We start from the raw sequence: 119,617 nt of genomic DNA, 5'->3' as shown, positions 1-119,617 counted from the left end.
AGACATAGCCCGCTGTCATCATTGAAACGCAGTATGAATTAAAATTATAGCCCGGGACATCCTGGCTACGATCTGGCAGTGGGCTAAACCAGAGTCTATTATATAGAGTTGCGCAAAGAGGATCTTCTTATGGGCCAAACACAATTGGGTTGTTTAGCAAAGAAAAATATGAGGTTTTTTATAGACGAATCCAAGTAAAAATAAGAAGAAGACACACGACGGTGTTAACTTTGACAGATCCTACAGCACAGCATAGGGAGATCATTTTAAAATGCTTATAATAAATTCTAGACAAAATGTAATTAAAATCTGATTGATGTACGGTACGGAAAAAGTTCTGAATTACATATCTGGATCTGGAAGCTTATCTCAATTTTTCGAATATTTTCCAAAAATGTATCTATCATACAGTTCGAAACTTTTCCGTATCATACATCAATCAGATTTTTATTAAATTTTGTCTAGAATTGATTATAAGCATTTTAAAATGATCTCCCTATGCTGTCCTGTAGGATCTGTCAAAGTTAACACCGTCGTGTGTCTTCTTCTTATTTCTACTTGGATTCGTCTATAGTTTAACATAAAGAGCATGCTTTTCTGATCTCCAACATATTTTTATTTTGCTTGTAAACCTTTTATTTTCATTTTTGTATAGCAAACAATAAGCCATTTTAATCGATAGAATGACACTAACATTCATAGAATGACAGTTGGCCCATGCAGCATAAGAACAAATTTTATGTCCCATATAAATTTAAAATCCAAATTAAAAATTGTTCCGGGGCTCCAAAAATTCTGAAAAATTGAGGTTAGGCTCAGTTTTTTATGCAGATTCAGAATATGTAAAAACATATATACCCCTAAACAACCCAATTGATACGTTTGCGTGCGTTTTGACAGTTTTCTCATGCGAAAACTGTCAAAACGCACGCAAACGTATCAATTGTGTTTGGCCCATTACTCTTATTCTGAATGATGCTCTTTAGGGTGGCTCAAAAAACACTTTTTCAAATTTTTTGATGGGCCGCCCTCTTATTCGGTTCTATTTGTTGCCCTGATGCTCTGGACAAATTTTCTGCCAAATCGGTCAACGATTTACTGCGACAGTAGTGCTGGACAATCGTTGTGACCCGTGAGCAGCTTCCCAGCAAACGTAGCTTGAGCGGCGATCCGTTTAAACTCTAGTGGTTCGATGCTAATCAACCGGCACCGCTCCTCGTACGGTGGCAAGTTCGTCGGATCACGCCACCTTAGGGATCGAAGAGCGTATCTTAGAAACTTCCGTTGAACGGCTTCGATCCTAGCGATCCATGTGGTCTGGAAAGGGCACCAAACAACAGCGGATGATTCCAGTATTGATCGCACAAGGGAACAGTACAGTGATCTAAAGCATAACGGATCACGGAATTCACCGGCAATTTTGAAAATAAAACCCAATTGACGATTAGCTCGGGCTACAATGTCATCGTAGTGAGGTCTGTATGTAAGTCCGCTATTCAACTGCCGTCGGTGAGCGAGCAGTGTGAAGAGAGGATGCTGAATTCAGTGGTTCTCAACACATTGTTTCTTATGCGAAACACACTTTCTGTAATCTGGTCGAGAAATGTAAAATTTGAACATTTTTAGTAATACAGGCATACCTCGATAGTACGTACCCCTGTGTAGGTACTATCGAAGCAAAAAAAACTTCGAACAAAAAAAAAGTTTCTGCCTTTTTGTTTATTTAGGAGTAGCAGAATGTTTATAAAACCACCACTGTACTCTAAGCATATTTATATTTTAAATAGTACACAACTGACCAACAGGACTCAGATTTTTTTTTAAATTTGCCTACATGTAGCATTGAGTAAAATCATCGTGTTTGTAAATATGAGGCTACTATTTTTCAATTTTTTACTGCAACTAGCGTGGAGCTGTTCTCTGACCAAAAAGTGTGACATGGGAAAATATCTTTGGCAACATGGCCACTAGATCCCTTTCAACATATTCTCGGCCAAACATAAAGATACTTTTCTAAAAATGTGGGTATTATTCTTCGAAAAACTAACAAATTGCTCCTAGAACGTCCCCTAAAATTCCTAGAAATTATTTAGTTTTTCAGTCTGAAATTATTTTATAACTTTATTTGAAATTTGTTTGGAATATCTAAAATATCATCCTCCGAAAATTCCTTATGAAATTCATTTAAAAAAACTTCTTGTTAGAAAATTTCTTCTAGATTTTTTTCCGATATTCTCCATGGAATTCCTCCGAGAATTTCTCCAGTAAATCCATCGAAAAATCCATCTATAATTTATCCAATAAATCCTCCTAGAACTCAATCCAGGAATCCCAACGCGAATTTCTTCGGGAATTGCTTCAGGATATTCTCTAGGAAATCCTTTGGGAAATCCTTCGGATATTCCCACAAACATTCAGGATATTCTTCCCGAAAAAAGAGCTTCACGGAGCAGTTCTTGGAGAAATTTTCTGCAAAACAGCTTGAGCAATTTCTGTGGGAATTCTTGAAGAAATTTTTGGGGGAATTGATGAAGATATCTCTGGTAATTTCCGGGAAAATCCTGACGGAGTTTTTCAAAGAATTCATGGAGGATTTTCTGGAAGCAAATATGGAAGAGCTTCTAGAAGAAATTCCGGGGTTAATGTTGCTGCAAATTCCTGAAAAAAAAAACTATCGGAAAATCCGGAGAATGTCCTGAATAGTTTCCAGAGGAATATTTAAAGGAGATTCAAAAAGAGTTTTGACGATATTTTCGGAACAATATTCGGATAAATAACCAAATGATGAAGGAATTTCCAGAATAATTCACTATGGAAATATACCTTTACAATTTTCCAGGAGAGTTCTTGGCAGAATTATGGAAAGTTAGTAGGGGGTGGCTATCGAGGGCTTCCACGTTAGTTTATGAAGAAATTCAAAAGGAATTGCTGGAAGACCTCAAAGTAATTCATGAAGAGATCTTGGTAAAATTTCTGGAGCAACCCCGGAAATAATGTCAGGAGGAGTTTAAATGGGAATTACTGAATGATTTTCTGGTGGTAGTTCTGGGATAGGAGAAGTAGAAATTTCAAAGGGAACTCTTGAGTGACTTGCTGAAGATGTTACCGAGGAAATAAGAAAATTTCTTGAGTATTTTTGAAAGAATTCACGGAGAAATTTCTGGATAACTCATATGAGTCGTAGTCGAATTTTTGGATGAATTCTCTGGAGGTACTTCTGGAGGAATTCCTGGAGGTACTTCTGGATGATTTTCTGGAGGAACTTTTGGAGGAAACTCTGAAGGAACTTCCAGAATAATTCTTAGAGGATGTTCTGGAGGAGGAATTTATGGAGGAATTCCTGGAGAAACTTGCGGAGGAATTCCTGGAGGAATCTCTGAAGGAACCTCTAGATTAATTCCTGGAGGAACTTACAAAGTAATGCTTGGAAAATCTTTCAGAGGAATTCTTGGAGGAACTTCTGGAGGAACTTGAGGAGGAACTTCCCGAGGAATTCTTGGAGGAACTTCTGGAGGAACTTGAGGAGGAACTTCCCGCGGAATTCGTGTAGAAAATCGTAGAAATTCCTAGAGATCTTCCGGAGGAATTCCTAGAGAACCTCCGGAAGAATTCCTGGAAAAAACTTCTGGAGGGATTCCTGGAGGAACTTCCGGAGGAATTCTTGGAGGAGCATACGGAAGGATTCCTGTATGAGTATGCGGAGGAATCACTAGAGGAGCTTCGACTAAAGGAACATCCGTTTGAATTCCTGGAAGAACTTCCGAAGACCATCGGAATAAATTCCGGAAAATTTTTTCGAACAAACTTCTAAGGTATCTACCTATTGAACTGTCAAACCGTCTACCTATCGAGCAAAGTAAACAAATGATTGTTGGTAAGGCGCAAGCATTGTTATCGCCTGATGATTATTATGGCGAATTAAAACTCATGAATTGAAATGTATTAGATTTGTTATATTGAAAAATGTATGCAGAACTTAGCAATACATCTCCCCAATAAAGTTGCAACAAGAACATTCTGTATTAAATTCTTCAAGACTCTGGTTATGAGTATCATAGCTTCGTAAGTTGTGCCGTCCAACTGCAAGTCACTGTTTTTGAAGGTTGAACAAAATACAGTTTTCAACATAAACTAACAACGAGCATTAGCACCGCCCAAACGTTGACCGATTTGGCTGAAATTTTGTCCAGAGCATCAGAGCATCTTATTCAGAACTGAATAAGAGGGCGGCCCATCAAAATTGGACAAAATTTCAGCCATACCAACGTTTGAGCCACCCTAATGCTCTTGTTATTATGTTGAAAACTTTTATTTTTGTTCAAAAACGGTGACTTCAGTTGGAGTGATCACTTACTAAAGCTTTTAATTCGATAACTCATTCAGAGTCACTTGAAGAGTGCAAACACGTGAGTTTCTTGTTGCAACTTTAACCGCGAGAAGATTGAGAGTTTGCTGTTTCTAGAACAAATCTAATACATTTCAATTCATGAGTTTTAATTCGCCATAATAATCATCAGGCGATAACAATACTTGCGCCTTACCAACAATCATTTGTTTACTTTGCTCGATAGGTAGACGGTTTGACAGTTCAATAGGTAGATACCTTAGAAGTTTGTTCGAAAAAAATTTCCGGAATTTATTCCGATGGACATCGGAAGTTCTTCCACGAATTCAAACGGATGTTCCTTTAGGAATTCCTCCGGAAGCTCCTCCAGTGATTCCTCCGCATACTCATACAGGATCCATCCGCATGCTCCTCCAAGAATTCCTCCGGAAGTTCCTCCAGGAATCTCTCCAGAAGTTTTTCCAGGAATTCTTCCGGAGGTTCTCTAGGAATTCCTCCGGAAGATCTCTAGGAATTCCTCCTAAAAATTCTCCAGGAATTCCTGGAGAAACTTTCGATGGAATTCCTGAAGGAACTTTCGGAGCAAGTCCCTCCAAGAATGCCCCTGCAAATTTCTTCAGGAATATCCGCAAGTTCCTCCAGGATTTCCTCTGAAAATTCTCCAGGAATTTCTCCGGAAGTTTCTCCAGGAATTTCTACGATTTTCTACACGAATTCCGCGGGAAGTTCCTCCTCAAGTTCCTCCAGAAGTTCCTCCAAGAATTCCTCTGAAAGATTTTCCAAGCATTACTTTGTAAGTTCCTCCAGGAATTAATCTAGAGGTTCCTTCAGAGATTCCTCCAGGAATTCCTCCGCAAGTTTCTCCAGGAATTCCTCCATAAATTCCTCCTCCAGAACATCCTCTAAGAATTATTCTGGAAGTTCCTTCAGAGATTCCTCCAAAAGTTCCTCCAGAAAATCATCCAGAAGTACCTCCAGGAATTCCTCCAGAAGTACCTCCAGAGAATTCATCCAAAAATTCGACTACGACTCATATGAGTTATCCAGAAATTTCTCCGTGAATTCTTTCAAAAATACTCAAGAAATTTTCTTATTTCCTCGGTAACTTCTTCAGCAAGTCACTTAAGAGTTCCCTTTGAAATTTCTACTTCTCCTATCCCAGAACTACCACCAGAAAATCATTCAGTAATTTCCATGTAAACTCCTCCTGACATTCTTTCCGGGGTTGCTCCAGAAATTCCACCAAGATCTCTTCATGAATTACTTCGAGGTCTTCCAGCAATTCCTTTTGAATTTCTTCATAAACTAACGTGGAAGCCCTCGATAGCCACCCCTACTAACTTTCCATAATTCCTCCAAGAACTCTCCTGGAAAATTGTAAAGGTATTTTTTCCTTAGTGAATTATCCTGGAAATTCCTTGAGAAATTCGTCTGCAAGCTCATCTGGTTATTTATCCGAATATTGTTCCGAAAATATCGTCAAAACTCTTTTTGAATCTCCTTTAAATATTCCTCTGGAAACTATTCAGGACATTCTCCGGATTTTCCGATAGCTTTTTTTTTCAGGAATTTACAGCAACATTAACCCCGGAATTTCTTCTAGAAGCTCTTCCATATTTGCTTCCAGAAAATCCTCCATGAATTCTTTGAAAAACTCCGTCAGGATTTTCCCGGAAATTACCAGAGATATCTTTATCAATTCCCCCAAAAATTTCTTTAAGAATTCCCACAGAAATTGCTCAAGCTGTTTTGCAGAAAATTTCTCCAAGAACTGCTCCGTGAAGCTCTTTTTTCGGGAAGAATATCCTGAATGTTTGTGGGAATATCCGAAGGATTTCCCAAAGGATTTCCTAGAGAATATCCTGAAGCAATTCCCGAAGAAATTCTCGTTGGGATTCCTGGATTGAGTTCGAGGAGGATTTTTTGGATAAATTATAGATGGATTTTTCGATGGATTTACTGGAGAAATTCTCGGAGGAATTCCATGAAGAGTATCTGAAAAAAATCTAGAAGAAATTTTCTAACAAGAAGTTTTTGATAAGAAAATTATGTTGAGCTTTTTAGTGGAATGTTTTCACTTGTCATAAGACGAGTCAAGTACAAGACACTGAAGACGGCCTTACTGTTGAGGTCGAAATACGTATCTGTCAAGATACAATTAAGTGGTGAAATTCAATGGGATTGTTTAAACTCGTCTTATGACAGGTGAAGAAGTTTTTTTAAATGAATTTCATAAGGAATTTTCAGAGGATAATATTTTAGAAATTTCAAATAAAGTTATAAAACTGAAGTGAAAAACGAAATAATTTCTAGAAGGAATTTCAGGGGGCGTTCTAGGAGCAATTTGTTAGTTTTCTGAAGAACAATTCCCACATTTTTAGAAAAGTATCTTTATGTTTGGCCTAGAATATGTCCATGTTGGCTAGTGGCCATGTTGCCAAAGATATTTTCCCATGTCACACTTTTTGGTCAGAGAACAGCTCCTCGCTAGTTGCAGTAAAAAAATGAAAAATAGTAGCGTCATATTTCCAAATACGATGATTATACTCAATGCTACATGTAGGCACATTTAAAAAAAAAATCTGAGTCCTGTTGGTCCGTTGTGTACTATATTCGATGTGTATTTGCTTCGATAGTACGTACACTAAAATAACGCAGGTGTACGTAATATCGAGTTATGCCTGTATTACTAAAAATGTTCAAATTTTACATTGCTCGACCAGATTACAGAAAGTATGTTTCGCATAAGAAACAATGTGTTGAGAATCACTGAATTCAGCATCCTCTCTTCACACTGCTCGCTCACCGACGGCAGTTGAATCTGCCTTCGCCTGATGCACAAAACCAGGCAATTGTAATTCGTTTTGCCTTTCTCGTATACAAAGTATACGTAAAGGCTATATGTTCGCTCCAAAAACGAACTTTTTATAGGAGGCCCGGAGACCCATAGTGTTATATACCGATCGACTCAGCTCGACGAATTGGAGTGATGTCTGTGTGTGTGTATGTGTGTGTGTGTGCAAAAAGTCTAGCTCACTTTTTGGGCACTTATCCTCAACCGATTTGCTCGCAACAAGTTGCATTCGACGCAGAATCCTGTCCCATTGTTTCCTATTGAAAATTGACCCGATCGGACTATGGGCTTAGAAGTTATGGCCAAAATACTTTTTTTCATAAAAATACACATTAAAAAGTCTAGCTCACTTTTTGGGAACTTATTCTCAACCGATTTGCTCGAAACAAGATGCATTCGACGCAGAATACTGTCCCATTGTTTCCTATTGAAAACTGAACTGATCGGACTATGGGCTTAGAAGTTATGGCCAAAATACTTTTTTTCATAAAAAAGCACATTAAAAAGTCTAGCTCACTTTTTAGGCACTTATTCTCAACCAATGTGTTCGCAATAAGTTGCATTCGACGCAGAATCCTGTCCCAATGTTTCCTATTGAAAATTGACCCGATCGGACTATGGGCTTAGAAGTTATGGCCAAAATACTTTTTTTCATAAAAATACGCATTAAAAAGTCTAGCTCACTTTTTGGGAACTTATTCTCAACCGATTTGCTCGAAACAAGATGCATTCGACGCAGAATACTGTCCCATTGTTTCCTATTGAAAACTGAACTGATCGGACTATGGGCTTAGAAGTTATGGCCAAAATACTTTTTTTCATAAAAAAGCACATTAAAAAGTCTAGCTCACTTTTTTGGCACTTATTCTCAACCAATGTGTTCGCAATAAGTTGCATTCGACGCAGTATTCTGTCCCATTGTTTCCTATTGAAAATTGACCCGATCAGACTATGGGCTTAGAAGTTATGGCCAAAATACTTTTTTTCATATAAAAGCACATTAAAAAGTCTAGCTCACTTTTTGGGCACTTATTCTCAACCGATTTGCTCGCAACAAGTTGCATTCGACGCAAAATCCTGTCCCATTGTTTCCTATTGAAAACTGACCTGATCGGACTATGGGCTTAGAAGTTATGGCCAAAATACTTTTTTTCATAAAAAAGCACATTAAAAAGTCTAGCTCACTTTTTGGGCACTTATTCTCAACCGATTTGCTCGTAACAAGTTGCATTCGACGCAAAATCCTGTCCTATTGTTTCCTATTGAAAACTGACCCGATCGGACTATGGGCTTAGAAGTTATGGCTAAAATACTTTTTTTTCATAAAAATCATATTAAAAAGTCTAGCTCACTTTTTGGGAATTTATCCTCAACCGATTTGCTCGTAACAAGTTGCAATCGACGCAAAATCCTGTCCCATTATTTCCTATTGAAAACTGACCCGATCGGACTATGGGCTTAGAAGTTATGGCTAAAATACTTTTTTTTCATAAAAATCATATTAAAAAGTCTAGCTCACTTTTTGGGAATTTATTCTCAACTGATTTGTTCGCAACAGTTGCATTTGACGCAGAATCCTGTCCCATTGTTTCCTATTGAAAATTGACCAGATCGGACTATGGGCTTAGAAGTTATGACCAAAATTCTTTTTGCCTTTCTTGTATACAAAGTATACTTAAAGGCTATATGTTTTCTCCGAAAACGAACTTTTTATAGGAGGCCCGTAGACTCATAGTGTTATATACCCATCGACTCAGCTCGACGAGTTAAGGTGATGTCTGTGTGTGTATGTGTGCGCAAAATAATCTCACTGATGTTTCAGGCACTTATCCTTAACCATTTCATTTCTTAGGCATTTATTTTTTTCCAACTGGCTCGCGACAAGTTGCATTTGACGCGGAATCTTGTCCCATTGTTTCGTATCAAAAACCGGCCCAGTCGGACTATGGGCTTCGGAGTTATGGCCAGTTTTTACAAGAAACATTCTTTTCCTCTAGGCACTTACTCTCGGCTGATTTACTCGCAACATTCGACGCAGAATCATGTCCCATTGTTTCCTATTAAAAATTGGCCGGATCGGACTATGGGCTCAGAAGTTGTGGCCGAAATACTTTTTTTCATACCAAAAGTGCGAAGAAATTACTCACTCACAAGAAACGAGAAAGGCACTATCACTGCTAGGTGGATTAATCTGGGTTTTTCCTATAAGCTTTGTAACCGCCTTGCCGTAAACGTGTCGCGTCTTTATCATGTAGTATTTTAGTGTAAATAAAGTCTACGTTTTAATTTGTTATTCGTTACACCTGTGAGTCTCATTACCCGTCATGTGTCTCGACCACCTCGAACTCCAGGACGTACCACAATGCTTTACCTTGACATACTCTACCAAAACGAAATTTTATCATCAAATCAAAATAGAACCAAATTATTCCCTTGTAGGTCGTAATCACCATATTAAAATGTATACTTACTTGATACTTGATGGGCTACTGCTCTTCGATGAACCTACGCCGAATGGAGTAACCTACTCCACTGGACTCGATCCTGGGCCAGTCGCTTCCAGTCGCCCTGAACATTGAGCGCCCTCAGGTCCTCTTCAACTGCAAAAAGCCATCGTGTACGCAGCCTTCCACGAAGCGTGCGGCCTCTTCCGGGTTCTCTACTAAATATTATTTTCGCTTGACGTTCTTCCGGCATACGAACAACGTGATCAGCCCACCGTAGTCTGCCGCGTTGTATAAGTTTAATAATATCCAGCCCTTTATACACCTGGTACAATTCAGTGGTGGGAAAAACCTGGTTTCGCACCGGTACGGTTCAACAAAACTGAACACGTGTTCTCGGCTGCTGCACACAGTGTTCAGTACTCGCGTCGGTTCGGTTTCGGTTCGGTTCAGAAATCTGAACCGTGTGTTGTGTACACGGAGCTCCAGTTCAGGTTTGGTTTTGCTGCACCGGTGCACGAGTTTCGCAAGTAGAAGTTGTGAACCTCAACACCGAACCCGGTTGTGTGCTAAAGTTCTTATTATCAAGAAAAGCAAGTGTGGGGCCATCCAGAAACCACGTGGTCATATTTTTGAAGATTTTCAAAAATGTGGTCTATCGTGGTCATTTGGCAGACCCCCCCCCCCCTTTGACCACGTTTTTTTTTTCAAGCACAAAAATTAAAAAAAAACCTATGTAACTAAAACATATGGTTAATCCGATCAATTTTGAAGATGGACAATTTCAACTGATTCAAAATCAAACTAAAACCCAGCATGGAAATTATAAATTTTCATTATTTCGTAGATTCTATTTTTTCTCTAATAAATAATCTAGAGCTGGCTCATCTCTCAAAATTTCTAATCCTTCATTGAAATTTTATTTTGATATTGACTCGTGGAATCCAATGATGCCATACTAAACAAATTTTTTCGTTCACTCTGATGTCTTTCGAATAATTTCCCAAGGAACTTCTATTCTATATCTCGAATATGCTTCAGTCAATGGTGGACTCATAGAAGAATGAATGTATTATAGATCAATTATCATTTTGGAGTTCGGATCATTCGATTTATCCAATTAACCAAATTATTAATGATGTATGATATAATATCCCATTAGGTCCATTGGGTTGATATGGCAATTGTTATTTGTACAAGCTTCTACAGACTTTTTAGTTAAAAAATTATGATGAGCTTTTAATGGAATGTCTTTACTTGACATAAGACGAGATGGTACCATCCCATTTACCTCCATCACTTGATTGTAACTTCAACAGATACGTATTTCGACATCAACAGTAAGGTCGTCTTCAGTGTTTCGTACTTGACTCGACTTAGGTTATACAAAACTTTAGGTTTTAAAAACGTCCTGGAAGTCGTAATGTTTGAACTCCTATTCATTCAAGTCCGTGAACCCAGTGCTTCTAAGGCCCTACAAAAAGGCATAGTCATTGTGCAGCTTGATGTTGACTCAAGATAATTTTGGGTACCTTGTCTCTTAGATCTCATGTTAATGGAAATTAGGATCATATGCTTATTTCATCGGATTGGGTACATACCGATGATGAGGACATTACAAATGTCATGATTGATCACCGAGTCGTGGGCTGAACTTGAGAGCAATCACTGGCTTAACGTTCAGGATGACCCATCTTATCTGAGTATTCAGAATGATTCAAACATTTCAACTTCATTTGCATGCTCTTAGAATCGAAATCTTCCCAAAGTTTCGGATAACTGAGTTTTCAGGGTCAGTCAAATTTGAGCTCCCATATTTTTTTTCTGTAAAACCAATATCTAGATGAACAATTTTACTGAAGAAAATGGTGGTCTAGCTCTCTTTTGTGATTTAATAGCCAATCTAAAACGCTGGGCATATATGACCCATCCGTCCTGAAAGGGTTGAGATTTGTTTTGGAATTCAATTTCAATCGTTATTATAACACTATTTATTACCCTAGATTGTTTTAGGAATTGGAGTGTTTTTTTCTGGAACACTGCCACTTTTTTTTCATATCGCCGGACTCTTCTTAGTTCTAAGACCCTTTTATGAATATAAAAGCATTTTATTTAGAATTTCATGTTGATTTTTAAATGCAAACTTCTCTATGTCATAACCTTTTCATACGCACTACTAGAATTTTGTGCATTATTGATCGAAAAATTTAAAATGCACCTAAATGTTCTAATTAGGTGCATTATTAAATTTTCGATCAATTAGCCTAATTATTCAATATCATAAGAACTAGGCTTCTTAATCCTAAATAATTGCCTACATGTATTGCTTGGATGAATTTTAAATTCCAAGATCTTCCTAATTTTCAAGAATAATTATTCTGGAGTTGCAAGGGAAACCCTTCAGAATAGTTAGAAGAAATTCTTCAGAGTCTCCACGGAAAAATCTTCCGTATTTGAACGATTTTTTCGAAATTCTGTGGAAAAGTTCTAAAAAGGTTCGGTAGAAATTTTGAAGAACTAGAAGAATCCGTAGAAGGATCCTGAATGCATGAAAATTCCAATAAACATCAAATTCCGAAGAACTTCCGGCATAAATTAGAAAAAAAAAAATCCAGCTTACTTTTTTTACAGAATCTCTAAAGATTTTTTTCAAAATCCTGGGCAAATTTATTGAATCTTCAAAGGAAATTCTTCTAAATGTACAATGGAAATTTTTTGGTTTTCCAAAAGAAATTCTTAGAAATTTTCTGCATTTTTTTTATTTCCAAAATAAGTTATTCGAAATATGCCAAAATATGTCCGATGGAAATTCCCAAGATTTTCCAGTAGAAAATCGAAAAAAGTTCATCTGAAACACCAATAATGAATTTCCCGAGGAAATTTCGATGTTTTTCCAAGTGGAAATAACGAAAAAATTGCACTTTTGTAGTACTTGTGAAGGTTGTACTTTAGAAGCAATTCCAATAGGAATTCCTTAGAAAATTAAATCAAAATTTTAAAGATTTTCTGATGTGAAAATTCCTTAAAATTTTTAAATCATTTCTTGTGCTTCTTTGCATGGTAAAGATTTGAAGCAATGTTTAGCTGAACCTACAAAGAAATCAAAATGACTTTCCGAAGAAGAATGAATTTCCCATGAAATTTTGGAAGAATTTATGGTGCAAATTAAAAAAATAAACGAACCTTGAGAATTCTAAAGATTTATTCTTTGAAAATCCAAAGTATTTTTTGAAGATAATCCATAGACTCTTCCGTGGAAGTTCTAAATAATGCCTCGAATAAAAAAAATATTTGGAAAATTTAAAAAATGTGATAGAACTCACAAAGAGCGTAAAAAATTTCATTTCAAAATTCCAAATTTGAAAACAAAAATCCAAAAACAAAAAATCAACGGTAATATCAAAGTGTTTCATGTGGCATTGGCTATTTAATTTCTCATGAAAATTCAGAAGATTTTTTCTTGAAAAATTTAGAAGTCTTCTTCTTCTATGGCTCCATATTCCAACTGGAAGTTGGTCTGCTTTTCAACTTAGTTTATTCTATTAGCATTTCCTCAGTTATAAATTGAAAGTTTTAAATGCCAGCAATTGTACGATTATATATCTTGTGTAGCAAGTAAGAAGGATACATTATACCTATAGGGTGTCGACAATGTTTGACACCCGAAAACATCCTAGACAGGAACGAGAATCGAACTCGTCATCTCCGGATTGGCAATCCTATGCCTTTGCTCGTAAGGCTAACTGGAGACTAAACATTATGAAGTGCCCTCCCTAAAATGCTCGAAAAACTTATTTTGGAAATGAAATAGAATTTCTGGTGAAGATTCGGAAGAACTTGTCGAAGAAATTCATTAGAATGTAAAAAAAAATATGAAAATATGAACCACCAAAAATTATATGTATTTCCCACGAGACTGTTTTGAATTTTCAGACAGAATTCACATGGAATTTTTTTCGGCATTTACACTGGCGATATTTTGTTTTTTTTTTTCATGACCAATTTGTAGCAAAATTTTCCAGAGAGAATTGTTCAAAAAACATTCTGAATGCTAGCACTTTATCAGGATTGTATGAAGTAAGGTCAAAGTTTTTACAGGAATTTTTTTTACTGGATTTTTCCTGAATATCCACAAGACATTCTTTTGAAGATTTTTCTTGAATTATTGTAAAAACATGAACAGTTTTCAAAATTGTAGCTGTAGTCCGCTGATGCAAAAGTGTCGGCGGCGTGATGCCAAAACCCATCTGCGGCGGAATTTTTTAAAAATATTTTTTCATTTTTCTTTCCCAATTTTTTTTTGTGAAAATTGAGACTGAAACGCAACCTGCTTTTTCGTTTATTTTTTTTTTATGGAAATAGGATCTAAAGCTAAGTTGGCCAAATAACTCAGATATGCATCGGCGTTGCGACCGACGCTGCGTTACCGGGTTTTCTCGATGCTTAATGCTAAATTCATTTTAACACTGAATTGAAAAGACGCTACGTGGGCATCGGCCCTAAGATGCGCTTTGCGTTTAATGATTAAATCATTAAATTTTGATGATTTGTATTTTTTACACCGCTATTGTTATTTACCAAAAATTTTCGTGTTAAAAAAACCACGTGGTTCGAGAGCAACACCCCCCCTCCCCCCATGTGGCTTATCGTGGTCATTTTCCAAACCCCCCCCCTCTCCCCCTATATGACCACGTGGTTTCTGGACGGCCCCTGTTTCCAGAAGTTTTATGTGATTACGACTGCTATATTCTGCCTTAAGTCAAAGTAAATGCGATATGGGTATGTATCGATTGGGCTCGATTAGTAGAGCATGAGAATTGATGCTTGACGCCATTTTGAAATTCAAAATGGTAGACCGAAAATTCAAGATAGCCGCTGCTTCGGCAACAAAAATCACTTAAAACTATGCAACGATTGGGTACGATGAGTAAAGCACGAAAATTGATGTTTGACGTCATTTTAAAATTCAAAATGGCGGACCGAAAATTCAAGAAGGCCGCAGCTTCGGTAACCAAAATCATATAAATTTATGCCATATGGGTGTCTATCGATCGGGTATGATGAGTAGAGTACGAAAATTGATGTTTGACGTCATTTTAGATTGCTATTTGCGTTTATCTTCGATATAAAATAAATCGTATAGACTATGCGTATTCTGCATATTAAATCTTAAATTAAAAACATGCAGTCAGCTTACATCGTTGTTTACTCTTAAGCATGTTCTGAGATAGCTGCATTGACCGTAGCTGGTTCCATGATACGGCACATTAATTGTTGGTCGATTACGAAGTGTGCGATGTGGGACGTTGAAATTTATATCTTGTAAAGCTATCAGATCGTTAATATTACCTTCCAGCACATCAAATACTAACAACCGTTGAATTTTCTTTCTTCGGGCCGACAGCGTCTTAAATTTTATTGGAATTATGGCGGTTCACAACTCAAAAATGTTCGAAAATTCCAACTCCCATATGTCTATCAACTTCTTTTTGATGATTCAGGAGTGCTGGCAAAATTTTAGGCAATTTGTAGGTGATTTAGGGGTGAGGCAAAAGGCAATTTTTGTTTATATGAGCAGCTGCAATACGCCTTTTTTTTCAAGTTCGTTTATTTGGTAGGCTCAGGCGTGTATAACACTTTACGGAGCCATATTTCTTTGTGATATATACAATCAATGTCATTTTTTTTCAGTTAGTAAGAGAGTCAGTTAGCCAGCGTACTCGTGGTGACTCGAGGTTAGTTTACAATATTTAAGGATGGACAAGGCTTAGGATTCGGAATCAAGGAATTTCGGCTGCTCATCCGGGCATTTGGCGTAAGGGACGATGTGGCGTGTCGTCGTGCTCGAGGATTGGTTCTACTGGGAGCGTCTTCCGGATGGCCTGAGTAACGGAGATCTACGGAACATAGAGACAGAGACAGTACAAAAAAAACTTTGACAGAAGAAAAAAAATTAGATTTTGATGTCAGAATCACAAATGAAACTATAAATGGCCTGCATATAGACCGCATCACGATCCCCCAAAACACCTCGAATTTCCCTGAAGGGTTGTTTACCTCGGGCCACTAGGGTATCCAATAGTCGCTCTCTGGAGACGTCGTTTTCCGAGCAGAACCAAACTACGTGATCGATGTCATCATAACCGGCTCCGCACCTACATAAGTTGCTATCGACAAGGTTTATTCTGTACAGATGTGCGTTTAGTGAATAGTGATTGGACATAAGTCTCGACATCACGCGAATGAAGCCTCGACTTAAGTCCTCACCTCTGAACCACGCTCGGCCAGAAATTTGAGGAATTATTGAAAATAGCCACCGTCCAAGTTCATTGTGTGTCCAATTCATTTGCCAACTTTGAAGAGTACTCTGACGGACTAATGGGAAAAACTCGTTGCTCAAGAAATATCTATCATAAATCTCACCTTCCTGTGCGCCCACCCTTGCTAGCGAGTCCGCCTTCTCATTGCCGTAGATTGAGCAGTGAGATGAGACACAAACAAAGGTAATCTTGAATGATCTTTCGACCAAAACACGCATCTGCTTTCTAATGTTTGTAAGAAAGTAAGATACGTGATTAACAGGTTTCATCGACCGGAGTGCCTCGATAGAACTAAGACTATTCGAGAAGATGAAATAATGGTCTACAGGGCTGATTGGAAATTATCCCCAAAGCGAAGTTAATTGCTGCCAGCTCAGCAACATAAACCGAACACGGTTCCTGAAGTTTTTGAAGGTGGTTGAAGTTACATTGAAAACACCGAAGCCAGTGGATCCGTTGATGCGAGAAACCATCAGTGAAATATCTGTTGTTGCAATTGACATGATCATATTTTTCAGAAAAAGTGAGGGAATAGATATTTGTCGAAGATGATCTGGTATTCCTTGAATAGCATGTTTCATGGACAGATCGTATACAATTGAGGAACTGTCGTTGGTGAAGTGAACTCGAGGGGATTATAACACGGAAGACAAAGATCTGATGATATGTAGTTGAGATAAACTCTCAGGAATCTTGAACGACAAGTTAGTTCAAGCATATTATCGAAGTTATCTAGAACAAGTGTGTTACTTGTTCCACATTTGATGAGTATTCTAAGTGAGAGCTCCAGTAACGGTGCTTTAAAGGAGTGACTCCAGCAAGCACCTCCAGGCTCATGTTATGCGTTGAATGCATGCAGCCAAGGGCAATACGCAAACAACGATACTGAATTCGTTCCAATTTGATCAGGTGGCAATCAGCTGCTGAGAGGAAGCAGAAGGAGCCATACTCTAAAACAGAGAGAATAGTCGTTCTATAGAGTTTGATGATTCCGGGTGAGCACCCCACCATGTTCCGGAGATAGAACGTAGAAAATTGATCCTTTTCCGGCATTTTTGTATCAAATACTCAATGTGGAGTTTCCAGGTACATTTGGAATCAAACACGACCCCAAGGTATTTAGAAGATAAAGATTGGTTGATGTCATCATTCAACAGCTTTAGTTTCAGTTGAGCAGGATACCGCTTCTTAGTAAACACAACCAACTGAGTTTTTTGCGGTGAAAACTCGATCCCTAAATGTCTGGCCCAAACAGTCAGATTATCCAGGGTACTTTGCAATGGTCCTTGCAAGACAGCTGCACATGGACCTCTTAGAGAGACCACGGCATCATCTGCAAGTTGTCTGAGCGTGCATTGTCCTTCCAAACAATTGTCAATATCTTTAACATAGAAATTGTAAAGCAAGGGACTTAAACATGAACCTTTTCGAAATCCAAACTGAGTATTTGAAAGCAATGCATTTTCTTCGACCCAATGGTCGACTCTTGAAAGGATCATTTTCTCCAATAATTTTCTCATGCATGGCAATCGGTCGGTATGAATTGTGATTAGACGCTGGTTTCCCAGGCTTTTGAATAGCTATTACTTTAACCTGTCGCCATTCAGGTGGCACAATGTTGTACTCCATGAAACAGTTGTACAGGTCAAGTAATCGTCTTTTTGCGATATCTGGGAGGTTTTTAAGAAGATTGAATTTGATGTTATCGCATCCCGGAGCAGAGTTATTCGATGAAAGAAGAGACATAGAAAGTTCCAGCATTGTGAATGGTCCACCAAAAGAACCGGGATCAGTGACTGATTCTCGAAATAGCGGTTCTGCTGGTACGGAATCTGGGCAGACCTTTTTTGCGAAGTTGAATATCCATCGATTGGAGTATTCTTCACTCTCATTGGTGAAAATGCGGTTCCGCATGTTGCGAGCCGTTTTCCAAAGTGTTGTCATTGAGGTTTCTCGTGATAGTCCCTCGACAAAACGTCGCCAGTAGCTACGTTTTTTTGCCTTGAGAAGATTTTTGACTAAATTAATGATTTCGTGTGTGTTACTTCTACGTGAAGTTCAACGATTTACAATGATATGGAAATGCTAATATCATCTTCCAAACTTGGACGTACATGTTCATGATAGCATTAGAGGCGAAAGTATAGAATTGATAGTTCCGTTAGGATACGGCAGGCATGAAGAATGTTTTTATAGAAGTCGATTTGAAAGCGAGCGGAGGGCAATATTTGTGATGACACATATCGCACGACCTTCCTTCTGCCAAGCTCCCGTATGAAGGGGGAGGGAAGAATATCAGTGTGGAAGCTTCCTTTTGCCAGTGGAGATATATCAGCTTCCACACTGATATTCTTCCCTCCCCCTTCATACGGGAGCTTGGCAGAAGGAAGGTCGTGCGATATGTGCCATCACAAATATTGCCCTCCGCTCGCTTTCAAATCGACTTCTATAAAAACATTCTTCATGCCTGCCGTATCCTAACGGAACTATCAATTCTATACTTTCGCCTCTAATGCTATCATGAACATGTACGTCCAAGTTTGGAAGATGATATTAGCATTTCCATATCAACTCAAATACTCTTCAAAAAGCTCTGACCTTCCGTGTTTACGGAAGGCCTTGAAGGCATCAGATTTCTCAGAATACAACTTAGTACATTCATCATCCCATCCAGGAGTGGCTGGTCTTCTGATGACAGATGTACTTGGAACGCGTCGTTTCTGAGCTTCTAGTGCGCTTTTTTGAATCAACTCAGTAAGGAATCGATATTCATCCAAAGGTGGAAGAGTATCAGTTGATTCAATACCAATTTTTACCGCCGATGCAAATTTTTGCCAGTCAATGTTTTTCGTGAGGTCGAAAGGAACATTAACTGGCTCAGATTGTTGATAGCTACTTTTAATTGTGATGACTATTGGCATATGGTCACTACCATGAGGATCTTGAATTACCTTCCCTGTGCAATCTAATGATAGTGAATTTGAACATAAAGACAGATCAATACGGCTTTGTTGACCATTTGGTCCTATTCGAGTTACTTCAGAGCGATTCCAAGCAACAGCATCAAAATTTAAGAAAATTTTTAATTCATGATTTTCTATTGAGTTGAAACTTTGCACAGTTTTTCAATTTCATCTAAATCGTCATTTTTCGATATCAAATCTTCATATTGAGTCACGACTAACTTTTCAAAAGGGTGTATGTGAAAATGGTTCAAAAATATTTAAAAAGCTGCACAGCAAAACGGAATGTTCGATTGTTATGATTTTCTCAGCAAAGTTAGACAACTAAATGGTGATTCTTAAGAAAATGTGCACAGTAAAAAAAAAAATTTTTTGCCTTTAAAAATATCATTTTGTCACAAAAACTCAAATATCTCAAAACCCTATCTTTTTTCGAACGTAATTTTTTTAGGGAAAACGGTCCATTATATTAGCTATCTACCATAAAAATTTGGTGATGGTAAACTAATAAACAAAAAAGTTATGACATTTCAAACATTTCACAATTTTCACATATAGTAAACAAAAAAATTTCCGTGTATTTTTTTTCAAGAATCGCAGTTTGATGCTGATTTTATTGTTAAGGGCCTTGCGTGAGTTAAACAAGTTGTTTGTATGATATTCCATATTTATGTATTCATCAATATTATGTATATTATATGTATAAATATTATATGTATAAATAAATAAAAATGAATTAATATTATCCTAAGTATTAAATTAAATGTGGCAGTTACACAATGTTGTTATAGAAACTCTAAGAGTTTTGGGTTTGAATTTTGATATGGGTTATGATATCATGAAAACAGTTTATTAATACTTATTTTTTATTTATTTTTATTCAAATTTTTTAAAATATCGAACACTTTTGAATTATTATCAGCACAGTTTGAGTATAGTTTTGCTTTAATTTTATTTTCCGACAATGGAATGAAACAGTGAAATTTTTGGGTTCCTTGGATCGTTTTCGCGTTATCAAATTGCTCGCTGAGCTCTGAAGCCTTTATTTCGTACTCTTCAGTAGTAGTAAAACAAAATGATAATTTGGTTAAATCTTTTTCTTTTCTACGATTTGCCCAATCAAAAAGTTCTTTCGCAGTTTTAATTGGATGCTCACGTTCTTTGGCTAAACTTGCTCTTGTGGCCATGCGCTTTATTGTTCCTCCAATAGCATCACAAGGACCTTTGCCATGTGATGTAGCAAAAATGCCATTCTGCATCAATTCCGTACATTGATTTAAATTGACATAAGCTCGAAAAATTCTTACGATTTTTGTACTGCGACGCTGCTCTATCAGACATGAAATATATCTTTTTGACTACTTTATTCTTATCAACGCGTAAAAAGTTAATCATTTTTTCAATGAACAAGTTTACGGATACTGAATCGTGTCTTAAATCTTCGGAAATTATAATAAAACTTAAGTGTTCAATTTGCGTACTTCCATTAAAATAAATAACGAATGGATGAATTGTAGCTTGTTGTACGTTCCAGTGATGGGACTGCACTTCATCTTGCAATACAAAGCTGTTATTTTCAGAAAAATCACAAATGACTAAAAATTCACCATTTTGTAATGTATTTTTCGTATTTTTTAAAAAGCTGGATTGTTCTGTTCTGGACAATCCGAACAAGATCGTAGATAGCAATTTGATGTTGTATTTTCACACAAAAGACTACCAGTTAACATTTTAATATCCTTTGTTAAATTGATTCTTTTCAAACTATGTAAAATAAGATTAATATTCTCATGGGTTGTGCACACACACATTATGTGTTCCTGAATTGGAAAGAAGCTTACATTGCCTTGGCCGAAGGCTTGCAAATGAGGAAAAACCTATTTTAATATTATCGTGAATTTCCTTGAAGCGTGTGTACGCTTCTTTCAAAGTCGTCATCATTAATCGTTTTTGGATTGCTTGACGCTTTCCATCTTTTTACTGATACATAATCTTTTTGACCAGGCATAGCTCGACTTACTTCATCATCTTCAAAATATTGAACTACTATTTCTTTTGTCTCATCTGTTAATGCAGTACTAGACCTAGTATTTTTGGTTGAAAGACAGTTATTCTTCAATTGTTTTGCCTCTTTTACTGTATTTCTATTGGTTTTGAACTCATCAATGGCATCCTGAATAGACCACGAACTTGGCAGCATCGACAAAATCAATAATTTTTCTTTCCTTGTCGTGGCTGCATTCGAGAACCTTTCCTTCATATTTATAATTACCTCATCGTAGTCTGTATTTTCCACATCATCAGGTCCTAATTTGAAGAGGTTTCTTCGTACAGCTTCGTTTATTTCACGGTATTTTTCTCCGGGTAATAAACGTAGTCCATCTTACTCCATTTAATCAGAGTCACTTTTATCCCAGCTATGCCCTCGTTAAAGCGTTCGATGTTGACCTTTTGGATACACTCATCTTCCGATTGATTTGTTGAAACAGATTTCGCTGATGGTACGGTGGCAAGGCTCTCAGCACTTAATACTTCTGGTAATTCCTCAGTTGTTGTCGATACATCTGGCAATTCCTCAGTTGCTGTCGTTTTCGAACTTCCTGCGCTCTGCTCAACCGATGATATACAGATTGCTCTTTTGTCAACGTTTAGACGGCAGGACGTGCAAATGCGTAAATTTGTATTCAATGTGGACATTGGAGCATAACCAGTCACTTTCAGTTTATCTATGGTGCTTTCGGTGAGATTTCGTAACTCTTTTGAACACTTTTTTCCATCAAACGGCCTACAACAGTTGAGAAAGCGGCTACTCATGTTGTTCGTAATATTTCAATAAACAAAATCACTTTTAAGTTTTTACTGACTAGTTTGGTGTCATTTGCTTGACTGAAGAAAAAATTACTATAAGATCTTTAACAACCTTAGTAGTAGTAATTTTTTGCTTTTTCGTGAGCATTGTCATGGTATGTACCTATCATGCATTTGTTGTTGTTGAAGATACCCGTTTCCTCCCGATCATAAAGTCTATTCTCTAAGAGGTATATTTTTTGCAGGTAAACTATAGACGTACACGTGTATATAAATCTTTGATTTTGCAGCTTTTGTCTTAAAAATAACATTTCTGATATGTTTCTATCAACGTTATTATCAACAGGTTTCAACACTATTAAAAGAATTTTTCGCCAGTCACGTGCAATGAAAATTATGACACTATCAATACTTTTGATCACAACACTGGATCGTGTCTAAGTTTCTTATAGATGCTATGAATAATTAAATCAAAATATCATGAAAACAACTTGTTTAAATCACGTCCCTTAACAATAAAATCTGCATCAAACTGCAATTCTCGAAATAACTTACACAGAAAAAATTTTTTTTACTAAATGTGAAAATTGTGAAATGTTTGAAATGTCATAACTTTTTGTTTATTAGTTTACCATCACCAAATTTTATGGTAGATAGCTAATATAATGGACCGTTTTCCTAAAAAAATACGTTCCAAAAAGATAGGGTTTTGAGATATTTGAGTTTTGTGACAAAATGATATTTTTAAAGGCAAAAAAATTTTTTTACTGTGCACATTTTCTTAAGAATCACCATTTAGTTGTCTAACTTTGCTGAAAAAATCATAACAATCGAACATTCCGTTTTTGCTGTGCAGCTTTTTAAATATTTTTGAACCATTTTCACATACACCCTTTTGAAAAGTTAGTCGTGACTCAATATGAAGATTCGATATCGAAAAATGACGATTTAGATGAAATTGAAAAACTGTGCAGAGTTTCAAATATTTTCGAAATGGTCGCTCAGGATCGACTGACATGCCCCCGTGGAATGCCTCTTCACCAGTGTTCAAAATATTCAAATTGAAATCGTCACACAAATCATAGAAAATAGGCGCTCTATAATCGTCATACGTTTCGCCCCATCCAATACCATGTGCGTTCATATCACCCAATATCAATACTGGAGATGATAGAAGGGAGACTGCGCTCCAAAAATGTCGACGATTAATAGAGGCATTTGGAGGAATGTACACTGAAGCTATGCAAAGATCTTTATTCTTCACATTTACTTGACATGCGACGATTTCTAAGCCGGGAACAGTCGGAATGGGAATTCTGTAGAAGGAGTAGCATTTTTTGATCCCCAAAAGAACGCCACCATAATGATCATCCCGACCTTGGCGAATAATATTAAAATCGTGGAAGTTGATTTCATCTTCAGAAGACAGCCATGTTTCACAGAGTGCAAATATATCGCAATCGGAATTGCGAATCAAAAACTTGAATAGACGTGATTTATTTTTCAGACTATGACAGTTCCACTGCAGCACAGTGATTGTATCTTGTATGGCCGTATTATCCATCGAAAGATACAATTCCTGCAAGAAGGGGCCATGAAACAGTCAATTGCTTCAGATAACTTTCCACTGTTGGTATAAAGAGGTCAATGATTGGCCTCAATGAATTCGGAATATTGAATAAATTCAAAAACGGTCCACAAGGTCCTTAAAGGAGATCAATCCTCGCTTGGACGGAGTACTTTTTGGGAAGAACGAATTGAAGTTTTTCTTTCATTGATTCTCCTAACCGGATGTTTCTTGGAAACATCGGTTTTTAACAATAGCGGGAATGTCTTGCTGCAACTAGGATCCAAAGGAGCAGTGAAGACAGATTGCTTCAGGATTTTAAATAATCCCCATTACCTTCAGATTTTGGCAAGCTTTTATGGATGACTTTTGTTCTCTTACGGCGCGATCCCGGGGAAGACGGTTGCTTCCTCTTTTCGGGCACGTGTACCTCCGAAGAATCATCCATATCAGCTACGTCGGAGTCCAATTCATCAGTGGCAATGGAATCATAGTAATCACTTACTCGAACGGCAGCTAAAATAGCAGCCGTGGCGGTGGTTGTGGCGGATGTGTTTTGCGACTTAACCATTTCCGCATATGACTGCTTGGAGCGCTGTACTAACGAGCGCTTCACTTTTTGGATGCGCTTTTCGTACACCGGGCATTCTTGCAAACCGTGGGGAGGGTCCATGCCACAATAAGCTCACTTTGTAGCTTGTTGTTGACAGGACTCCTCCCTATGCTTTTCAAAACATTTGCCACAACGGGGCTTGTTGTCGCAAAACTCGGCAGTGTGCCCCAACTGTTTGCAGTTGGTACAATTGAACACCCTCGAACCGGCGAACGTCACCCGAAGCGAACCTGACTTAGAATACACTCTTTTACCATCTACCATGGCAGCTGAACGCAACTCCCTGCAATCCAGAATATCCACAGTAGACTCCATTGCATTCTTTAAGCGGCCTTTTCCTGCAAGTACATCCTTGCAAGTCAGGCTTGCTGCGTTGATCACACCTTCGATTTCGACCTCCCGCGAGGGACATAAACCAAATATTCAACATTGTAGGCCTTGTCTTTAGCGATTTCGTTTGCATCCTTGTATGTAGGTGCGGTTATGCGTAGTTTGTTCCGATTTACCTGATGGAAATCAGTTTTCGGAAAACGACGCGTCAAATCTCGCTTAATGCCGAGAAAATCTAGGCTTTTCACTTTCTGCCGAAAGTAAACAACCCAAGGCCCAGGAGAAGATGCATGGTAGAATCGTGTGCGACCACCATCTTTGGGAGGCCCACTGCCCTCCGCAGTCTCCGCCTCCATTATCACCTCGCAAGGTGTTGGAAGTATAGTTATTACAAGCTAAGAACTAATAACTATTAACTAATTAGAAAAAAAACTAATAAAAAAACTAATTCAAACTACAATCTTTGCCACTTATCTGCGGCTGCTGCTGTAGGTAGCAGCAGGAACAATAAACTGCTTTCCTGGCGTCGCCAGAAGCAGGTACTTCCCTCCCCGGCAGGGAGCGCCTTGGGTCCGTAGGTAGGATACGCACCACACAATAGCACTCGCACTACCGAACACAATCCGCGATGAGACACAGCACACACGTCTGGCTCGTTCGAACTATCGGCACGGAATGAATACGCCTTTTTACCTCGCGGGTAACATCATTATCGCACGTCACTAATGTTCCATGATACACAAATTCTTCCACCACTTCAAATTTTTCACCATCCAGCCCCTTTTGGCTACCACCACCACTAATGAACCCACGTTGATTGCCAGCGACCATGTATTTCGTTTTGCTGGTATTGATCGTGAGCCCAATCCTCGCTGTCTCCCTCTTAAAAGGCACAAAAGCCTCTTCCATGGCACGGCGATCAATCCCGATAATATCGATATCGTCCGCAAATCCCGGGAGCATATGCGATTTTGTGATAATGGTACCGCTTCTTTGCACACCAGCTTTCCTAATCGCTCCCTCGAGCGCTATATTGAACAGTAGATTCGAGGGTGCATCACCCTGCTTTAATCCATCTAAGGTAACAAATGACGTCGACATCCGCAACCCTTACACTTGATTTCGATCCAACGTTATACGAATCAGCCGTATTAGTTTCGCCGGAAAACCATGTTCAAGCATAATTTGCCATACTTCATTCCGTTTCACTGAATCGTACGATGCTTAAAAATGGCCCTTACCCATCTTACCTCGCCTTACCCTATCTACATCCCAACAAGAACTCGTCTTATATGACAAGTGAAGACATTCCACTAAAAGCCCAAAATAATTTTCTTAAGTAAATTGTTGTTGATAGTAAAGGATGTCTTCAAAACGTGTTTAGAAAAGACTTTCCGAACTTGTGGTTTAGATATTTGTATTCTAATTTCTTACTAAGAATTCTTCCTTATTTTCTATGGTTTAGGAGTTCTGATTTTGATTATTTTATATCTTGCTACTATACTAAGAGTGAATGTGCCACAAATAATTCACCACTTTTGAATGGGCAAGATCTATTTTATGTAATATGTCCACACAGTTTGATACCCTTATACTTAATAAACCATCATAATCCAGTTAAGATGTTAGAAAAACTTACGATGCGCTGAAGTCACATTATATTGATTGAAACTTATTCCAAACTACTTTAACACCATTTTCTGAGACACTTTAATTCGGTCCGCCGGCGCCGGGACCTATCGGGCCGCCAGGTGGGCCCCCACCTCCCACCATTCCGGGGTAGTTGGCTTGTTGCCCTCCGGCTCCCATCTGCATCGGGGAGTGCATCATCGGGTTCGGACTCGATCCAACCTGCCCGCCTACTGGCGACGGAGCAATTTGACCTCCCATGGGCGTTATGACGCTTATCGCCACGGTCTGCAACGAGAGTTGAGCGGCTGAAGCAAACAGTTCCCAATCTAGGCAACGGTTCCGGTACTCACCTGATTTCCCATCTGTCCTGGCGGTGGTTGCTCGTTCGGTAGTGTTAGGTTCATCAGCAGATCGCGCACGGCCGGGAACAGAGAGCATTCTCCCGGCTGGAGCACGGTGCATTCGACGAACCTTCTGAGATGGGCGCTAACGGCGCTGGTCAGCTGCGGAACGACCTGTTCGCGCCGCTCCGCCAGCTGGGTATGGTTCACGGTCATATCGTAAACCATCGGGAGCAGCATGGTGACCGAGTCCTTCCACTCCATGTTTGGAAGGTACGGAATCCGGGTGATTTGGATGAAGAACAGAATTTTCTGACGATGGGACAGAATAGTGGTGGTTCCAACGGGAACGATCGGCGTTGCCGACGGTGGCATACGGAGAATGAATTGCACATTCCATTTGTTGCCCTGGCCCAGTTCGGGGATCAGGTCGAGGCGCATGATCTGGATGAAGTCTTTCATCACCTGGGACGGCAGGTTCAGCATGCGGGTGAAGCTGGTCACGACGGCCGGTCGGTACGGCGGAGCGGCGACACGTTGGTCGAAGAATTGCTCCAGTATTTGGAGATCTTCCGGAGCCCACTGATAGGGCGGTTTGCCATCCATAGTCGGGGCCATCGGGGCCTGGCTGACCTTCATGTGAAGCGACTGCATGTGGTTGGGGTTCAGGAACACCTGGTACTGCAGATTGTCCGCCTTGAAGAGGACAACACCCGGCTCGTTGGATGTGATGGCCGTTAACTGTGAAATAATTTGTTGTTATTAGGAAATATGTTTTAAGTGAGAAAGAGTTTTAAGAAGAGAGAGATAACAATAACTTACGTTGTCTTCCTGATGAATGATTCGCTGGAGCTGCCTACGCATGAATACCGATCCAAGGAACCGTTCCAGCGGGCTGAGTTCCGGACCGGGTATTTCCTTCTGGGGGTGCACTGTGGCGCGACAAAGCGTATCTAGAGCCTCGTGCGTTAGAAGAGTCGGTATAGCACCAGCCCAAGATCGAGCCGGGAGCACTCGTGAGGTGTTGTGATGGGGTGCTGCAAATTTGGAAAAGGACATTAACGAACGGTTCGATACATTACTGTTAACCATTTTAACTTACTCTGCGCTTTATGGTCAGGGCTTTGACCCGGTCGGGGAGACGGTCTCGGCATGCCCGGCGAACCCGGCCAGTTGGAAGCTGCCGGTGAATGTGCGCTGAATGGGCTGTCGGTGTGGCCGGACATGTACGGCAGGTTGGTCGGTCCCGGAGAATGCGACGCCATCGGACTGGGTTGCGGATTTAACGGGGAAGACGGCATCAGACCTCCGCTCGGCGAAGGATGCGGCATATGTGGAGCCGGCGGTGAGGTCATGTTGAAGTTGGGATGATTTTGGCTTCCACCCATACCCTGTGGATGCGGCGAGGCCGGTGTGTGCGGATTAGATCCCGAAGGGGGTGTGAGTGGTGCGGCAAAACGAAGCCCCGGATCGCGAGGGCTTTGGGGACCTCGCATGCCGCCGCCGCTGAGAAAAGCGGATCCAACGGAGGCTGGCCCACCGTGGGGATCTTCCATGGTGATGGGAGACGGTGGGTTGTCATCTTCGGATTGCGATCGGCGCCGATAAACGGCCGATTCGTCTACGTACTTGGATAGGAATCCTTTCAGGCCTTGAGTGGGCGTGAATTCTTCAACGACGTGACTTCGATCGAACCGACTGTAGGCACCATCTCGAATGGAGCAGAGTCCGGATCCTCGGAGACGTACCTCCAGACAGTAGACTCCTTGGAAGGAAATTCTCAACAGAGTTGGGGATTGCGGAATAATGCAGAACGATAGGACGGGAATCTTGGGAGATTGTAAGATGGCCAGATGTGGTATGATTGGCAGTTTGGCGATGGAGGAAAGGGGTTGGTATGTTTCATGAAGAAGATGGACGATCTGCGCCAGGTCGTAGTTGTGATTAAGGTGGGCTTGCAACTGATCGCGCATCATAGAGTGCGCGTTGATGGCGCTGTTGCCTCCGGTGAACACCATTTTGAACTCCTTGGCTTCGATGTCCCAATAGATGTTCACATTCACCTCCTTGTTCGGCCCGTAGCCCAGAAGAAGACTTGTGTAACTGTACGACTTGATGGTGACGATGTTCTGCAGGTTGTATTTGTCGTTTTTGATTTGCTCGCGGAAGTCGTGGACCAGCGTGTAAAGATAGACGATCTTAGACCAGTCGTTCAGAATCAAATCAACGATTTTGTCTATCGAATCAACCGACAGCATATCGTAGGTCAGGTAAACCGCACGTCTCTTGCACTGCTCCTTGTGATGTGTGCTGGTCAACGGTGATCCATAGAACACCAACTCGGTCGTCCAGTTCCGAGTTTGAATGGTTTTGTTCATTTGAGCACGCACCGATACCGAAAGTAATCGCTTCAACAGTGCATTCCAGACATCCTTCTCGATTTTCGGAACGCTGACGACCTTCGGTTCTGGTGGTTTCTGGTCCGGTCCGGATTGCGATGCCGCGGCAGCTGCTGCACTGCTGGATACAGGAATTACCGGTGGCTTCGGCTGAGGCAGCGTCAGCAGCTTGAGGACCAAGGAGGTCGCATTTGCTTCAACCTGAACGCCGCCATGTGGAATCTTGCGACGCGTGAGCTCCTTGGCCAATTCAACAAATGGTAGCTTTTCGTCGCACATGGCCACCACGTGTGCCAGTTCCGGTATGAAATACGCTGGATAGAGGGTTTTCGCTTGCTTGGCGGAGGGTCCATCACCGGAGGATAATTTGCGTTTCGATCCAGCCGATTCCTCGTCGACGTACGTTCCTGGACCATGAGTCGCAACGAAAGTGTCAAACTCGACCAGGGCCTGAACCTTGAGGTACATTTTCGGCATTTCGTCGTTTTCCGGGGCGTTGGCGGTGGTTGATGTTTGCGATGTTCCGCCAGCTGTAACACTGGATACGCTGGGAGGTCCTCCTGGAGGGACGGAGCCTGGCCCTGATTGACTCGCTGAGCTGGATGTGGATGCGTGCGGATGGTCTTGATCCGACGCTTGGCTGTCTTCCATCGAAGATGGTTTTACCAGCACAAGATAGAAGGTGTAAGTCATTTCATTGGGACTTGACTCTTTAGCTTTGAGTTCGACGACCTGAGGAGAGAAAAAGAAGTTTAAATAAACAACCCGCATAAAATTGATGATGTTTTACTAACCAAAATGACATTCGCATGCCGACACAGCTGGATGTAAACCCGATGGGGTCCGATTTTTTCGATCGGATGATCCACAGGAAACACCAGAGGTAACCGTTCCTGCGTCGTAGCGGGCAGGTGCTGGAGCGTCTTCTCGCACCGACGCTGTGTGATCCAGTAGCGCAGTTCTGAGATCAGGTGTTGCAACTTGCTGCGGTCGTTGTTCAGTGCCTGCTGCATCTCAGGCATGATCGGGCAATCTAAATGCTTCGGGACGTGACACCGGAGCATGCCCGTATGCGTGTCAACGGTAATGTGGATTTGTTCTGCGCGTAAGCACGGATTCAGAACGGGAACCATCAGCATGGCCGGAGTTCCTTGGATGTTGTAGTCGTCGTCCTTGAGGAAGAGCTGCAGTTCTGTTTTGAGATCACCCAAGCGGGCCAACGAACGAACGTAAACCGTGTGCACCAGAAGCCGCTCCATTGACAATAGTTCGGATCGAACGGCACGGTCCGCAATGTCTACTTCTTTGGTGCCAATCGAGGGAATATGCAAAATTGCCAATTGCTTGGTCGTATCATTCTGATCCGTTTGAATCATTAGACGGTACCCCAGTTCCGATTTAGGATCTTTGTTGGTCAGCTCGCGCCAGTAGGAAACCGTTAGTTTGGTGCCCGGAATGTACTCGTCGACGTGGATGTGATCGTCCAAACGGTCACGCATCAAACGCAGCGTCTGCGTGTACAGAACTTCGAGTTGTAGCGATTGACAGAAGTAGTGGAGACAGTTGTAGACTTCTGCCAAGGCGTCCGGACTGTCGACGATCCGACCCTGAATCAACTGATGAATGTAGTTAATCTGCAATGTGTGAACCAGGGCCTTGCCATCGCCGGTCTCTTTGTCCTCCACCAAAATATCAATATCAAGAAGACGCCACGGGATGTTCGGACCATCGCCCATCACCGTTAGCGACACTTCGAATTCGTGATCTACCTTGAAGGTAACTCGACCATTTTCGATCTTGAACTTTCTCAACTGAGGCAGCAAATTTCCAGTCACCAGCCGGTGCTGAATGACCTGATTCAACCGCTGCAAGGTCTGACGCTTCTCCAAGGTAGTGATCGGATCCGGTGGCACGATCCGTTCTCGGATGATTGACGGTAAACGTGAATAAGTTCCAGTGGTCAGGATTTCCACTGCCGCCGGGATGTGGAAGTTCGGTAGCCGTGCATTGACCAATGTTTCACGTGCCATCCGCGACAGCATGTCGGCCGTGTCCATGAACAGAAGGGACTGTTTGTCCAGAAAGGCCATAATTTTGGCCGATTTGTCTACCTTGGATGCGGAATTGGCCCATTTTACCAGGGCTAAGAGCCTGATGAACAGCTGCCGGGTGCTAGCCGAAAAGTTGTAGATCTCGATTTTGCGCTCCATATCCGTCTTGCGCGGCAATCTGTAAATGTTGGAAAATTGAGTCTATGTCGTAGTTTTTTGCTTGTATGGGAACATCAAAATAAACGCGACGGCCACGAAACTTATCAAATGCGTAGGTACTAAAATCAAAATCGAATATCGAGTTCTGGGGTTATCAAGTACAGGAATGGATCACATTATCGTAGATAATCCTGTGATCAAAAGTCAAACCTGTCAAAGACAGGCTTCTAAGTTCCAGAAAATTTTTCCCACTTGCTTGACCCATAATGACGGATAAACGGAAGTGAATTCCAAAAACGCTTACATAGGTCACATCCAACGAGGAAAATATTCGCTAATTAAAAAGTAGATTTTGGATTCCTTAATACTGATACTTACAATTCTGCCAACACCGTTAGCTCATGGTACGTCCTCTGGATGATAAAATCGATCAGCCTACCAAGCGGAATCAAATTTTGTCGCTGCGCCATTTCCTGTCCTGTTGGGATGAAGCCGGCGACGGCCGCTCCTCCCTGCTCCAGTGGCTGTGGTGTCATTATTAAACTAACGGAGGTCTTGCCTCCAAACAGTAACAAACAGAAATAGTCCGAAACTCAAATTTCTACTTCACCGTCCGTCACACTAAAATCGAAATTCGCTCTGCGGGCCACCTACTCTCAACTGGAAGCTGAACGCGGGTAGTACGGCGGGGGGTAAGCGGAACACTCGCGACGAAATTATCCGTATTTCCGGCAGGAAAACAGATCCGCGAAGGAAATTCCACCGGCAACTACTCAAACGCACATTGCTGCACACTTTCCGAACGAAATAATCTAGTTTTGCGCGGAATTTAACAGGAAAATCGACGAAAAATCAGAGCAACATTTTAACGAGAAAGCGAAAACAACACAGTGGCATTTTTCACTTTTGACAGTTGGAGCCGAACTTCGCACTCGTCGCCGTTCGGATCGTTCGGGTTCGGTTTGTTACCCGCTACTGAAAAGCTCATGCCGAAAAGAAAAACAATCGACGGGGGAGTGGTCTGTTCGAAAAAAGGCTCACTTTTCGCCTTACATTAGAAAAGAGCCTATTGACGAATCCAAGAGATAAAAAGAAGAAGACATGCGATGGTGAGAAACAACAAAATCGTTCATGGCGAAGTATACGGCGGCGATTTTAAAATGCTCGTATAAAATTCTAAAGGTATTCTAATTAAAAACTAATAAATGTAAAGTGCGAGAAAAATGAAAAGCTAGATTTAGAACACATTATCCCAAAAAAAAAATTTTTTCGTTTAATGCACCTAAAATATAGATTTCCATTTTTCTCGCACTTTACATTGATTAGTTTTTAATTAGAATTGGTTTTTAATTTTATACGGACATTTTAAAATCGCCGCCGTATACTTCGCCATGAACGATTTTGTTGTTTCTCACCATCGCATGTCTTCTTCTTCTTATCACTTGGATTTGTCAATTTAGGCTGTGAACCATTCCACCGATTCGTTTAACTTTTACAGTAGACGTTCGATAACTGCAAGTCATTTAACTGCAATGCTTTTTAACTGCAATTCGATAGTTGCAACAGTTTTGCAGTTATCGGACCGCTAAACTTCAAACTGATGTCAAACTAAATGACAGCTGCATTGCGCTGCACATTTAGATGCACTTTTATTGCATCTGACGCCGATTGACAACCGTTTGACGTCTAGAATGCGTTGCAGTTAACGAACGGCATTCGTTAACTGAAAAGTAAACATTTTGCAGTTATCGAACGGTTACTGTATAGTTATTAAAATTTTACAGTTCGATGATTATTATCAATACAAGACAAAATTTTCAAAACGACTTATCTGCTTTTGTAAACAAAGATTCAAACGACGATTTGACGAATCTGATAGCTCTCCCACGCAAACCAACACCATCAACAGGTAGCGGAAACCTTCAGCTACCTATTGATGGTGTTGGTTTGCGTGGGAAAGCTATCAGATTCGTCAAATCGTCGTTTGAATCTTTGTTTACAAAAGCAGATAAGTCGTTTTGTAAATTTTGTCTTGAATAGAGAGGTAATTATAGATAGTAGAATCTATATAGATGAGCGAAAGCATGGCTGAGTCGATTTTTTTGCCCGTGCACACGCGCATATGACGTCACAGCCCTTAACGTTTCCATTGAAATCGTGACGTCATGCTCGTTTGGAGACACGTTTGACAGTTCGTTTGGAGACAGAGGATTTATCTTCGCTCATATATATTCCACTATCTATAGAGGTAATAAACTATAGAGGAACATTGTCGCTGCGGTTCCCTTTGTTCTCGTTCTCAAACATGTTGGGTACACAACTGTCAAAACGTACTGATTTTTCCTTCGTGAGTCATTATGGGGGTGGCGGTAGTTTTGATAATTTTATTGAAATCATGGCGTCGTATAGGCAGCAAATTTGAATTATTTTATGTGGGGTAATGGGTGACACGTCGGTTCATCGGTGGTGGAATCACTTGTTTCGGATGGAAGAACTATTATCAAGTCTGGCGAATGCGAGTCAGGAACTGGATGCGAACCTGGAAGTGTCCATGGTTCTGAATCTGAAGAGCATGCCAGAGTCCTTAGTTCACCTTACAACGGAGACCTGTGCGGACGAGGACTGGACCATAGGATTTGGTAAAAAGCAAGTTACTGGATGAAGCACAAAAGAGAATGGAAAAGTCCCATCCTACGCGCCCCAAGTAACCAAAAGTTCCTTTAAGAGTACGTTTTTCGCTTAATCAGCTTCACAGAGCTGCTTAAGCGAGAAACGTACTCTTGAAGAAACTTTTGGTTACTTGGGGCCGGTTCCGAAAAAGATAACTTATTGCCATAGTAGGCACGTCAAATGCTGGGTAAAGCGTACCATTGGTACTTCGTGTACCTGAAGGAATAAAATAAACCCCATCTTGCGATTATTAGTCCTCTTACCCAGCTACTCCTATCCCTACCTTCTCGTGGCGCTGGCCGGGGTACGAGCAACCTTAGGGAAGATCAGGTAACCCCGGTGGGAACTATGGTCGTATGCTGAAAGGGAAGGGGAGGTTTGCTCATCTCCGAGGGGGCAAATCTTACTGAGCGTCTGTTCTCCATGTTAGGGGCGGCTGATCATCGTCCGAGTGCCAGCGAGCGACTCAAAGTGAAACTGTGCGTCATGGTCCACCGGGAATAAGGAGGGAAAATTTGGGGGGTTTGGTGTTAGGCCCTTCAAGCCAAAAACTTACGCAATGAATAATCAACAAGAGAGCACGGACCGGAACTATCTGTGAAGACCACTGCGGCGAAAAGGGACTAGCGATTGGAAACTCGGTTCGTATGGAACTGCAAATCTCTCAACTTCATCGGGAGCAGCGGAGAACAACGTCGACGGAACGATTGGTTCGACGAAGAGTGCAGACAGATTCTGGAGAGAAGGACGCAGCGCGGGTGGTCGTGCTGCAGCAAGGTACCCGGCAGAACGTGGAACGTTATAGACGAAAGCAGAGACAGCAGACCCGCCTTTTCAGGAGAAGAAACGCCGCCTGGAGTGCGAGGAGGTGAAACAGCTGTGCCTTTCTCAAGAAACACGCAAGTTCTATCAGAAGCTCAACGCATCCCGCAAAGGCTTCGTGCCGCGAGCCGAAATGTGCAGGGATAAGGATGGGAGCATCTTGACGGACGAACGTGTGGTGACCGAAAGGTGGAAGCAGCACAACAAGGAAAATTTAAATGGCGCTGAGAGCAGAGTCTCTTAATTCTCAGGTATACATGAATGAGACAGTGTGCCATGAGCTACACAAGTTCACGTAGCATCGATTCGGTGCGACGAGAGAAGCTAGCGCGCAAAAAATAACTGAGTGAGCGTGTCTCAAGTACGTCTCATGAGACTCAGCTCATGCGCTAGGAATGCATAGCTAGCGTTACTTAGGCGACGATATTATTGTTTGAAAATTTCCCGCCCAAGTTATTTTACGCACCTTCGCTGTTGTTTGCAAAGGTTTGCCATGGCAAACAGCGCATGAGCTGATCGCATTGAGATGTCTCCAACAGTCTCAATGCGACTCACCGATGTTATTATGAGGTACACAAGCTTCGTGAGACTCGCGTGCGCTAAATTTCATGTGCGCGTAGCAATCTTTGCTCAATCTCATCCTTTTTTGTACGCGTGCATGATGTCTGGCTGAGAGTACAGCCATCAGTGAAAGTCAAGGCAGCGGAGGTGATGACTAAGTCAGTTCAGCGGACGATGAAAGCCAACCAGCCCCCACCTTGCGGGAAGTTAAGGATGCCATCCAACAGCTAATTACCAACAAAGCAGCTTGTAAGGATGGTATCGGAGATGAGCTCATCAAGATGGGCCCAGAAAAGCTGGCCATTTGCCTGCACAAACTGATAGTCAGAACCTGGGAAACTGAACAGCTACCGGAGGAGTGGAAGGAAGGGGTTATATACCCCATCTACAAGAAAGGCGACAAGCTGGAGTGTGAGAACTTTCGAGCGATCACCATCCTTAATGCCGCCTACAAAGTGATATCCCAGATCATCGTCCAACGTCTGTCACCATTAGTGAATGAGTTCGTGGGAAGTTATCAAGCCGGATTCGTTGACGGCAGCTCGACAACGGACCAGACATTTACTGTACGACAAATCCTTCAAAAATGCCGTGAATACCAGGTCCCAACGCCTCATCTGTTCATTGATTTCAAGGCGGCACACGACAGTATCGACCTCGTAGAGCTATGGAAAATTATGGACGAGAACAGCTTCCCTGGAAAGCTTACCAGACTGATCAAAGCAACGGTGGATGGTGTGCAAAACTGTGTGAAGATTTCGGGCGAACACTCCAGTTCGTTCGAAGTGCGCCGGGTACTAAGACAAGGTGATGGGCTTTCGTGCCTATTGTTCAACATTGCGCTAGAAGATGTCATGCGGAGAGCCGGGTGTAACAGCCGGAGATCGAGTCAATTTTTTTGTTTCGCGGATGACATGGACATTGTCGGCTGAACATTTGTAAAGGTGGCAGAGCTATCCAGCTTTCCACGCTCGGTAATGGCGGCTTATCGGTGTGTAAAAATCAATTGGTCACTGTACTGTTTGACACTAGCTGGAGGAAAGCCCACTGACGTTCCTGGGTGAGGGGAGGGGAAAAAAGGCCTTTTCGGCAGTGAGTTTTCCTCCAGCTAGTGTCAAACAGTACAGCGACCGATTGATTTTTGCACACCGACAAGCCGCCATTACCGAGCGTGGAAAGCTGGATAGCAAAGTACTGAGACAAGAACCTAGCGCGACAGGGCCCGCCTGGGAAGCAGTGTTACGATAGACGGAGATACCTTCGAGGTGGTCGAGGAATTCGTCTACATTGGATCCTTGCTAACTGCTGATAACAATGTTAGTCGTGAAATACGAAGGCGCATCATCTGTGGAAGTCGGGCCTACTATAGGCTCCAGAAGAAAGTGCGGTCAAAAAAGATTCGCCACCGCACCAAATGTGTCATGTACAAGACGCTGATTAGACCGGTAGTCCTCTACGGACATGAAACATGGACAATGCTGGAGGAGGATTTGCAAGCACTCGGAGTATTCGAGAGAGGAGTGCTTAGGACCATCTTTGCATAATCACTCCGGGTGGTTCAATACCCGGAATATAGGCAGTTAACTTTGAATGAGCTGAACTCTATTTTTTGTCATCGTGAAGGAACTTCCAAATAAGATTTAAAAAGAAATCAGATATAGGGGATCAATTTTATCAAAACTATGCATGATAATGATTAGCTTATCAATTTTAGAATTTTCCATGATTCTAAAAAAAGTCATCATAAAAAAGAAACTCTAATAAAACCGTGACTATTACGACATGCCTTTATTTACACTTATAACCATCTACATTCGAATAAACTACCTACGCCTTACTGCTGATTATCTGTAGAAAAGCATAATGTAAGAACTGATACTACAATATATGAAAGTACATATACGCGCCTGCATGATTTATGTATATTGGAAAGTGGTTGATAAAAGGTCCGCTTATCAGTAGTCTAACGCTGGTTGCTTTCCTTCTCTCAAACTACTGTAAAGCGGTTAAGCGGTTTCGATCCTCCGGGTCAGCTCATGACCCACCGTGGCCCCCAGTCGTCGGTGTTGATTGTAAAATCCTAATATAGAACTGTCTGGAAAAGGCATAATCTCAAGTGGAACAATTTGAAGACAAGATTGTCCTACATTGATTTAGGGCTTGCTTTTTGTACACGTTTACAGGTGAGATTTTCTTCATTGGTCTTGCTGGAAAATGACTGAGAAATGGCGTTGGTTGATGTAGAGATGACCCGTTAGTTTCTTTATTCTCAGATAACTACGCATTCATGGGGGAATTTAATTCCAGAGGTAACTTGTTCGGGTTTTGGACACACTGTTGAAGAGAGGATTACTCGAGGTTATTTGTTTGAATTTCATTATTGTCGCGCTTATCTTTTTCTAGAATGCTGCGGCGGTCTTACACTCGCAGGCTCGACTGCGAAGGTAAACGTCAAGATAGCCGCCGCGTTAAAAGATGCAGAATTTTCCCGCTCAAAACAAAACCACATGCTTTTCGCGAAATGACAGCAGTGTTCGATTGTATTAGTGAGAGGCAACCGGAGTCACTGAGTACGTGGAGAGTGTTTATCATGGGAAGTGCATATGGTTGGTGAGATTATCATTGACTCTGATGTGTTTAGTGACCGCTGCGATTACCTGAGAAGTAACCAGCAGGAAGCCGCAGTATTCTATTTTATCTCGAGATGCATAATACATTGTTGAGAATGTACTTACATCGCTGGCATCGTTGCCCCCAATATCCGGTTCCTTCACAACGACATTTGTACTGCGGCATAGCGCTAACCTGCGTGCACGATCCCCCATTTAGGCATGGTTGTCTACTGCAAATGTCATTTGATCGACCCTGAAATTATGTCGGAAAATCCGTTGGTGAAATGGTTTGGGTTTCGAGAATTCATAAAGCGATACCTTCAAAGCATCTTGGCATTCCTTACGAGTGGCGTATCGGAACTCCGATTTGCATCCGAACGCACAAGTACACTGACCGTTGTCTATCCGGCAGCCATGCTGCGTCTGGTCAAGTTCGCATGCTTGACTTAAGTAGATGAGACCTGGTAAAGGAGGAAAAATTAAACGTGGTAAGATTTTTAACATTTGGACAAGACATTTTGTCAAGGCGACGAATCGGGTGGAGTGCGTTGATCGAGGTTCAAGAGCGCTTTCAATGGGGCAGCAGGGACCATGTCCAAGGGCTTGACGACCCCTCCCCAGCTGTCTGCGAGTCAGGGAGAACTGCCTAGGGCGTGGTGGGATTTAGCAGTGGGCTCTGCTAAAATCCCTCCCAAAAAACCACAAGTGCCCGTAAGCGGACTCTATCAAAGCGACTGTGTGCCGCTTCAAAAGCACAAGCCCAGGGAGGGAGTGCCAACTGGCATGTGGAGTGTCCCTACTTCGGTAGGGTAGTGCGTGAGCTGCTTTGGCAGGGAGTGAGTGATCTGTTTGTGCTGAGGCAGGAGTGTCATAGCGAGTCGCCGCCGCTATGGCAGCCTCGAAGCGCAGCAGAAGTCTGAGTATGGACTGCACATGCTCGGGTAAGAGTGTCGTAGCGTTGCTACCGCTATCGACACCTCGAGGCATGGCAGTGGAGTGTTAGAATAAGTTGTGGAGTGTACCTACTTCGGTAGGGTAGCGCGTGAGCTGCTTCGGCAGGGAGTGAGTGATCTGGTTGTGCTGAGGCAGGAGTGTCATAGCGTGTCTCCGCCGCTATTGTCACCTCAAAGCGCAGCAGAAGTCTGAGTATGGACTGCACATGCTGAGGCAGGAGTCGAGGTATCCCATCGACACCTCGAGGCATTGCAGTGGAGTGTTAGAGTGAGCACCTGAAAAAGGGTCACATGGAGCGAATGGTCTTTGGAGAAGCTGCTTCGGCGGCAGGGTAGCAGTGGGTTGTACCCACACACCTACAGTTGTGCACATGTGGTGCATGGGGAGTGTCCCTGCTTCGGCAGGGTAGCGTATGGTCTGCTTCGGCAGTGGTGTGATTGATCTGCTCGTGCTGAGGCAGAGTGTCGTAGCGCAATATCTGTAGGCCCAGGCAGTAACCGCTATTGACACCTCGAGGCATGGCAGCGGAGCGTCCGGGAGAGCATCCAAGTAAGACTCAAATGGAGTGAATGGGGTGCGAGTCAGTCTCGCGTGGGACGAGTGCCTGTGTGAGCGATAATGAGTGAGTACGCTTAGTACTGCCGTCCCCCAGAAGTAGTACTGCGAGGTAGTTCCTGGGGAAACGATGGTGGAGCCCAAGGAGTTTAGTCGGTATTACCGGTATGGTCGAGTCCGACACTCCAGTACACTTCCGTGTGGTAGTTTGGCAACTACAATGCACGTGTACTGGGTTAGTGTGTAAATGCATTCTCCCTTGTAAAAAAAAAAAAAAAAAAAAAAAAAAAAAAGAGCGCTTTCAAGTATCAATGAAACACGCAGCGGGTTATACGTCAAGGACTATTTAGGTATTAATAGATGTGCTTACATACTTAACAAATATTTGTCATTATGACAAACAGTGTACTGAGGGCTTAAGTTTGTGAAACCACAACACAACAGAACCCAGTGCAAATCAGTCACGTGTCGATAAAAAAGTACGGAAAGTGGGAAAAATGAAATTGAAGCATCCATCCAATGTTGTTACAAACAACGTAGAGCGTAGCTATTCCTTCTGCAAACGAGAGTTCTGGCAGTCTATCTTTGGTCTTTTCATAGCGGAAAGAGACGGTTTAGTGTCTCAACGCACGAGTAGATAGGAGACGATATTGGCCCATTTACATATTCGCTAGTTCTAGCGGACAATGCGCTGTCCGATAATACTAGCGCGGAATTAGCATAATGTAAGCATTATTGGCAGATGACAATTATTGTTTATGGCCCGTTTACATATGAGCTAGTTCTAGAGAACAATGCACTATCCGACAATACTAGCACGATATTAGCACAATGTAAACAGGAATTATCCTTGCTAATAAGCGTTTACATTATGCTAATTTCGTGCTAGTATTGCCGGATAGTGCTGTAAGTGTTGGTTATGTTATGCCGAGAGTGTTACCAAGAAATCCGTGTTTAGTGTAGTGTATTTCGTGGAATAAATGTTGCAAATGCAGGTAATACTCGTGTCTCAGTGTAGGTTTTTCCCAGTCAGCCCCCTGTAGTAGGCTAGGTCCCTAGCTTAGGACCAGAGGACCGATTAAAGGCCCTTTGGACGACCATTAAGGGGTGGCGTAATGGGTCACATGGAAGGTCACTGACCGAGGGACGAGGTCATGAACCCCAACACATTAAAAAACATCTCCCTGTCCAGATTTCTCGACTAAAGAAAAAGCATTCGATCGAGAAAGTTTATAATCCCGCGCTAGCAAGTTATTGGAAGTGGAGAAATTAGTTAGAGAAAAGTGGACAGTGGGAATAGAGAAGAAGAACCCCGCCGTTTTGAGTTTCAAGTTCCGAAGAAAGCCGTACACCGAGAAAATTCTTTATATTGAATATATTTGTCGTACACATAAATTTTTGCAATTTGGCGACCCAAATATATGCAATTTGTACCCACACATAAATTCACACATACATTTTATTTGATTGTAGATTATATTTGTACTTCGCGTGGAGAGTGGTTCAAAACATCGATTCTGCTCCACAGTGCTCATCTGATTCTTTACCATGTTCCGAGTGTCTAATTATTGGGACGATTAATCAACATGCGGTTTTCGTTGGGTGAAAGCTATTGAGTATCCCTTTTAGCTATGTAGGTTTTCTTTTAACCTGCGCTTAAGGTGATTATAGAATGAAGCCCGTGGTGAATTTCAAATTCACCACATGTTTATCTACATACATTTCCAAAACCCCAAATCTAGCGTAATAGTTTTCGTACAGTGCCGAAACTCAAATTAGGATTGTTCAGCATAACTAAGCAAACGATCTACCATTATTTTAGCCCCATACGCGTTATGGTCCTTTCATCTCGTGCTCTTGAAAAACATATTGAAAAAGCACGTGGTTTACAAAATGGCCGATTTCTGGCTTCATTCTATAATCACCTTAATGGGGAAACGTCATTAACAGTATAATGAAAACTTAACTTTCCCCATACTAATTTGCATGCAAACTTGAAACGGCTTGTGCTAAATCAGTTTTAATCCAAATGAGCTCAAATTTTCAGAGGACACTCAGAACATGGTAAAGAATCAGATGAGCACTGTGGAGCAAAATCGATTTTTTTAACCACCCTAATGCACCCTAGTGCACTAATTAGAATCATGAATTAAATTAATGGATTTTTGCCAATAAAAATGTGTGGAATTTTTGCAGTGTAGTGTGCCGTCCTCGACTGATACCGGCATCGTACCCGCTGGAGGCCAATCCATATTGGCAGATCGAGTGTGCGCGTGTTCGTACCGAAAGCTACACGGACTTCCAAGCCACCCCGGAAGTCATTGTGTCGCCATCGCTGAGTGCCGACGTTCTAGAATTAGCCGTCGTTGAAGCCTTGTAAGCAGATTGGAGCAGAGGCAGCAGTGGTGGAGAAAGAGAAAGAGTGGTGGAGCTGTGGAAAGAAGTAGGGGCCCCGAAGTAGAGGTTAGAGTAGTGAATAAGGAAGTGGGAAGAAAAAGGGTTAGGAAGTGTTACTAAGGGATAAGAAGAAAGAGAAGCCAAATAAAGTGTCCTGTTGTAGAAATACTGTGGTTTTCCTACTATTTGAGTGCGAGAAGTACCTGTCCGCGAGTTTCTTGAGGTGAGCGTGCCGACCCTGAGGCCGTTTGATTCAGGGAGTCTCTGTACTGCTCAAGGGATACTTACCCATTAATTACAGTGCATTGTCCGCTAGAACTAGCTCATATGTAAACGGGCCATTATGGCCCGTTTACATATTCGGACAATGCACTATCCGACAATACTAGCGCGATATTAGCATAATGTAATGGCCCGTTTACATATTCGCTAATGGACCAATCAATAAGCAAAAACTGCCGCTATGAAATGAGCAGATCGCGCCACCGTAGACATGTTCTGTCAAATACACACGAATAGAAATATGAATATCCAGTTTTCCGCGAGCGGTAATGGCCGCCAGCTTGCCTGCGGGTTAGGGGCAAGCCAGAGTAAACGCGACGAGCGATGCGACGCGACGCGACTCACGTAAAAGAATAACAATCAATATCATCAGGCTGTCAAATTGCACTGTCGCGTCGCATCGCACGTCGCGTCGCATCGCACGTCGCGTCGCATCGCACGTCGCGTCGCATCGCACGTCGCGTTTACTCTGGCTTGCCCCTTAGGGGCAAGCCAGAGTAAACGCGACGTGCGATGCGACGCGACGCGACAGTGCAATTTGACAGCCTGTTGATAATGATTGTTATTCTTTTACGTGAGTCGCGTCGCGTCGCATCGCTCGTCGCGTTTACTCTGGCGGGCACCTTAGTCTCTAATTTGACATTTCTGGAGGTCAACTGCACCCATCGCTCCGAGCATTCTGACCAATGTGGCATAAACGAAGGTGCTGATTAAGTGAATTCAAGCCTTTTTTATATACCACATTGATCAAAATGCTCGAACGGTGGGTGCAGTTGACCTCCAGAAATGTCTAATCAGAGACTAACCCGCAGGCAAGCTGGCGGCCATTACCGCTCGCGGAAAACTGGATACTGTTACGCCATTATTTTGATGCGGTGAGTGAAAAATGAGTTACCTTGATTGATCCATTCTAGCATAATGGAAGCTTGGAACATGGAGCTGTAAGTCGCTTTGCAGGTTGCGACAGGATAATCTACGATGAATTACATCCCCGAAACTTCGACGTCGTACCGCTGCAGGAAATCTGTTGGACAGGGCAGAAAGTGTGGAAAAGCGGACATCGAGCGGCTATCTTCTACCAACGCTGTGGCACCACCAACGAGCTGGGAAACGGCTTGCTGGGCAAGATGCGCTAACGTGTGATTGGGTAGCAGCCAATCAACGCAAGGATGTGCAAGCTGAGGATAAAAGGCCGTTTCATCAACTATAGCATCATCAACGTGCACTGCCCACACGAAGGGAGACCCGACGACGAGAAACGGTGCTCCCGGATCAGAGAAACGACTGGTATGCCGGCGAATGTGAGCAGTTAGTTGAGGAGGAGAATGCAGCGTGGGCGAGATTGCTGCAACACCGCACGAGGGCGAACGAGGCACGATACAAACGGGCGCGGAACAAACAAAACTCGATTTTTAGGGGGAAAAGCGACAGCAGGAAGATCGAGACCGTGAAGAGACGTACCGCGCTAATAATGCACGAAAGTTCTATGAAAAGTTAAACCGTTCACGTAAGGACCACGTGCCACAGCATGATATGTGTAAGGAAATAAACGGGAACCTTCTTACAAACGACCGTGAGGTGATCCAAAGGTGGCGGCAGCACTACGAAGAGCACGAATGGCGATGTGGCAGACAACGATGGTGGTATGGTAATGAACCTAGGAGCACGCGCGCAGGACATGCGACTTCCGGCTCCGAATCTCCAGGAAATCCAGGAGCAGATCGGCTGGCTGAAAAACAATAAAGCCCCTGGAGTTGACCAACTACCAGGAGAGCTGTTTAAACACGGTGGTGAGGCACTGGCAAGAGCGCTGCACTGGGTAATAATTACCAAGGTTTGCAATGATGATGTTCTTCCGCAGGAGTGGATGGAAGGTGTCGTGTGTCCCATCTACAAAAAGGGCGATAAGCTGGATTGTAGCAACTACCGCGCAATCACATTGCTGAAAGCCGCCTACAAGGTACTCTCCCAAATTTTATGCCGCCGACTAACACCAATTGCAAGAGAGTTCGTGGGAAGGTATCAAGCGGTATTTATGGGTGAACGCTCTACCTTAGACCAGGTGTTCGCCGTTCGCTAGGTATTACAGAAATGCCGCGAATACAACGTGCCCACACATCATCTATTTATTGACTTCAAAACCGCATATAATACAATCGATCGGGGTCAGCTATGGCAGCTAATGCACGAAAACGGATTTCCGGATAAACTGATACAGTTGATCAAGGCGACGATGGATCGGGTGATGTGCGTAATTCGGGGGCATTCTCGAGTCCCTTCGAAACGCGCAGAGGGTTACGGCAAGGTCATGGTCTTTCATGTTTGCTGTTCAACATCGCTTTGGAAGGGGTAATACGAAGAGTAAGGATTAACACGAGTGGTACAATTTTCAATAAGTCCGTCCAGCTATTTGGCTTCGCCGACGATATAGATATTATGGCACGTAACATTGAGAATATGGAGGAAGCCTACATCAGACTGAAGAGGGAAGCTAAGCGGATTGGACTAGTATCAACACGTCGAAGACGAAGTACATGATAAGAAGAGGTTCATGAGAAGACAATGGGAGCCACCCACCGCGAGCTTGCATCGGTGGTGACGAAATCGAGGTGGTAGAAGAGTTTGTGTACATGGGCTTTGAAACGGTTGCGTTGACAGACAGACGTGAGATCACGACACTGGTGACTGTCGAAAATGATACTAAGAGAAATTCGGAGACGCATAGTGGCTGGAAATCGTACGTACTTTGGACTCCACAAGACGCTCCGATCGAATAGAGTTCGCCGCCGTACCAAACTGACAATCTACAAAACGCTCATTAGACCGGCAGTCCTTTACGGACACAAGACATGGACGATGCTCGTGGAGGACCAACGCGCACTTGGAGTTCTCGAAAGGAAAGTGCTGCGTACTATCTATGGTGGGGTGCAGATGCCGGACGGTACGTAGAGGAGGCATGAGCTGCTGGGAGCAGAACATAAAATATTCATCTTCATGAAGCAACTTCGGTCCGAATTTTGACAAACATCGCATGAATATTCAAAACATAGAATGACATAGTCAGACGACTACTCCACGAACTCATTCATTCGACTGTCACTGAGTGTGTTTACAATGTGCAGAAAATAACATAATTAGCATTGTTTATGTTGATGTTTACCGTTGAAAGTGTCTCGCGGATGAAAATCGGATTCAGTCCTGTGTGATAAATCACTTTACTCATTTGAAACATGTTCAGATTTCAGATAACTTATCAATTTGTGAAATGTGCATAAATATTCAATGACTAATATTCAACTGAATATTGACTGTCCAGAGCCGACTATGAATGTGTCGGAAGTGAACTGACAAATGAAGAAAAATGGACTTCACCGAAAATTTTCGATTATTTTACACTCTGGCTGGGAGAACCATCCATCGTTCACACCGCAAAAATCGGACGACTGCGGTGGGCCGGGCAGGTAGCCCTGGGCATAGAAGTATCATCGTGTTAGCCTGATGATATACGAATGCAGAAATAGTAACTTGGCTTAGAAACCTCGAAGTTAATAACTGTGGAAGTGCTTAATGAACACTAAGCTGCGAGGCGGCAATGTCCCAGTGGGGGATGAAATGCCAATGAAGAAGAAGAAGATGATCAAATCTCCAGGGAATCCAGAAGAAGGTTGACAAAAGCACTGCACTGTGGATAGTTACCAAGGTTTGCGAGAAGGCATGTCTGTCACAAATTTTAAGCCGTTGGGTAACAGCAAACGCAAACGGGGGGTTTGAATGCTCTAACATGGATAGGGTTTCGTCGTAAGCCACATAACAAGATCCGACGTAAAGTATCAAAAAAGCAGCACCACTCTCCAGACTATTGGTTTTAACACACTTACAAACAACCTTTTTCGTCAAAAAATGTACATATTGAGTCCACACTTTTCTAAAGAACACATATTTTAACGCTGCTGTTTCCATGAATAGGAATCAATGAAACCAATAAAAAAATTGACAGATCGTCTTCTATGCATGCACAAAATTTATGACACGTAAAGCTATATACGATGACCGGCTGTTGGACTATCTTCCATCTATCGATCGATGCCCCTTACCAGAGAAAGTAAGTACGAGGATAGCACCAAGAACGATCCTCTGCTGCATGATTCTGCTTTGCTGCAGTGTTCTAAAATTATCACCGTCCCGTTTCTCGTGTTTGCTTCTTATCGCGTTCCGCGCACACTCCCTTCGAAGTGCTATCACACTTGCACTTGCCCGTTCCTTCGATAGACGGATCGATGGCACACTTTCGCTGGACGACAAAGCCGACGACGTTACAACCCAGATCTGTTCAATTATTTGTAAAATTTGCTTTCCGAATTCACAATCGTTCGAACGCGGCAAGAAAGCATTCGTGCTTCCTAGGCGCTGATAACACTCTGCTTGGTATTTCCTTGTTTCCAGAAGCACATCACACTCTCAATAAATTATTAAGTTCTTTTTGACGATCAGGATTGATCGGTTAGTCGGTATGTGCGTCCCAGAGGAGGAGAGATAGAATTCAGGATGTGTGCACTCGCGCGCGGCTGATGAACGACTGACTGCACAGATTTGGGTTCTCGAGAGAAAGGCTTCCGCCGCAACATACTTGATAACCAACGTCGGACTTCTATGCTGTCGTTTTTATACACAAGTTATTTCTATTCGAGTACGTTATTTATGAGTCCATCATTTGCATCATGTGTTATTGATTAAGAACAGATTGAAATTGATTTCCATTTTGAATTAATTCCAGTAACGGAAAAGAATTTCTCTTAAGTTTTATGAAACGAAATATCTTCTATAGAACCGCCATAAATGCATTTTTTGTTAGTAAATCTGTGAATCGATCGTTGAATCATTGCAAACTGAACTAAATATCGATGATCTGTATCATGCAGCTGCTGTACTATCGTTTCACTTCTCTAGATGTGAACGTTCAATAAAAAAGGCCACAGAATATGCCATATTCGATCTTGCGTACTGCAGCCACCAGCCGAGACGAAAAGATTGCCTTCAACCTCCATACATCGGTTGATAACGCATCATCGTGCGGAATAAGATTCAGTCCATTGCCCTTGCTGCATTTTGTCCGTTCTGATTACGTTCATTCATTCATTTATATTCCTACAATCAATCTGCCTGGATCTATCTTCTGGCTGTTTCTTTTATTGCTTTATTCAGTTGTCAACGACACAGCTGAACTGCTGTGAAATTCTGGTTAATGGAAGATTACCACCATTCTCTTTCGTTTACTATTTGAATGCAATGATGCCAGTTGCAACAATATCCGTTTATAACACGATGAAGATTAACAACTGTTAAGTGTAGTAAAAAGCCCCTTATTACCAGGGCGTAATTGATTTTGGTCTTGGATTTTGGAAAGACGATTCTTGTTCAATTCAAGCTATTTTAGTCAACTTAAGAACGATGCTTTCTGAGACTTTTGCACATCAGAGCACCGTATCGTATGACGGCTCTTCTATTTCGTTAACGCGGTCGAGCCACATCGTTGACTTCAAGTAACGGAAATTTGACTATTAGCCGAATCCGGCCTAACAGCGAACTGTTTTCATCGAACTCAAATTCACCAAATAGATACGCGCTGTAGTTACTTCGTGTGGCTAAGGTTTAATCAGAATGGTTATTTTTCTTTATAAAAATACAATATGCTTTCTGCCTTATATTCCTTTGTGTAGTTTTCCAACCTTCTTACAAACGAGCGTGAGGTGATCCAAAGGTGGCGGCAGCACTACGAAGAGCACCTGAATGGCGATGTGGCAGACAACGATGGCGGTATGGTAATGAATCTAGGAGCACGCGCGCAAGACATACGACTTCCGGCTTCGAATCTCCAAGAAATCCAGGAGGATATCGGCCGGCTGAAAAACAACAAAGCCCCTGGAGTTGAACTATCAGGATAGCTATTTAAACACGATGATGAGGGACTGGCTAGAGCGCTTCACTGGGTAGTTACCAAGGTTTGGGAGGATGAGGTTCTGCCGCAGGAGTGGATAAAATTTGTCGCGTGTCTCATCTATTAAAAGGGCGATAAGCTGGATTGTAGCAATTACCGCGCAATCACATTGCTGAACGCCGCCAACAAGGTACTCTCCCAAATTTTATGCCACCGACTAACACCAATTGCAAGAGAGTTCGTGGGGCAGTACCAGGCGGGATTTATGAGTGAACGCTCTAGATCAGGTGTTCGCCGTCAGTATTGCAAAAATGCCGCTGTTGTAGCCGAGAGTATATTTCCGAATAACTATATTAATTAAAATACACGGAACTTGATCGGAAACATTTTTATTCACGTTGGTAAAACGTGGTGACGATTCACGGTATCTATAACAACTAACAATAGAGGTAGGTAGGGGAGGCGGGAAACAAGGTTGATACAACTAAAGTCAATATAGCGGCACTTCAGGTGCAACGATTAAAATAACAGTTAAGGTGAAACTATAAAAACTCTCCTCCCCTTATGAATGCAACTTATATCTACAAATTTAGTCTTCTAGGTGGTTTGATGACTCTTGTAGATCGTCTTGGAGATGCTTGAAACCTGATATTCTCCGAACGCACATTCGGTGCCTGCCCCCTTGATTCCGATACCGCAGGTGGTATGTCTGGACCGGATAAAACAGGAGCGCTTCCCGAGGAATTTGTTTCGACTGTAAAACTTGCTGCAGGCGTTGAAGTTGTAAAAAGAGATGGCTGTTCTGTTGCATCGATGTTTGGAACTGGACGGATATCTGGCTCGAAACGGACCGTAGGAAGCTCAGGACATCTAGTCTGCAAGTTTGCTCCCACTTCTCTCAGTTGATCGACATGACGCTTCCAAATTCGACCATCATCCAACTTGACATTGTAATGCAGTTTACCCAGCTTTTCAGCAACGTGACCGTACTTCCACTTTTCTTTGTCCAAATAGTCACGAGCAGCCACTCGCGTCCCCTCGACAAATGATTTGATGGCAACTTCTGGATTGTCCACAGTGCTAGTTGTATTCGGTACCATTAAATCAAGACGAGACCGGATTTGTCTGTTGAACAGCATCATCGAAGGCGACTTCCCTGTAGCCTGGTGTATAGTTTTCCTGTAACTAAGCAAGATGTTGCAAAGCTCAGAGTGCATCTTGGACTTATCGCAATTGAGAGCCTTCATTTTGTTCTTAAACGTTTGGATAAAACGCTCTGCCTGCCCGTTCGTAGCCGGGTGGTACGGAGCACCCATCTTGTGGAAGACACCGTTGATCTTCAGAAACCTCTGGAACTCGGCTGACGTAAATTGTACGCCATGATCACTAACGAGCACAGCAGGTATCCCGTAGGCAGCAAAAAATTCACGACACGCGTAGATAGTGGTACTTGTAGTAATGTCTCGCAAAATCTTCACCTCTGGCCATTTCGTATAAGCATCGACGAAAACAATAAAATACGTACCCCTGAATGGATCGGCGAAATCAACGTGCACCCTTTCGAAGGGTTCTTTTGCCGTTTCCCAGCAGTGTAGTGGCACTTTAACAGGATCAGGACGTGTCATCTGGCAAGACGCACAACTTCGTACAAGCTCCTCGATGTCTTTGTCGATTCGTTCCCACCAGACGTACCCTCTAGCGAGCGATTTCAGCCGTGTGGTACCAAAGTGAGTGGAGTGCAATTCCGTTAGTACATTTTGCCGCAGCTCTGGTGGAACGTACACACGAATTCCGCGCATAATGCATCCCTGTTGAAGAGCGAACTCATTTTGGTCGATCCCAAAACGATCTCGCGCATCGATTTTCTTCCCATTCTTCAAACCTTGCAATAGCACACGTACTGTGCAATCAGCAGCGGTCGATCTGGCAAGATCGTTGACCGTCAATGGCAGTGTCTCAATTATACTGACTTCCAGCATATCAACTTATTCGACGACGTTGTCTGGTGTCATTGTACTGATCGGCAAGCGGGAAAATGCATCAGCATTATAATGATCCTTCGTTGGGCGAAATTTGATATTGTAGCGGAAAGATGCAAGGAATGTTGCGTAGTGCTGCATTCGTAATGCTGACATCGCCGGCAAACCCTTAGTTTCCGAAAATATCTGCTTCACCGGCTCATTGTCGGTAACCAGCCAAAATTTCCTTCCGTATAGGTACTGGTAAAACTTCCATACACCGAAGATTATGGCATACGCTTCCCGGTCGATCTGCTTGTACCTGCGTTGTGTATCGTTCAATGTTTTCGACGCGTACATGATTGGTCGTTCAGTGCCATCTGGCATAACGTGGCTGAGTACAGCACCGACGCCGTATGGAGACGCGTCAGTCGCTAACACCAAGGGTAATTCCGTGCTGTAGTGCACCAAGAATCGGTCGGATTGCATTTCTATCTTTACTTTCGAGAACGCTTTTTTACATTCCTTCGACCAGTGGAACGCCACGTTATTACGCAGGAGACGGTTTAATGGATAGATGGTAGTGCTCAAATGAGGAAAGAATCGGCCATAGTAGTTCACTAGGCCAACAAATGAACGCACCTGTTCTTTGTTCCTCGGAGCCGGCATGTCTTGTATAGCATCAATTTTCTTCCGCACCTTATGTATTCCGTCTCGATCAATCAGATACCCGCAGTACTCAATTTGATCAGCAAAGAATTTACACTTTTCCAGGTTGATTTGCATGTTGTACTTACTAAGGCGTTTAAGCACTTCCTCTAGACGCTGTAGGTGGACCTCGTCGTTAGGTCCCGTAACTCGAATGTCATCCAGAAAAACAGTAACTCCTGGAATTCCATTGAGTACCTCCTCCATCAAGCGTTGCCAAATTGCCGGAGCCGAACTGACACCGTACATCAGCCGTGTTGGTCTGTACAAACCCAGATGAGTGCTTAACGTAAGAATCTCCTGATCCTCCACGCTGAGCTCCAGCTGCAGATAGGCTTGCGACAATCTTTGTAAATTTCTCGCCACCTGCCACATTAGCAAATAGCTCCTCGACGGTGGGCAGTGGGCGCTCGTCAATCACTAGATTTGGGTTTACCGAAATCTTATAGTCGCCGCAGAGGCGCACTCTATTGTTCAACTTCATCACTGGGACTACTGGTGTTGCCCAAGCACTGTGATTTACCTTCACTAACACACCGCCTTTTCTAAAGACTTGATTTCTTTTTCGACTGCATCTCGGATGGAAAACGGAACTGGCCGTGCTCGCAAATATACCGGCCGCACATCCGATTTCAACTGTAGCTTCGCCGTGAGACCTTCGATTTTCCCCATGGATTTTTCACAAACACTACCGTAACGCGCAATGAGCTTTTTTACGGATTCGTCACTATTTTCAACCGTGATCGCATTAACGTTTTCGTAAAACTTTTTCACGTCAATCTTCAGTACTTTCATCCAGCTCCTCCCCAAGAGTGGGTGCTTCTTATTCTTCGCCACATACAGCAGCAGTTCGTGGCTTTTCCCTCCATAGTTCACATCAACAACACACATTCCGGACAGCTCAATCATGTCCCCACTGTAGCTTACCAGAGCAGTATTCGGGTGACGCAATTTGGCCCCAGGTAAGTACCTTTTTTGATCGGATGCACTCATAATCGAGACAGGTGAAACACTGTCCACCTCAAATTTTACCGAAGCTGTGTTGACCGTTAGCTCTAGCCAGAACTTGCCAACGCTGTTGTTGAAATCAGCTGCGTCATACACTCCACAAATCTCATCGGTCTTCACATTTTCTTTGCACTTCTTATCGAAATTTTCCTCGACCTGGAGCGTATCACTTTTCCCGGTGGGCACCATCAGCCGCAATCTTCTTTAAACACACTTTCTGTAGGTGACCCGACACTTTGTAATAGTTACATGTGGTCTTGATGTGCGGAAACTTGTTCGCGAAGTGGTTGGAATTTCCGCACCTGAAACACTCCCCCTTCTTCACATCACTATGCACCTGTGCTTGCACTTTCTTCGCTGAAATATTTCCCTTTATGTAATTCTTCGACTTCGCATGCTTCGTGGGTGGATGTTCCACCAAGTTTAGCTCGGGTTTGCACTGACGCGAATGGATCTCTTGTCCGCCTTTTGCAGATGCCTCCATTGACACAGCAATTTCCCGGGCACGATCTAGTGTGAGACCACGCACCTCCAGCAGACGCGCTTGTATTCCCCGATCCCTAATCCCGAAAACAAATTGGTTCCGCAATGCAGTGCTCAGGTAGTTGCCAAAGTTGCAGGTTATGGCCAACTTTCTCAGAGCGATGAGATAATCGTCAATCGATTCCTCCGCACGGTCGTCGCCTTGCTTGCGACATTTGAACCGAAAATTTTCCAGGATCTCGAGTGGTTCTGGGTTAAAATGATTCTCCAAAATCAAAACAATGTCGTCGTAGGTCTTCGTCTGTGGTTTGACCGGTGCTGGTTTGTCCGAAACAACGTCGTATGTCTCGGCACCCATATAGTGCAGCAGCATCGGCAGCTTCGCAGCATCCCCAACACCGAACAACAAGAATGCACCCTCCAGTCGCTCGACCCAGCGAGACCATTTCATTTTATGGCGATCGAACGGCTCGACTGTAAACATAGACTGCATCGCGACTGGGACCATCGCAACAGCAGGGGGCGGAGCCCCTCCAACAGGAACTCCTGCACCGGCGGGGATTTGGACATTTGGATTGGCCATTTTCCTTCACCAACGTCCACGTACTCGTCGCCAAAACTGTTGTAGCCGAGAGTATATTTCCGAATAACTATATTAATTAAAATACACGGAACTTGATCGGAACATTTTTATTCGCGTTGGTAAAACGTGGTGACGATTCACGGTATCTATAACAACTAACAATAAAGCGACGATGGATCGGGTGATGTGCGTAGTTCGAGTTTCAGGGGCATTCTCGAGTCCCTTCGAAACGAGCAGAGGGTTACAGCAAGGTGATGGTCTTTCGTGTCTGCTATTCAACATCGCTCTGGAGGGAGTAATACGAAGGGCAGGGATTGGCACGATTGGTACGATTTTCACGAAGTCCGTCCAGTTATTTGGTTTCGCCAACGACATTGATATTATGGCACGTAACTTTGAGAGGATAGAGGAAGCCTACATCAGACTGAAAATCGAAGCTAAACGGATTGGACTAGTCATCAACACGTCGAAGAAGAAGTACATGATAGGAAGAGGCTGTAACGGCCTTTCGGTCCGTTACAGTTTTGAAAATATTTTGTATGGAAAGTAGTTTAATTAATAATTTTTGTAAATAGTTTCACAAAGCTATTAAAGATTGGCAGTCCGATACACCGTGTTTAAAAAGCTCTTTTCACTTTGAATTACTTTGAATTACTCTCTAAACCAACGTGCAGACCATGTGGCAAGCGCGTGTGACTACGTCACCGATTCGGGTGGCGACCATCCATCTGGGGAAAATTCCAACAATACCTTTTAATAATTCTCGGGAAAGATCGGCAGGCAAAATGGGCTGCAATCGGAATGGATCAATTGCTTCCTGCACTTCGATCGTTAGGAGAGAGAAATGTAATCTAGGGACTTCGTGAGGTCAAAACCGAAGGCCAAGAATTAAGACAATCTTGCATTTGATCTGAAGATTCTTGACTATGATTCGATCACTTTGATCTGGATTGTGGAAGAGGCAGGAGTAGTCCATTTAATTCGCGTCGTGAGGTGATTTCCAAGGTAGTAAAGTGACATGGTAGCCTTTTTGAAATTAATAATTCTAGTTCAAACTCTCTCCTAGTGATAGCAATAGCGAATAGAAGGTGTGCGAGTGTGGATAATTGAACAGGTAAATCACGTGCTTTGAATGTGCTTTTTGATATGTGGTAATATCGTGGAAAACACGTTTTATGCTAGATTCGTGGCAAGTGTCCCGAAAGCCCGACACCTCACCAGTATCAGTCAGCGACAACTTCTGACCCCACTCTGCAGCGTCAAAGTTTCCCGGCGGTCCACTTTGTCGGAAGGGGCCGCGATCGACATTTTCGCGCCCAGGCAGGGCGAAGGCAAAGCAACCGTAAGTCAGCAGCAACAGCAACCGTTTTCCCGCTTTCGGTGACGACCGAGAGCGCTGCAGCAAAGTAAAGCCCACATCTCGTTGGCGAGGCGTCGTGGGCGCATGAAGACTGCCATGGCGTAGAAGGAAGAACAGCAACAGAGCGCGCCGCGCATCGCGGTGTAAGAGACCGCCATCGATTAGATGTGCCATGGGTAAGCGCCACCCTCTCCACCATCCCTTAAGCGAATGGCAAGCGTCGCCATCTCCATCGATAGAGCACGTGCGTAGGCGTCGTCTGCTCATTAGGCCGCCTGCGGCACCGCACCGTTCGCCGACCAACCAACAGCATTGTCCGGCAAGCCAACGTAAGCACCGTCCCCGTCGTGGAGCACAGCGCCGACAACAATACAGATGGTCCGTGAGTAGGACAAACGCAGCATGCAAATTAAATCGCCCAAGCGCGCTTGGCGAAGAATCTTTTTTTGGTTTTGCCGGCTCTCAATTGTCTATTGGCGATGCATGGCCCGTGAGAGGCTACTTCTCGATTAGCCGATCCGGTTGAATGTGAATGCCCACATCGCACAAAAGCACGTGATAGGAAAATAGAACGTTAATGGAAGATAGGCAGAACCGTACAGAAGAAAGAATAGAGAGAGAGTCTTTAAATTATAGAATATAGGCCTGCGAAAACCATGAATCCATGTGTATGAATTAAACTGTTAAAGCATTGAGTTTGAGCTGGAATAAAATGTTAAAGGGTACCACAGACAAACCGACTTGTTTGGTAAAAAGTAACGAAAAGAGGTAATGTAGAGGAGGTTTTCATGTCACTCGGAATCGTTTAACAGTAGTTTTTCTTTGGGATTCTTTTACTGGGGAGGTTGGCCCTGAATCAAACCAACGAACACTCTCCATTTTTCTAGATCTGATCGGGGTGAGCTGTTTATAGCCAACCGATGATGATAACGACTGTGAGCGGATATTCTTGCTTCCAACTAGATTGTCCAGCAGAGAAATTCGAAGAAGCATCATGACAGAAAATCGTACGTGCTTTGGACTCCGCAAAACGCTCCGATCGACCTCCTATCATACCAGCAGAGAAATTCGAGACGCGTCGTGGCAGTTCGCCGCCGTACCAAACTGACTATCTATAAAACGCTTATTAGACCGGTAGTCGGACACGATACCTGGACGATGCTCGTAGAGGATCAACGCGCACTGAGAGTTTTCGTAAGGAAAGTGCTGCGTATGGTAGGGTGAAAATGGCGGTCGGTACGTGGAGGAAGCGAATGAATTACTAGTTGCATCAGCTGTTGGGAGAACCATCCAACTTTCACACCGCGAAAATCGGGAGAGTGCGATGGGCCGGGCACATAGCTAGAATGTCAGACAGTAATCCGGTGAGAATGGTTCTCAACAACGATCCGACGGGAACAAGAAGGCAAGGTGCACAGCGGGCAAGGTGGATCGATCAGGTGGAGGACGATCCGCAGACTGCCTGGTTTGCGAAGTGCAGCCATGAACCGAGCTGAATGGAGAAGACTTTTATGTATTGCACAGGCCACTCCGGCCTTAGTCTGGTAATAAATAAATAATAGTTGAACTATTGAAAACAATCAGCTGACTATTGATTTACAATAAAAAACTTTCTTTTCGTTTCCCACCAATTTAAGCTATGCCAAATAACTTTTGTTCTAGCATTTTTCAAAGATGATTCCTTCCTATTGAAATCTTCAAAAAAAAATTGTGGGTTTGTATGCAAGACACGACCGTAAACTACGTAATGCCAAATATAGTACACTAAACCAATGATTCCGCTCTATATAGAAGAGAAGGAACCATCCTACCGACACTACTACCCAGCGCTTTAGCAACCCCTCCCACTCTGTGAGGCTGACGGAGTAGGGACCAACTGTCTAGCTAGCAGCTGGAGCACGCCATCCATACACTCCAGTTCAATAATTGATAATACCCTAAAAGTAGGCAAATACCAAGGGGAAGATCCATTAATTACGTAACCCAAAAATTGACCTTTTTCAACCCCCTCTCCCCCCTATGTCGCACTTTTTATATGAATCATTTAAAAAATTTGTATGGATTGTCACACTTCGAGCAACCCCCTGTAAGCGTTACGTAATTTATGGATGCCCCCAAGGATTGGAACACGCTGTATAAGGGATGCATTATACATGAAAAAACTAAAATTTTCAATAGTTTAGCATTGATAACCAAAAGTTTCAATACTACTGGCAAATTGGTGGAGAGTTTGCGAATTGATTGATATATAAATGTTTAAAATCCATTAAAAGATAAAGGACCTATTAATGTTACAAATCTTATATGATTTCGTGACGGTCCCAATTTTGAAATTTTCATTTTACACCCTGTATCCGAGTCTACCCCTTAGACGTACCTACCTGTTACATGGTTGGCTACAGCGTATTGTAGAGCTCCATAGTCGTCGGTCTTAGGCGATGTTCCTCCAGTTTCCCCGAACGTTCAGGGTCCCCAGGTCCGATTCCACCGCATGCAGCCACGAAGTCGCAGGCCCCTATCTGGTTCTCTGTTGAATATTGTTTTCGATATTTTTTCTTCCGACATTCGCACTATGTGACCAGCGCACTGAAGTCTGCCGTATTCACAATATTTTCTTCTTTGTATACTTGATACAGCTCATGATTCATGCGTCTGCGCCAAAAACTATTTTCAAGTTTCCTTCCGAGTATTGTACGCAGCACTTTTCGCTCGGAAACACCGAAAGCTCTCCGGCCCACCTCTTTTAATCTCCATGCTTCATGTCCATAAAGGGCCACTGGTAGAATCAGTTTTGTATAGAGCAAACTTTGTTTCCGTCTGCATGTTGCGGGACCTAATCTGGTTACGTAATCCGTAAAAGGCCCTATTCGCAGCAGCAATACGTCTTTTCACTTCACGGGAAATGTCATTGTCACATGTCACAAGCGTTCCAAGATTAACAAATTCTTCAACAACTTCAAACACATCCCCATCAAGCACTACCTCTGAACCAACACCACTTGGTCTTCCCCTTTCTCTACCTGCCACCATGTACTTTGTCTTGGTAGAGTTAGAGGTCAAGCCTATCCTCGCCGTCTCTCTCTTCAGTGCATCTCCCTGCTTCAATCCGTCTAGGGTCATAAACGAGGTAGACATTTCGTCTGCAATCCGAATACTTGATTTCGAGCCATCCAGCGTTGCACGTATCAGTCTAATCATTTTCGCCGGAAAACCATGTTCGGACATTATCTGCCACAGCTCAGTTCTCTTCACTGAATCACTGAAATCGATGAACAGATGGTGAGTCTGCAAGTTGTACTTCCGGAATTTATCAATAACCATCCGCAGGCTAAACATCTGATCCGTCGTTGATCGGCCCTCACGAGAACCTGCCTGGTATTCGCTTACTAAGGACTCCTCAAGCGGTCTCAGTCTGTTAAACAGAATACGCGACAGGATTTTGTACGCCGAGTTCAGAAGGGTAATTGGCACACTCTAGTATGTGCCCTTTCTTATAGATTGGGCATATGAGGCCATCCAACCAGTTGGCAGGCAGTTCTTCATCTTCCCATATTTTCTGGATAATGTGGTGGATTGATTGATGCAGCTGCTCACTTCAGTGTTTGAGAAGCTCGACCGGGATCTGCCTTGTCTGTCAGCAAATTCTCCAAGCAATATCCAGTTATCCAATTCTCCAAATTCTCCAAGCAATATCCAGTTATCGTAAACTATTACTAAGTTAGATTTCGGACGACTCAGGAGAGTTTTAAATTTAAAGTTAATCTTAATTTAAAACATTTTTGGAACAAAAGAGATTAATAAGCTGTTTATTGTTTTGTAAATCCTTTCTATTTACATAAATTGTTTTTTTCTAATGTTTGGTTACGTTGTACAAGAAAAGGTTGTAATATTAGATTAAATACACAACTTTCATTCGAAACCACATATTTTTTAGCAGGCTGGTAGAACAGGTGTACCAAAAGTTCACGAGACGCCCCTGGAGAAATGTCGTCCATCGATCAGCACGTGCTCTAAACTCGGATTTTGCCAGGTGTTCTTCTTCTTCTTCTTATTGGCAATACATCCCCCCACTGGGACAATGCCGCCTCGCAGCTTAGTGTTCTCTAAGCACTTCCACAGTTATTAACTGCGAGGTTTCTAAGCCAGGTTACCATTTTTGCATTCGTATATCATGAGGCTAACACGATGATACTTTTATGCCCAGAGAAGTCGAGACAATTTCCAATCCGAAAATTGCCTAGACCGGCACCGGGAATCGAACTCAGCCACCCTCAGCATGATCTTGCTTTGTAGCCGCGCGTCTTACCGCTCGGCTAAGGAGGGCCCCTGTTGCCAGGTGTGTTTGCGGATATTCTTACGTGCGAAGTAGGTACTGCTGATTGCCATCCCTTTAGCAGCAGCAAAGGTCACAAGTTGCAGACCATTATCGTTGGTAGCGGAATGAAGGCTTTCCGTACCATAATACCCTTCATTCTCAACACGCAAATGCGGTCGCTTGTCGGCTTCCACCGGATAACACGCTTCATCTGCTTCCCGATCACCATGAAGCCAACTCCTCGTTCTGCTCTGTCATTGTCGCTATAGTAGATGTGGTACTTGAATGAAGTGTTTGCTATGGGACCCACCGCCCGGAATTCACGTTCTCCAGTTCTGGGCCACCGTATTTCCGGGATTGCTGCCACACTCGCGCCGACCTTCTGCAGCTCAAGAGCCAGGAGCCCAACACGTGCGGGATCATTCAAAGTTCTCACGTTCCAAGATCCGACTTTCCAATCGTTGTCCTTTATTCGTTGCCGGGTCTGTTGCCGTTGAATCAATCCGTTTGCTCTACTTTTGCCTTTTGTAACTGTAGAATCTTCGGTAGGCTACCTTACCAGTTCCAGACCATAGTTCCCACCTAGGTTGGTTACCCGATCTTCCCTAAAGTTGCTTGTATCCCGGCCAGCGCCACGAGGAGGTAGGGATAGGTGTTGCTGGGTAAGAGGCTAAGGATAGCAAAATGGGGTCTATTTTATTCCTTCAGGTACGCGAAGTACCAATGGTACGCTTTACCCAGCATTTGCCGTGCCCCTTAGACGTAGTTTACGTCAAAAAGTCGTGGGCGGAAATAGGGTTAAAACATTACCTACATAATTTTGTTCGGAGATGATGCTGATTCTGTGGAGTGCCGTCAGAGGTCCACAAAGATACTATTTGGCGTTTTATTCCACAAACATCCAAATATATAGTTGTTGGTTGTAGGCTAAACGGGCTAAAACGGTTGATTATTGGTTGTTGAACAGTTCTGAAATATATATTCAGCCATTTGACTCAGTTTTGACTGTTTTCACTAGATAATTTTCAAGCATTTAGGCGTTACATTTTTATCAAAAGGTATTGTGATATATTAGGTTTTTCATTATTGTTGGTTACTAGTCAGCAATTTAAATTTATCAAGATAAATAGATCGCATTAAATGAAATTTTCCAATGTCATAAGTACATCAACATAATTTTATAAGGAATGACTCTCGCGATTGATGATTAAGTATTCGAACGAACTTTCAGAACTTCTTTTGTTTGATGCGAGCATGACTCAAACACTACTAATAAGGAAACTGCAAAAAATTCAAAAGGACTCCGACACAAAACCACTCAAACTAAATAATCTAAAATATTAAAGGGGACTTAAAAAAAACTATTTGGATCAGGTCTCAACAGTGACCAGTTGAGCAACGCGACTTTGGAACCTCTGTTATTTCTTCGAGATTAATAGAAACAAACTGACTTTCCACGTCCAAAATGAAATTCCTTGATTTTCCAGGTAGTCGACACCCTGCCAGTTACTCTGTCGATTTGAATCATTACTATTCATCACCGTAAATTGTGCTAAAAAACGTACACGTAAAAAAATAACCTTATATGTTATGGCAAAAAACCATTCGAAAATACTTATACTCTTCATTATGCCACCTAATGAATGAGCCCGTATCAAAAAGCTAATAACATTCATAAGTTAATGAAAAGTATAAGTTTCCGAATGTATGTGACTAATGCGATGTATAAGTTTTTCCTTATACATGTCATTAAGCGCCTGCTTTGGCAAAAAAGTATTAGAAATATTAATAATAAACAACATTAATTTTTTTTTTACGTGTAGTAGTGATCGCATTTGATAAAATAATCTCTATTTGAACGATATTTGTATAAAACATGAGCTGTCATCAATGTTAAGCTGATCTAACCATTACCATTTGATTTAAATTAAAGTTTTATTATATCAAATGTACCCTAATTAGGTTGTATCTCAATTATCGACTTGTCTCCCCCCTTGTCAGACTTACCAGAGTATAAACGCTTTCATTCAATTAACCTTAAAGAACTGCTTATGTCCCCGTCCGCTAGGAATCTGCCCACGGATGCGTAACCGTCTCACCGCCTCCCGCAAATACTTGGGCTGAATGGCTCCCGTTTCGCCGGTGTGTTCCATCACATCCAGCGCTTCCTCCACCACCTCACCGACAAACACCTTCGCTATGCCGGACATCGCAATGACCACATTCTGCGAAACCGAACAGCCGGTGATGGTTTGCATTAACCGCTTGACTGCCGCTTTAGGGAATGCCGCCCGGCGATACATCTCGTACCGGTCCAGTTGCTCTTCGGTGAAGTTCGATACCAGCACCCTGCGAATAGAATGGTTTTAATTAACTATTTCTGCTGTATTAGCTCTGTGATATCTTGGCTTTCATTTTGCGAAAAGCACAATGATGCTTAATAAGACTGAGACTCCGTAGAAGTAAGACGTTAATTTACATAATAAGATCAACAACTTACTGCATCTTCTCCAGCTCCTCCTCCTCCATGATTCGTTTGCTTTTCATCTCTTTCCGCTTGGCTCGCTCGAGATCTTTCTGCTCTTTGCTGAGGGCGATAGCGCCGCTACTGATGTTGATGCTCTCTCGGCCAATTTCCGGAAAGATAATGTCCTCGAATTCTTCCGTTTTAAGCGAATACGTGGCAGGGCCCGTGGTGCGGACAATTTCTTCCTGCAGCTGAGTTGGTTCGATTTTTATCGATGAGGTAGGCGGTGTCCCATCGAAGAAGTCATCCTCCGAGGAAAGTAACGATTGAAGATCTTTTTTGCCATCGGATGGCATGTTGTCGTCGGAGCTGCTAGGTTCTAAAATGTTTTCCATTTTATATTACAATTATTTCACTAAACGGTCGTCAATTTATATTTTTTAATTTAAAGTTTTAAAATAATGTTTGCTGATGCGATTTCGATTAAAATGTTTGACGTACAGAAAATAACAAAAGGCTTTTGATTGCACTGTAAAAAATCAAGTTTTTAGGATCAAGGAAAGAGCTTTGGGTCTGGTCAAATATTACGTAATAGACCAGTGCATGATGACGTAGGTTGACAGTTCACAGAGCTTTTTCTCCGGGACTTAGCCTGCGGCGCAGCTTCCGATACAATTGTTTCGTCATTTTATTCGCATGTAGATGTCCTTTGCGATTGATTTCATGCTAAATGCAAAGAATAACACTAAAATATTCGGATCACAGCAATTTTGAACTAAAAATATGATTTTTAATTTTCCCTTCATCGATTTGTCTTCTAACACCTTGTAAACAAGCTCTGTGAACTTTCAAAATAAGTGAGGTTAAGTTAGAGTTTGCATTGGTCTATGGCACTCGCACTGCACGGACTGCTTTGTCTCTTCCTCGCTGCAAAGCAGTCCGTGCAGTCAAGGAGATAGACTTTAAAGTCTAGCTCCTTGCCGTGCAGTGCCCTATCCAGCTTTCCACGCTCGGTAATGACGGCTTGTCGGTGTGTAAAAATCAATCGGTCACTGTACTTTTTGACACTAGCTGGAGGAAAACTCACTGGCGAAAAGGCCTTTTTTCCCTTCCCCTCATCCAGGAACGCCAGTGAGCGACCTCCAGCTAGTGTCAAACAGTATACAGTGACCGATTGATTTTTACACACCGACAAGCCGCCATTACCGAGCGTGGAAAGCTGGATAGGGGTCGGGGACAGTTTTATTCTTGTTTCGATATACACGCCCGTTTCAAATCACTCAGAGACTGAGTGAAATTGTATTGCCGTCACTTTTTTTACTCACGGAAAATCTTACTCATTTTTCGTAAAAAGTGGAACTACTCAAATTTTGAGTAGGTCCACTTTTTACGAAAATTGAGTAACTTTTCCGTGGGAAAAAAAGAGATGGCAATACAATTTCACTCAGTCTCTGAGTGATTTGAAACGGGTGTGTACAGTTTGCTGACGTTTAATCATCTTTCTCAAATCCCGAATCCCGAACCGAAGCGAAAATCTTTATCTATATCTTTATCTATCCAGCTTTCCACGCTCGGTAATGGCGGCTTGTCGGTGTGTAAAAATCAATCGGTCACTGTACTTTTTGACACTAGCTGGAGGAAAACTCACTGGCGAAAAGGCCTTTTTTCCCTTCCCCTCATCCAGGAACGCCAGTGAGCGACCTCCAGCTAGTGTCAAAAAGTATACACGTAAAAAAAATTAATGTTGTTTATTATTAATATTTCTAATACTTTTTTGCCAAAGCAGGCGCTTAATGACATGTATAAGGAAAAACTTATACATCGCATTAGTCACATACATTCGGAAACTTATACTTTTCATTAACTTATGAATGTTATTAGCTTTTTGATACGGGCTCATTCATTAGGTGGCATAATGAAGAGTATAAGTATTTTCGAATGGTTTTTTGCCATAACATATAAGGTTATTTTTTTACGTGTACAGTGACCGATTGATTTTTACACACCGACAAGCCGCCATTACCGAGCGTGGAAAGCTGGATACTGCAGTGAGACAGATGCTGAACAATATTGTTTTTCTGAAGCCAATTGGGGAATTATAGAAGCGCCGATGATTTTATAGTTCAGAAATCAAGAAAATGTCGCCAGCAGGGTCTAAAATTGATATTGCACAGCAAAAAGAATTGTAATAAGCATCGACGTATTCTATGCTGATGTAATAAAAAAGCTATGTAAACGCAAAAATCTGATGCAAAATTACATCATTTTTATGCGTTATTACGTCGGCTTCAAATTACACAGGAACGAAATATCTTTTCATCATTACGTTGAGATTGATTAATATTCACATCATTTATAACGCAAATTTTACATACAATCAAATGCAACCAAATGGTTCTAATTTGTTTGTGTAAAATTACACAGATTTTATGCTTTATCACATTCGGTAATAATGTACTTTTAAATTCCGCAACACTGCACCCATGGTGACGATGGTCCAATGCACCGAATGAACACAATGACGTTTGAGACGGGCGCTGTTTACTAAAAATGAACACTTGCATGAACTCGATGAATGAAAAAGTATTCATTCTTAATAAACAGCGCCCGTCTCAAACGTCAATGATGAACTCGGTGCATTGGACCATTGTCGACTGCTGAGGCTGACTTCGACGCCGCCATATTGCATATTCCATCTCCCACAAGCAAGCAGTCGTGAAATGGGAGAGTTTTCTTAGGAATTGTTTGAGTTTTTCCCGGTAAGATTTGCAATAATAATTGAATTTAAAACTAGTTCTAACATGCTACAAATATTCGTTTTCCTTACAGCATATTAATGGCCCCAAACCGCTTCGATAAAGGTGAGTTTAGTGCACTTTTTTTTTGTCTAGACAGCTCGTGATATTCTTGTTTTTGTCTGCATAGGATTTTATTTCCAAGAACCATAGATTATTGTGTTGGTCCGTGATTGCTTCCCGAACTTTCCGGAAAATGATAATATTCTAATGTATTTACTAAATAACATAATTCTTTTTCATCTTTCAGGTCGTAAACTATTCGACATTTCACTTCGGGGGAAACAAGCGTACGACCAATCAAAACCAACATCATTCTTCGTCCGGGACGCGTGTGGTGTTCCTTCGTCCTGTGTTCTTGCCACAATAAGCGCATCGTTGAGTTGCTCATTTGTGTTCCGGCAAATGGAGGATGCATTTTCGATGTGTGAATCACTTTTACCTATCCGGAAAACGACGTTATTGTGCAGTTCAAGACAAATGCAAGGATTCATTTGTATAGGAAGTCCACTGCAAATACCCACTTTTTGATATCCAGTCATTTCCGGATGTCCTGGCCCTTCGCAAAGCTTTGTACAGAATAGCTGAGGCAATATACAGGTGAGCTAGAACAAAAATCAAAAACTTAATTAAAGGTTATATGCATTTCATGAGCTCTTCAGCGATGCTTGCATTTCTGTTGTGTTAGGTGAGCTATTGAATGTTGATATTCTCAATTCACCGGAATACTCAGCAAAACAAGTGTAGTGGGCACCTGCCATGGAACCAGTTATGTATTACTTTTTCATTTACATTTTGTAATCTTCACAGATACGTATTTCTACTTTAGTCAAGTGCAAGACACAAACTGCATGTTGAGGTCGTTCTACGTGTCTGTAAAGATTATAACGATTATAACAGCGAGCTTGGTGGGCGAACCAAGTGTAAATCGATTTGACGAGCGTGGGGCGCAACCGAGGATGGAGAGATGTTGCTTCGAACCTTTTAAGTGGCGTCTATTTGTTTATTCAGTGTTGTCTGTTTAGATGTAAGCTGAATAAATGAAAATGTGGAACCGTTCCCATAGAACGGTATCCACCTTCAAAGTGGGGAAGGTCGCCAACTTTGAATCGTCGCTCAAACCTCAAACTGATCCTGAAAAATAAAGGTTGTTTTAAGGTGCATACTGTTTTTAGATTTTCTTACCTTACCACTTAATTCCGATTTCCAGAAGCGATTGGGATGAGCTGATGCGCTTCCTCATTCAACAGCTTGGCATCCTGCGGCACTTCCGGGGAAAATAACCGTCGCAATCACCGACGAACTGGTGTGTTGTTTATGTTTTTTTATTTCTTAATGCTACGTTTAGACAAGGCAAGTGAATTGAGCAAGTGGCTTGAATCGGACGCGAACTGAACGTGTAAACACCTTAATTCAATTCACTTGAACGAAAAGAAAGTTGAACATGTTCAACTTTTGGCAAGTCAATTGAATTCAACTGAATTGTTCAACTCACTTGCCCTGTCAAAACGTAGCATAACGGACAATCTCGCCACACTGAAAAAAACATCATCGAGGCGAGAAATATTTATAAAAAAACGATTCATCCCGCAGAATCATTTTAAATCTTTTTGATTTTTTTTAAATCTTCTGTATGATTCGAAAAATGATTCAAGTGTCTACCCCCCTGGGTGATACTTTTATGCCCAGGGAAGTCAAGACAATTTCCAATCCGAAAATTGTCTAGACCGGCACCGGGAACCGAACCCAGCCATCTTCAGCATGGTCTTGCTTTGTAGCCGCGCATTATACCGCACGGCTAAGGAGGTCCAAAAAACAAACAAACTCGTCTTATGACAAGTAAAGACATTCCACTAAAAGCTCAAAATAATTTTCATAATTATTGCGCTTTTTGCACTTTATAAGAGTTCTGCGAGATTTTTTTTCTCACAGTCATCTTTTTCTCACACTCAATACACTCAAAAAAGTTTGATTTTCCGTGTATAATATTTGTGTGTGAGTGCTCAATCTTATAGATAGTGGAATATATAGATGAGCGAAGATAAATCCTCTGTCTCCAAACGAACTGTCAAACGTGTCTCCAAACGAGCATGACGTCACGATTTCAATGGAAATGTTAAGGGCTGTGACGTCATATGAGCGTGTGCACGGTCAAAAAAATCGACTCAGCCATGCTTTCGCTCATCTATAGATTCTACTATCTATACTCAATCTGAAAACAAATAGACGTCAAATCATGGCGGGAATCGATTTAGTGTACACGCTTACATGTGACTAACGAGTAATGGGTTATAATTGGGTATATTTCAGTAACAAAAATCGATCAACCCGAAATGAGAGTGAGTGTGAGAAAAAGAAGCAGGCAAATCACAATCTACACATAAATCTTCAAATTGGTGAAATCGGCAATATCGATTTGAAGTTTTTTTTAAATTTATTTTCAGAAAAAGGCCGGAGTGGCCTGTGCTGTGCATAAAAGTCTTTTCTATTCAGCTAGTTTCATAGTTGCAAGTCGCCAACCACGCAGACTGCAACGTAGGGTCCGCAAATCGTCCTCCACTTGATCGGTCCACCTTGCTCGCTGTGCACCTTGCCTGCTTGTTCCCGTCAAATCGATGTCGCGAACCATTTTCACTGGATTACTGTCCGACATTCTGGGTACGTGCCCGGCCCACCACAGTCTTCCGTTTTTCTCGGTGTTTACAATGGATGGTTCTCCCAACAGCTGATGCAACCCGTCGCAAGTAACCAAAAGTTCCTTTAAAAGTACGTATTTCGCCTAATCATCTCAATCTTGCTACCGTGAGCGTGCCTTATTCTGCGCGGCTCCTAATTCTGCGCACTTTGACACTAAAACATTTTTATAAATTTTCTTTAGTATTATTCTTATATTTACTTACATGTCATCAAAAACTTAGGAATTTATTGTTGTCATGGGCAGAAAAACAATAAATTAGCGATGACAACGGGAATATGAAGTAGAACAAAACCGAAGCGCAAAAACACACGTAAACAAATTTTTCTCGAATTTAAGCAAAAAAAGAGATTTGGACTCATTTTTTTAAAAAGCGAAGTGCAATAGCAGATTATTTGTTGCTTCAATATGATGAAAATCGGCTTTCAGAGTGTAATTTTTATCTTACAGAAACAAATTGATAGAAGGTAGCCACTCAATGCCCGCTTTTCCACACTTTTTGTCCTGTCCAGCTGATTACCTGCAGCGCTACGACGTCGAAGTTATTATTTATTTATTTTCAGACTAAGGCGAGAGTGGCCTGTGCAGTGCATAGATTCTCCATTCAGCACGGTCTATGGCTGCACGTCCCCAACCACGCAGTTTGCGGAGGGTCCGCAAATTGTCCTCTACTTGAACCGTTTTCACTTGATTACTGTCTGACATTCTGGCTACGTGCCTGGCCCACCGCAGTCTTCCGATTTATGCAGTGTGAGCGATGGATGGTTCTCCCAACAGCTGTTGCAACTTGTTGTTCATTCACCTCCTCCACGTACCGTCCGCCATCTGCACCCCACCATAGATGGTACGCAACACTTTTCTTTCAAAAACTCCCGGTGCGCGTTGGTCTGCACACCGCCACTTTCCTTCCAAAAACTTCAAGTGCGCGTTGGTCCTCCACGAGCATCGTCCAGGTGTCGTGTCCGTAGCGAACTACAGGTCTAATAAGCGTTTTGTAGATAGTCAGAGTACGGCGGCGAACTCTTTTCGATCGGAGCGTTTTGCAGAGTCCAAAGTATGGTTTCCTGCCATGTTGCGCCTTCGAATTTCTCTGCTGGTCGTTATCGGAAGTCACCAGTGAGCCCAACAATCTCGATATCGTCACCACCGATACAAACTCGTGGTGGGTGGCTTACATTGTCCTCTATTGAGCCTCTTCCTATCATGTATTTCGTCCTCGACGTGTTGATGACTAGTCCAATCGTTTAGCTTCCCTTTTTAGTCTGATGTTAACTTCCTCCATCTTCTCAAAGTTACGTGTCATAATATAAATGTCGGTAATTTACCGAAGGAACTTCCGAAGGAATTCCCGGAGGAACTTCCGGAGGAATTCCCGGAGGAACTTCCGGAGGAATTCCCGGAGGAACTTCCGGAGGAATTCCCGGAGGAACTTCCGGAGGAATTCCCGGAGGAACTTCGGAGGAATTCGGAGGAACTTCCGGAGGAATTCGGAGGAACTTCCGGAGGAATTCCGGAGGAACTTCGAAGGAATTCCCGGAGGAACTTCCGGAGGAATTCCCGGAGGAACTTCGGAGGAATTCGGAGGAACTTCCGGAGGAATTCCGGAGGAACTTCGGAGGAATTTTCGGAGGAACTTCGGAGGAATTCGGAGGAACTTCCGGAGGAATTCGGAGGAACTTCCGGAGGAATTCGGAGGAACTTCGGAGGAATTCCCGGAAGAACTCCCGAAGGAATTCCCGGAGGAACTCCCGGAGCAACTTCCGAAGGAACTTGCGGAGGAACTTCCGAAGGAACTTGCGGAGGAACTTCTGGAGGAGTTCCTGGAGGAATTTCCGAAGAAGTTCCTGGAGGAACTTCCCAAGAAATTCCTGGAGGAATTCCTGGAGGAACTTTCCAAGAAATTCCTGGAGGAACTTCCGAAGAAATTCCTGGAGGAACTTCCGGAGAAATTCTTGGAAGAACTTCCGTAGAAATTCCTGGAACAAACTTCCGGAGGAATTCCTGGAGGAACTTCCGGAGGAATTCCTGGAGGAACTTCCGGAGGAACTTCTGGAGGAATTCCTGCAGGAACTTCGGGAGGAATTCCTGGAGGAACTTCAGGAGGAATTCCTGCAGGAACTTCAGGAGGAATTCCTGGAGGAACTTCCGGAGGAATTCCTGGAGGAACTTCCAGAGGAATTCCAGGAGGAACTTCCGGAGGAATTCCTGGAGAAACTTCCGGAGGAACTTCCGGAGAAATTCCTGGAGGAACTTCCGGAGGAATTCCTGGAGGAACTTCTGGAGGAATTCCTGCAGGAACTTCCGGAGGAATTCCTGGAGGAACTTCCGGAGGAATTCCTGGAGGAACTTCCGGAGAAATTCCTAGAGGAACTTCCGGAGGACTTCCTGGAGGATCTTCCGGGAGGTACTTCCGAAGGAATTTCTGAAGGAAATCCCGGAGGAATTCCGGAAGGAAATACCGGTGGAACTTCCGTAGGAATTTGCTCAGTATTTATAGCTTAATTTAAATTTAAGAAATAGTAGGTCCACTTACAGTGGCACACTAAAAGATAACTTTTGAAAATCAGTATGGCGAAAGGCATCTTATGTTTAATATCGCGAAAATAAGCACCTTAATCGAACAAATATTTGGTAAAGTAGCGGACACCTTCCTACTGACTGGTACCAAATAGTTTTTCGTGAAAAGTTCCAACTGTTGAGAAAACCCGCGTTAGATGTCTTTCGCCATACAAACTTAAGGTGGTCAACTCATGCTGGCTATTTTTTTACATATACGATTGCGCATGGATACAGCAGCGGCAGGTAGGAAACCAACCACTGTATCTGATTCATTCAGAGTTATAGCCATGTTAGTACGAAAATAGCCCTCTACCGCGAGAGAGCTTCCCTCAGACCTTAAAATCCCAAATGGACTCCCATTGGAATCATAAGAGAATTTCCGTTGGATTCTAAACTATATTCTCGTCGGAATCCCAAAAAGATTCCCATCCGAATCCTAAAAGGATTCTCATCTGAAACTCAAAACGATTCCCATCGGAATCATTGAAGGATTCCCGTCGGAATCCTTCCGTAGGAATTTTAAAAGGAGTCCTGTCGGAATTACAAAAGAAGTTCCGTTGGAATCATAAAAGGATTCCGTTCGCAATCCCATAAAAGATACCCATTGGTATCCTCAAACATTGGAATTCCAAAAGGATTACTGTTTGCATCCTAACATAATTCCCGTCGGATTCTCAAAAGGTTTTTTCAGAGGGCACCAATACCAGGGTAATAATAGGATAATAGTGATTGCTTCGAAATCTCAATAGGAATTTCGTCGAAATCCCAATAAGACCCTTATCAGAATACTAAAGGGATTGTCGTTGGAATCCCAAAAGGATTCCCGTTGAATAATCAACCATCCTAACGTCGGAATCCTTAAAAAAAATACCATCGGAATCTTAAAAGGATTCTTATCGAAATTTCATTTCATCCCATCGGAATCAGTATTCCCGTCGAGATCCGAAAAGAAGACCCTCTGGAATTCCAAAAGGATTCCTGTCTAAATCCCAAAAGTATTTCCATTTGAATCTCAAAAGTAGTTCCTTCGATATCCCAAAAGAATTCTCGTCGCTATCCCAATAGGATTTCCGTCAGGATCCCATAAAAATCCGTCGGGATCTCAAAAGGGTGCTCATCGGAATCCGAATCCTAAAAAAGGTCCCGTCGTTGTCGGCGGAAGCCATCTTTACTTTTTCTTTTCACTGCCACTCACGACCGTTCGTCTCAACTTTCTTCTATAAACTGACTCATGTCGGTTCCACGCCAAGCGGCGCGACACAATTTTTTGAATGTATCTTTTGCTCCGTTATTCGAATGTCATGTTCGAACTTCCGCTTTATAATTTCCGTTGAAAGATTTCAAGCTTATAATGAACCGTGTTGGCAGTAATAATAACTTCATTCAATATCGAATCAATTAACCGCTGTATATTATATCTGTACAGTGTTCTAATACTATTTATTGCCTAAACAAATAATTCTAAAATTATACGTTACGTTATCTTAATGATATCTACAGTCGTCACTTAAAAAAAAATCCCGTTGAAATCCCAAAAGTATTTCCATTTGAATCTCAAAAGGTATTTTCAGAAGATACCAGTCGGAATCCTAATAGGAGCTCCGTCGACATCCCGAAAAGACACCCGTCAGAATCCCTAAAGTATTCCCGTCGGTATCCTAAAAGGAGTTCCGTCGGAATAGCAACAGAAGTCTTGTCGGAAGGAGGATTTTTGTCAGGATTCCAAAAAATTCTCGTCGTGATCTCAATATAATTCCTGTCGGAATCCCAAAAGGATACCCGTCGGAATCCCAAAAGGATTTCCGTCGGGATTTCAAAAGGAGTCCTTTTGAGATTATGACGAGATTTTTTTGGGATTTTGACGGAAACCCTCTTTCCGACGAGAGTCCCCAATAAGAGTCCAGACGGAATCCCAAAAGTATTTTTATCGGAATCCCAAAAAGATTCCCGCCTAAATTTCAAAAAGATTTTCTTTCGGAGTCTCAATACATGTTCCTTTGATATCCGAAAAGGATCGGTATCATAAAAAGATTCACGTCGAAATCCCGAAAAAAAACCTATCTTAATTCTAAAAAGAGTTCCGTCGGAATGGCACAAGGAGTCCCGTATAAATCTTAAAAGGATTCCCGCCGGAATCCCAAACGGATTCCATTTAAAATCTTAAAACAATTCCCGTTGAAATCTCAAAAGAAGTTCCAGTGAAATTTCAAACGGATTCCATTTGGATTCTTGATCATATTCCCGTCGGAATCTCAAAAAGATTTCCGTCAGAATCCCAAGGATCAGGGATCAGATTCCTTCGGAATCCCAGGATGTCCTCTGAGCCTGCTTTGAGGCCATTCTGCGGAATCATCAATATTATTAAAATCAATCAATTTCATTAAAACACTAATCATCGCCTATACTTATTTTCAGCGTTCGACGTCGTCCAAAAACACTCAATATGTTCTATCCGCGATGGTCTGGAACTAACCTAGGAATTTCTAGTGAGAAGTTGCTCACCTTTCGCCATGTCATTTCACCGATCGGTAGTTTATGTTAAGGATGACTCGCTTCCCCTGGCAAATGTTACCATTATAACCTGCGGATGGACCGATCAGGACAACGATTAGTTTTCTATTTTGCGAATACATAATTCTATCGGTGTGTGGATAATGCTCACCCAACGTGAAATGAATGGCAATAAATAATCTGATTAATCGCACTACCGCTTCAGCGGTAGAAAAAAACGCAATCTGTGAGCATAACATTAATTTTCTTTGTTCAAATTGCATGTCATAGAAAATATAAAATGAAAACAATAAACTATTATTTAGATTCAAATTCAATAAAAATTAAACCGAAAATTTCCCCCCTTTGAAAATCAACATTTAAGGTAGCCTCACACCTCGGGAATTTGGTCCGCGGATTTTTTTTCCCCATGTATTTTTGCATATGCGATGTTTTCGGGATTTGGGCACGGAAAATCAAAATCCCGGCCCCATTTAAAATGCACGGGGGCCAAAATCCGGCTTAAAATTTTCCCGAGGTGTAAGGCAGCCTTTAGGACGATTTTACATAATATTCATTTACATCGCTTCGATTACATCATCTTATTTATTACATCGGCAGAAGTTACATCGCTCCTGTTTATTACACAGCAAGCTCACGAGTACGTCGTGCAGTGTAATATTCAACAACCGATGGATTCAACGGGTTGCAGCGATTTCGATGTAATATTCAACAACTTTTTTTGCTGTGTGGTTACCCTAATACCACATGACCACATACTAATACTCAAAATTTAGGGGGTGGGAGTCTTTCTAAGTTTTATGTTACGTGATTGTTACGAGGGGGGGGGGTGTTCTTGAAAACATCGTTTTCTGTTTACGTATTGTCGGGCCGCCACCAAACCAGAATATTTCATTAGTAGCGCGCATCATGCACGCATGGATGTACTATCATGCGCACTAATCAGAAATGAGTTGCGACGTCTGATAACTGCAGATATTTCATTTTATTGAAAACAAATTTTCGATTTTCTACTATCCAGCTTTCCACGCTCGGTAAAGGCAGCCTCACACCTCGGGAATTTGGTCCACGGATTTTTTCCCCATGTATTTTTGCATATGCGATGTTTTCGGGATTTGGGCACGGAAAATCAAAATCCCGGCCCCATTTAAAATGCACGGGGACCAAAATCCGGCGGAAATTTTTCCCGAGGTGTAAGGTAGCCTTAATGGCGGCTTGTCGGTGTGTAAAAATCAATCGGTCACTGTACTGTTTGACACTAGCTGGAGGAAAGCCCACTTGCGTTCCTGGGTGAGGGGAAGGGAAAAAAGGCCTTTTCGCCAGTGAGTTTTCCTCCAGCTAGTGTCAAAAAGTACAGTGACCGATTGATTTTTACACACCAACAAGCCGCCATTACCGAGCGTGGAAAGCTGGATACACGGAATATTTAGTTGTATATATAGTTGTATACCCGGATAAAAATGTACTATTGGTTCAATAGTGTAAACAATTGAATTACCTTACAATGTACGGTATACAATAGGATATATTGTTTCTTGATGGTTGCACAGATACAATCTGATAGAAGATGCACTGAGGATACAATACATCAACATATTTCTCTAATGTAACAATACTTGCAATTGTTTTTGAAACGTTTTCGTACATAAGATTCATACATTGATAACTTTTGAAATGTTTCATTACATTGCATATAAACTATTTAACAATATTTGCCTCATAGCGCCTAATATGCATTTTTTCCCTTTAAATTGCATTGTTGAACAGTAAAGCTGTCACAACTGAGAAATCAAAAATCGTATTGTTTTACTATACAAATACAATACAATCCATTGTATTTTGAACAGTTTTGTTCGTATATTTCAACAATATATTAACCATACACTCTATTGTTTTACGAAAAAAATGTATGGAAAAATCTCAGATTTTGTATAGTTACGATACTTAACAACCCGTACATTCTATTGCGAAAACTTCATTTACATTTGAGTAAATGGTTCATAAGAATGCATTCTAATGTATTTCTATGGTTTCATTTACAATATAATTTATCGCCAATTCAATGTTATTAATAGTAGTGTTACAATAAATTGTACTGTTATTCTACTGTATTTTTTATTCGGGTATATAGTTGTATAAATATATACACTGAAAACAGCGATGCGGTTAAAATTACCATTTTGATGGTTTAAATTAAATGCACAACACCACTTGATTTGTGCAGACTACATTCTTCAGTCATTTCAAACGGAAGAAGTTGTTAAATTTACTATGAATGTGCAAAGTGAGTTGACAGCGAAAATACCATGCCCATGCTTAAAATAACAATCAAATACAGTGAAATTGACTATTACTCTGCTTTTAAATTGACGATGGATGTGTAGTCGATTGAGAACCATAATAAATAAACAAAGTAGACAAGAAAATTCAATCAAAATCACATGGATTTGTAAAAATGCGTAATATCATATGTTTTCGGGTTGTTTATTAGTTATTTTTCCATAAATTACTAAATGCTGAGTTGTAAGTTCGTATTTCGACGTCATCATGTTTCTCATGATTGTTTCTCAACAGCGCATAGATTCTCCGAGGGGAACATTCTCAAGATCTCCTCCTGAATCCTTTGCAAGATTTGTGATTCTGGAAATCCGAACGCAAATATGTTACTAATAGTTAATGGCAACAGAAATTATACATTCACTGTCATAATTATAACTTACCAATCATATTTTTAGAACCTATTCAGCGGTAGCATTTCTCCTATTTTGAGCATGTAACCTGTAAATGAGTTTCTCAGCCTTAACAAAAGTGCGAAATGCCGAAATTCTAGGCTTAAAATATCCATACGTACCTTGATGTGGTGTAGTTTTCAATTCGCCATGAATAATTTATTTATTTTTCCCAATTTGAGCAATTTTAAAATGGTTTTTTTGCGGAGCTCCTAATAATGTAAATAATATGGCGTCTTCTGCACTTTTTTCCAGGCGACCGCAGTACCATGAATTTTAGTTAATAATACCATGGACTGTCAACAGCATGGTATTTTTAACAAACATGCAGTCAATTTAATTGCATTTCTATTTAATATAAACACATTTCGAAATAGTTATTTTAACAATAGTTCCATAGTTGAAATTACTATAAAATTTATCTCAGTGTAGTTGTAGATCATTCTCCTAAAAGGAATGTTGATACAGTTGAAGTAAAGTAAGTTCCCACCTTTTGAAATATAATAAAAAATATATAATTAAACTCTTGTTTTTCTAGCTAACAACAACTCCTTAGAAGCTACACCATCCTGGACACGACATTTCAGGAAGTCGCCGGTTCCACCACCGTTCAAAATCTTCGGTTCGGCTCGGCGCTATTTCTGCCAGCACTTCAGAATTTCGGAGACAGGAGCTCGTCCATACAGTTGGAAGCAGCTTAATAGCTAAAATCGGGACAATGCTTCATGATAGGATTTCCGATCGGAGTAAGGAACCGTCTCTATCATTCATTGATCACTCTAATCGCTTGCTTCCGGAACAAGCAACAAGCGCCGAACAATCTGGACTGTGCGGAAGCAACGATGCCCCATACCTTCGCTGCATTTTCCCATCTTTGCACACGAGAACGGGCAGAGTACATCATGCGAAGGTCGCCAACTGCATGGAATCCAGCGATCTGAATGACCTGCTTCTGGCTGGCGCTTCCAACAATGGCTTTAACTTGCTTCCGAGTTATTTGGACCGAAAGGAGGGACAGATCGGTTGGCAGCTGAACCCGTAGCAGGGATATGCCGCATCAACAGCTGCCGCCGGCAAATAGAAGAAACTAAAAAAGCAAGCACCCAGTCGAAATTTTTGTTCAGCAATTATGCATCAACGAATAGCAAATAAACAAATGTATAGTATGTATTTTGCTTTAAATAAATATGATCAAATAAAGATAAATGCTCGAATTAATGTTCTTCTGCTTTTAAGAATAGCAATACAATAACCTTAACAATTACAATACAAATTTTAAGCATAATAAAGGGTAAAATTCACCCTTTATTGGAGAAAAAGTTTTTCGAATAATGAGTAAAAATTACGCCTGAAACTGACAGATAAGCCGTTTACTCATTAATGAGTAAACGGTGTTTACTCTTTTAATGAGTTGAACTAGTTAACTTCATAATGGGTACTTTTTTACCCATTAAAGAGTACTTTGGTGGCACAGTGTAGCCCCCGCAATGCCTTTTCGAAGACAAAGTTTCTCGGTTTCAACGCAAGTGCACCGCTGTCATATGGCGCTACCGTCACATAAAAGCAAAATAACACGCAGACGTCAGTGGAGAGAAAGACAGTGTTTTTCACCAACATCATCATCGTTTCGATCGTCCAGCCATCAGCAGAAGTGAAAAGAAAAAGTTTGTGTGCCGTCGTCGTAAATTTTTCCTCTCGAATCGAAAACATCAGCATACAGAAGAAGAGTTTCAATTCCTTCCTTGTCTTGTCGGTTGTCGTCGTCGTCGTCGCGGTCGATGGTCGTTTCGAAATCGGTAGCAAGAAAAAGGCAGCGATCCCGTTAGAAGTGCGGAGTGAAGTGAAAAAGTGCAAATTGCATCAGCAGGAGGAGCGCCAGCGGTTCTAAATCGGTGGCCCCGAGCCATACCACATCAGAAACGAAATCAGACTGTTGCCCAACCATCAGCATCAGCGCAAACAACGAGGAGGAAGTGAAAAATTTTCGAAGGGAAACAATGTTTGTTGCTCTCGCGGGGTCATACGAAATTTGATTATACAATTTTACAGCACAGGAGCAGGAAGAGGTCAAGGAGTTCTCGGGGAAGTGTGAATTTTCCGCGAGGTTGTTTGTGGCGTGATATCGAAACTGGAGCGCGAGACTCGGAAGAAAGTTGCGAGTTGTGCAATAATCGTGCTTTGGGAAAATTGTTACGCAGATTCGTCATTGGCGAGCAGGAAAGTGGGTGGACGGACAGTTCCTGGGTTTGTGTGCGTGCGTGCGTAAAAGTGCGTATAGGTGGTTCTTCGGGAAGAAACGGGAAAGTTATGAAAAATAGCACACGTCGATCATTTGACCATCCGCAGGGGCATAAAGTTCGAATGAATCAATCGCCGCAGTGAGTAAAGACGGCATACGGACGGAGGCAGAGAAACGGGGACAGAGAATCGATTTCGTCACTGGTGAAATCACAGTGCACCAGTTTACTTTACGGCCCTGGCAATTGGAGCAGCATAGACGACGGTGGTGGCAGTAATTCTATTGCAGAGCCTAAATAGATCACCATCATCGTCAGCGGAGTGCCAGGCGAACCAACAGACCAGAAGGAGAAAACATCTAAAGCAAATAACACGGAAACGTACACACAAAGGTAAATGAAAGAAAGAAAAAGCGAAATCTTTGTTCTCCTTTTTATTATTTACCTTTGCGTGAAGCAAGAGATATCCGGGGTCTGCTTCTTGTACCCAACTACTATCTATGTAATAAGGTAAGCAGTTTGTGGTAAGCAGACTCTGGTACTCAGTCATATGCGGTTTCTTGAGAGAGCGTTACAACAAACTACTATCAAATAAAAGGTCAAATCTCTTGACTGATGCGACTGATGGGAGTTTATGCTAAGCAAATAACTACTGACAAATGCTACTGACAGACACATCGTAAACAAACAATCAAGAGTCTTATCGGTAGTCGATTATATTAGCGCGGCCGTCTGGACGATTCCTGCTCTTGCAATTGAGTGCGATTGGGAACCAAACTTAAGAAATGAGATTGCGCGCGCATCAGATCTCCAGTTTGAGAAGACGCAAATAGTCGTTTAATTGCTTTGCATACATGACTGTGTAGAAGGTTATCGAGAGAGGCCTTCATTCTTCGATCAATTATTTTTGCTGTTAATGAAAAATGATTGGCTCTGTAGTTTTAAAGACATTTATTTTGAAAGACCTAGACTTTTTTTAATTTAATGTATTAGAATTAACTGTAACACGATTAGGCATTTAGCCTTCCGCTGAGAAATGTTATTTTCAAGACAAGTAATTCAGTATTCAGGGTCGTGGATAAGGAAGAAGTCCAAACATCAACACTCCTATAGCTATTATTTTATCAAATTGGACATGCCTTTAACATGTGTTCCATTCCAAGAACTGGAATATAGGCCTAAAGATCAATACGCGTAACGAAGGCTCTATTTGCTCCTTTCAGAAATGCAACATGCTCTTAGTGATCATTTGAATCAAATATGAATACGAATGGGATGCATGTTCCATTAAACGCCATCCTAAAATTTCAAGAATTGGAGTACAATCCTTGAGTTGTTCCACTTTTTACGAAAAATGAGTAAGATTTCCGTGAGAAAAAGGACTTACTCGGGTATCAGAACTCCGGCTCCAGGGGCGCGTTCACCTCAATTTGGGGGGTTTGAGCCATCGCCTTCACAGCCTTTCACAGCACGCACCGGAAAAGTAAGTAAGCAAAAAGGAAAGGAATGTGGATGGGAGAAAAATGGGAAGTTTGGAAAATAGACCTTTGAAGAAGGCATGCGTGCCGATTTCTCGGTAGTCCAACCGATTCACAGACGAAAGATAGAAAACTATAGATTTTCAAAATTCCTACCAAGAACTACCGATTTTCAACACGCTAAACAAAAGCACGGTCAAAATAGTAATGTTTCTAAAACAATTTAGTGATTAGCCGTCCTATTCGTGTTCTCTTAGTGTCGTGCTGTCTCTTTTCTCTCCTTCAGAGCCCGGCACTGAAATACAAACACGGTAACTACCTATATCGTTACATCTCTCCTTTTTTTAGATTTCAAAACTATTTTACACATGGATAAATTTATTGATCTGAAGTTACATCGCTCCTCAAATTATACACAATGTAGTCCTTAAACTTATCAGGTCTTCTGCAATTTCGGTTCTTTTTGTTAGTATCACTTTCCTCCGTGTCGATTTCCAAAAGCCAAAAGCCATTCTAAAGTTTGTCTCAGGTACGCTTTGGCTGAATTCCAATTTTTTAAGGTTTTGTTTTTCTTCCTAAGCAATGGAGGCAGGACTACATCCCCGACCCGCTAAACCATTTCAATTGCCGCCAAGCCCATAGTCCCTTCGGTACAACCAGAAAGTAATGCTTCAAAGGGGGGCCAGTGCACAACGCACCCTCGAGGTTAGCTGCGTGTCCTTGCAGCACCGAACATCGTAACTCGCTTTTCTAGAAGAACACCATGGTATCGTGCCAGCGCGTTGCCGGCTTTCCAGGTGGCCTTACCACGCCCTATGTCCTCGGAAGGTGGGAAGGGTCGACTTCGCGCCTGCTTCCCTCTGCACGACTGGTATCAAGAATGATGATGCCGCGTGCACCCCAAATTGACCTCTCTGCGATAGGGTCTGTTCGCCAACACACAGAGGGACTTGCCGACGCGGTGCCTACGCCTGCCCCAGCCTTGACGAGGACCCCTTTTTGTCCTCGGGCTCGGCCTCGGTTGACCGACGCCGCGAAAGCGACGATACCATGTTGTTCTTCGCGCGGCCACTTGTTCGATAAAAGGATCGAGTTCGACCACAGGGCATGACCACCGGTATGACCCATGAAGCCGACTCCGAACCCTTGGACCACCTCTTGTTTGCGTCTGAACTAGCCATCCTTCTGTGTAGCTCCGAGACGATTTGGGCGATAACCGATAAAACGGCGTTCCAGCCAACTTCATCTTTACACATCCTCCGAACTAGGTTGTCGGGGGTAGTGTCTAGACCACATATGGCAAGCATGTGATCACGCATTGCGCGAAAACGTGGGCACACGAACAACACGTGTTCCGCAGTTTCCTCTAAACCTGCGCACACCAAACACTCGGGCGAGGCCGAGCAAGCCAGCTGCGTTACCTGCACTGTAAATTTGCAGCACGCTTAAACGCCGGACACTTCGAACCCCGCCTGGGGTGCTTGCTGTTCACAGCTTTGCTGGAACAAATCAAACAATTGGGAGGGTTCGTGCAGCATTGTGCCTTATGTCCTTCCAATCCGCAGCGTCGGCAGAGATTGCTTCTGTCAGGGCCTTTGCAGTCCCATTGCTTGTGCCCCGGTTCCAGGCACTTGAAGCAAACTTCGGGTTGCTCGTATATGCCCACAGGGTATACCGACCATCCCACCTTGACGCTCCCTAACTTGACTACCTTGGAGGCATCCGCTGCAGATAGCCGAATCAATGCTATCTGTGTCCCTGCCGGACCTTTCCGTAGCCGAATGGCTGCGGTGGGCGTCTCCACTTCACTCTGTCGCCGCAGTGCCGTGACGAGCTCTTCGACTTCGGTGATCTCGTCCAGGTCTTTAACCCTTAGATTCACCTTCGTCGTGAGTGCCCTCACCTGGACCGTCTCGCCTAGGACTTCCTCCGCCAACTTCTTGTAGGCGCCCTTTTGCGAGACGCCCGCTTCAGCTCGAGGATCATCTCGCCCGTCCTGGTACGTCTTATTCGACGTACGTCGGCGCCGAGTTCACCGAGCCTAACGTCACTCCTCATCGCCTTCAAGACGTCTGAGTACTTAGCCTCGTCCGTCTTGATGACTAGGGCATCGCCCCTGGAGCGATTGGCGCCTACCCTAGACTACTTGTTACTTTCATTCGCCTGGGCCTTCTTTTCGGCCCTTGACGTCTTCGGTTTCCTCTTGTTCTTGGCTAGGGTCCAGGAGGCGTCATCCCCCTCTATTTCCCTGGACTGGTGCGGCTGAGAGCTCTCAGCCTGCCGTAACCCCTTACCACCGTCTTTCCTGGGTGGACGGACCTTTCCAGGTCCTTCCTCCCCCGGTTTTGGAGGTACCTGGCCGGGGTTCAGCTTCCCAGCCCCACTACCCTTGTTCGGGGTAGTAACCCTCCGCGTTTTGGAGCGGCCCCCAGGGAGTTCATCCCCTGGAAACTGTCTCCCCCGTTTTTGTGTCTGCTCCGTTGGAGCAGTCACCCCCGACGTACCCGACCGTACCCGACCGCCCTCTCCAGCTTGGCGTCCAGCATCGACTTTCGAAGTTTCTGCAAGCTCCTCTTGAGGTCCTTTCTGATATTATGCTTCGATGACGCAAAGTCGATGATGGCGTCCAGCTGTTCCGTCGCCACCTCGAAGGCCGAAAGCCCATCACGTTTGCGGTTCATCGCCTCCACAAGCCATGGGCCGTCAATAACCCCTACCAACGTTTTTATAGCCGAGAGGAAGGTTGAGTGACCCACGCTGGCGCTGCGCACTGAGCTGCCGACTATTGCCTCTGGCCTCCTAGGCGGAGACCTGAACAACCCACCTCTTGCGAAGGGGTTGTCGCCTACACTACTACCACTAATTGAAGAATTGACTTGGTTTTCCATTTTGGTCCCACGAGTTGCTCGGGAAAAGAGGTCCACCACGCCAGAGCCCAGCATGACGCGGTAAGGGACAATTACTGTGGAGGGTGCCCAGGTACCCCACAGGCTCCGTTAAAGGCCTAGCTTATTATTTCACCCCCCTGGCCATGCATCCCCTCGGCACGGGTCGCTTGACGCCTTGGGATTAGGGGTTAGGGACGATGGTCCCGGTCTAACTCGCAGTGGCCATGGGGAGGGGTCGTCAAGCCCTTGGACAAAGTCCCTGCTGCCCCTGACCAAACGGTTCTGGGCAGAAGCTGTATGTACTGCTGTATACCTAATAAATAGATCACCTACGAAAGGAGTCACTGTTACGCCAGAGGAGAAGCTTACTCAAGTTCGTCCGGATGTATTACATTTGCGAGCGTTCGGTGCAAAAGCGTAGAAATCTCAAGCATGTTTGTTCGTTGGATATGCAACAAATTCCAAGGGCTATCGGTTGTATGATCCGCAGACTGGTAAAATTTTCATAAATAGAGACGTAATTATCCTAGATGAACGTATGGGCAGTAGTGATCAGGTGAAGTGATAGCAGTCGAAGCAAATCAAATTATTGACTGAATATGCAAAAGATGCGGATTCGAATACTGAAACGGAGATTGAGAAGACGATGAAAGTATGGATGGCTATGAATCAACCGTTGGGTAATTTGATGCTACTGTTATCAACAATGCGCTCCCTCCGCAAATTTCAGTGCCACCAATAGAACGTGTGGTAAAGCGCAGCACGAGGGAGCGCCGACCCCTAGGTATTTTGATCATGAGTATGAGGTAACCTACAGTGCCTTCTCTCAGAAACTTGCTACTTCACAGAACAGTTCTAAATTTCGTCGTCGCACAGAAGCTTGGCAGTGTGATCAACGCATTAATGGTAGCAGACCTGGGCGCGCGCACGAGGTTCTCACCGAATTGGTAACACCCAGCACTTATTGTGAAGCGATGGCACAAGGTTGCAAAGAGCAATGGATAGACGCAATGAGAGTCGAGTATGAAGCACTAATGCAGAATCTAACGTGGATTATGACAGAATTATCAGCAGGAAGAAAAGCGTTACGAAATAAATGGGTGTACAAAATCAAGATAAATTCGGATGGTTCCATTGAACGGTTTAAAGCAAGGCTGGTAATTAAGGGCTGCTTTCAGATTGAAGGTGTGGATTATACCGTGTGCCGCTCAAAGCGCACACGCACAAGTCCTGGTGTTAGGTGGGACGCTAAACAGCCCTGACACGACGGCCCTCCGACGAGACAGGAGGTTTGCGCATGCCCAATAAGCCGCCTTTAAAAACAACCATTACGAACGACATAGAAGATAATACGACTCGATACAATCGGCAACGACCAAGGCGACGAATAAAGGATCACGATTGGAAGCTTGGAACATGGAACTGCAAGTCGCTAGGCTTCGCAGGTTGCGACAGGATAATCTAAGCTGAATTACATCCCCGCAACTTCGATATCGTAGCGCTGCAGGAAATCTGATGGACAGGACAGAAAGTGTAGAAAAGCGGGCATCGAGCGGCTACCTTCTACCAAAGCTGTGGCACCACCAACGAGCTGGGAACCGGCATCATAGTACTGGGAAAAATGCGCCAACGCGTGATTGGGTGGCAGCCAATCAATGCAAGGATGTGCAAGCTGAGGATAAAAGGCCGATTCTTCAACTATAGCATCATCAACGTGCACTGCCCACACGAAGGGAGATCCGACGACGAGAAAGAAGCGTTCTATGCGCAGCTGGAGCAGACATACGATGGATGCCCACTGCGGGACGTCAAAATCGTCATCGGTGACATGAACGCTCAGGTAGGAAGGGAGGAAATGTATAGACCAGTCATCGGACCGGACAGTCTGCATACCGTATCGAACGACAACGGCCAACGATGCAAAAACTTTGCAGCCTCCCGCGGAATGGTAGTCCGAAGCACTTTCATTCCCCGCAAGAATATCTACAAGGCCACATGGAAATCACCTAATCAAGTAACGGAAAACCAAATCGACCACGTTCTAATCTACGGTAAATTCTTCTCCGACATCCCAAACGTACGTACTTACCGCAGTGCGAATATTGAATCCGACCACTACCTCGTTGCAGTATGTCTGCGCTCAACTCTCGACGGTGTACAACACGCGTCGGAGTCGTTCTACTACTTTTCTTCTTCATTGGTATTACATCCCCCACTGGGACATTGCCGCCTCGTAGCTTAGGGCGATGGCATACTGATGCGTCGAGCGATGCGGAGCGCGCCTTAGCACTCGTAAAGCAGAATATCAGCAAAAGAAATTCTTTTGTCTTGGGCGCGTTCGCGCACGCACACGCGTGAGTATGTCATCAGCCTTAGTGTTCATTAGGCACTTCTACAGTTATTAACTACGAGGTTTCTAAGCCAAGTTACCATTTCTGCATTCGTATATCATGAGGCTAACACGATGATACTTTTATGCCCAGGGAGACGACACAATCTCCAAACCGAAAATGGCCTAGACCGACGGGAATCGAACCCAGCTACAAAGCATGGTCTTGCTTTGTAGCCGGGCCTCTTACCGCACGGCTAAGGAGGGCCCCGCGGCTAAAGATTGGGCGGCTACAAGACGGTAGACTAGCCGAAGATTACGCGCAGCAGCTGGAAGTGGCACTCCCAACGGAAGAGCAACTAGACGCAGCATCTCTTGAAGATGGCTGGAGAGATATTCGATCCGCCATTGAAGGACCGCAACCGCTGCACTAGGCACGGTATCCCCGGATCAGAGAAACGACTGGTATGACGGCGAATGTGAGCAGTTAGTTGAGGAGAAGCATGTAGCATGGGCGAGGTTGCTGCAACATCGCACGAGGGCGAACGAGGCACGGTACAAACGGGCGCGGAACAGACAAAATTCGATTTTGTCAAATCTGAACAGATAACACTAAATCAACAATTTGACGCCACAATACACGGTTCGAGACCACATCTCTCCATTCTCGAAGGTTCCCAACGCGCCCCAAGTCGTTCTTTGCCTGGTCAGCGTACTACACTCACTGCGCTCCACGCCGTCTTGTACCTGCCGGATCGGAAGCGAACACCATCTTTGCAGGATTGCTGTCCGGCATTCTTGCCACATGCCTTGCCCATGCTGACAAAACTACAAAGGTTAGTGTCCATCGCCACCAGCGAGAACAATCTGGGCGAACTGCGCACCCAGAGAACAAGGGATCACCAATGAGACCTGGAGGAAGATAGAGGAGCGAAGAGAAGCCAAAGCCACGATATAGCGATCAAAAACTAGAGGAGCCAAAGTCTTACCCCGTCAACGATACTCGGCTCTTGAGAAGGAAGTAAAACGCTCATGTCGACGGGACAAGCAAGCGTGGGCAGACTCTCTGGCCGATGAAGGAAAGAGGGCCGCAGAAACCGGGGACATTCGCCTCCTCTACGATATCTCACGACGCTTAAGCGGGGCGAAGATGAATGCAACGATGCCTGTGAAAGACGCGAATGACATTCGCTCAACTACTGCATCGTTTATTTCATAATATCTGGGACACCGCAACTTTCCCGGTCGACTGGATGCAAGTTATCTTAGTGAAGGTACTCAAAAAGGGTGACCTGACTGTATGCAATAACTGGCGATGCATTATGTTGCTGTGTACCGTTATGAAAGCATCGTTATGCAAAATTATCCTAGCCCGGATTCAGGTCGATGCGACTCTCCGGCGGCAGCAGGCCGGATTTCGTGCCGGAAGATCATGTGTTGACCATGCTGTAACGCTCCGTATCATTCTGGAGCAGGTCAACGAATTCCTACGACTACGAAAAAACTTTCGACCGTCCTAATCACGAGAATATGTGGGGCGCCCTGAGACGCAAGGGGGTTTCTGAGAAAATCATCGGCCTCATCGAGGCACAGTATGAACAATGGGGTCTTGTATGGATGTATTCTATCGCCGTTACTGTTCCTCATCGTAATCGACAAGATTCTGCAATTGACCGTGAACCAAACCGCGGGCTGTTATGGCAGCATATAACCATGGACCACCTAAAAGGTTTCGAATTGGCTGATGACGATGACTCCTCGCGCAACGGCGCACAGAGGGACGAATCCTTAGAAAGAGGGTCAAAAGGTCATTTTTCAAAATGATGTATTCTATTTTTTAAATATTTTTCTCGCATTATACAGGTTATAAAACATTGTAAATTACTTTGGTTGAGTCAATTTGACGATATTGTGCCCATAGGGGTACCTTTGAAGTTGGCATGAAAACTGTTTTTAACACCATTGATAATAAATAAATATGAAGTATGATATCTTTGCAATATTTTTCAAATTTGTTATTCAATCATTTCAAACTCAATACATCTTCAAAGATAACATAATCAACTATCAATTGCATACATTGTATCACAAATTCATGAAATATTAACCCTTGGCTTATGGAGTTGAATTTGGGCTTATTTTAAAATTTACTCATTTCGTGGTGTTTTCATGTAGTCAGAAAACAATTTACCCATCATTACCCAGCGCTGAAAATCGCATGGCTACTACTTTACATTATTTATTTTCAAACTAAACGAAATTTAGGGCCCGCCAGGGCCCGCAGGTTTTTTCCGAGGCATTTGAAAATGACCTGTATGTATTTGTACTGAATGTATGTATTTGTACTGAATGCTACAATCACAACAATCGTTATGAAAGTAGTTTACAATGATAAAATTTCATCACTGTAAGTATAATAAACCCATTTGTTCTCATTTTAAGCCATATTTGTACGTTTGACCGTCTTTTTTTTTTCAATCCGTCCCACTGTGCGGCGCTCTGATATGCAGAGTAAGCTCAATGACCTTGCCGATCGCTTCTCTTTGGCAGGCTTAGTCATCAACGTTAGCAAAAACCAAATCGCTGGATGTAAACACGGTGACCCCTTCCAGTAGCCGGGCAACCAGTGGAGAATGTTGAAAGCTTCCAATATCTTGGTAGCCAAATGGCGTCAGACGGCGGTACCAAGATCAACATAAGCAAGCGCACGGATCAAGAAAGCAAGGGTTGCCTTTGCGAGTTTAAGAAATATCTGAAAAAAAAAAAGCAGATAACTGAACGCACTAAAATACGAATTTTCAACTCTAACGTGAAATCTGTGCTGTTATTCGTTAGCGAAACATGTTGTGGAAAACACTCGACGGCTGCAGGAGTTCATCAACAGATGCCTGCGGTATATAATTCGGGCCTGGTGGCCTTACAACTGGATGTAAACTGTAAACTGTAAACAAGCATTAGATTGGAACCCAGCGGGCCATCACAGCAAAGGCAGACCCAGAGGCTCATGGCGGCAAAGCCTCAATAAAGAAATAAAGAAGTCGACCGAAATCTAACCTGGCAACAGGATAAAGCGATAGCTGGACAACGCTCAGGATGGAGATCTTTCAAGTCGGCCCTTTGCACCGCCGAAGGTGTACAGGATCCATAAGTAAAGTAAGTAAGTTAGAACAGGAGAGAGTGTGATTGAGAGTGTGACAGCTTTTGGCTCTCCGTAATTCCTTTAAAAAGTCGCGTCAAAAGTGGTCCTGTTTGGGCAAAAATATCAAAAGTAGTGATTTAAAGTGCGTAGTACAAGCTGCATCTGGAATATTGAAACATAACGTAGTGTTTCATGCTGAAAATCGGTGCAGTAAAGTGCATTGGTTTCTATACAATAGTGTCTATTATAGAAGTATACTGCCCTTCTACGCATAGTTGTCCCATGTTAGTTTTTGTGGATTTTGACTTTTCACCACAGAGCAGTCTATTTTGATGTATACTTTTAGAAAACTCTAACAGATTTCGAACTTTGTTTGGAAAATCATTGAAAACAACATCAAGTCTATTTGTCCCATTGCTTAATTTCTACGCATAATTGTCTCGCGGTGATTAAATTCATCGTTATGGCGGATTCTGTAATTTTTTGAAGCAACACACATTGAAATAGCATTTTCTGTTCAGATCTTGCAATCTTAGCCTGTTGCACTGGTTTAATGGGGGCAATTTGAACAATACTCATTCTAAGCGACATAATCACTTCAACCACGTGGCAGGTTCACTTCCATAGATAAAGCATGTGGAAACGTAAGTCAATCGCAGTAGTCATTCACGAAATCATGCATTGAACGGGGCTGATATGCGTAGAAACCATAAAACAAATGCTCTATTTCTCGGCATAACTGTCCCGCCAAACTATTTTCATGATCGTTGTCGCAAATTCTATTTGTGAGTGAAAAATAAGAATGATTACAATAAAATTAAGGCTTCTGAATGGTTCTGTGATGTAATAATCTTATATTGCATTATGGTTATACGCCAGCAATGAAAATTAGTGTTCAATTTAAAATGCCATTTTCTCATTTGTCGTTTTTTGAATTTGGTACAAGCATGCGTAGAACGGCAGTATACAGGTGGCGGGAAAACGGGAAGAGTGAGCAGTGTGAAATAAAGCACCGACACATAAAGCGTGCTGAGTGATAGCAGTTATTGATATACCGCATGTACGAAGGTTTTGGTTAGTGCTATCGGGCCTCCATTACTTCTATACGTAGGACGGGATCTGCATCACTCAAACTTAGTGCACAGTGTGCGGAAAAAAAAATCTAATTAGAAGTAAAACAAGTGTAAGATAAAAAACAAAATCGAGACAAGATCTGAAATTACAGAAAGTGGTGCAGTGGTAAAAATGGGGTCACAAGAAGAAACCGTTCAAGATGCAACCATCATGAATATGGAAACAGATGAGGCTGATAATGAAGACTATTTCCTGAAAAGTGATTCGATGGATGATGTTGGTGGGGCAGGGTCGGTCTCATCTTCCATCCTGAACTCCAATGATGAAGACGATGGAATAAATGTTACCATCAAAGAAATTCGCAGTGATGTGCTTGATGATCTTCAAAACAAGCACAAACAGCTGCCGAAACCAAAGTTGAGTGGCGCAAAGAAAAAGCGGTTTAAAAAATTAATGTTAGATGGGCATGGGCGCGATGAAGCGTTATCGATGGTTCTACAACCAGCGACCGGGTCGACGCCCAAAAGACCAAGAAATATTACCATAAGCAACAACAGTGAGGGGAATCCAGTTCCCAAAAAGCAGAAAAAGCAACAACCCCACATATCCGTCAATATAAGCGTATGGAAAACATCAGGCGGGATCATCCAACGGCTGTTGCTGGTGATCAGCAACCGACTTACAGTGAAGTAACCAAATGGGTAAAGGTAGGAATTTTGCCAAAGGACTATCCGAGAACCCAGCTAACGATGAAGCAGATGTGCGTGGTACAGGAGGCCATCCTGAAGAAAGTGACACAACAGAGAAGAGAATGCTTCAAGCCAAAGTTCACTAACTGTTGGCAACGTACTGGACACTTGGTGATAAATTGCCAGGATACGGAAACTGCGGATTGGCTAGATACGGTGGTTCCTGCGTTTTCTTTATGGGAGGGCGCAGAGCTAACTGTAATTGATGCCGATGACATTCCAAGGTTGGACGTGATGATTGGCTTTTTCCCTCAAAGTGTTACTGACGACAATGACACGATTCGTGTTTTCATAGAAAGTCAAAACGACGGCTTAAACACTGACAAATGGAGAATCATTCAACGAAGAATTCTGTATGAAAAACACGTTAAATGGTTCTTCACGGTTGATGAGGCCTCCATGCAGCATTTCAAACAAAGCAATTTCCTCATCAACTACAAGTCTTGATCAACATTTGAAAAGGGCGTAACAGCCAAAATTTATTCCTTCTGATTCTTTGTCTACATATATAGCTATATATGGGGACGAAGAATCAGAAGGAATAAATTTTGGCTGTTACGCCCTTTTCAAATGTTGGTCTAGAAGTTTGGTCAAACAGCTCTACGCAAAAAAGGTATGTACAAACCTGACACAAATGAAGTGGTTGAATCGAGTGACGATCCAAAAAACAAGGAGCCTGCCAGTTGCATTCGTTCTAGGAACAAAAAGAATATTAATGTCCCGGACACGAGCGGAACAGATGGAAACTTGGTGATGGTAAGATCCTCGAATCCAAATATCTGATTTCCCTAAAAATCAGGAATGTATGAATACCACAAATTTACAGCTTCATTCTGGGACAACTGAGATCTTATGTCGCTCTGGGCCCTCGATGGGCCGGAAAACTTGCAAGAACTCAAATGACCAGAAACCGTCCGGTAAATCATCGGACTTTAAGTTCTCAGATCTTCCTATGGACCGGAATGTCTCTGGGCCATGAAAGGACCAAGACATTCCTGAGTCTTCGAAAAACCACAAATTTTGGCTTGAGAAAGTCCAGACTCACTCTGGGCCTTCAGAGGATCGGAAATTGTCCCGTATATCAACGGACTTAAACTTCTCAGGCCCCTACATGGACCAGAATGTCTCTGGACAATCAAAGGACCAAAACCTTCCCGGGTCTTCGAAAACCCAGAATAAATTTGGGCCTACAAAAGGACAAACTCATTCTGGGTCTTCAAAAGACCAGAAATTGACTGGAATTCAAAAAATTCAAAAACGTCTTGGGCCTTGAAAAAAAGACCAGATGTACTTAAGAGACAAATAACCGAAAAGGAGTGGATGGTAAGTCCTTTATGAAAGTTGTAACCCGCAAAAAAAATAAATAAATAAATAAATAAAAATAATATAAGTAATGAAGAATACAATAAAGTTCATTCAAATAAACCTGCATCACGCCAAAGGAGCAACTGCAGTCCTTTGCCGAAGAATCATCAAAGACAATGTCGATGTAGCGCTTATACAAGAACCTTGGGCTAATAAGAACAAAGTTCTTGGATTCGCTACGCAGACATGCAAACTCATTTACGATGCGAAATGTCTTAAACCTCGTACAGCTATCGCAATAAAAGGAGGGATTAAATTCATTCCAATTTCACAATTCATTACTAAGGACTTGGTTGCAATTCAGATGGAGATTCCGACCACTCGGGGAAAAACAGAAGCTTATATCGCCTCAGCCTACTTCCCTGGGGACGTGGACACTGTACCTCCTCCAGAATTGACAGAGTTTATCTCGTTCTGTAAAATACATAATAAACACTTTATTGTTGGTTGTGATGCAAATTCCCACCATATAATCTGGGGAAGCACCGACATTAATAAAAAAGGTGAAGACCTTTTTGAGTACATATCTTCGAATAATATCGATTTATGTAATAAAGGGGATCAACCTACATTTGTAACGAGAGTTAGACAGGAAGTATTGGACTTAACAATCTGTAGTCCAATGCTTTCAACAAAAATAGAAAACTGGCATGTATCGGAGGAAGAATCATTATCCGACCACAAACACATTGTGTTTGATTATAATGCTGGAGAAATAATCAAAGTGAGCTACAGAAATCCTAGGAATACCAACTGGGAAAGATATAATGAAAAGTTACAATCTGAAAACATAAATTTGAGCGATCCGATTGAATCCGTAAGACAACTTGACAATATTGCAGAAAATATTACTGAAAATATTAGAAATGCTTATATGAGTAGCTGTCCAATCAAGAAAGAATTCTCAACTAGAGATGTTCCTTGGTGGAACAGAACCTTGAATAAGCTAAGGAAAAAATCTCGACGGCTTTTCAACAGAGCAAAAACTTCTGGTGAATGGAACTAGTACAAGGAAGCTCTTTCAATGTACAACAAAGAAATCAAAAAGAAAAACATGGAGATTTTATTGTGAAAACATGGAAAAAACTTTCGGAGACGAGCCAGCCTCGGGCTGAAAGTCTCCTTAATAAAGACACAAAAAAAAAAAATGGAAAAAACTTCAGATGTAGCAAAACTACAGAAAGTACTTTCAAAAGATCATTCTAATGGTCTGAGAAACGTTAAGAAAGCAAACGGTAAGTTTACTGTTAACTCAGAAGAAACTCTTGAAATTATGATGGAAACTCATTTCCCTGGTTCAAATTTAATTCAAAGTGAAGATAGAATAAGTGAAGAAACTGATGAAAACTTTTGTCCAAATGGGACTATAAGTAACAATTCAGCTGTACGTAACACTATCTTCACACGGTCTAAAGTTGAGTGGGCAATGAACTCCTTCGACCCTTTCAAATCTCCAGGGAGGGATGGTATTTTTCCTGCACTTCTTCAGAAGGGCGGAGAAGTACTACTTGATTCTCTCACCAATGTATTTAAAGCTAGTCTAGTACGGTGTCAGGCCATTAGGCCGAAGGCCATTTGGCCGAAGGTCATTAGGCCGAATGGTCATTAGGACGAACGGTCATTAGGCCGAATGGCCATTAGGCCGAATAGGCAAGAAGAAGCAAGAAGTGAAAAATGAGAAGTTCTTTTTTCACATTACCCCTTCTTCCTTCTCCCTTCTTACATTTTCCTTCTTCTTTCTTCCTTCTTCTTTCTTCTCTCTCCCTTCTCGCTTATTACTTATTCCTTCTTCTTTATTCCCTTTTCTTTCTTCCTTTTTCCTTATTCCTTCTTCCTTCTTCCTTTTCCTTTTTTCCTTCCTTATTTCTTCTTCTTTCTTTCATCTTCTCTCTTCTTTCTACCATCACTTCTTCCTTCTTCTTTATTCTTTCTTCTTTCTTCCGTTTTCTTCCTTCTTCTTTATTCCTTCTGCCTTCTTTCTTCTTCCTTCTTTTTTTTCTTCTGCCTTCTTCCTTCTTCCTCCTTCCCTCATCCTTCTTCCTTCTTCTTTCTTCTTTCTTCCCACTTCCTTCTTCTCTCTTCCATCTTCCTTCTCCCTTCTTCCTTCTTCCTTCTTATTTCTGCTTTCTTCATCTTTATCCCTTCTTCCTTCTTCCTTCATCCTAATTCCTTCTTCCTTCTTCCTACTTCCTTCTTACTTCTTCGTTCTTCGTTCTTCGATCTTCCTTCTTCCTTCTTTCTTCCTTATTCCTTCTTCCTTCTTCCTTCATCCTTCTTCCTTATTCTTTCTTCCTTCTTCTTTCTTCTTTCTTCCTTCTTCCTTCTTCTTTTTTCTTTCTTCCTTCTTCCTTCTTCCTCCTTCCTCCTCCCTTCTTCCTTCTTCCTTCTTTTTTTTTCTTCTTCCTTCTCCCGTCTTCCTTCTTCTTTTTTCCTTCTTCCTTCTACCTTCTTCCTCATTACTCCTTCCTTCTTCCTTCTTCATTCTCCTTTCTTCCTTCTTCCTTTCTCCTTCTTCTTTCTTCATTCTTCCTTCTTCTTTTTTCCGTCTTCCTTATTCCTTTTTCCTTCTTCCTTTCTCCTTCTTCTTTCTTATTTTTTCTTCTTCCTTATTTCTTCATCCATCTTTCTTCTTCCCTATTCCTTCTTCTTTATTCTTTCTTCCGTTTTCTTCCTTCTTGTTTCTTTCTTCCTTCTTGTTTCTTTCTTCCTTCTTCCTTCTTCTTTTTATTTTCTTCCTTCTTCCTCCTTCCTTCTTCCTTTTTCTTTCTTCCTTTTCCTTCTTCTTTTTTCCTTCTTCCTTCTTCCGTCTTCTGGCTGCCTTCTTCCTCCTTTTTCCTTCTTCCTCTTTTTTCCTTCTTCCTTTCTACTACTTCCTCATCGCGCAAAACTCACTTCTCGCTCCCCAGTTCTCATTCGGCCTAATGGCCATTCGGCCTAATGACCGTTCGGCCTAATGACCATTCGGCCTAATGGCCTTCGGCCTAACGGCCTTCGGCCTAATGACCCAGCATCGTCTAGCACTTGGCCATATACCAAAAATATGGTCCCAAGTTCGAGTTGTCTTTATTCCAAAAGCAGGAAAAAGAGACAAAACAAATGCAAAATCATACAGGCCAATAAGCCTTACATCGGTTAGCATAGCATAGCATAGCATATGTGATTGTACAAATCGTGGGTGGCTATACAATGCTCAATTGAGCAATCTACTGTATATTGTCGTAAATTGGTACTTGGGATTAGTACCTTTTCCTATACAGTAGCAGTTGTATACCTGGCCACGTCCTTACAATCACGGAAGGAAGGGAAGGAATGTTAGTTCAACATCTACTAGTGAAGATGCAGGGAACCCATACTACCTTCATAGATGTCTCGGGAAGGAAAATTTGTGTTAGTGGGAAAGGTGAATAATAGGGAGCTCTATTCGACAATATAGAGCGTTTGTCAATAACAGTATATGCTGTAAAAATAATAAAATATGTTCATCAATTTACTTACGAACCGTTTTAAGGAAAAACAAAACAAAACACAAAATTTCGGCAAATCGCGCGATCGTTCCGCCGTCCGAAACAAGAGCCAACTCGCACTGCACTAATTAACTTTATTACCGACCGCGCAATGCAAAACACAAAATTTCGGCAAATCGCGTGATCGTTCTGCCGTCCGAAACAAGAGCCAACTCGCACTGAGCTAATTAACTTTATTACCGGCCGCGCAATGCAAAACACAAAATTTCGGCAAATCGCGCGATCGTTCCGCCGTCCGAAACAAGAGCCAACTCGCACTGCACTAATTAACTTTATTACCGGCGCGCAATGCCAGGCCAATAAGCCTTACATCGGTTATGCTGAAAATAATGGAAAAAATAATTGACGAATATATAAAATCAAAATATCTTAAAACAAACCCCCTAAGCAGACATCAGTTTGCCTATCAAGCAAAAAAATCTACTGTCACAGCTTTGCACAAACTTCAAAAATAGAAAGCGCCTTCAACGCCAAGGAAATTGCCCTTGTAGCATTTCTCGATGTAGAGGGCGCATTTGATAATGCTTCTTATAAATCTATGAAAAAATCGATGGAAAAAATGAACTTTGAAAAGATAATTATAGTCTGGAGTATGGAAATGCTGAATAATAGAAAAGTATATGCCGAATTGGGAGACTCAATTATAAAAATCAAGACCACTAAAGGTTGTCCGCAGGGAGGTGTATTATCTCCTTTGTTATGGTCTCTCATAGTTGATGATCTTCTAAACAAACTAGTAGAACAAGGTTTCGACTTTATTGGTTTTGCTGATGACGTTGTCATAATAGTTCGAGGAAAATTTGATTCGATAATCTCTGAAAGAATGCAAGCTGCATTGAACTGCACTTTGCAATGGTGCTTTAACGAAGGCTTAAATATAAATTCTGCAAAAACTGTTTTAGTTCCATTCATTTGTAGAAAAAAGTTTACGCCAAAAAGCTTGACAATTGACACAACAACTCTAAAATATTCTTCAAGTGTTAAATACCTGGGCGTCATCTTAGATGATAAACTTAATTGGAACTTACACATAGAACACGTAGTTAACAGAGCTACAAACGCTCTATGGATAAGTAATAAAACGTATGGAAAGAAATGGGGACTTAAACCTAAAATGATTCATTGGATATATATGGTTATTGTACGACCCAGAATAGTATACGCATCATTAGTTTGGTGGCCGAAGATAAACCAAAAAACGACACAATACAAATTGGACAAAATACAACGTTTGGCTTGTAGGGCCATAACAGGTGCAATGCATAGTAAACCATCGAGAGCATTAGATAGAAGCAGCTCTTTATAAGCTACCATTGCATCAATACGTGCGAATGGAAGCTGAAAAATGTGCACTAAGATTACGAAGATGTAACGAGTTTTTAGATGGCAATCTTTTAGGACATCTTAGTATACTGAGAGATTTTCCTATTAATCCAAACGTAGTAATGAACGAAGACTGGATGGAAAAGAGGCTGAACCTAGATATACCATACAAAGTAGTTCAAACAGACCGCCAAATATGGGAATTAGGGGAACCAAATATTCCACCAGGACCGATTAAGTTCTACACAGATGGATCAAAAATGAATGACAGTACTGGAGCAGGAATCACAGGCCCAGGACTAAATTTATCAATACCAATGGGCTAGTGGACTACTGTTTTCCTTGCAGAAATATATGCAATCTTAGAATGCACATTCGTATGCTTGCAAAGAAAACACAGACATGCCCGGATTTGTATATTTTCAGATAGCCAGGCCGCTCTAAATGCATTAAAATCATTCAAATGCCAGTCTAAATTGGTTTGGCAATGCATAAAATTGTTGAAACAACTAGCTATTTCAAACCAAAAGCATCTGTACTGGGTGCCGGGACATTGTGGCATCGAAGAAAATGAAAAAGCGGATACCGGAGTACCTCAAGTTGGCGTCTTGAGTACCTCACAAAATTTTCAATATGGGCCAGTGATGAGTATAAATGAATACTGGATGAAACCTGTGGAGAACTATGACGTGAGCCATCACGCATGGATTGGGAAGTCGGAGGTCGCACTGTTTGAGACGGTTCCATAAAAATCTATACGGATGGTTCAAAAATTGGAACAAAAACGGGAGCAGGAATATTCGGTCCTGGGATAGCGATCTCAGTGGCAATGGGAAACTATCCAACGGTGTTCCAAGCTATAATGCAATGTACTAATGTATGCCTAGAGAGGAAATATAGATATGCAAATATTTGTATTTTTACGGATAGTCAAGAGGCATTTAAAGCATTGAGTAGCTTTAAATGCACGTCAAAACTTGACTGGGAATGCATTCTTTCTTTGCGAAAGGTGAAAAAAGGGCCCAATTTTCATGACCGTAGAAGACTACCGGTCTTATGAGCGTCTTGTACATGACACATTTGGTGCGGGTGTGAACCTTTTCTGGCCGTAAGTTTCTTCTGAAGCCGGAAGTAGACCCAACATCCACAGATGATGCGCTTTCGTATTGTACGACTAACATCATTATCAGCCGTTAGCAAGGATCCAAGGTAGACGACTTCATCGACCACCTCTAAAGTTTCCCCGTCTATCGTAACATGTACCTAACGCTGGCATGTACCTGCCATAAGTCCATCTTTTATTGCTTCGCGTTTCACGCGGGCTTACTGTTCTGCCACCTTTGCAAATGTTTGGCCGACAATTTCCATGTCATCTGCGAAGCAAATAAATTGACTGGATCTGTACCCCGGCTCTCCGGGGTGACACCTTCTAGCGCAATGTTGAGCAGCAGGCACGAAAGTCCATCACCTTGTCTAGAGAATGAACTAGAGTGTTCATCCGGAATCTTCCCACAGTTTTGCACACCATCCACCGTTGCTTTGCCACGTCTTACAGGCAGTTAAGACGGAGGTGATTTTTGCTATTTATAGATCGTGTTCACCTCTGCTTCTCCACGAAAATCACAGAAAGAAAACGGTACAAATAATACGTTCCGCGTCCTATGGACTGGACACTCTTCGTGGTAGGTGGTGCCATACTTCTGGGTAAAATGTTGTACCACTATACTCGCCTTGTGTCTCATGATGGCGCCTCAAAGCGTGAAACTATATCCTGCCGGTCTGCCACTTCTTCGCGTCGGAACCTTACATTGCTTCCGGTGTTAGAGGATCATAGGGCAAATCGGGACACTTTCAGGCCTTGGCGCTTGGCACTGGGAACGAATCGGTCCCACTGTATTGGTGGGCATATATCTACGCCTCAATAACTCGCGTGACATGGATGGACATGAAGATTATCGCGGGGAGAGTGCATTGATCGTTACGTCACCTGTCCCGTTTGAACGTTGAAAAAAATCTTTATCACCGCTTGTTTCAATTAGCGAAAAATATTTCACATCTAAAGCAGATTCGCCTAACAGCTATAGACTCGATTTCTTCATCACCGACTTCTTGAACAGGCGTATACGATCCCTATACTAAAGCCGTGATCACCGGATCATAATCCAGGTTATCGGACCAATTGCCACGGTTTATCAGCTTACGTTTTAGGTACTTCATACCTGGATGAATAAGACACCAGTCCCAAGTCGAAGTATTCTGTTTGACAATTGGCCGGGATTCTACCAAATCACACCAAGCGCCGATAAAAAATTTCCAATTTTTTGCCAAAGTTTTCGTGTGACAGAATTTATTGATCATAAATTGCATCGGACTTCGCTCAACGCCATAACAACAAATGTACGCATGAATTATCATGAAATACTTTACCTTCTCCTTTTGCGAAAAAAATATCACAAGTCAGTCAAAAAGCCGCTTGGTGCGGTTTGGCTGAACCCCGACCAATTGTTAGGGAAGTAAAAATTCATTTTAACAAACTAAAGCCTCGACATCTTTTGACTGGTTTGCATCGGACTGGACGCAAACAATTTCAAATCGAACAAATTTCCCCGCCTCACAATACGTTTATTGAGTAAAACATTAATCACGAAACGCATTTGTTCTACTTTCAGTTCTATTCGTCATTTGCTCACCCGGAGCAACTAATCCAGCAAGCTGCAGCCACAAACGATGAACATGACCGCGACGGACAATACGATCCGCTTCAGCGACCACACACTGGACAAAGCGACCAAGGCCAAAGTGACACTGGAGAACTACTACAGCAACTTGATCACGCAGCATGGCGAGCGGAAACAGCGGCAAGCCAAGCTGGAGGCCTCCCTCAAGGACGAAGCCCTGTCGGAATCACAGCGCCAGGAAAAGCGAATGCAGCACGCCCAGAAGGAAACGGAATTCCTGCGGCTCAAGCGGTCCCGCCTGGGGGTCGAAGATTTTGAAGCACTGAAGGTGATAGGACGAGGGGCGTTCGGTGAGGTGCGGTTAGTGCAGAAGAAGGACACCGGTCATGTGTACGCCATGAAGGTGCTGAGGAAAGCGGACATGCTGGAGAAGGAACAGGTGGCGCATGTGCGGGCGGAGCGGGATGTCCTAGTCGAAGCCGATCATCAGTGGGTGGTCAAGATGTATTATAGTTTTCAGGTTTGTTGGATATTTAAGGATGATTGGAGGTGATGGTAACTAATAAAGCGTTGTTATTTCCAGGATTCGGTCAATCTATACTTGATTATGGAGTTTCTACCAGGTGGGGACATGATGACGTTGCTGATGAAGAAGGATACATTGTCGGAAGAATGTACACAGTTCTATATCGCCGAAACGGCACTTGCGATCGATTCTATCCACCGGCTTGGATTCATTCATCGTGATATCAAACCCGACAACTTGCTGCTGGATGCCCGCGGTCATTTGAAGCTTTCCGATTTTGGACTGTGCACCGGTTTGAAGAAATCTCACCGCACCGATTTCTATCGGGATCTGTCGCAGGCCAAACCGTCCGACTTTATCGGCACGTGTGCGAGCCCGATGGATTCGAAAAGGCGGGCGGAAAGCTGGAAACGGAATCGACGGGCACTGGCCTACAGTACGGTGGGAACACCCGATTACATCGCTCCGGAAGTGTTCCTGCAGACGGGTTACGGACCGGCCTGCGATTGGTGGTCGCTGGGGGTCATCATGTACGAAATGTTGATGGGCTATCCGCCGTTCTGTTCGGACAATCCGCAGGACACCTACCGGAAGGTCATGAACTGGCGAGAGACCCTCATCTTCCCACCGGAGACTCCGATTTCCGAGGAAGCGCGGGATACGATTGTTAAATTTTGCTGTGAGGCTGAGAGGAGGTAAGTTCAGATGTTATTGATTTTTTCAATATTGTGTATTATTGAAGGGAAAATCATTCTCAAATCTCAATTATTGAAAAAAAAATGTGAAATAGTAGAATTTGTCGAAAATTCTCTGTGTGGAAACTAAGTACTGAGAAATGAGAAGTGAGAACTGGTAAGATGTGAGCAGTAACAAGTGAGAAGTGAGAAATGAGATGTTTGAATTTATTAAAGTATTAAAAAGTGCGAAATAAGAAATGAGAAGGGAGTGGTCAGAAGTGAGATATTATAGGTGACTAGTAAGTGAGTTATTGTTGCGGACCAAGCAATCGTTGGTCACTAAGGGTGACTACCAGTTGTCTATACCAACTAATAGCTACGGACTATTTTTTATTCCAATTCAAACCGTTAATCCTAAGGCCGATAACATACTCACGCGTGTGCGTGATTTTCTCTTGCTGATATTCTGCTTTACGAGTGCTTGGACGCGCTCCGCGTCAGTATGTCATCGCCCTAACACACTTTTAAAATAAAGAGCTGTTCCAAGTTTCAGAAGTTCGGTCTTTTCTTGACTGCAAAGTTCTACGGACGTCAATAGGTTATGGGCGACAGCAACAAAGAAGTGACCGTTCACGGAATTACTCAGTTCTCTAGAGCTGGTTACGATAGCTGGAAGATCCGTGTTCAAGTGTATCTCGAAGCCTCGAAGGTGTGGAACGCTGGGGTGAAGGATGTTCCAGCGGCTGATGTAGCTGTGAAGTTCAAGGAAATGGACTGTAAGACGAAAATCCTGCTGGTGAACTTGGTGTCGGGCGAGTACTTGGGATGTATCCGAGAAAAGACTACGACCAAACAAATGTGGAAGGTTCTTGAAGATACGTTTGCCAAGAAGTCGGCCGGAAAGCAAACGGTAATTAGGAAGCAGGTCTTCAACTGAAGAAAGGGACATCATTTCGTTTCCACGTCTAGGAATTGATTTTGAAGATACGTTTGACCCAGTAGCCAAGCTGCCAACGGTTCGTGTGGTGTTAGCTGTCGCCATCAATCAGGGCTTTCATATACACCAGATTTCAAGACGGCTTTTATCCATGGTGGAAAAACTACATGGAAGTACCCCAAGACGTAGAAGAAAAACGAAGTCCGATGCAGAAGACCGCAAATCCGATACGGGATTTCTGTTCAAAGTTTTTGGATCAACAGCATCCTGGGCTAGTCGCAAACAAACTACAGTTTCCGTGTTATCAAGCGAAGCCGAATATGTTGTACTGAGCGCAGCTGTGTCTGAAGCAATATGGTTAGCTGGACTTCTGGAAGACCTCAACTGCAAGGCACCGTCGGATAATAGAGGGTGTATAGGACTGGACAAGAATGCTGAATCAAATCGAATCAAACACATTGATATCAAGCATCATTTTATCAAGGATCACGTGGCTGCCGGGAACATCAAACTAGAATCAATGACTACCACCGAGCAGCAAGCAGACCTATTCACCAAATCATTAGACGTTGGACGATTCCAGCTTCTTCGCAATAAAATTTGAGTTCCGGATGGAGAAGGGGTTTTGCGGATCAAGCAATCGTTGGTCACTAAGGGTGACTACCAGTTGTTTATACCAACTAATAACTACTGACTATGAACCTATTCAAACCGTTAATCTTAACACACGTTTAAAATAAAGAGCTGTTCCAAGTTAGAGAAGTTCGCTATTTTCTTGACTGCAAAGTTCTGCGGACGTTAATAGTTATGAAAAAAAAACAGAAGTGAGAAATGTCAATTGAGGAGTGAGTATCGAGGAGTTGAGAAGTGAGTGGTGAATGAGCCCGAAGGAAGAAAGTAAGAAAAACTGAGAAAAAAAGCGAAAAGGAGCAGAAAAACGGAAACAGGAATAAGGAAGAAGAAGGCAGAAGAGAAGAGGAAAAAAAGAGAGAGAAAATACAAAGAAAGAGGCAATGAATAAGGATTGTCGAAATCTGCTTCGACTAGGGATCTACCGAACTGACAGGGAATTCTTCCGAATTTGTAAGCTCCAGAGCAATCTGTATTTCACAGCTCTTTATTTGGGAGTTTATAAATTTCCTGCATTGTGTTATACAAATGAAAATATATACGCTCTTAATACTAGTATTTAGGTAACATAAGTATAAGTGATCCGTCACCGAGGTCGTTATGAGCACCTCTGTTTTAATTAAAGGTTTGATAAACTTACGTTTAGTATGCCTGTATGGTAGCTTCGGTAGCTTGGTCGATTCAAGAGAGGGAATACTGTAAATATATTTTCTTTAAGGAACATAAGTTGATACTCGCCTAGTTCATGACTTACCGGGTTCAGTGCATGGGTTCAAAAATTCAGGTTAGCCCGGAGTCGATCGATGTGATCAATAGATATAGTTGTATCTTCTAATATTATTAATCAATTAGGTTTTAAGTTATAATTTTAAGTAGTTGTAAATTACCTTTAGTTTAGTAGTAATTCACTAGAATAATAATAGTTCACAATATAGACAATATGCGTAGATATTTAGAATTTAGAGTATTACGGAGAAAAAGAAAAATTTGGATAGCTTCGCGGAAATAACGCGCAGAAGGCAATCCCCGCATAGAACAAATCATGCATAGTGTGCGTTGAACTGAACATGATACCAAAACAACTGTCATGAAGCCTAGTCATGAAGTACATAACATTTAAGGACTGATCATCAGCATCCTGTCGGTGTCAACTAACCCGAAGTGTATAGGACTGGTCCCTAATATGTAGTGGCTCAGTGCTCAAGCCAGCTAATCAAAGAAATATCAAATTTAAAAAAATGTGTTCATAATGATTGGTTTTATCGGCGGCTATTTGAATCTGGGCAGCCGTTCTTTCTTACTGGGAGGCCATCGTGTCGGGTCTATTAAGAGTCCCACGATCCAAGCACCATGATTTGGACCAGTGCGCTTTGAACGGAAAACGACCGTTCTGGTAGATCCTCCCCCTGCTGATACAAGCAGCTTTTCATCGAAAATTACAAGAGCTCTCTGTTAAAACCTAACCACGTCCTAGGCAAGTTCCACAACTCGCAGCGGCTAAGGAAAGGATTGTTGAGCATCTCGGTCATAGTCCTTCGTCTTTGTTTTTCATTGACTTGAATATAGAAATGTCATAGATATAAATATAAACAAGGCATCAAAAATTTAGCATTAGCTCACTTTGATACAAAACCCGGAAAATATTCATTAGAGGCGCTTTGAAATTTCCAGGACTCCCAATTTTTCTTGCAATGCGTAATATAATTATAGAGCTTATAAACGTGTTCTTTCCAATTAGATTGTCTTCTGTTTTACTCACGGTTAGTGACAGGCGGAAGGCCTGTCACTCCTGTTCAGTGTGCCCATCAACGACAGGCTGCTGATGCGGATTCTGCAACGGGTGCGTGTTGTTCAATAGGGTTGACAACACTCCCCCCGAGTACACTAGCGTTTAGGTTGGTTTACTTCCACCGCACCCAACATCCAGGACTGCTAGCTTGGTTACAAGTCGAACGTAGACCCCGGCGGATGTCCTTACAGTGGCTGAGCGAATTTCTCCATCTTTCCCAGGATGTGTGTCAATAACCTTCCCTTTGGGCCAGCAATTTCTGGGTAGCTTAGGATCGGCGATTACTACTACATCCCCGACAACTATTGGATCAGTTCGGTAAAACCACTTGGATCTCCTTGTAATTTCTGGCAGATAGTCGGTCAACCAGCGCTTCCAGAACATATTGGCTAGTATTTGCGACGCTAAGATGTTCTGCCGGAGAGCTATGTTGCTATCGTCAATGGTGGAGAATGGCTTGATTCCATTAGAGCAACCAAGGAGGAAGTGGTTCGGTGTCAAGGCTGGAGCACTATCGTCGTCGATTGGAACGTGAGTTAAAGGCCGGGAATTGATGGTGTTTTCGACTTCTGTCAACAGGTTACGCAGGACTTCATCAGTAGGGTGGCGTGGTGGGTTAATCTTCTCAAGGTTTCGTTTCACGCAGCCTATCAACCGTTCCCAGCTACCACCCATATGTGGTGCGAGGGGTGGGTTGAACGACCACGTTGTGTCGACTGTTATAAACTCTTTCATTACTTCAGCTATATTTACTGTTTCAGCGGCTTCCTTCATCAAACGCGACGAGCCGATAAAGTTAGTTCCCCTATCGCTATAGATTACGCTCGGTGTTCCTCGACGAGCGATAAACTTGCGAATGGACATTATGCAGGAGTCTAATTCAATATGGATTGCCTGAATTGTCAGGCAGGTTGCGAGCATTCCCCATCGTTTCTCAATACGTCTTCCTACTGCGACCTGGTATAGACCGAAAAAGTCTATGTCTGTGTGCGTGAATGGCGGCGAAAACGCCGCGAGTCGAGCTTGGCGCAGGTCGTCCTTAATTGGTGGGCGTGGTTCAGCATGGTCATTCATACATTGCTGACAGTTCTGTCCTACTTTAGTGTAGGCGACACGGATATGCGGAATGTTGAATTTCTGTCGTAATTCATTAATTACTGATTCGTGGTTCTGATCGTCGATGGTAGAACATGATTATCAGATTGGTAGTGAGGTGGTCACGTGATAGAATAATTGGTTTCTCGGATTCTTTTGTTGCATAGTGACATGCTGTAACTCTCGTCCGCATGGTTCCTTCTTTGTCCAGCGATGGAGATAGCTGGAATAAAGTACTCTTGTTCGCTGTTATCCCAGATTTGATTGGCGTTTGCTATGCCCTTTTCAGTTGGGCTACTTCTTTCGGATACCCATCGTGTTGAGCAGCTCGTATGAGATGGGCTTCAGCAGATAGGAGCTCGTCCATTTGCAATGAACCTGCAATTTTGGGTTCCTTGTGAAACTTTCTGCGACAGTTTTCCGTGAAGCGAACCACATAAGCAGTTACGTTTAGTGAACTGGAGAACTTTGTAGTGTCTATCACTGATACATGGGGAGCATGATATGCGACAAGATTTGGACAAAGTTCATTCTCAGTAGAACTGCTTTTGGGGGGCTGCAATGGCCAGTCTGTTTCGCATCGCGAGAGGAATTCTGGACCAATAAACCATTTACTGTTTCGTGTGAGATCCGGATTGAAGCTCCATTTGGTACCGTCGTCCGCAACATTGAGCTTAGATGGTACCCAGCGCCACTCGTTCACTTCAGTTAGATCCAGGATTTCGCTAACGCGAAACGCAACGTATTGCGTGTAGCGTCGATGATCTGAATTCAACCAACAGAGTACGTCTTGGGAATCTGTCCAGTAGTATTTCCTGAATATTTTGAAGAACAAAGAGTCCATGATTGTCCGAGCTAGCCTGGCACCAACAACAGCAGCCTGCAGCACTAAGCGCGGGATTGATACGAACTTGAATGGGACAACTCTGGTTTTCGCTGCCACTCGGATCTCAAATACACCTAGTTGGTGAACGTATTTCACTTCTCTTGCTACCCGGAGTGCTTCTTCTTCGGTGTCCAGGCTAACGAGCATATTATCCACGTGATGCTTCTTCTGAATGATTTCGGCTGCCTCAGGATAGTCTCCTGCTCTGCGCTCTGCGTTGATATTCATCACATATTGAGCACAATTGGGGGAACAGCATGCCCCAAAGGTCATGACTTGCATAACATACACCACACTTTCTCCTTTTTCGTTCCACCATAAAAAAATGTTGACACTGTTGGTCGTCATCTCTCATGCGTATTTGATGGAACATCTCTCGTATGTCTACGGTGAGCCTCACTCGTTTTTCTCTAAACTGAAGCAAGATCGACAGCAGGGAGCATAACTAGTCTGGGCCCTCCAGCAAATTAGAGTTTAAGGAAACTCCAAAGGAGCAAGCTGCGCAGTCTCAGACTAATCTTATCTTTCACGGCTTATTTGGATTCGCGACAGGGAAAACCGATAAGTACCACACCCTAGAGTACCGCTGACTCAGTTCTTCCTCGGACAGCTGCCGTACGTATCCTTTTTGAACATAATCGGCTACCATTCCGTTTAACGTTTCTGCCAGTGCTGGGTCCCCTGTAAGGCGCTTTCGCAGACAATGGTGCCTTCGCCAGGCCATGGCATAGTTGTCTGGAAGACGGACATTATCGTGACGCCATAGAAGCCCCGTTGTGTATCGCCCTCCTTCGTATGTCGTCAGCTGCTTCAAGAGATCCTGCGCTCGCTGGTCCTCGGTCGAGAGAAGGTGTCTATCTGGTCTCATAATGCCAAGGCTTTCCATTGCGAAATAGTTTTTAACCTTCTGATGCAATTCATCGTCTGTTGTTGGCTCGCATGGACACATGTGACACGTATAGTGGACAAGGTTGGTTCCATTGTCTTCATCTGCAGTGCTAGTCGTGTTTTTACCGCTATTGGTTCCCCGACGTTTCCCTCTCTGCTCTTCAGCACTAGACTGACTTGCACGTGCTTCATACCTATGAGGATTCTTGGTCTTGCATCGTAATATGAATCGATAGGAAGTCCCTGAAGATAGGAGTGTCGACGTTTCAGTTCTTCGGCGTTCAGCGTCTGATGTGGGAGTAGCAGTTCTTCAACGGTTCTTACTCCCGCCAGTCGAAAGTTTTTGGCCACTTTACTTACTCCAGCAATATCTAGGGTAACGGACTGTGAATCTTTTTCACAACGTTGTGTTCCTCCCGTCCATCGAAGACATAGTGGTATAGTTGAACCATTCAACTTTAGTTGCGAAGCTAATTCTTGGTCTATCAAACTGAGGTGAGAACCTTCATCGAGGAAGGCGTACGTCTGAATAGAGCCTTGAGGTCCACTGAGTATCACGGGAAGGTATCTGAATAGTGCTTCACTTGATTTTATCTGATGAGTGTTACAATCGTGTATTGAAACATTATCCGAGTCTACTGAATCTTTAGAACTCATAGATTCCAGTGCAACGATAGGCCGCTGATGCGGATTTTGCAACGGGTGCTTGTTGTTCAATAGGGTAGACCACAAGGATTAATTTCTAAATTTTTGAATCTCACATTTTTTACCTCACATCGTACTTTTCATTTCCCACTTCTTGCTTTTCACCTTTCACTTTTCACTTTTATTTTTTCATAGAAAAACAAGTAAAGAGTGAATTACTTCTGTTTTTTTGCACTTTTATCTCTCACTTCTTACTTTTCACTCCTCATTTCACACTTCACATTACGCATTGCTCATTTTTTATATCTTATTGTTTACTTCTCACTCCTCAATTCACTTCCTATTTCCTACGTCTTATTTTTTATGTAAGGTGTGAAATGTCCTACTCCCCACAACCCACTCCTTATTATTCACTTTTCTCTATTCGCAACCTGAGGAAATTAATAGTTAAATGTGTTAACCGAGAAGTGAGAAATGAAATGTTAAATAAAGAGTAGGGAGAAGTGAAAACTAAGGGTCTGTCTCAATTGGAGAATTAAACTGAAATTAAACTTAAAAGTGACATTTCAATAATTATCAAATAACCCTGCTCGCAGAGCAAGATTTTTTTTGACAGATATCGAATCATTTTGCATCGATGTCTTATTGAAATTGCTGGGCAGCACCAGCCAGTCTTATTACCGGGTTATTTGCTAACTTTCGAACTGTCACTTTAAAGTTGAATTCTCCAAATGAGACAGACCTAAGTGCTTAGAAATGAGAAGTGAGTACTAAGTGGTAAGATGTGAACAGTAACAAGTGAGGAGTGAGTAGTGAGAAGTTAGAAATGAGATGTTTGAAGTTAGTAAAAATAGTGAAAAGTGCAAAATAAGATGAGAAATGAGTGGTGAGAAGTGAGATTTGACATGTAAGTAGGTAGTAAGAAGTGGGAAGTGAGTTTTAAGAAACAACACAAGCAAGAAGAAGTTAGAGATGCCAATTGAGAAGTGAATGGTGCGATATGAGACCGAAGGAATGGAGCAGAAAAAAGGAGGAAAAAGGGAGAAAAAAGAAGGACAAAAGGAGCAGGAAAACGAAAATAGGAGTATGGAAGAAGGCATAATAAATAAGGAAGAAAGAAGAAGGAAGAAAAAGAAAAGAGGAACGAACAAGGATTAATTTGTCATTTTTTTTTAGTTCTCACATTTTATATCGCACATATTATTTTTCACTTCTCACTTCTTGCTTTTTACCTTTCACTTCTCACTTCTAATTTTTTCACTTTCACTTCTCACATTTTTTTACTTTTACTTCTCACTTCTTACTTTTCACTTCCAATTTAACATTTCACATTTCTCACTGCTCGTTTCTTATATCTCACTGTTTATTTCTCACTCGTCAATTCACTTCCTACTTCTAACGTCTTATTTAAGAAATGTTCTACCCTCCACTTCCCACTTTTCATTACTTACTTTTCTCTACTCGCAACCTGAGGATTCTGCTCAACTATTCAGTGACGGCATTCAGCCAAATATCCCGACTCTAACTATGGGTTAGCGCTCAATATTTGCATAAATTTACATATCACTTAATCATGATTTTAGTTTTATAAACACTCACTCTCCTATGATTTCATTTCACACGTTTCAGATTGGGTTCGCAACGTGGCATCGAGGATTTAAAGCTGGTTTCCTTCTTCCGAGGTGTCGATTGGGAACACATACGCGAACGACCCGCCGCCATTCCGGTTGAAGTGCGCTCGATAGACGATACGTCCAACTTCGACGATTTCCCCGACGTGGCGCTGGAAATACGTAAGTACTCTTTTCGGGTAGCACTTTTCTCTGTTCTATTCACTGATATAACCATATTTGCAAATTTCAAAAACGAAAATCAGCCGCCCATCCCACACCAGAGGGTGAGGTCCTCAAGGATTGGGTGTTCATCAACTACACCTTCCGACGGTTCGAGAGTCTCACGCAGCGTGGCACCCCGACGAAAAAGTAGATCCTTCCCTAACAAAACCCCGATCTCTGTACTGTGCGTGTCTTCTCAGCTTCCGCCGGCAACTATATCCATATGTGTTTGCTGATTGTACTAATCTCTTCGCACCCCCGTTTGACTCTAATCTCTAGCACTAGGCACCGGGCGCTCGCGTAGCGGCTCCGATGCGTTAGGAGGTAAAGTGGATAATTACGAAGTACAGCAGAAGATCGACCACCACTTTAGATTTAGATAGTGTTCGTTGAAACCTGGACCCATGCGGGGCGTATCGCCGAGAACAAACAAAAAATGACTCAATTAACGCAAAGAAGATAAGACGATAGCAACCCATTATTAACAATATCCTCTATATAAAGTACACAAGAGAATTTAAAGTAATTTAACGTAAAACAAAACACTATAAGCTGAACAAATCGTGAAGAAAAAATCAAAGAGTATCGATAGCGGAACGTTAGTTTAGATTAGGATTCTCCGTTCAGTTTACCTCCCATTGGTTCTATTCTGTTCCTGCGATGTTGTGTCCCTTGCGAAGTTTCCGTTTGCGTGCATGATCCAAGCCGCAAATTACTATTATTTCCATGATAGAGGTACCCCTAGTTTTCAGCTTTCACAGCCAAGTAGACTTACAAACACACCGTAAATGTAGTGTAATAAAGGATAGATACAGCTAACGAACCGAACATTAACGAACCTACAAACCAGAGAGAACGCTTGCTTTTAGTAGATTTAAAAAAATATCAGTGTCGTAAGCGAAAAGTTTCGATATCATTATGTTAGTTTGACAATCAGTTGTTTGTTCATTGTGGGTGGAAAACGTTAACGAGTATTTCAATATAGAGAAAAGAGATCTCCATAACTAGCGTTTTCGAGGCAAGGAATGACAGGCAACTGAAAGTCAACCAACATTATGCCAATCCTCAAGTCGCCCAAGAAAAGTAATGCAACTTGTCCCAATAACAACAACAACAAAACCCGCAATACCGTAAATTCCGTTCGGAGGCAAAAACTCACTTATAAGCACCTGTACATGATTATTTAACTAGCGTTTAGTGTCAATGTGCAACATCTACGCAACGTGTAAACGTCCTTATAGAGATGCGTGATTCGTATAGAACACCTATACACAACTATGAAAATGGAATGTAGAAAATATCTTCATGACGTATCGGTTAATAGAAAGCAAGGGAGGAAACGCGAATCGTGGGGAGCATTTCTGTGAGTAGACAGCAGCCTGCAGAAATTGATTTATTCGAATGAGAGAAAAAAAGCTATAATAGTATTAGTAGTTTTTATAATTATAATTATTATTTTTAGATCGCAATCATGCTTTTACCTTTAAGTTTGAATGTTTTTATAGTAGCGAAAGAGAAGAGTATAAATGCACTTATTTCGACTTAGGCAAGGGACCTATAATGCTGCAAGTGATAGATTTGTGTTTTATTAAGTTGTGTAAATAATCAAGCTACAAAATGAAGAAAAGGTGGAGATCGGGCCAACGATTCTCGTGTTCTTAGAAATTTCGTTGAAATAAAATTAAAAAATATATATCTAGATATCTTTCTTTCAAAGGTTTTGCTTGAAGCAACGGTATTTTAAAAATTGTTCTCGTTTTGGTTCTATTCTATTGAAAATTTTATTTATACGATCGTTTTTTTTCTTTACCTATTCCTAAATTTGCATTTTATATTCGTAAATTATCTTTCGTCGCAGTCCTTTGATAACCTTTTTTGAAGTTGCTTCTTTAACTAAATTTAAGGACTAGGAACGTGTTCCGCTGAACATGAAAAAAACTAACAATAGCTGTAATAGGTTAATTTCCGCCAAGATCTTCTATCTTGATATTTCCCTAATTGCAAGACGCTAGTCGATCTAGTTTTCAATTCAGAGATGATTAATTTTAACCAAAAAAAAAGTTTGGGGAGGACGAAAAAGACCGACCTGCATCCTGCTTTGAGCCGTTGTTCTGCAATAGATCAGTAGCCTTGTGAGATGGTTAATAAGAAGAAGTTCTATGTTCGTCTATGCGACTTCCTATTTTTGAAAGGAATCTATGAAAAACGAAATTGCAAAAAAAAAACAAACAAATAGCAGCGAGATACTCTCCCAATCCTTACAACACTGAAAAGGAATAAAGTGATACTGAAATTCAATGGAAATGAAAAACTGGCAAGATCTTAATCATTAGTCAGTGGTAATATCATATTTTTCATTAACTTAGTTTTAAGAATAAAAAAAAGTTGGATACCCGAGCAGAACACGCATTCAAAATATTATCAAAAATGTAACAAATTTTGTTGCTAATATCATATCTTTTACATATTTTGATGAAAAATTTCGTCATCTTGCGCCGAGAACCATTTTCACGGGTTCTGGGTACGGTCTCGGCTCAATACAGTCGTCCGATTTGCGATGCCTCAATCCTAATCTAAATCCAATCCAAATTCAATCCAAAGTGGTCTTCGTGGCCGTGCGGTTAGCGACGTCAGTCGTCTAGACGCATGTGCTGTGGAATGTGGGTTCGATTCCCTCCCCGGTAAGGAGAAAACTTTTCGTAAAGCAAAAAGCTCTCCACTGGTCCACTGGGTGTTGTGTAAATGTCCAAATCAGCCAGTTGATCACGAGTGCCAATGGATTCGACGTTCAGCTTATCTTTCTCGACCAGATCCAGGATGAAGTGATGCTTCACGTCGATGTGTTTGGTCCTCTTGCTCTCCAGGTTTTTGGCCATACACATACTACAGCCACGATTGTCCTCGAAAATGGTCACCGGGTTGGCAGCAACATGCAGATCTTCCAAGACGCCGCTGATCCATACGGCCTCTGTTTATTAGTACTTTATTAGAGTGATTTTTAAGTTTTTTACAAAGTTCATCACTTATACGGCCTCTGTCTCTGCTGCACTAAGAGCGACATACTCCGCTTCACTTGACGACAACGATACGGTGGATTGCTTTTTGCTGCTCCACGACACGGAGCACCCTTATACCTTGAAGATGAACCCGCTTACCGACTTTCGGTCCTGAAGGTCGGCCTCCCAATCGGCGTCAGCAAAGCGCTTCTGCCTCGCTGTTCCTTTGGTATTCGAGACAAAGGGTTTTTGTCCCGCTTAAGTATCGCACCACTCGCTTCAAGGCGTTCCAATGTACGGTCGAAGAATCTTGCTGGAACCGCCCGAGGTACCCGACAGAGTAACACACATCTGGCCTGACACAAAGCATAATGTACATCAGGCTTCCAAGCAGCTCTCCATCGGAGTCCTGGTCGGATTGCACTCGCTCATTCCGAAACGATTCAGCACCTTCGAGATGCTAGACTCCTGCGACAGTCTCAACGTTCCTTCGCAACGCTACAGTTGTAGTCGATCCGCATACCAAGAAAATCCCGCAACTCGCCGCAGTCTGTCATTGCGAACACGGATGCCAGCTTCTTCTTGACGGCGTTGATGGAACTCAAGTTTCTTCCCGCAATCAGGAGATCATCGACGTACAGAATAATGTACACCTCGTCGCCGTCCCTGACGTACAGGCAGTAGTCCCTCTTCGATCGAACAAAGCCCAGCTTCTCGATCTGGCTGGTGAACTTCTGATTCCAACACCACGACGATTGCTTCAGCCCATACAGCGACTTCTGCAGCTTGCACATCGTCCCCGGTGCTGCCGTTACACCGTCCGGGGAACTGATGTAGATGGTTTTCTTCAGGTCGCCGTGAAGGAAAGCGGTCTTCACGTCCATCTGGTCCTTCTAGTCCTTCTTGATCAGAAAGACCCACTTCGTTTTCAACGGCTTCACGTTGGCAGGACATGGCATTAGCCGCCACACTTGGCTCTTCTCCATGGACTGCAGCTCGTCTTGAATGGTTTTTAGCCACTCGTCACGATCAGCTTTCAGGAACATCTTGTGTGGGGGAAAATGCGGCAGAGGTTGCTCGGAAAGCAGTAAAATAATCAAGCTACTTACCCGTTAGCCTGCGTTCCCGTCCACTGCGCCTCGACGACTCGCCATGAGCATCGCGTCTATCTGTTGGCGAAGGGAGCGCGACGGTTGTTGGTTCGGTTGGCTCGTCCACTTCCGGATCCTCGAAGTCTTCTTCATCGTTGTCCGAATTTTCTTCATCTCCGGCAGGCTCTGGAATCGCAGGCTCGCCAGTGACTTCTTCTTTTTCTCCTTCTTGCTCGTACGACGGTAGCACTACTAACGGTTTCTCAACTTTGCTTTCAGAAGCGATCGGAAAACAGGTTCCGTCAAAACGGACATCACGAGCAATTACCTCCTTCCTGCTTTTCTTGTTCCAGAGGCAGTATACATTGGGAGCGTAGCCGATCATGACAACCTCCTGACTCTTGGCATCCAACTTTTTGCGGAGTTGGCCGGGGACCCACGCGTATGCCTTGCGTTCAAACACGCGTTACTTTGACAGATCCGGTTTGGATGCAATCCAACATTCCGCCAATATGGTACCCTCCGAAAATGCAGCTGATGGGCTGCGGTTAATTAAATACACCGCTGTCAGGGCTGCTTCACATCACATTGACTTCGGCATCGATGAATCAATCAGCATGGTCCTCACTTTTTCCATCAGCGTCCGATTGAATCGCTCGGCCACGCCGTTCAGTTAAGGCTTATAAGCTACGGTTGCTTCGACCTGGATGCCCTGCTTTTTGTAGAAGCCTTTCTGCACGGTCGAACCATACTCACGGCCTTGGTCCACGGTAAGCTTCGAGATGCGCAAACCAAAATGCGCGGTCACCAGTGCTTCATACTCCTGGAACTTTTTGAAGATTTCCGACGTCCGCTTCAACAGGTAGATCATGGCGAAGTGCGTCTTGTCGTCGATAAACGATACAAAATATCTTGATCCGTCCCAAGCTGGTGGATCGATGGGACCGCAAACGTCCGAGTGAACTCGCTCGAGGGACTGCTTCGCTCGTTGACGAGTTCCATCGAATGGGTCCCGACCCTGCTTACCTCTGCACGCATCGCTTAATTGATTCTGGTCTGGCTTGAAGTCGACACCAGTGGCCATCTTCTTCTGCACGATTTTGGCCATTCCTCCTTGGCCGAGATGCCCCAGGCGGCGATGCCACAGCTCATTTCGATCCACCTGGCAAATGGTAGCAGATGAGCTACTCACCTTAATATCAAGCTCGTACAGGTTGCCCTTCATCGGAGCGGTAGCGATGATATTGCCATCCTTCTTTAGCACCGCTTTGCTCATGAGGAACAGCACACCGAGAGCAGGTTGTACAGGTTGTCCGCGATGTACAGCACCGGACGCTGATGCCCCGCAAACGCCGCCGGCCTGTCGTCGACGGTCTCGTCCAAGATGAATACAGTACTAGGTGCTCCAATTTGCCAAGTTTGTGGAAGCGAGGAAGGCGGGGGTGAAAAATTCATTTTCAGTGCAAAATGAAAACAAACCGGCTGGCTCTCCCATACTAAAATCCAAGATGGCTGAATCGTGAATTTGGCAGATTGGAACACCTAGACGTGTATTCATCTTGGTCTCGTCCATGCGGTCCGCACGTTTTTGCGCTTCCGTAAGCAACCATTGCTTGACCAAATCCAAATTGAGGTCCACTTCCTAAATGTTTTCCAGCGCCATTACAAGGGAGTCGTACGAGTCCTGTAAACTTAGGAACAGCTGGGACACGAGATCTCCGTCCTCAAGCGTCGAACGCCAAAAGGTGGGACCGCATCGATGCTCCCTCCTTTACCTGTAGGCGACCAAGCTGTTTCCGCAGGAGCGTTTGACTGGCCACAGACTTCTTTGCGAAAACGTCGCTCAAGCTTGACCACATATCCTTCGCGCTGCCTTTGTCCCGGACGACTTCCAGAACCTTATCCGTCAAGAATCCAACGAACATGCTTTTCGCTTTTCGATCTTCATTGTCGAACTTCACCTCGTCCTCTTTCTTTTCTGGTAAATTTTCCGTCAGGGTGCGCAGCACGCCAGCTGAATCCAGGACCATCTTCACGCGAAAACTCCAGTTTTCAAAACCAGGTCCACCGGAAAACTGGGGAATTCCGTGCGCAGTTTCCTTCGGGGTGCCCATAACCTCTTGTAGGTATGACTTGTAGCAGAGAAACACGGATTCAACACGGTTAGAATAACTTATTACTTGGTTGATATAGAACTGAATTAGCATGGGTAAAAATTTTCCTTTTTATACCGTTTGATTATTTATTTGTTGTTATGACTACCTTGACGCCGACGCTCGGTTGTTTGTTGATATCCAATCCAAAATCCAATCCAAACCCACTTTAAATCCAATCCAAATCCAATTAAAATCTAATCCAAATTAAATCTAAATCCAATCCAAATCTAATCCAAACCAAATCCAAACCAAATCCAATCCAAACCAAATCCAATCCAAACCAAATCCAATCCAAATCCAATCCAAATCCAATTCAAAATCCATTACAAATCCAATCCAAATCCAATCCAAATCCAATCCAAATCCAATCCAAATCCAATCCAAATCCAATCCAAATCCAATCCAATCCAAATCCAATCCAAATCCAAATCCAATCCAAATCCAATCCAAATCCAATCCAAATCAATCTAAATCCAAATCAATCCAAATCCAATCCAAATCAATCCAAATCCAATCCAAATCCAATCCAAATCCAATCCAAATCCAATCCAAATCCAATCCAAATCCAATCCAAATCCAATTCAAATCTAATCCAAATCCAATTCAAATCCAATCCAATCCAAATCCAATCCAAATCCAATCCAAATCTAATCCAAACCAAATCCAAACCAAATCCAAATCCAATCCAAATCCAATCCAAATCCAATCCAAATCCAATCCAAATCCAATCCAAATCCAATCCAAATCCAATCCAAATCCAATTCAGATCCAATTCAGATCCAATCTAATTCCAATCCAAATCTAATAATCCAAACCAAATCCAAATCCATCCCAAATCCAATCCGAATCCAATCCAAATCCAATCGGAATCCAATCCAAATCCAATCCAATCCAAATCCAATCCAAATTTAATCCAAATTTAATTCAAATCCAATCCAAATCCAATCCAAATCCAATCCAAATCCAATCAAAATCCAAACCAATCCAAACCAATCCAAATCAATCAAATCCAATTCACATCCGATTTAAATCAATCCAAATCCAATCCAAATCAAATTCAATCCAAATCCAATCCATCATCAATCCAAAGCAATCAAATCCAATCAAACCAATCCAAATCAATCCAAATCAATCCAAATCAATCCAAACCAATCCAAATCAATCCAAACCAATCCAAATCCAATCCAAATCAATCCAAATCCAATCAAACCAATCCAAATCAATCAAACCAATCCAAATCCAATCCAAACCAATCCAAACCAATCCAAACCAATCCAAATCCAATCCAAACCAATCCAAACCAATCCAAATCCAATCCAAACCAATCCAAACCAATCCAAACCAATCCAAATCCAATCCAAATCCAACCAATCCAAATCAATCCAAATCAATCCAAATCAATCCAAATCAATCCAAACCAATCCAATCCAAACCAATCCAAACCAATCAAACCAATCCAAACCAAACCAATCCAAACCAATCAAATCCAATCCAAACCAATCCAAACCAATCCAAATCCAAATCCAAATCCAATCCAAATCCAATCAAACCAATCCAAATCAATCAAACCAATCCAAATCAATCCAAATCAATCCAATCCAAGTCCAATCAAACCAATCCAAACCAATCCAAATCCAATCCAAATCAATCCAAATCAATCCAAACCAATCCAAATCAATCCAAATCCAATCCAGATCCAATCCAATCAATCCAATCCAAATCCAAATCAATCCAAACCAAATCAATCCAAACCAATCCAAACCAATTCAAATCCAATCCAAACCCAATCTTAATCCAATCCAAATCCAAACCAACCCAAATCAATCCAAACCAATCCAAACCAATCCAAATCAATCCAAACCAATCCAAACCAATCCAAACCAATCCAAATCAATCCAAACCAAACCAAATCAAACCAATCCAAACCAATCCAAATCAATCCAAACCAATCCAAATCCAATCCAAACCAATCAATCCAAATCAATCCAAATCAATCCAAATCAATCCAAATCCAATCCAAATCAATCCAAACCAATCCAAACCAATCCAAACCAATCCAAATCAATCAAATCAAATCCAAACCAATCCAAACCAATCCAACCAAATCAATCCAAATCAATCCAAATCAATCAAATCAATCCAAATCAATCCAAATCCAATCCAAATCAATCCAAACCAATCCAACCAATCCAAATCAATGCAAATCAATGCAAATCAATCCAAATCAATCCAAACCAATCCAAATCAATCCAAATCAATCCAAATCAATCCAAATCAATCCAAATCAATCCAAATCAATCCAAATCAATCAAATCAATCCAAACCAATCCAAATCAAACCAATCCAAATCCAATCCAAACCAAATCCAATCCAAATCAATCCAAACCAATCCAAACCAATCCAAACCAATCAAACCAATCCAAATCAATCCAAATCAATCCAAACCAATCCAAATACAATCCAAATACAATCCAAATCAATCCAAACCAATCAAATCAATCCAAATCCAATCCAAATCCAATCCAAATCCAATCAAAATCCAATCCAAATCCAATCCAAATCCAATCCAAATACAATCCAAATCCAATCCAAATCCAATCCAAATCCAAATCAAAAACCAATCCAACCCAAAACCAATCCATATCCGATCCAAATCCAATCCAAGTCCAAATTCAATACAATCCAAATCCAATCCAAATCCATTCAGAAATGATTAAAAATGAATGACAAGCAGATAAAGTTTTTTCGTGAAAATCATTGTTGTTTGCGGTATTATTTACAAAAATGAAAAAAAAAAACAAATAAAATTTTTAAATTGTCGATATCGGATGAAAGATGTGAGGTCGAAAACGAATCGAGGGTAGACAAAATCGGGTCAACATTGTAGATGTTCTAGTCATCGCCTTGTTCCATAGTTAACCTTTTAATGGTGGATTCTATTTTCCGGTCAAGAACCGGTGGCGCTTTCGTTGATTTTGATCGTGGTTAATGTTCTATGGTAGATGCTTGCCCAGATATAGTGCATTTAATTAAGCAATGGGGGATAATGTCTCAGCAACGATGACGAAATCATTGCATTTTATGGGACGTCTGTTTCTCTATGCCTGGACCCTACATAGTGTACTTGTCAACACATTGGCCGAGATTTACCGGTGTTACCTCCTTATCAGAGGGAAGGCGTGACCGTCTTCGAGAAAGACCAACGGGACTCACTGTGATTGATATCAGATTCCCAGCCCCAAGAGGCGGGCGCGCATTCCACAAAACCACCGACGAGAATTACTGTCTGTAAAAAACAAAGGCTACCAGAAACACTAACAGCTTTTTGCTACGAGAATTTAGCTATGCAAGTTCTATAGAATACAGATTATTATAAAACTGACTAAGTAATGTGCATAATTGTAAATCATATTTATTGTGTAGATACAAAGACGAAACTATGCATGGTCTATGTTCAGTTCACTAACGATGATTTAATCGCTTATGCATTTCAAAACAGAGAATCAATTTGTTGTGCCATCAAGCTCCACCCTTCTTCGGTCGCACCTGGAATTGCAGAATAATGCACAAGACCAATTGGTTTTTGGCTTTTCCAGTGATCTCAACTTCCCAGTTGGAGTTGCCTGGAACTGGCATATATCTAAAAAAATAAAGAGAAACATAATCTACTTCTTCTCATCAATCCCAACTACCGTCGCCCATACTTGACCAATTCGTCGTCCACCAGCGTTTCGCCATAAGTGTAATTACCCTTCCGGAACGGACACATGGGCTTGGGGCTGATGCTCTTCAGATACTTCATCCACATCATATCGGCGCCCAACCGCAACAGCATACACTGGTTCGTATTGGCCATGTTGTTCAGGTGCGTTCGGCAGCTCTCCGCCGAACGGAAATCGTCGCACTTTTTCACCGTAGCCGATACGTCCCATCCGTTGGGAAAGTCCTCCCGGAATTCTATAATTCCACTGACGGCGCTGTTAGTAGCGTTGATCGGGGCGACGCGCATGTCCGGCAGAAATATCGGCAGATGCTTCTGACCCGGACACTGCCCGACGCGATGGACGATCAGTTTTTTCTTCCCAGCGGTGCCGGCGCTGGGTGCAAGGCCGAACAGATTTTGTCCGATTATCAACGGTGGTATTAGTGTTATCAGTAGCGGCAGCGTGATCTGCAACGGTTGTGCTTTCAAGCTGATCATTATCGAGAGGTGACTGGAGAGGAAAATTTGTTGCGATTGTATTTAAATTTTTTGAAACTTGGCTAACCGGAAATCGAGAGTGTTTCACAGCAGTGGTTCCAAAATGGATACCTATTTCTCTTGCTTTGTTTCAGGATTAATTTAACAATGTTTAAACACGATTCAGATGACAATGTGAAGATAAAGCGGGTATCCCCTGGACATAAGAACTATCTTATGACAGGTGAAGACACTAAGAGAGCTCAAAAGTTTTCTTAGAAAGGGTATGTTGGTCTGTACTTTACCACTTCTGTCCAGTGTTGGTAAAATTATTCACAAGTATCAATCATCGAGCCCTCCCTCCCGAAAAATGCCTAGACCGGCACCGGGAATCGATCCCAGCCATCCTCAGCATGGTCTTGATTTGTAGCTGCGCGTTTTCCGCTAGGCTAAAGAAGGCCCCAATCTCCCCCACCCACTCAAAATCTATGCCTGGCGTACTGTAGAGCTCCATAATCGTCGGTCTTGGGCGATGTACCTCTAGTTTCCCCGAACGTTTAGGGTCCTTAAGGTGGAAGTCTGGGGACGATCGGGCAAGGGCCACTATCGCGTTATTTGTTGAAGATAGTCAACATTCAATCATTTTCAATTGCAAGAGCGCAAAAGAAACCTGGGAAGCTTTGAGAAAGCACCATCAAAACGCGTCGTTAACATCGAAGGTCACTATACTTAAACAAATTTGTCAAATGGAATACCGAAATGGAGACAGTATGGAACAACATATTCAAGCTATGGAATTACTGTTCTCTCGTTTATCAAACGCTGGTCAAAAACTAGATGCGCAACTTATGGTAGCCATGGTTTTGAGGAGTTTGGCTGACACGTATGATACTTTGACAACGGCGTTAGAAAGTCGCTCGGACAATGAGCTCACGATGGAACTTGTGAAAGCAAAACTTATCGACGAATCTTTAAAGCGTATTAGCATTGGGGAGTCCATTTTGAAGATTGAAACCGGCAAGAAAAGAATTCTGTGCCATTTTTGCAACAAACCTGGTCATATCAAGAAAGAATGTCCATTGCTACAGCGTCAAGTTCATAATCGAAATCCTGATATTCGTCAAACCAATCATATCAAGAAACCAAAGCCAAAAGCCCGTGTAGTCCATGAAGAATACGATGGTCAACCGTTCTGTTTTGCAATTTTTAATCAAGAAACTGCCCCAAATAGCACACGCATCATCTTCCTAAAAGCACCTTGTTTCTATTCAGTTTCATTAAAGGCATTGTAAAAACATCAAAGCACGAAAAAGTTGCATCAAGATGTCAAAAACGTTCAAATTATGATCAATGTTTCATTAAAATTGCAATGCAGTACGTGTTTGGCATTTGGAAACAAACAAACAAAAAATACTGGATCTCATGTTGCAAACACGAAACAAAATCATTATGTTGCATATTTTTTACCATGTAACTTCAATGCGTCTTTCAAAATGTAATTGTTTGTTTAAATTAAGTTGCAGATGAGTTGAATGTGTCTTCATGTTTAATTAAGCATCGTTCAACGTTTTAACAACTCAAATTTTGTTTCTGTGATGGTGTAATCAAGTAACAGGAAACCCGAGTACAAAACTTCATAATCGTATGGTTTATATGGTGAGTCAGCGTGCAGTCCATTCGAAGTGTTGGACTATCAATCACAAGATCCATAAATTGAATCCAGTTTTATATTTTGATTTTATTTTTTTCCGCTATAGTATTTTGCAACATTATTGCAATTTTACTGCAATCGAAGGATGTTTCCGTAGGCTCCACCTCTTGCGCTTTTTAGATTGCAAGAGAGTTATATTTTATGGAAGCTACGCAAAGATTGTTTCTTTCCGAATAGTTGCAACACAGTGAAATGTTCAGTAGTGAAACAGTTTGTGCTGCTTGGGCTAAGAATTTTTGGGTCGTTGATTCCGGAGCTAGTTGCCATATGTGTAGTGAATTGGATTTTTTCAAAGACTATCAAAAAATTACTGGAATGACCGTTACATTGGCAGATGGTAATGAAGCTGCAGTAGCTGAAAGAGGCAGTGGTACTCTGGTTAGTATGGAATGATGCACAAAATCAAAATGAGTTGAAGCTTACAGAAGTATTACATGTACCAAAGCTGGATGCACTTCTGGTTTCTGTTGGAAGACTTACCGAAAAAGGTGCAGGTGAAAAGGGTGGTAGGTCATCTGGCATAAAGTCGTTTGGCATAACGCCGTTTTGCATAAGGCCGTTTGGCATAAAGGTCGTTTGGCATAATGGCCGTTTGGCATAATGGTCATTTGACATAATAGTTGTGTAATCATCAATTTCGAAACTTATGCATAATATGTTCAATTATTTATAATGATTGTCACCTTAACATTATAAAAGAGATGTTCTAAATTGATTTTTTCGACTCAAAGTTCAGATTCTATCAAATCATTGCTTGAAGGTACTTTATTTAGACTTTTTATTATCTGCATATTTCACTTAAAATCTTATTACCTCTGGGTCAGCAGCAAGATCGTCGTTGACTAAAACAAACTACAATATAGGAAAGTCAATTAGCAAAATTGTAAGTAATAATAAATAAGTAATATAAGTAATAATAAGTAAAAATAAGTAATAAAAAGCAAATGAAGTTATTTCTGCATGACATATATTCATCTCTTTAAAAGCATACTTTGTCGTTCATAAG

At 42.4% G+C, this 119,617-nt stretch overlaps 6 protein-coding genes and 2 long non-coding RNA genes across 8 annotated transcripts; 2 read left to right on the top strand and 6 right to left on the bottom strand.

Annotated features, from left to right (window-relative positions):
- Window positions 1-25,644: 25,644 nt before the first annotated feature.
- Window positions 25,645-31,769, bottom strand: LOC134210610 (mediator of RNA polymerase II transcription subunit 14). The gene is made up of 6 exons (XM_062686744.1): window positions 31,205-31,769; window positions 29,411-30,845; window positions 27,320-29,348; window positions 27,040-27,254; window positions 26,227-26,958; window positions 25,645-26,161 (listed from the first exon to the last, which is right to left on the bottom strand). The coding sequence occupies exons 1-6, from the start codon at window positions 31,360-31,362 to the stop codon at window positions 25,955-25,957; spliced, it is 4,776 nt and encodes a 1,591-aa protein (XP_062542728.1). The 5' UTR covers window positions 31,363-31,769; the 3' UTR covers window positions 25,645-25,954.
- Window positions 31,770-36,640: 4,871 nt separating this feature from the next.
- Window positions 36,641-46,264, bottom strand: LOC134214893 (notch homolog 2 N-terminal-like protein A). The gene is made up of 4 exons (XM_062694170.1): window positions 45,774-46,264; window positions 37,810-37,952; window positions 37,615-37,744; window positions 36,641-37,213 (listed from the first exon to the last, which is right to left on the bottom strand). The coding sequence occupies exons 1-4, from the start codon at window positions 45,820-45,822 to the stop codon at window positions 37,149-37,151; spliced, it is 387 nt and encodes a 128-aa protein (XP_062550154.1). The 5' UTR covers window positions 45,823-46,264; the 3' UTR covers window positions 36,641-37,148.
- On the bottom strand, window positions 45,854-49,593 carry LOC134209137 (uncharacterized protein K02A2.6-like). Its single transcript, XM_062685120.1, has 2 exons — window positions 48,579-49,593; window positions 45,854-46,005 (listed from the first exon to the last, which is right to left on the bottom strand). The coding sequence occupies exons 1-2, from the start codon at window positions 49,591-49,593 to the stop codon at window positions 45,854-45,856; spliced, it is 1,167 nt and encodes a 388-aa protein (XP_062541104.1).
- Window positions 49,594-59,945: 10,352 nt separating this feature from the next.
- LOC134214892 (transcription initiation factor TFIID subunit 11) lies at window positions 59,946-61,006 on the bottom strand. Its single transcript, XM_062694169.1, has 2 exons — window positions 60,530-61,006; window positions 59,946-60,378 (listed from the first exon to the last, which is right to left on the bottom strand). Exons 1-2 carry the CDS (start codon window positions 60,889-60,891, stop codon window positions 60,057-60,059), a joined length of 684 nt encoding a protein of 227 aa, XP_062550153.1. The 5' UTR covers window positions 60,892-61,006; the 3' UTR covers window positions 59,946-60,056.
- Window positions 61,007-63,138: 2,132 nt separating this feature from the next.
- LOC134214890 (uncharacterized) lies at window positions 63,139-71,350 on the top strand. Its single transcript, XR_009979963.1, has 4 exons — window positions 63,139-63,255; window positions 63,326-63,357; window positions 63,542-63,891; window positions 70,961-71,350. It is a non-coding gene; the product is annotated as an uncharacterized LOC134214890 (long non-coding RNA).
- A 2,233-nt stretch (window positions 71,351-73,583) lies between these two features.
- On the bottom strand, window positions 73,584-74,188 carry LOC134214889 (uncharacterized). Its single transcript, XR_009979962.1, has 3 exons — window positions 73,908-74,188; window positions 73,777-73,834; window positions 73,584-73,696 (listed from the first exon to the last, which is right to left on the bottom strand). It is a non-coding gene; the product is annotated as an uncharacterized LOC134214889 (long non-coding RNA).
- Window positions 74,189-75,393: 1,205 nt separating this feature from the next.
- On the top strand, window positions 75,394-108,404 carry LOC134210609 (serine/threonine-protein kinase tricornered). Its single transcript, XM_062686743.1, has 5 exons — window positions 75,394-76,415; window positions 96,561-97,089; window positions 97,153-97,790; window positions 106,272-106,435; window positions 106,519-108,404. Exons 2-5 carry the CDS (start codon window positions 96,619-96,621, stop codon window positions 106,626-106,628), a joined length of 1,383 nt encoding a protein of 460 aa, XP_062542727.1. The 5' UTR covers window positions 75,394-76,415; window positions 96,561-96,618; the 3' UTR covers window positions 106,629-108,404.
- Window positions 108,405-116,225: 7,821 nt separating this feature from the next.
- LOC134209135 (uncharacterized) lies at window positions 116,226-116,921 on the bottom strand. The gene is made up of 2 exons (XM_062685119.1): window positions 116,425-116,921; window positions 116,226-116,360 (listed from the first exon to the last, which is right to left on the bottom strand). The coding sequence occupies exons 1-2, from the start codon at window positions 116,919-116,921 to the stop codon at window positions 116,240-116,242; spliced, it is 618 nt and encodes a 205-aa protein (XP_062541103.1). The 3' UTR covers window positions 116,226-116,239.
- Window positions 116,922-119,617: the final 2,696 nt, after the last annotated feature.

Source organism: Armigeres subalbatus, chromosome 2, assembly GCF_024139115.2.
Source record: "Armigeres subalbatus isolate Guangzhou_Male chromosome 2, GZ_Asu_2, whole genome shotgun sequence".
In the NCBI taxonomy this organism is placed as follows: Eukaryota; Metazoa; Arthropoda; class Insecta; order Diptera; family Culicidae; genus Armigeres; species Armigeres subalbatus.
This window is presented reverse-complemented; position numbering and strand designations above follow the sequence as displayed.

Excerpts from the sequence above, each read along its gene's own strand:
- LOC134210610 (XM_062686744.1), bottom strand. The coding sequence starts at position 31,362 with ATGACACCACAGCCACTGGAGCAGGGAGGAGCGGCCGTCGCCGGCTTC. Across the intron at positions 27,255-27,319 it reads CCCTGACCATAAAGCGCAGA|CACCCCATCACAACACCTCA; the intron begins GTAAGTTAAAAT and ends CCAAATTTGCAG. Across the intron at positions 26,162-26,226 it reads CAGGACAGATGGGAAATCAG|ACCGTGGCGATAAGCGTCAT; the intron begins GTGAGTACCGGA and ends CTCTCGTTGCAG.
- LOC134214893 (XM_062694170.1), bottom strand. The coding sequence starts at position 45,822 with ATGCAGCAGAGGATCGTTCTTGGTGCTATCCTCGTACTTACTTTCTCT. Across the intron at positions 37,953-45,773 it reads CCTCGTACTTACTTTCTCTG|GTCTCATCTACTTAAGTCAA; the intron begins GTAAGGGGCATC and ends CTCCTTTACCAG. Across the intron at positions 37,745-37,809 it reads AATGCCAAGATGCTTTGAAG|GGTCGATCAAATGACATTTG; the intron begins GTATCGCTTTAT and ends ACATAATTTCAG.
- LOC134209137 (XM_062685120.1), bottom strand. The coding sequence starts at position 49,593 with ATGCTGGAAGTCAGTATAATTGAGACACTGCCATTGACGGTCAACGAT. Across the intron at positions 46,006-48,578 it reads TCACGTTGCTGAAAAGCTGG|ATCTGGGTTGTAACGTCGTC; the intron begins GTAAACTGCATT and ends ATAATTGAACAG.
- LOC134214892 (XM_062694169.1), bottom strand. The coding sequence starts at position 60,891 with ATGGAAAACATTTTAGAACCTAGCAGCTCCGACGACAACATGCCATCC. Across the intron at positions 60,379-60,529 it reads GAGGAGCTGGAGAAGATGCA|GGTGCTGGTATCGAACTTCA; the intron begins GTAAGTTGTTGA and ends TTCTATTCGCAG.
- LOC134210609 (XM_062686743.1), top strand. The coding sequence starts at position 96,619 with ATGAACATGACCGCGACGGACAATACGATCCGCTTCAGCGACCACACA. Across the intron at positions 97,791-106,271 it reads TGCTGTGAGGCTGAGAGGAG|ATTGGGTTCGCAACGTGGCA; the intron begins GTAAGTTCAGAT and ends CACACGTTTCAG. Across the intron at positions 106,436-106,518 it reads CGACGTGGCGCTGGAAATAC|CCGCCCATCCCACACCAGAG; the intron begins GTAAGTACTCTT and ends AACGAAAATCAG.
- LOC134209135 (XM_062685119.1), bottom strand. The coding sequence starts at position 116,921 with ATGATCAGCTTGAAAGCACAACCGTTGCAGATCACGCTGCCGCTACTG. Across the intron at positions 116,361-116,424 it reads GTGGACGACGAATTGGTCAA|ATATATGCCAGTTCCAGGCA; the intron begins GTATGGGCGACG and ends TTATTTTTTTAG.